This window comes from Centruroides vittatus, unplaced genomic scaffold (genome assembly GCF_030686945.1).
Source record: "Centruroides vittatus isolate TY-2023 unplaced genomic scaffold, ASM3068694v2 scaffold_1209, whole genome shotgun sequence".
Classification (NCBI taxonomy): domain Eukaryota; kingdom Metazoa; phylum Arthropoda; class Arachnida; order Scorpiones; family Buthidae; genus Centruroides; species Centruroides vittatus.
This window is the reverse complement of record NW_027122673.1, coordinates 590,935-735,113: the sequence shown is the minus strand read 5'-3', so window position 1 is coordinate 735,113 and position 144,179 is coordinate 590,935. Positions and strand designations below refer to the sequence as shown.

General features: G+C 31.7%; 5 protein-coding genes and 1 long non-coding RNA gene across 10 annotated transcripts; 2 read left to right on the top strand and 4 right to left on the bottom strand.

The window, feature by feature from the left end:
* Nucleotides 1-14,261: 14,261 nt before the first annotated feature.
* On the bottom strand, nt 14,262-39,288 carry LOC136986850 (TAR DNA-binding protein 43-like). Of its 2 annotated transcripts, none has more exons than XM_067284476.1 (4): nt 38,920-39,288; nt 24,769-24,938; nt 19,502-19,642; nt 14,262-17,388 (listed from the first exon to the last, which is right to left on the bottom strand). In XM_067284476.1, exons 1-4 carry the CDS (start codon nt 39,158-39,160, stop codon nt 16,435-16,437), a joined length of 1,506 nt encoding a protein of 501 aa, XP_067140577.1. In that variant the 5' UTR covers nt 39,161-39,288; the 3' UTR covers nt 14,262-16,434. The 2 variants fall into 2 exon arrangements, with proteins under 2 accessions (XP_067140577.1, XP_067140578.1); XM_067284477.1 differs by having other exon boundaries at nt 14,262-17,385.
* A 5,436-nt stretch (nt 39,289-44,724) lies between these two features.
* On the top strand, nt 44,725-52,520 carry LOC136986866 (methionine aminopeptidase 1D, mitochondrial). The gene is made up of 6 exons (XM_067284494.1): nt 44,725-45,130; nt 45,866-46,057; nt 46,133-46,296; nt 51,623-51,720; nt 51,806-51,853; nt 51,926-52,520. Exons 1-6 carry the CDS (start codon nt 44,768-44,770, stop codon nt 52,066-52,068), a joined length of 1,008 nt encoding a protein of 335 aa, XP_067140595.1. The 5' UTR covers nt 44,725-44,767; the 3' UTR covers nt 52,069-52,520.
* A 2,625-nt stretch (nt 52,521-55,145) lies between these two features.
* On the top strand, nt 55,146-58,049 carry LOC136986871 (uncharacterized). Its single transcript, XM_067284499.1, has 4 exons — nt 55,146-55,244; nt 55,317-55,685; nt 57,057-57,437; nt 57,838-58,049. The coding sequence occupies exons 1-4, from the start codon at nt 55,199-55,201 to the stop codon at nt 57,948-57,950; spliced, it is 909 nt and encodes a 302-aa protein (XP_067140600.1). The 5' UTR covers nt 55,146-55,198; the 3' UTR covers nt 57,951-58,049.
* A 2,826-nt stretch (nt 58,050-60,875) lies between these two features.
* Nucleotides 60,876-77,942, bottom strand: LOC136986872 (alpha-amylase-like). Its single transcript, XM_067284500.1, has 8 exons — nt 77,801-77,942; nt 75,732-75,957; nt 73,782-74,106; nt 72,352-72,541; nt 69,377-69,704; nt 68,926-69,289; nt 65,718-66,039; nt 60,876-63,421 (listed from the first exon to the last, which is right to left on the bottom strand). The coding sequence occupies exons 1-8, from the start codon at nt 77,867-77,869 to the stop codon at nt 63,404-63,406; spliced, it is 1,842 nt and encodes a 613-aa protein (XP_067140601.1). The 5' UTR covers nt 77,870-77,942; the 3' UTR covers nt 60,876-63,403.
* A 5,193-nt stretch (nt 77,943-83,135) lies between these two features.
* On the bottom strand, nt 83,136-86,839 carry LOC136986828 (serine hydrolase-like protein 2). The gene is made up of 3 exons (XM_067284441.1): nt 86,717-86,839; nt 84,095-85,023; nt 83,136-83,454 (listed from the first exon to the last, which is right to left on the bottom strand). The coding sequence occupies exons 2-3, from the start codon at nt 85,005-85,007 to the stop codon at nt 83,444-83,446; spliced, it is 924 nt and encodes a 307-aa protein (XP_067140542.1). The 5' UTR covers nt 85,008-85,023; nt 86,717-86,839; the 3' UTR covers nt 83,136-83,443.
* Nucleotides 86,840-90,259: 3,420 nt separating this feature from the next.
* Nucleotides 90,260-124,109, bottom strand: LOC136986874 (uncharacterized). Of its 4 annotated transcripts, none has more exons than XR_010882549.1 (7): nt 123,025-124,109; nt 122,427-122,590; nt 121,800-121,870; nt 103,307-103,383; nt 93,642-93,787; nt 93,454-93,557; nt 90,260-90,686 (listed from the first exon to the last, which is right to left on the bottom strand). It is a non-coding gene; the product is annotated as an uncharacterized lncRNA (long non-coding RNA). The 4 variants fall into 4 exon arrangements; XR_010882547.1 differs by having other exon boundaries at nt 93,642-93,781; nt 123,025-124,108; XR_010882548.1 differs by lacking the exon at nt 103,307-103,383 and having other exon boundaries at nt 123,025-124,107.
* Nucleotides 124,110-144,179: the final 20,070 nt, after the last annotated feature.

Here is a 144,179-nt window from a genome sequence, read left to right as displayed (position 1 = left end):
ACAGAAAAAAATCATTCAAAACAACTTTTGAACTTGCGCAATGCTTGACAGGCCACGGAGCCTTTAACACAAACATCGTTTTAAGAAGAAAAATTACAACCATTGCAACATAGATGTAAACTGCGAAGACTCGGTAGACCACTTCTTATTCGAATGCACAAAATATCAAAAACACAGAATGAACTTTGAGAGAGTTTGTCTTCAGGAGGGTCACAATTGGCCACCCAAAACACGAGATTTGTTCGCCTGTGACAAACTACTAAAAGCCATGACAAAATTCATACGAGATAGTAAAGCACTAATACCACCAATTATAGAAAACCGAGATAATGATCACGAACGACGACGAGATCCAAGATACCACAACAACTACGAACAAGAAGATCAAGACGACAATGATGAACAATAAAACACACGACGAAAACGACTAAGACAACAATGCCAACCATGACTTTGACAAAATGAAAACATCACAACTATAACGACGCCCATGTTAACTCCAATTGCTTGTGTCTAGTTAGTAAAAGGCTAACCTTATGTTATTTCGTTGGCAAACCAGCCACTAACATTACATAAATAACATAGTTAATTGACTATTTCTATTTGTAATTGACTTCAATATACTTTAATTGTTTTCTTTCAATAAAAGCGAGGCAGATGCCCATGAGGTCCCATGGGTTTAAGGTTGCTTATTTCACACTTTCCTTTCCTCCTTTATTTCCTCTTCCTCTAATTCTACTTTCTATTACTTCTTCCTTCCTTTTCACACAGGGCAAAGTCTGTTGCTTACACAGATAGCCCTTCTTATCTTTAAATATAAATAAATAAATAGAATGTTTGGACTGTGGTTTCAAATAAGTCCCAACATACAATTATTAATGATGGTGACGTATCAAATTGAATAAATTTATGAAGTAAGGAGAGTCGTAACAATGAGGGAAAGTATCAACAATCTGACCAAACTGTCTGGTTTGTGATGTCCCGTGTCAGCCGGACCCAGACATGGAGCCAACTTCAAGCTATTAAATCAAAAATCACATGATAATTCTCCCCCCACTAAAACCACATGAAAGGGGCTCGCACCTAAAACTTCAACTGGACCTTATTCCTGTCGTCCGCCTTGACCACGAGTACCACGCTTTATTGCCAGAACACTTATTGAGGTAACCTTGTTTCTGACTTTACGTAACTCTCTCTCTTGGTCGACTTAAACTTTAAGATAGCTTAACTGCGCTAGGAAATTAATTTCCCGTTATTTTATGTTATCTCAGTTCTTGTCAATCGGCTTTCACTCATGTTTATCCTTCCATTGTAATCTCATTTTTGTTTTTATATTAAACTTGTTCTGTCTGTTTAAATGGTTGATTACTCGTGCATTGCCGACACCTTATCGACGACCTTGTCGACCACCACTTGTTCTTAATTTACACCATCCATAGACCCCACGAATGGGCTTAGCCATCCCATTGCCGATAAGAGGGGTTTAGAGTTCCATACTCTACCTGGTTCTCACACAACCCTTCAGAAATCAATAGGCAGCGGACATGCCAAGAAATAGAGTTTGGTATCAACTTTAAAATCTTGAAGTGAAAGCTGTTTACATGCAATGTCAGAGCAATGTGGATTTTATCCATTATCTTGCAAAAGTTCAAATAAGAGAATAGTCTGGGCACTTTGAACATTACCATGGAGACTTTTTCATCATAACATTGCTCTGACAAGATTTGGGGCACTCATACGAAGTCCAATTGAAGTCAGTCTAAACAATGGTGCCTTCAGGAATGACCAAGGCACTAAACTTCAAATTGTTATCTTGGTGTACGACATGAATCAATATAAAAACTATTTTGCTTATTACTTGAACAACCTGGTGCAAGTATCCTCAGTTTCTTGTACACACATCCATTATTCTGCACAATAATGCTCCTTGCAACATAGCAGGTTCTGTAAAAGACCTGGGAAATGTTGGAACACTCACAGGACTCATGTTTGAGAAGTATGACTATAACAGTGTTCCAAAGATGGATTGTTGCCTTCTAATGACATTTTTCATCTTTAAATGAAATTTTAAATTGATATTGGCAATGGCAGTATCCTTATGAGTAATTGACCTCGATTCTTATTTTCTGGGTTTGTTATATCTTCACGAAACAAACTCATCTTGAGGAAACAAAAGGATGAAAAAACTCGCACCCTTTATTAAAAACTGACAGCTTTGCTCCATACCTGCCGTGGCTTACATCAACAATCTCGGTTGAAATCCTACGATTTGGTCATTAAATCACTATTTTTAATTCACCAAATCACATTTGCACCTTGGCTGCTCTTTCACAGCTTTTAAGTGCCAAATGTGGCATTACATTCCCTATCATACACATACTTGCTATCATTTTCCCAATAGGTGGGTACTTTGAGAAAAGTTTGTATATTAGAGATGGAGATTTAAGTTAGAAGTTAAGAGACATTTCTTGTCAGATAAAAACTATTAATTATTTCAAAGAAAAAATAATAGTTCTGAACAAAATACTAATTTTTACCCTATACTTGTTTAGTTAACCGAACTTCGTGATTTATTACACGAAAATTGACAAAAGAAATCTAAACATTATTTTGATAAAAATATAGATTTAAAAGAAAAACTTTTTATGGCCTAAGCCAAGCACAAATGTGCAAACTGGCTTTGATCTCTCAGCTCTCGGTTAGGAATAGTTTTCCAGTTAAGGCTTATTACCGATTCGCAGATATTAATACATTTCAAGCATAGATATATGTGCTAGTTGGATTTTAATGGAAATTACGCTTTATTTTTTCTATAAACATTAAACTCAAATTTATGTGGTGCTTACGTTTTTAATGTTAGAAAACAAAAGTTTATATAATACTCACTTATTTAAATACTTTGCTTTCGAATCATCGGTTAAAGGAAATTTGAAATATCGTCGTCAATTTTCATTTCTTCACACAGTAGCTGGACACATCTAATGGCTGGAAATAAATCAGTTAAATTGCGTTTAAGAGCTTATTATTATATTACAAACGTGCTAAATCTTGCCGTAAAAATTGAATTAAAATTTTTTAAAATAAATTACTGCGTTAGAAGAATAATAGATTTTAATTTTTGAAATTCCAATTATGATGTAAAAAATGAAAAGCAAATGATTGTGAAATTTGGTATTATTTTATATAAATGTAATTTGTATTTTAGTCAAGGTACTGAATAAAGTGGACGTGTCTAATTTAATACCAACTTTTGAAATGTTCTCGATCTATAATTTATAAGTTTTCTAAAAAAATAACTTGCGGAATCTCTTCGATAACTAAGAAGAACTTTTCCTTCTTGTAAAGGATGGATTTGGATCAGGGTTTGCATGGTCGTGCTGGGACACTAAAACCTAGAAATTACCTCCCGTAAAGCCAAAAAGTCCCGGTTCTACTTCTGCATTTTATTTGAGAAAATCATTATTTTAGGGCACGACGACAGATAGTTTTAGACCCGGAAACCGAGAAATCGGTAAATATTGAAAAAATAATATCCCATAAATAAAAATTACTTGTCTGAAGATTAAAATTTGAGGTATTTCAAGTTTCGGTTGAAATAAAAGTATGTGAAACATATTGTCTTTCTACACCATAAACACTAAATAAATGTAAGAATCATACTGCAACTATACTGACTGTTTGTGCTACCGTTCTCTTTTTAATTGAAAGGCATACTAGATATATGACAGCGAGACTTTAAAGAGAGAGATCTGTTTTTAATGGTAAGTGTATCGGAGCTTTATTTTCTTGGTGTCAAATTATTTCAGTATGAAACTTTTCACCTGCCTAAAGAAGTAAATGTCGCATGGTTAACACGGTGACATACTACACTTAGGAGGAGTCTTACACTTTGAGTAGGCCCATACTTTGTCTACAAAATTTGAGTCGTACCTACTCGTATTTGTCGTCCACCCTATAAATTGAGTACAAGGCAAAACTTGTTATCTTTCACAAACTTCATTATCTAAATATAACTGGTACTTTTCACACATTAATTCCCCAACATTGAGCACATTATACAGACATCTTTGTATTCATCAGTATATCTAGAACTGAAATTGTTGTTTGGTTCTTGCAAGCAAATGAAAACTTTTGGCAATAATTTTCCGTATAGCATTAAGAAATACCGTGCCGTATACAAACGAGTAACACTAATAGCTGTTGGAAATGTCGGTAAAGTTTTTTCTGCCTCGATGCAATAGAGTATGCTTGACATTTATGCAATATCTGCATTCTGTTTGGTCTGTATGTGACTGACATATTCCAGATGAAACTAAGCAATTAGTTAGGATGTCTACTGCTGGAATATTTCTTAAAACAACACTAATTCACTGTAACATCTTGTTCAAGTTTTGCATAACATGACGGTAGATGTGATTTGGCACATACAAATTTCTAACGACAACATAATTTCTTTTATGGATTCATACTTTCTTATTGTAAGTATACTGATGATGTAGACTTATCAAAGCATTGCAGTTAAGAACTTAGCAAGTGTTAACTAATGCCTACACATCTTCCAATTGTGGATAATATCTAAAAACTAAGGGACAAGTTTATAGTTTACATGCAACTTTTGTAGAAACTACAAAAAAATCCATAACAGTTGGATTTTTTGCCATCTCTGCTAACATATTAAAATTTTAATATTGCCGATAACTTGTATAATTAACATTAACATTAGTTTGTATTAGTCAGAGACGAACAACTCGTCATTCAAATAAACTGCGATTTTTCTCCATCCACCTCTGCTCGGTAAATTATCAGAATACTTAACAAAATCCTGACCTTATACATAATTTGACAAACAATGGTTAAATCCAGTGTACGACACCATTGAATACAGTGGATTCTCGATTTATCGTTTCTGTATCAATAATTTTCTCTCATCTGTCGGTTTTTTCTCCAGTCCCAAATAAGGACACATATATATAATGTTAATTTTTCCTGCATCATTTATTCTGTATTTTAACTGAAAGAAAAATGTAATCCCTCATCAATCGTTTTATTCACAATAGAGGGCACTAAATCTAAACCCTTGTAAGGAACAGAGTCTGAACTGTATTTTTATTTCTATTTTTATTTTCTTTAATTCTATTTTATTTTGGGGATTATGTTTAGTTAGGGCAAAGGTTCCCTTACTCACCCAAAGTAATATACAAAACAAACTAAAAGGAAGAACCAACTCACTGACCCGCCGTAGGAAAAAACTAATGCACAATTGTGCTTTCCCGACTCGAAAGTTCAAAGGAAGTTCCGCAGAGTGGGGGGAGACCCCACACGCATTGATGTCGAGGACTCGCTAAACCTTAAAGACATCTCAAATGTGTAAGAAAGCTTAATAGAAAGTTATTTAAAAGGATTTAGCGAAATTATCGGGAAAAACGCTGACCAGGGGAAAGAAAAAAGGTTGTTAGATGTTAAGTATGTAAATGAGGGGGTGGTTCCAGAGAATCGTTGTGACGTCACCTCACAGCATAAAACAAGCCGTGTTCGAGACTGAGGACAAGGTGAGTATCCAGAATGTTCAAAGAGAGATTCCAAGGCGATAATCAAGGTGTATCGAAGTAGTTCCTGAGCGATAGATTGAAAGAGAATTCTTGGAGATTGAAAGAGTTGGGTTCGAAGGAGTTTTGGCTAGAAAAGGTTCCTAGTATAAGAGGTGACGGATAAGGTTCTAGTTGGTTAAAGTTCTTTGTACATAGTTATAAGTTGATTGACCCTGTCGGATTTCAAAGGGGAATAGCTTTAAGATAGTAAAATTTAGGAGATAAGTTATCTCAAATTTTGTTGGTCTTCAAGAATTGTTTGTCTTCATTGAATAAATTGTTGTTTTGAATTTTACTACTTGTATATAGTGCTATTTAATAGTTTATATTAAAACTTATTTTGTTTTTTATTGATCTCGACTTATAATTTAATTTTTTTTGGAGCCCACAAGTCCAGGCCTGGCTTTCTAACCGGGAACCCGCATAAAGTACCCGTTAGGTTAATGGTCATTTAAGTTTCAACTGATAGTTTCACCAATGGTAAGGGTCCATTTTTTTCACTTGTTTTCAATAGAAATAGATAAGTACTTTACACCCTGATTTTCCTGTACTAAAAATAAACACATCAAATTTAATAGTAAACCCTTTGACTATAGCTAACCAGTTTTTATTGTGATTTTTGGCTACTTTTTGTATACAAAATACTGTAATTTATTGGTGACATTTCCTCTCAAAGCCTGGCAACACTGGTAAAAATTGCACGTTTTCTCAGAGTTACCATCTGCACGATAATAGGATTTTGTACGATAACTTCAAAAATATGTCTTACTCCAAAAACAACCATTAATTGTTGAAGAAAAAAAAAACCAATTCACAATCACTATTTTTATACATGTCGCCGTTTCGCCCTTTTGTTGATATTTCGTGTCTTTTTTCGCCTCTAGAAAGCTACTAAACTTTCAAAGTTTTTAGATTGGCTACTACTGTATAGTCTCAATTATTATGTCTTGCATACTTTTGTCATACTTCTTGAGAGCACCTGCTATACTTTTAGACTTACTGATAAAATGCTCAAATTTATGTGCAAATAAACATTCTGTTGAAATGCAATTATGCTTCTACTTGTACAAAATGTAATAAAATGTATTAATGTGGTATCTACAGAGTGGTTTCCATCTAGTGAAGTGTCTAAAACCGAAACATTTTCGGCATAGGGAGTCGTGACCACTCAAGGGGTGGACTAAAAATTTTAGACAGTTTTTCCAAATTTTTGCATATGAAATAAGTACGGTATGTAAAGGAATATGTTACATATTTTTTAATGTTCGGTATGTTGAAATTATACGAAAAATGTAAATTTTAGCTTGTGTCCACTAAGAGGTTTGTTTTGCATCATATATTATAAGTGAGAGTCGTAAAAATATTGTAAAATGAAGTCTAAAAAGTTTTTTGTTGTAAGAAAGGATCACAGATTGTCATAATCTTGTAAACTTTCTAAGGGCAAACCTTGTTAATATTTCTACAGATAAAGGGCGTAAGTATAAAGGATGGAGACGAATGTACGACAATTTTCTCCCGTAAGGTTGGCAACCCTTCACAGTTTTGAGGTAGGGGATATTGTTTATAAAGTGAGAAAAGTCAGAATCCTTTTCCGTAAGAGAATCAACACATCTGACAAAAATTTATAATTTCACTAATGTTTTCGACACTTCTACAGTATCACCTTCAAGTGGAAGAAAAGAGTCGATATATTAAACTCCATACTGAATGCACGTGCTCTATATCATTTAGTATTACAAAAAGCCTATCACTGAAAAATACATGTTTCGAATGAGGTAAACAATAAAAACGCAAATGTCATAAATTTCCCACATCTGTTGTTTTTCCCCCAAATCCTGCAAACAATGACAGATCAAGAATCCGCTGTACTTTGGATAAAAATAGGTAAAAAGAAAAGTGCATTTTAGAATCAAGGAAATATGGCGTTATAATTAATTTTCAGTCGTTTGTAATAATTTTTATCTGAATTTTTATGTAATCGTTAGTGGAAAATAAGAAAAAAGAACCCTAGAATCTAGGATTGAGGTTGCAGTAAGAATGACAATATCATATAATTCAACTGATTTTGTGATCCCTAAATATAATATATTGAATATTTATTTAAATTTGTAGCCCAAAGGTGTGTTTAAATCAATCAACGTGACCAAAAACATTGTACGTAAAACATACTTCTAGTTTATAATAGGTTATTTCATTAGATTTTTATGAATAGGTAACAGTTAAGGATTTAAGAGTAATTTCATCAACTTACCTAATTTTATCTATAACAGGAATGTCTTTAAATCCTTTATATATATTCTTCCATAAATTAGCAAATTGCTTCTTTGTTCATTTATCTTATCACCGTCTCGCCCTCACTCGATAATTCCTCCCCGGATTCTTTCTTAAGTATCCTGCAAAAGTCATCACTTTTTTCCAGTGAACTTGAACACATACAGCTTAAATTAAATGTTCATCTATGTTTGAAAATCTTGGATATTTTCTCAACAGATTAAGTTATCCATTTAACGGTCTAGCAACCGTTCTTTTTTAAATATCCAATTGACAGATTTTCATTTGATTTTATAATTTGAAGATGATAAAAAATTATAAATCTAAAAATGATTTCTTTTAAGATCAAATGAAAATCTTAAATTTACGAATTTAAAAAAATGTAGAATAATTAAAGGGTTAATGTTACCCTAGGGTATCGAAGATGGCGGCTCGTCTCCGATTCCGGCGATCGGAAGACGGGGAACGGTGGGGACGCACGTTCTAACCCAACCTATTCTAATAATTCGGTTGCTAATAATTATGGTAATTTATTGGAATAGGTTAGGTTAGAACGTGCGATCCCCACCGTTCCCCGTCTTCCGATCGCCGGAATCGGAGACGAGCCGCCATCTTCGACACCCTAGGGTAACATTAACCAATTAAAGTACTGAAAACTGAAACTTACTGAACTTTTTAAATATTTTTAGTATGTGTAATAATTAAATATTTTATTAATAATCTCTTTTTTGGTATTTTTCGAGTTTGAATTTCTAGTAATATAAAACAGTTGTGTTTGCACAAAAACTTCTTACATTTAAAAACTACATCTTGAGTTCATTAGCTATGAAGAATTAAATTCTGACAAATTTAATTATATATTAAAACTTGAACTATATTCATTTTAATATTAGTTGAAAATAGTTTAAACTGTGCCAAAAATGTCACCGGAACAAATAAAAGCATAGATACATCATAAAAAAACGCTACTGGCTAAAAATTTAAATTATCCAATTTTGATCACTTCAAATTAATGTAAACAATTAATTTGTGAAGTAAATTACAAACTACATACCCAGCCTCAATTATACTTATTACAGTCAGGCTTAACAGACAATGGGTTCGCCAGCATTAACAACAGATGGAAACAATTTATTATACAGAGTGAGTCAAGAGGGGAGGGAAATCTTAAGGAACAATAGTATAGTTCATTGTAAGCAAAAAACGTTACACGAATATCGGTATTATTCTCGGTAGTTTCGGCGATACAGCCGCGTGAAAGTTTCTCGCATACGACGATAACGAACGACATGCATTGTGTTCAAAACAATGCTCAAAAATCAAATCCCGAACGTCAATAGACTTTACAACTTATGTCCAAACGTCGTGTCGTTTTTCTGAGTTAGCGGGGACGACCGCCGTGTAACTCGGAGACAAAATTTGAGTTTGTTGCAGCATCTCCTGGAAGCAAATGTTGGACTTAGCAGTAGGGATGCAAGTCAAAGTGATGTAAAGTTCTATTAACTCTATTGCAGTGTATTGAAGAATTCGGAATTTGATTTATGAGCATTTGTTTTGAATGTAACACACGCGCTGCTCGTTGTTATTATTGTTGTATGCGAGCCTTTTTTCTTACACCTGTATCTCAGATTATTGAGAATAATATCCATATTCGTGTAGTCTCTTGCTTACAATTGATCCAAACTATTGTTTCTCAAGATAGTTCCTTCTCGTCTTGACTCACCCTGTATAAAAATCACATCACTCACTCCAGTTTCAGCATTCAATGAGTGAAGTCAATTCCAATTCAATATTTTTTCTACATACCTTGATACAAAAGCAATTTAAATATATCAAAATATTTTTAGTGACATTGTGAATTGATATTTATTATTGAAAAACGACAGACATTATCTTAGATCAAATAATTATTATTCAACTTAATTTATACTTCGAAATTACTAATCACTGATCGTATATAAATTATAATTGTGATAACGTGACTAAGAACTAAAACTATTCGGAATGCGTTTAACTTTCAGAATATAGTTTCATTTCCACGATTAACATTTATAAAAATTTTAAAACAACATGTACTATCTTTAATCACTTACGATTTGATCCAAGCCATGTATTTACTATGTTTAAATCAAATAATGGAATTATAAAATAAAGTTTTGATCAAAGATAGTAACTTGATTGCTTAAACACACATTAATTCTAATGGAAGCGGACAAAAAAAAGGGGGGTATCGTCCGTATGCAATTTTGTTAGCTGTATACCAAATAGCAAGAAATTCTATCAGCCATTTTGAGAATAATTGTATTTATGTATCTCAGTTAATTAATTTAAACTGATTAGTATGAAGTTTGATAATTAACAAAGTAGCATATTCTCTCTGTACTTTCCAATAACTTCAAATAGATCCATCCATTTCTTTTTTTTCAAGAACGATTTCTGAATCTCATTCCTTTCTTGTTAAAATATAGCAATATCATATTCATCAGATACAAGATGATTATGGAATAATCATTGTATTTTGTTTCATTGTATCAAATCATTGTATCAATGTACAATTGGACGTTACAGATAAGGTTTAGAGTATAGTAAACGTGGGCATTATAGTGAAAACCTTAATGCCATAAGACAAATAACTTTATTAACATATATTTATTTTCATCTGATTGTAGTAATTCAGAAGGAACTGTTATAAAACATTTTCATTTGAGGATCGTCATAGGAGCGGGCTTCCAAAGAGGATGATTATATATCGGAGACTTGAAAAATTGAAATTTTAATAAAACAAACCAAGTAATTTGTTAATTTCTCAATATGTCAATTTTTATCGGCTGGCAATATTTCTATTAGGAACGTACTAGGAGTTTTCTATGCAAAAAGTTTCGGCACAAAGAAAATTTTATTTTCATTATTTATTTAAGTACAGCCGACCCTTGATAATCCGACGCTTTTGTAATCCAACATGCTCGGTAGTCCGATGCACCTCCCGTCGAGGTCACCGTAGTCCCCGTCCCGTTACGTGTCTGCTTGTACAGAAGGATGTTGCGACACGAATCTCCCCACCCAATTCTCACACGACGACACACATTTCTTGTGTTTTTCGTGAGTACATTTATTGGCTTTCATATTTTTTTTAATAAACATGTTTTAGTTAACCAAAATGAGTGTTTCATTTCTATATTAACCTAGGCAGCATTTTACTCATAAAATGTAGGAATATTGTAGGCTACTGCTAGCAAAATGATGCCAAATATTCAATCACTTTTGGTAATCCGACACCCTGTCGGATTATCAAGGGTCAGCTGTATATAATAATAATCTTACCTTCTCCAATAAGCCTTTTAGATTTGTATAATATGATTGAGGAAGAATAAGATAATTCCTGCACTTTTATAAGGAAGTACATTCAAATACTTTATTCTTGCACAGAAAGTTCTCTATTTTTAAATTTAGTACCTAATCTAACAGCATATTTTTTTTTTTATCTTACAGTTAATGGATTTTCTAATGGCAAAACAAATAATTTGCAAAAATATTTTTATCTTAATGCTTATCAAGCATACACTTTATAAAAACAATATGAAATAAGCATTCTTCTTACATCAAATTAAAGAGTAAATACTTTTTTTTTATTAAAACAGTATAACTGTATGACCATGTACTAAATTTAAGTAGTAAGACTAAGTTATCTCCATACTTAATTTAGAAATTTAAATATATATTTTTGAAACTACTTGCAATAAGCATATTGAATGACTTGATCTGTAATGGAATATCTTCACTCTGTTAAAAATTAGTTTTATGCAATTTTGTAAGGGTCGATTGGAAAATGACAATAAGTTACGGATATAAATTTGCTCGGCAACATTTCGGCGATAAATAATATCCTAAAAACAAAAGGCAGAATAGCGATCTATTTTTAGGATTAAAATAGCAACGACGTGTGCCTTCGGCAAAAAATTTGCGGTTTTAATAACATAACCGGTGTCACGGCAACGAATGTTCGAGAATTTGCCATTCTAATAGAATGTAACTTTCATGCGACAATCGAGCTGTATGTGGCCTGGCGTTGGCATGCAGAAGCAAATCATTCTTCAAAAACATCTTAATTGCTTTTGCATATTATGGCTTCCCATAAACGTTCAGTAGTAACATTCCCCGAAAAGCCCAGAATACAATGGTCATCAGTTTACTAGCAGAGACATCGTAAGGTTTTTTTTTGCCTAAACAAATCATTTGCTTTAATCCAAATAAAGCACCTCTGTTTCCAGGAGAAATGGCACATTCCAATTTGACTGCCTTTAAAGATGCATATTGCATGTTCCAAAGAAAACATCTCGTGAAAGTGTTCATATTACAGGAAGCATAAAATTTTCCTTGTCCAACTCATTGTGAACAATTTCATCTACATCATATCTTATGCCTACAAAGCAGAGAAATAACTTCTATCGTCAGGAATCGGCTGGTGTAGCATTGCACTGTTTTTTTTGGGATACTTGGCTCACCACTCCTCTTATTGCAAGTATTGTTTCCTTTCTGAAAATTGCCTACACTGAAATTTCGATGGTTAGTATACACGTCAACATACCATCGACAAATTTTGCCCATAGGAATCACATAATGAGTTGTTCAAGAGATCAATTGTATAGACAAGTCACAGTTCTAAACGGCTTTATCCGCATATCCATAAATGCAGTCGACTGTCAGATATTTGATTGCTAGCTCAAGATTCAATTTCGGGTGTACTAAAACAGAAAGAGCAGAATGTATTTTCTTACTTGAAATATTCTCTACATATTACTTTCCAATCATACATACAACCTATGTATAAAAATAATTTTTTGCAGAGCGAAGTCACAAAACTAAATATAACAAGCGTTAAAAATATTTTCAATTCAATAGATTTAAATTCCGTACCCATACCTTAAAGATTCTCAAAAAAATTACACAGATTAAGCTGTTAGTTTGCTTCATAATGTCTAATGAACAAACCGGTTGGCAACAGAAAATAAATTCCACTTAAAGTAAGTAAATTTCCATAATTTTTTTAAAAATTACTAATGTAATTTTATAATATAAAAGTAAAGTCATAATTTCAACATTAAAAAATAAATCAATCAAATAATTAAACTATAATTAAATAAAAGTTACAATTTGAAATCACCTACCAAGTTTAATAAACGTAAAAGTTTGAAGATAATGCTCAATCATCACTTGATATTTGGATTAAAAGATGTATAAAATAAAAGGTTTAGAATTTAAAGATAATGAATTCAAATAAGCTTGTCAAAATGTTCCTATTTTCAGTATTGAAATTGTGCACCGAAATTCATAATATGTAATTTTCCTACACGAAAGCGTTATTTTAAGTTCTTAGAATGTTCACGACTTGTTAGGTCGATTTTAAATACACACGTTATTGGAATTTGAAGTGTACGGTACGCTTTTATTTTAATAAATATAACTAGATGCCAAGATTCGATAACTATTATTTAAAAAGAACTTACTTTTTCCCCCGACTACTATATGGAAGAATATCAAAAATATTAATATTTATCTCTCTTGTTAGTCAGCTTATTAATATAACACTATCTTCTCTTCCTTGCAATCTTCATTTTATAATTTCCTCTACGTATAAACAGCGTCTCCAAATAATATACTTTCATTTTAAAGTAACGGAGTGCCAGTATATAGAGTTTTTACTTTTGCGTTCGGATTTGGTATTAGTACCGCCCACCGGAATTAGTATTATTTCACTGGAAAGAGAAACGATTGTAGGGCGTTAACACAGATTTGCAATTTTGCATTCAAATGGCAGACTCTTATTTTTTACCTTTCGTAATTTTTGAAATCAATTACGTCGGAATGCGTCTCTAACTATACTGCGGCAAGCTAAGTCGTCACGGCGCCCAATTTAGAAAGCGCTATTAAATACTACAGTTATTACCTTACAATATAACAGACGAATCGAAACTACAATAAAGCTTTTTTTTTTTTTTTAGATTAAACTTTTTAAGCAATAAGACATCAATCTGTTAGTTAAAGTATCTATTCATATGTTATAAATTTTTAATAAAGTTCTGTTTATTTCCCATACTAAAACTATTATTTTTATTCCAAAATATGCAGTACTTTTATTTTTCAATTTTGTTAATAAATTTTATTATATAAAAAGTTACTAATCACAAAAGTATCTGATATACAGGATATTAAAATACTTTTCATTAATACCCGTAATATAAACTTTAACTATACACGGTCATTTTAGAGTTAAAAAAGAAAAAAAAAGATTTGTACCAAAGTAAAATTAATTAATGTTAGTGAGTGCAAAATTTTAAAGGAAAGAAAGAGTGAATTTTTCTAGTTTGCACTCACACTAACAGGAAAGCAGTCACACAGCAATCGTTCCGTAAAGTGATTTTATTGAAACAACCAACTATCGTACACACAGTCCTCAATGAACATACAATTCACGTCAGACACACCATTCTTCTTCGTGTAAATAAAAACTATCAAACTGTTTTATTATTACATAATTAACACACACACAGGGAATAACATCGTAATATGTACTCAAATACAATAAGCATACTTTGATTTACAAACAGAAAATATAGCGGCGTACCGTAATGCGTTCCTCGCATCGTACGGTACGAAAGAAAAGTATTCGTCGGATTCTTAAATGACAGTAAATCTATAGCTTTATACAAATATCTCACAAAAAATTATTCTAATCGAAATTCAGATATATATATATAGATTTATATATTTCGCATCACTTCCTGAAACTTAGCATTTACACAGAGCACCAGATTTCAAAGTGGTAGACATCATGAGACATTTTTCTTTCGTTATACTACACAACATATTAACATTTATCGTTTCTACAAGAGCAGTTGCAGTCGTCGTACTATATTCGTACTCTGAACTGAAATTTTTACAGTCAATGAAAATAGTAAAATTTAACTTTGTTATTATTATTATTATTCTTATTTTCCTCTCTTTATTAGGAAGGCACTTCCTTTTTTAATAATTTATGATACATCCATCCAAAGAAATCACACCTGCCCCAGTCACCACACTATACCAAACATTCTAATCACTGCACACTGCTTCCAACGCCAGACAATGGTCGGTCGCAGAAGATTTTTCAGCCTTGCTGAACGACGTAAAATAAGTTTCTTTGTTTTTTTACATACAGAATTATCTTTCGACACTAAAGTACAGTCATACATTTAAAAGTCTCAAATACAACCTTTTCTCTTTTTTTTTGACATAATAATTGGAACATTTGTCATATATTTTTATCTTCAGATTTCATGTAAACATCAATGAAAACAACAATTTAATATCAAAATTTAACCCGACCGCGTAAAGTATCAACCAAGAGTAACAAGAAAACTTTCAAATGAATCGGACGCTTTTATTTTTCGACACGTAACCGACGTGCAAAATCCACGCCGCCGCGAAGCCAACGATGCTTTGTTCAAAAAATTGCGGTAGGAAATTAAATTATTCTTAATACCGAAAAGAGTTTGTGTGACGTAACTTGACAACATCTGTTTCGGATCAGAGTTTGAACACCTTAATGTAAAAAACAACTTCTAGAATTTAACCAGTGTTAACAGAATTAATTATGTTACATAAAAATACAGTAGTTTATTGTACAATTTAAAATCAAAGTGCAATAGTTATTTCTGAATTTAAAAATTTGGCAGTTTTTATAACTTTAGTTTAGTTTGGAACATATAGAAGTCGACTAAACTTTCCTTGCCAAAATGCGATTTTTAACTATTTTGCTACTAAATTTTAATTCGAAAACAACCGTCGATCCGATTTAAAAGACTGCAACGATCTTGGTTTTACTTTAACGAAAGTAAGGTTAAATTTTGTCGTAGATACGCAAATAGTTATTTTCATTGATGTAGAATTATTATACAATAATTAAAATTTAAAAAAAAAAATTTGCAAACTTTTCTACTTAATGTTTCTTTTCTTTAACAGATGTAAATATACAATGAGTGATTAAGAACATCTTTAACAGAGACATGCTATACTAAAAAACTCATACATTCATTTTTCACAACAATAGATCAGTAAGACAGACATTATAAATTTACAAGGATTTTTTGTACTAGTAATTTTTTTTTTTTTTTTTTTAAATTTCCCCCAAAAACTAGAAGAAAATGAAAATAAAATACAAAATTCAGCAGGAACAAAATTATAATACATGAATGACTGATGATACATTATACAATTTTACCGTCATTCCGATCTTAAAATTAATTGTTCTGCCAACCCTTTTTTAAATAATTTTAGAGTAATTGTTTTGCTATAGAACAAATTCTATTAGATTATATTTTTATACCATAGTTTCTGAAAGATTTAAGATTTACTGTTTGGTAAAAGTCAAAAAATGTTAATAAAATCTCTTGCATATTTATGGTAATATGTTTAAGAGGAAAAGATGTTACTATTTTGATATTTTCAGTTTTATTCAAATAATTTTACTTTGTCTGAATTAATTAAAAGCCTAACAAAAATATTTTCTTTGACGTTTTGTTATTTTTTTTTAAATCTAGGGCGACACTGACATCCCGAATCCTTGTTTTCCATCTCTTTGGGGCCAGGGACCTCCCACGCCCGGATTTGCATTACTTCCTTCTCCTCCTCCTTGATTTTGATTCATCCAGCCTAAAAAACCAGCTCCCGGTGCATTTCCCCCGCCTCCTCCCAAATTTGGAGCAGAAGTAGCTACTGAGGTATTTGGATTTGGATTATTGGCAGGATTTCCTAAGCCTTGGCCTTCGGCCTGATTTCCACCTCCCTGAGATTGGAATGTTCCACCAAACAATCCAAGTCCAGCTTGACCTAAAGCAGCTGCTACGACAGAACTCAAAGGTAAGGCAGCACCCAAATTAAGCGCACCCATACCCAAAGTGGGTGGCGTCGTGTTGACTCCCTGACCCGCTCCTTGAGCGTTCTGGTTTCCCAATCCGACAGCGGGACCCAAACCGAGACTGTTGCTTAGTGTTGCCAGATTAGGAATGTCTGCATTGCGGTGGCCACCTCCTCCGTGACCCACTCCACTCTGATTCCAGACGCCGCTGTTCCCGAGACCCATGCCCATGGCGTTGTGGTGTGTGATTTGGCCGCTTCCGAAAGGTCCCCCCGTGCCAGGCCCTCCTCCGAAACCGCCGATCCCGGGACCACCGACGGCCGGAGGACAGCCCCGACCGTCTATTCTTCCGTGGCCGCGATTACCGTGGTGGCCGATAGACTCGCTCTTTGGAACAGCATTACTCACATGAATACTTGTACCTTTGATGATGTGATCTTCGCCGCACAAATTCTGAGCGACCTCGGGATCCAAAAATGTGACAAATGCAAAAGCTCGAAACGGTTTTGGTATGAAAACATCGGTCACTTCTCCATATTTTGTAAAATACTCACGTAGGTCATCGGATGTGATGTCTTCCGTACAACGCCCGACAAACACTTTCCTGCTCAGTTCAGAAGCCTGTCCGTCCTGCTACAAAAGTAAACATTTAAAGATAGTTCAGTTCATTTAATACTTAATATAAAATTCACTTATTAAATAAATTTAAATTCTAAATATTTTATTGATATGCATATTTTCAAAAAAGTTTGTCAAAATATGATTATTTTCTTACATTTATTAAACATACAAATTAAGAAAAAATCCTTTTACACGGTAACAGAAAAACAAATTGTTAAGTTTTGTTATTAGGAATTTTTTTATGAGTAAATTGCTTTATTAATAATTGATATGTAAAAGAACACATGAACTTAAGCATTTTCTTGTTTTGACAACTCAATTATCAATTCAAATATTAATACTGTTTTGTTTATTTTGGCAATTATCTATGAAAAGGTATCATGCAGTAGCTAAGTACTAACACCACGATACTGCTGATACACTACAAAGAGTTTCTTTACCATTATATCACGAGAGCACATTTAGTATAGGTGCACAGCCTTCCCGGCCCGACCACACACCACGCGAGACGGCTGATTCCACACCAATGCAGTCAAACGAATCTCCACTTTATCTGTATGGACCCACCACTGGCTTGTCCATTTGGTAGTAGGGTGCCATATCACCACCATCACAATCTAATAAAGTGCTCGACTATGATTTTATTTCTATACAGAAAATCTTATCTTCAATAATAGAAACGTTATCAATATTACAGAATATAAGATAAGTTTCTTTCTGTCAGAACAGTAATCATGATTCGGCAAAAGAAACTTACATTTTAAAACTGGAAAATTTTAATTAGATCCATCAGAAAAATTTGCATAAATATTTTCTCAATACCGTGTATAATCAACGTTTAGATACTCAGATTATCATTGTATTAAGATTAGCTTCTTTACTGGGAATTTCTAAGTATATACATGTTAAAATCTGCAAACAAGATCATGTTTTGTAGTGAAACAAGACGCGGACACACAGACAGAGTATTTGTGACTTCCAATGGGAAGTAATGTCACCAAAATGATAAGTTTTTTCAGAGAAAATTTTATGCCAATTCCTATTGACATAAGGAACTCTGTAAAATGATATGTATTATAATCTACTGTACGTTAAGAGCCAAGCAACATATTGAGAACTACAAAAATTAGCCAATAAAATGATCCTAATTTCTGGTAAATTTATTAAACATTCTGCAATAAATTGAAAACTATTAAATGAAATATTTTCTTTTTATTTCATAACATCTTTGTGAAATTTCCAATGTACTTGAAAAAATACATATAGAAGCTGTAAAATTCAACTAATAATTAAAAAAAGTAAATTACATAACTAATTAATTATGAATGTCATTTAGCTAAAAGTTTCATTTAAATGAATAATTGCATTTTAACCTATTTTCTTTTGACTTTCTAATGCATTTAAAATAAAATTTTAAAATGTTACGTTTACCCATCCATAGATTTGCCAATGCAAGTCTATGGTTTTCTCTAGCTGGTTACAGTTTATGCGTGACCATGAAATTTTCTTTGCCATATTTTGTCACTGGCATATTAAATTTTTGTGATATTGATTGGAAAAAAAACTGAAATTTAGCATTTGTGTAGATCTTATTTTGCCTTTACTTCCATAATGCCAAAATCTTCAATATTTATAATTTCTACTACATTTATCTGTGTTCTGAAGCATTTCTTGCCTTTTATAAACATGATACTTCTAAATATTTTATCATCTTTCACAAAGTCCACTTTCTCTAATCTCAAAAAGAATCTGTGTTTAATTAATTATTGGTCGCAATAAAATGTATCTGGTAAGAATAATTAATAATAATAACATAACTTGAGGGTCAAAATCTTCACGTGCATGGATAGACCGACATGATGGTTGCACATGCAAACATTCACCGACGCCGGTACGAGATTCCTCGCCGACATGCCGGAAAGTTGGAAAATTTCAACTTTATTTTTATCTTTGCATGCACTGATGCCACTGACATCATGGAACGTATTTAGTTTCTCTATTAACGTGCGTTTCTAAAACGTGCACCAAAGGCAAACAGACGTGTGCTTAAATCTAGCATAACAACAAGAACTTCTAAACAAACAAGTTTACAAAATAAAAGATTTTTCTTCGAGAATGACATTACCTTTGAATTAGGAATTTTTACGTCGCACCACCTTCCGTCAATCAGGTGTCTTTTCGCTAATACTCTCACTTGCGCTTCGTAATTTGCAAATCTGATAAACCCAAATCCCTTCGACTGCCCGGTGTTCGGATCTTTTTTGACCTAAATAAATATTTTAAAATAATTTTTTCAACTATGAACAATTTAAATGATTAAACAATGCAAAAATTTGTAATATTAGAAATGAATAAATTAAAAGCATTGAATTATTTAAAATCCAATGCTGATACTTCAAGAGAAAGTCATTATTTTCTAGAGTAAATCTAACAAAATTGGGCACATGACATAATAATCACAAAACTATAAGCAGAAATTTAAAACAAGACAGTCACTTATATTTGCCATAAGCAAAAATAACCTTAGGAAGAACAAATGTGTTTCTGAACATTTTTAGTTTCCTGAATAGTTTGTTCTCACTTTAAATAATCAAAAAGTAGTTACCAAAAATCACATATTATAAACACACAAGCATTTTTATCCTAAATTTAGGCAATCCTCGGCATTAAACGAAACGTGAAAATTATAGTAGCAGCATGACTGAACACTTTCAAACGTAAAAGTGTTCTACTTCATTTGTAAAGTTTTTGATGTTGACAGTGGCCTAAATTTAGACTAAAAACGTTTTAAATAGTTTTTAGCAACTTTAAAGTAGCTGTGTTTTTCATATTTATTTTCTAGTGCTTTTAGTGTATGGGTAATCAATGATGGATAAGCAGATAATTACAAAAATCTATTTTAACAGGGACGCATAAATCAAACCTGCACCTCCCACGAACAGTAATTCAAAGAATTAGATTATACTTGTTTAATCAATTAATTTATTAAGAGCTCTTTTGACCTCCAAAATCTTTGGCTTGAACTTTGTCAATTTTACATTTGTTATGGCATATGATGCCTAACGACTCGAAACCAGGAGCAATTTGATAAAATATCATTACGTATCAGGATATTTTGTTTTAAATAATGTAGAACTAGTTATTTATTTTGTAAATATGAATTTTATAATTAACTCAAATTCTATGAATTACAAAAATGATTTTTTAAAACTCAATATAGCAGACCCCCCCTATAACACAGGTTCATATAACACAGATTCGTATAACACTGCGAAAAAATTGTGATTGTGTTCGTATAACACGCTAAAAGAGACTCGTATAATGCGGTAAAACGTCATCGCCGACTCGTGTCGTGACAGGATTGGTCAAATCTGGACCAATAGCAGATATTGTATAAACCATTGAGTTTAAACAAGCACTGGACCTATTAAAAAACATTTATTATTGTTAATAAAAATATAAGTTTTATTAATGCTGTCTCCAAAGTTCAGCAAATTTTTCGCAGAAAAATAACTTATGAGGAAACATGAGCCCACCATTTGATGAGCCGCTCCGCGACGAAAACAAGCTTAAGCGATGGCGTCGTCGAACGGTGCACACTCGTTAAGTAATCCTACAATTTTTTGTTTATAGCACAGTTTATATGGATTATTCGCAAAAAATTATACGTGATTTGGAAATGTTGAGTCAAATTAGTCTAGAATCGATTAATTTTATGGAAGAAAACCTTTCAAACAGCCGTAGCCCCTAAACTGTACAAGTGCCGGGCCATGATTGGCTCATGTATTTAAGTGACTCGTACAACACGGATTCATATAACACGGAACGTATCTACCACGTTATAGGGCGGTATACTGTAATTAGTTCTCTATTAAAATCTTAAATGTGTATGGGATGTATTGTTTCCACTCTAAAACAAGTATATTATTGACCGTAGACAAAACAGAATCATTTTCACATGTGCTTTATGTATTTGCCTAGGATGCACCAAAAAGAAACACTAATGCTTTTACTACACATAGTAGAGGTGTATACTTAGTGTGTTGATCTCTAGGTATCATATTGCATACTTTTTATTGTCTATGGACTTGAGGAATGCATTGTTTTGTACTGATACATCTTATTGTAACTGAAAAAGATCGGTAAATTCCAGTCAAAAACATTGTTATTCTAATAAATCTCTTGTCGGAATTTCAAAGGTCAGATTTTACTTGTATTGCTGTATTTTATGACAAACTTTGTAATTTATTATTTCGTTTTTTCTGGAACTTACCTTTTCGGAAAATATTAACTTAATTCAATTATAACAGATTGGGAAAACACAACAAATACCCAACATAATTGTATAACTGGAAATTCGTTTAAAAGAAGTTTTGGTTCAAGATCTTATTAAAAATAAAAAGCAGCAGCCTAATTTAAATATTAAGAATATTACAAAGACATTTGTTAGACATTTTAGAACCGATTCTATACTAATATTCCTCGGTTTTGCATTGTGTAATATTTCGGAAACTTTTTGTCAGCCTCATTTATTATTTTCCAAAGAAGTTTGCGACCAGAATAAAGGTGATTTCGACGATTTAAATAATTTATCCAAAAAAAAGAAAATTAACAGCATCACATTATTTTGCCTTCCAAACCATTTATCAAAGAATCAGAGTAGAATTTCGTCTCGACAATAAATTTAAAGTTAATGTGGAAAAGCATAATAAAACTGTAATGGTTAATAGATATGTTATTTCCAAATTAATCAAGGTCGTACTTTTTTGTCAAAAGACATAGCATTCGAATGATGCAGCAAATCCCCAGAATCCGAGAAAGGTGAAAATTATATAGAGTTTGTTTACTTATTGGGTGCAACAGATAACCACCTAAACATGCATTTTGAAAAATCGGTAGTTTCTTAACCAGTCTTTCAAACAAAATTTAGAATGATTTTAATCAATCCCAAATATTACTCTCGAAGAAATTAAAAAAGAAACGTGAAAAGCCAAAAATTTGTTTGTTATTGTAGCAGGAACGGGCAACATTTTTCTATGTAAGGGCCACTTTCAAACTTTTGACACGGGCCGCATACGAGAGAAAATAGAAAAGAAAAAAAAATGCCAGTAAATTACATTTATTTATTCACGTATAATTACAAATTATCATAGGTATACTTAATTTTGCTTCTGAAACTGATGTAAATGTAACGTATCGGAAATATTTGGTTAAATATTATTCACTGCTAGCTTTAAATTAGTTTTGATGTGTCTGTTAGCTGGTTTCTTGTTTTAATTTTTACTAAATTCAAATTCAAAAACTATTCACATACATACATTATAGAAAAAACATTTGAATTTTTGCTGCATACTTCCTTAAGCTGGGAAACCGATACATTTATTCATATTTTATGCAACGCGGGCCGTACAAAGTATTAATGCGGGCCGTGGGTTGCCCATCCCTGTTGTAGACTATTCGTAGGACTCAAACGTTCACAGCACAAAAACATTGAGGAAACGTTTGCCAGTTTCTTGGATGTAAGCAAAAACCAAAATTCAAAGAGACTATTTACTCAATATGTAAATCAGTTTTAATTGTGGAGAGAAATTAGTTGCCCAAACTTGTGACGGCATTGCCATTACGACCAGAGAACATAACAGAGCACATGTAAAAACAAGAGAGCTTTACAAAACCACTATTTTTGCTCATTGGTTATTACACTTGGACCAAATTTAGTCTTCTCTGTCTGTTAGTTTCATTAAAGAACAAAATATTCTTTCAATCCCTAACTGCAATTTTTCTAATGTAATGATAATGTTTTGAAAAATTAACATTAACATGCCAGAAAAATCAGGCACTTATACGGTCCATTTACACCGACCAAATACAAACACAGGTTTATTACATAGGGGCCACGAAAGAAAACTTTCAAATCAACTAATGAAACATAGGGATATCCTAGGCAACAGAGATACCACAGAACTTTCCAGGAGTGTACATTATACGACAACATTATACCTTTACGGGCCTAAATGTCACTACTCGGATGACACACCGAACGTGAGTCTATTTTCATCTGGGAATCGTCACACATTTCTACATTAGGATTGTAAAATAAACCCAGTTTAGAAATCCCAGACCAATAGATAGCACCGTTTGATGTAAGTCATTGAATTAATCTTTTAATTTGATGTCTTACATAAAAATATGCAATATTTTTATTAATTTAAGAGCTTATTACCTACTTTTTTCCATGTTATCCAAGTCAGTACATTCCATACTTTCACATTCAAATTTTAAACATGCATTCCTTTTTAGTTTAAGTTAACATTCTATTGGTATTTTAATATATTCTGCATTGCCCGAAGACAACGTTGATGCGATGTCAAAAATACTTGCTATTTTTGTTATTACAAAAATGTCTTAACACCAAAAGACTATATTGTTTACATTTACATGCCTATGAACACAATAAGTATAAATTCTTATTTAAATTATTTAATAATTTTTTCATAAATAATTTCCATACTTGTAAGTAAAGTCGATAACACTGTTAACATTAATAGTTACACAGAACGTATTAAGATGTACGGGAATGCACAGACTTCAAAAGTTATGATAAATGGTATACAATACCGGTTCCAATTTAAAAATTATTTATTTTTAATCAGATATATTTACACCGTTTTAAAAGGAAATTTTAAAAAATTGTTTGTGGCCAATGGTTGATGTCAAAAGCCATATTCCGGTACAGTGAAAGTGAATAAATGGTAACTGCTTTTCTGACAGATTTTGCTTCAAATTCAAACTTAATTACCACCCAACAACGTTATTTTAAATTGTATACGATATGTAAATATTTTAAAAAGGTAACAAAATACTCAGATTTTAATAGTTCAGTTTTATAAAACCAAAATTCTGCTTTACTGGAACACACAAATTAATTACTAAATCTCTAGTAACTAATCTTGGAAAAACCAAGCCCGTTGTTGGAAGAACTTTACAAAATCGTTTATACGGCACGTTGACGAACGGAACGCAAAAAGCAGCTGATATTCGACCAGCTAACTAATTGGTCTTCTGCTAGAAAAAAACTAATTTTCCAAATTTTCATATATTTCATTGTTTAATTTTAAGTTACAAATAGATCATTTTTCTACTTATTAGAGAAAATTCGTGACACTAAAGAGTTACTTATAAAACAATTTCCAGTCTGAAGTAATGTATGTTAAAATAGCTCTAAAAAAGTTGTGGTATTTTGATATTATGTCTCCAATCGACAATATTTTAAACCATCGTTTTAGGATTTAAAAAGCTCCTCCACAGACGGCTTTTTGCGAGCGAGCGCTTTCGGTAACGTGCAAATGCATAAAGCAGAATGCAATCAACACGGGACAAATAAAATCTTACCTGTGCCATTAATACTTCTCCATACGTTTCAAAATACTGACGTAATTCCTGTTCCGTCGTCTTCCATGGCAATCCCAGCACTATTAGGTCAGAACACTTTTGACGACTCTCCATGCGTTTTGTTTTCGCCGTACTGTTTTCCAACTGTTCGTCCGATTTTCGTTTGTTTTCTGCAATTAATCAAGTAATTTTTAAAATATTACGTGGCAAAATTATGTGCTATAAATCAACGACCGCGAATAAGTTGTCGATTCATAAAAAATTTTAAGTAATAAAATTTGGAAACGGGCTGTAGTTGGTTACAAAGAAAAAGACGACTTCCCTCGATTCACTTATTATGTGTCAATTGGTAATCCGAACTAATAATTGTATACAGACATTTGGATTAATAATTACATATATAAAAAAAAAAAAAAAAAAAAAAGGAAAACAAACTAGAAGGAAAGTGTTTTCTCCTCATAATTATACATAGTGTAAAAATGTACAGTTAGGAACTCCGTAATAATGATTTAAGATTTCCGACTGTCTTAAAATTTTCTATGAATAAATAAATATGGAGAATTCATTTTACTAAAGCCTTTGAATTCTCCGAATGGCTTTAGTAAAATCTGCTAAGGTTTCCTTTTATGATAAAATCTACTTTGACTTATACAAATGTATGTTATGCATGTTAATGACTGACCAATTATTGGATTGACATCGACAGTTGGTAACTAAACCGATGTCCAATCGGACATCCAATGTGGAAGGGCCAAACATGTCTCATATAATAGCACGTTTTGCCAATATTTTTAAGTTGTTTAACATTCTCGTGTATGTCATTTATTCAGTTTCCTCGATACTTCCTTGAAGGAAGTATCGAGGAAAGGGAAACGGATGCCAAACTGCCCGGCTTCAATGGCAGACTGGGGCGGAATATCTTTTCGGGATTGGACATTTTTGATTTGAATTTAAAGACTTTTCAGAATCGATAAATTTTTAAAGAGAGGCAGGGATTTTGTGAGGTATCCACGAAACTGTACATCCACTTCTGTCGTCAGTATTGTTGTTTATAATCAGAAAAGTTTGATTAAAATAGAAAACAATAGAACATTGGCACTATTGTCAGTATTTGTTGTTATTATCTGCTACAAAAGTAGAAATTTCTTAAATAGTCCTTTAATAAATTTTATGAAGTTTATAATTGTTAACTAGAAAAAATTTAATCAGAAATCAATTTTACTTGTTACAAAATCAAAATTATTAAAATGAAAAATAAATGTACTGTTTTATCATTTTTTAGTTATTTAGTATCATACCAAAAACCAGCAAAAAACTCAGTTTTAATGAAAACTGTTTTATTCTGTTTTTAAATGAATATATTGTATACTTTAAAGAATTAAAAGCTATTGGCTTTCTTCAGTAACACATCACACAAGAAGCAGTTGTTGATAAAGTTTTATTGAAGGAGATGCATTTTGGGTCTTAATGACCCCCTCTTCAGTCCTTAGACTGTTTATTTTCTTCACATCATAATCTGCTCCTTGTGTGATGTATTACTGACGAAAGCCAATAGCTTTTAATTCTTTAAAGTCTACAAAACCAGTAACAGAAACCTAATTAAAGGATATATTGTATGTTTACTTTTTTTACCCGTGCAGCGTAAGTGGTCGGCGAAGATTAACCTCTGCTTATCTCACATAATCATTATACATTGTTTATATATGTATACTGTATATCATTACTTTAAATTAATCATTACACATTATAAATAACTTATTTCCCTTTTAGTTACTTCCACGCTGAGCACACGCATTTCCACCTGTCAGAAGTTTCGGTTTATGTTCCATTCTATTTCTTAAAATTAATTGTTCCATTCTGCATTTGAATAGTAACCCAAAGACGTTTGTTTTCATTAAAATTATATATAAATTATTGAACATTGCCACTCAAACTGGGTATGCTTGAACTAAAGCCCATGCCTATACGGCAATTCCCTGTTGTTAGTTTGCCCGACGATGCCATTGAACACAAGCAAAAACATTAACAATTCCAAACTTCTCTGCTGGATATTGGGGTTTTAGTGGCTTTAGTTCAAAATATTTATTCAAATTATTAAATTCCAGTCTTTTGCTGGTTCTCCGTGAGATTTTCATATGCACGAGTTTTCTAGTAGCGACTGTTTCGCATTCTTGTTTTAATTTTTAGATTAGTTCCTTAATGCCTGCCCTCAAATCAAGAGTGTAAAGGATAACTGCGAGCAGCTCCAAAAAAAGAAAGAAATAAATAAATTATCAACATTAGATTATTATGAATTCTCTAAAATTTATAATCTTGCTTAAAAAATTGCAAACTGCTTTAAGTTTTAAAGTTACAGTAGGTTCGAACACTTTGCACAATTTTGTTCCAATTAGCCACCACTAATTTGTATAAAAAATATATTTTGCATAAACTTATTTCTGTTAGCATTACTTGATTTTACACTAATTAATAACACTATGAGAGAGCCCAATATATGAATAAGATAAAAGATAAGAATTAACAACACAACTGGTTTCAAACGACAAACTATCAATAGTAAATATATCTCAAGACAGCATTACAGATAAGAATGTTTTCTTTCAGTAAATGTGTGCTTGTATATAGTAAATACAACAAACCAGGTGTGTATGTTTTAAAAGAAATGCCAGAAAAGACCAATTTATAGAGTAACTTTTATGTGGCATTTTATATATTTTTTACTGAAAGTTTAATCTTTTCGGCAATATAATACATCTTCCTATTTCCATTACGTTCACACACAAAATATATATTTTATTTCTTCTAGTCTCCGACGACAGACGGCCGGTTAAAAATACTTAGACCGATAAAACAATTTTATTGCTTTTGTAGATTTATTTAAACAGTTATCTAAATGTCAAAATTACATTTTTCTTTATCAAAAGTACAGTAATAGATCGTAGTTAAATCTAGACAGAATGTAAACTGGTTTTCGACAATAGAAAATCAAAAATGACCAAAACGCAGAAATATTTTTCGTAGAATCCGTCAAAAAATTTGACTAAATACGTTGAACATCTACCAATCAAATAAAGTAATTTGGCTTACTTCTTTTTTCTGACGTTTTCCCCCAAAATCTGTTTACTTTTAAATATTTGTTACTACCAGGAATTGGGGAATGAGCTAACCCTTTCTCTACTAAGGAAAAGTAGGTACATATAAACTGTGAAATAAAGATAGCCGAAATCATCACGTAGAGGATGTTCAATAAAATATAACAAAAACAGTTTAGAGTGTATTTATTTGATAAAATATCTTCTCGTTAACAAGTAAAAGAAAGATAGAATTATCTTAGTATATTCAGTACAATTCGATTAACCGTGGTTCTTCATTACCCGGAAGAAACCAAGCGAATACCCCGCTTTTAATTCGTAAAAGCATCAAGTGCGTAAACACCATAGTAGTTTTAACTTCGACCGTACGGAGAGAGTGGCCGATGCCGACCATGAAACATTGTGGTAAAGAAAGAACAATACAATAATACAAAAACTTTAAATAACTTTATAAAGACGGTTTAAAGCAATAACGTGTATTAAAAAAGAGCAAAATGATAAAAATTATTTTACATAGTTATTTTTGTACTTCCTTTTTTTTAAATCATAAATATTTGCTTTTATACAATGTTATCACTACAATTTTTAGTATATTTTATCTGTTTTCTTTTGTAAATATTGTTGTTGTTCTGTTAGTTCTGTTTTTAATGCAGGTAGAAATGTTAAATGGAGTGGAAATCAATTTTCAACCGATATTTCCATTTGTTTGTAGAAATAAATAAATAAATTTACTTCTTTTTTTTTTACCTTTTATCGTTTAACTTCAACACGACAAAGTGTTTGTATTAAACAGTAACAATATTAATACATATTTTTATTCTTAAAACTATTGTACTGTACTGGTACATATTAGCTGTATAACAAATGATGTAAAAAATGTTCTTATATATGATTAAATTCAATAACATATTAAAAAACAACTTAAAATTAATGTGGTATCATATAAATCTTTTATATTGATATTTGTAATTTTTAATCCAAATATCAGAGTTTTTGGTTATCCGAGGCAGCATCAGTCCGCGTTACCTCTGATAACGGGACTTCTACCGGGCTTCAATTTTATTTACTTATATTTTAATGTAAAAATTTCCTACTAAAAACTGTCATTTGAAATCTTAAATATCAATCAAGTTGAAATTATAAAAAAGGAACAGTTTTGCATATTAGATCTTAAAAGAGTAAGCAAGCATCTGCTTCCATGAAATAGAAATGGCGACAAAAGTAAGTTTTGCTTCCTAGAGTAAGCAAACACTAGAAAATTTGGGACCCAAAAATCATTCGCTGTATCCTATCTTGTAAACATCAAATCAAAAATCACCTTTGGACGTCTGACTCCTTAAAATTAAAGTTAAATGTACAGTAAAATCGAGAAAACCCTAATTTAATTGTTTTTATAAAGCACTAGTTGGGATTACTGAAGATAAATGTAAAAACGTTAAAATGGGATTTTGCCACATATTAAAATGACAATAATACCTTGGCAATTTCTTTGCTTTAGAGCTAAAAGAATACATGAAACCAAAACACTTCAGTGCAAATAAAGCTTACTAATTATCAGTTTCCTTTACATACCCAGAAGTAAATCGTCGCAGGGTTACAGAAACAAACTGAAAAATCTGACTGGTATGTTTCTTTTGTCCAACAGCTTTAGGCTAAGCTAGTGATAAAAGCGAAACATAAATTATACACTAGAATCTCGTTTTAACAGATTGCAGAACAACGGATTTTTCGAAATAATGGATTTTCTCTCTAGGTCCCACCAAATCAATGTAATTTTACCTCTAGCAGATCTGTAACTTGGAATAATGGATTGTTTTCTAGTTCCATCTTTAGTAAACATTGTATTTTTTTCAACCTTTAATTAATATTTAGATGTTTCTGGATACTGAATTTAAAAAAACACATCGCACACTGTGCAAACTAAGTGCATAATCATCATGGTTCTCACTGCAAACATTGAAGCCAAACAATGTCCTCCCATAGCATGTTGATTAGTGGTGGGAAACTACTTCCGGCTTAACACTTCCAGATATGCATGTGTGCAACAAAGGTGCGGAACATCTTTGTTGCACATACATGTTCGAAAATATCGCACCTTGAAATTGTGCTCGCATAACAGTAACATTTCGTACTAATGATGCTACCCAAAAAAAGCCCAGAAATGTTACATCACCATCAAAGCAAACCAAGATAGACAAAATTTTTTAACATATCATGAAAGTGCTAATAATCATACATACTTTGTCACTTTTTGGTTTATTATGTATATAGTTTCTGTCAGCTATGTTATAGCATAATGTATGATCTTGTAATATACATGTTTATATAAAATAAAGGACAGAAATCTCAACAGGACTGAACTATTTCAAGTACAGATGTCTTTTACATAGGGGATTTAAAAAATGAAAATTTTTTCGAATAGATATTTTCCTGGGAGCGCGAGAAATCCATTGTTCACGATATAATAGATTTTTGGAACAATGTATGATTATTGGCCCCTGAACAATCCGTTGAAATGAGATCTTACTGTATACAGGCACTGCCAACTAAGCCAAATAGACAACCATCTTGCAGCTCCCTTGTAGCTATGGCTCTGCCCAACATAATGGTACTGGAGTTTAACATTGTCAATTACATATCAGTAAACACTCTCCTAATCTAATGGGAAATTGGTATGATAGCTTAGAAAACCTAATGCAAAACTCTTCCCATCGTGATTTTCATTGGGAATTGATTAAATACTAGAATTTAATTTTTTAACATTGTTGAGATCTGCATATAAAAAAAATTTAAAGCTCATCTTTTAGTAATTCACAAGATTTTGCCTTACATATACAACTGATGGAAGAAATGGTAAGGCCAAGAATATACATTACGTATGCTTAATTTAGAAAAAAAAACTGATTCTGTATTATCACCTAAAGACAAAAAGTCGGACAATTAGGAAAATTTTCTGAAAAGTAGGAAAAGTAGGGAGAATATGAAGGCTGAGGAAGTTTCCCTTCTGAACCTTCTTCATGTGGGGCTCAAACCACAACCAATAAGGAGCCAAGCTGGATTTGAATGGCCGTGTGTGTAAACATTCATTTTGGGATACCGATTGCCTGAGAGCTATCGGGGAGAGGGCTCTTGTTTGGCTTTTGTTTTGTGCATTCATAAAAATGTTCAATTTCGTTATAAGTATGTGAGCCCACATATTTATTTTAGTTTCTCATAGTTAATTTTTACAAGCTTTTACTTTATGTAGTTCAACTCTATTTAGTCATTTTTTTGTGACCTGTCAATGTCTAAATAAATGTCTGTTGTGTGAACTGTTTGAATTCTTATAATATAAAGAAATAAGCCTCGAAAAATGTCACATATATCCAGTAAGAATCAAAGGTGCATCTATGGTACACGATCTATATTCTGCCTCTAACTTCCCCCTACAGAAAATCAGAAGGGGTACCATAATTTATCTCTTGCTTTGAAGATTTAATCCACGATTTCAAGTACAGTACTTACAGTGCATTTTTATTTGAAAGTTTGTTGTCAATATGTATATATTTCAATAGTAGCTACTGTACGTATTCATTAAATGCTTTTCCAATTAGTTTCATATTAATAGTTATTTTGAGATGAAAATGATTTCAGAAGATAATGGCAGAACATCTGATTTCATTTTACATTATAAAATTAAGTTTCCTAGAGTGGTGGACCGATACCGCTCTAGGGAACTGGAAATTAATTTGGACAAGAAAAAAAAAACCCTAGAATTTTGCAGGAGCTGGATCATTCCAGATATATCGGGCGGCTTGTCCAGCAGACAGCTGCCCAACAGTGGGACTAGCCAAACTCATAATGGACTTGATAGAAAGGCCCTCGTAGTATTCACAGAACAAGGTCAAAGAATAAAAAATGTTAATATTTTAATTGCATAAATTTTTTCCCCTCAATTCCAATTCATGAACAGACAGTCAATGAAATTAAAGTAATTCGTTGTTTCATTGACATATACCGATTCCTAACTAATGAAAACAAATATAACTCATATTGCAACTTAGAAGGAATTTAATATACATTGTGTGTATATTAGTGAAAGATTTCAGCCAATTTTGGAGATAATACTAGTAAGTGTGGCATAACTACATCACTAATACACAAGTCTGCATCTGTACTTATAGTCTGTATTTAATTCCTTTCATTGTCTGTGTGTGTGTATGTATATATATATATTATATTATATTATATATAAAATAATTTGCACAACTGTATATTATATTTTTTACTTGTGCCGTCACCAGAGAGAAGATAAAGTGTGTATGTTGAGGGATGCATCATCATTTGAATAATAATGGAATAAAAAAATTATAGGATTAATTCCATAAACAGTTGCCCTCTAATAATAAGCACAAACTAATAAACAGCACAGCTACAAGATAAAAAAAGTTATAGACAGCTTATTTATTAGAATAAATATAGTACTTAAATTAAAATGTACAGTGAATATTAATTTTAGATCATTTTTTAAGAACACAAATTTATACAATTTATTTTTGCTTTTGGACTGATCATTGGTATTGATACTATACATTAATAGAACAGTGGTGTCCAGACTTATCAACCAGTGGGCCAAATTGCATACAAGTTGTAAGTAGACAGGCCATAAATATTTTATATATTCCACACATACAAAAAAATAGGTCTATTTCTATTCTTTATAAACAATGCATCAAATACATTTGCAGGCCAGATTTAGCCTGGAAAACCTAGTTTAGACACCATGGTTTAGATTAGTGGTGCACACCATGCTTTAAGTAATACGAAAATACATTCTGCTCTCTTTACAAGGGAAACATTACTGTTAGATAAAATAAGAGTACAGAAAATGTATATGACAATTTATAGTAATTTAAATATAAAATAAAACAATTTAGATAAAGTTTCAGTTGCATTATACTTTGTTATACTTGTCAAAATGAAAATTAGCAGAGCCAGTGGGGCTTAGTAAATTCATAAAAGACAGAAAAAGGGAGAACTAGAAAAATATAATTCAAAATCTGAATCAACTGCCAAACTAATTTATTTTTGGGTTAAATTAAACCTAATCTAATTAATTAATTATCAGAATTTATCCACGTGTCATCTTTCATAAAGTTTATTAATTAACATAAAGGGTAATTAGATCTATCCGTTCTAACCCAAATGTCAATAATCGACTGATTAAACTTCTACTTATAAGGAAAGATACAGACGTCATCAATCAGGAGTATTTTTAAAAATGGCACAGGAAACATAAAATGATAAATTTATTTGAAAAATGGCCTTGGACGCACAAATATATACCTATCAGTACTTGGCCTTCAACAAGTACTATCTAGAATCTCAGATTTTGTATAATAAAAGAAAATTATTTTAATGGAGTCTAAACTAATACAAAAACATGCATGCATGTCTTTAAAACTTTCGCATATAATTATTATTCTCTCGAGTAAAGTTTCAGATCAACAATCCAAAAAATTGGAACATAAAAACATATAGCTTACGTAAAGACATTTTATAATTTTATGCACAAATGTTTCTTCGGCATCATTTTGAACATTTAATCTTCAAACTAAGAATATCTTACCAACAAATTTTAAAATAAAAACCCAAGTTGCTTATTTGGGTATCCAAATCTTTCATTACACAAAAAAAAAAAAAAAAAACAGTTTTGTTTATCAAAATAGACCAAAACGCCTCCTTCCTTGTGTAATAAAAGATTTGGCACCACCCGAATAAACAGCCATTTCTTTTATTTTAGTCCAGGTTATTACTTGTTTTATCACATCAAGAGAGGCCACTTTCTGGCAGCTCGCTGCTAAGCCTGTAGTAATTAAAAAATAGAAATAAAGCAACCATTGATTACTTTATACTTATATGCATTTTTGTATTATTTTACATTCTATTAAAACGGTTGAAGCATTTTCATTAAGTTCGTGATGAATTTTTTTTTTTTAAACAGAATTTCTTATAATATGGGTTTAATATTTTATATAGTAGGCCCTCAGTTAAAAAAAAAACAAAAAACAATATGCACTAAAAAGTTAGGCCAGTGAGTCGGTGCTAGTGGTGAAAACGTTAATGCCAACTCTAACAAGTCAGCATTATTGTTCTCATATCTTTACTTCAGAATATTAAAATTATTAGACAACTATTCATTTTATTTTTCTTTTGTAAGTCATTTATCACTATTTAAATTATTTCGAATTCTTAGAATCAATTGCGCAACAAGTGATATGTATGTAAACAATGACCGAACAGAAAGTTGAAAGGCTTTGAACATTTTGAAGTACGATAGAAGTTCGTTAATCCAGTAATCAATAATCCGGAATATCTAGTAATCCAGCACCCTCTGAAAAGTAGTCGATAATTCCTGTAATTTAGGATGTTGGTATTTGGCAAATCAGAATTTTTTCGGACGTGCGGTGCCTTAAAATCTGCAGGCAATAATATGTCCACTTACACTTTTCATGTTTTTCGGTCTTAACACAGTATAGTCATACACTGGTTAATGTGTGAGAGAGAAAGAGAGAGAGAGAGCGTGTGTGTACGTATGTAAATAAATTGGAAACACATAACAGCATGCATTAATACAAAATGTACATCAATGTCTGAAACTTTCGATCACATATAACTAGTGAGTAAATTGTGATTCTTAACTTGCATGCAGTTGTTCTAGATTCTTATTACAGCTTCCATATATTTATATTTTTGTATGCACTGAGTTTATATGAAGAAATTGTATATATGTAAGTAGTAAGTTTTCTGACTATTACATAGTGTAATATACACAAGGATCGTAAACGTAACTCACAACTTGACCTCAAACGGGCAACTGCTGAAAAACATAGGGTACATTCATAAAGTCAAAAGAGTTAAATGATTATTTATCCAGTTAGTCATAAAGTACCAATAAAGTAAAACAATAGTAATATTTCTATTGAACGGTGGTAACTATATTATTTTAATTATATATAATATAAATGGATGATGCAGCTCTGCAATAGACATTCCAACGAAGGATGCAACTCTCGTGTAGTTGTGATAGGCAGTGTATGGCTCCTACCATGACAAGGTTTGACCACCCCTGGCATATAACTTAAGGAATTTTACAAAAGTATTGGGTAATCTGGCACCTATGCAAGATTAATAAACTTCTGTATATAAATAAATTTTATTGTAAGAAGAATATTTTGTAAGTAAATTACAAAGTGATTTTTATTATTTTTTAAGTATAATACTTTTTATAACAACACAGAATAGTCAAACACTTAATTTTCTAATCTAGCATTTTTGTTAAATGTGTTTGGCTTCTATATCTCAATGTTGCAACAGAAAAGCCAAAACATTAATTTAATAAAAATACTCCGCTAGATTTAAAAGTTCATTATCATCATCATTTAGATTCAGCAGAATTGCCTTATAAAATAGTCATCAAACAGAAATTTGAATAAAGAAGATTCAAATAAGAAATTTCAACTTGCCAAGAACAATCAACCTATTTGAATGTGTTTCTCAGTTTTAATGTCATCAGCAAAGACTGTGGATTTGTAACATGGCAGGACTGTGTGTAACAATATAAATTTAAACAACACTTTCGGGAACCTTTTACCGGTGTTAGACGCAAAACGAAAAATTTCCGTTAACATTTTCGAACTTGGTAGTTCTTCTTCAGACGGTAAAAAACGAGGAACGCAGATCGAATAATGGAACGAGTTATTTTTAAACCGAAATCGAATGCTTCACGATGCAGCTGGTCAGACATGCGCATACGGTGCGAGTAGATGGCAATTAAAGGTCCGTGTCGATGAGGGTCTGCCAGGCGGTGGACAAATTGAGTTCCTCTTTATAGTTAATGCAGGTGGTGGTGCGGCTGTGTTTGTAAATGGAGATAGCCTCCAACCACCTCAGATGTTCAGAGTGAGGCGATGCGATGATAAGCCTGGCTTGGTTGAGGGCCACTTCGATGTCCGGCTCGGTGGAGTAAGTTGAGAGTGCCATAGAATTTCTCTCATGTAGAATATCCGCATTGTGCTCACGTGATCTGATCCCCAAGGATCTCTTGGTTGAGCCGATGTAAACAAGGTTTCTGTCAAACCTGTGATCCTTAAGAGGAATGGAGTAAATGCCCGAAAGTGTTGTTTACATCCCCAGTGTTCCTTGATGGTATGTAGATACTTAAATTTAAACAGCAAGCACTATTGACAATTTTTTTTTAAATTTTGAATATTAATGTTAGCATAACATTTAAACTTTTCATTGACAATTTGTAATTATTTACTATCAACTAGAATTGAAGATTACATATTTGCCCTTTTTCATTTAAATTAATGTTCAAATATATATTCGCCCTTCTGCTCGCATACTGTGCTGCTGTATCAAGGGAGCAAGGAGGAGGAATATATCAGGTCTCTGTATAAATATATCAGTGAATCCCAACTGGGGTACACATACCCCCAAGGGTATGCAAAAATAAATTAATAATGGCAGATGTACTATAAGAATATTCGGATTCTGTGTTGAGGCCTTTGGCGACGACATATCACAATGCTTAGTGTTAAATAACAATTAATTTTAATCGTACATCTGACTTTCTGATAATTAAATCATGTTTGAGAGGAAGTACTCCAGTCAAAATTTCAACGGCTTCTGAAAGCTCTAAAAAAGAATCAGAAGGAATGCTAAAAACAAGTTTACTCTCTTTAAAAACACCTCCCTGCTTGGCCAGTAGATTAGTACTTATATTGCAGGCAAATTCGCTTATGTCCCGGTACCCACAAAAGAAAAATTTATTGCAGGCAGCCAGTCTGTCGAGAAGCAAACAGCAGGCCCAGCCAAGTGCCAACATAAACTGACAAGAGTTTGATTTGACAATTTGGCTTTCAAATACTGTCAAAGCACTCCAACCTTCAGAAACAGAATGCAACCATACTAGATTGTAACTCAAGTTGGGAAAAGCTCTCTCTTCATTCATTAAGAACATATTTTGTAACCCGATATTCAACATTCCAGAATGTAATTTATACCTAAAGCTTATCTGCAGGTGTTTTCTTGTAAAATATATTTGTAGATCCCTTGTTTATTTGTTTAAAAAATTGTACAAATTGCAAACTTAAACAATTACATACACCAAACTTGCAAAAGAATTTTAACATTTTAAAACAATTATTAATAATTGATATCTATATGGTTAATTACATGATGATTAATTGATTGATAATCGACAGTTTACATGATTAACTATTAACAATCATATAAATAATATATAATTAATAATTAGTCATAATAGCCATATATCCTGTTATCATACATTTATCATAAAATGAAATGTACATCATACAAAAGTAAATAACTAAAGCGCTGTATGGTTATGTTAATTTTAGTGCAATAATAACTCAGGATTATTGTTAGATATACTGTGTATGTGTAAACCACTGAAGATGGGGTAAAAATAAACATTAAAGGTGCAAAACCAAAATTTGATCAAAGCACAACACAAAGCTTGCTTGCAAAAAGTGTGATGCCAAAATTGGGGCTCAACCATTACTGTGTTTAAGTAACACTGCTTTCTATTTGTTAACCAAGTGTGCGGCAATTACGATTTTGGAATATCGGTTTGTGTGCAGAAACACGATTCAACAAAAAAGTCAAATGACGTTTCTGCAAACAATTTAACAAAAAATAACTGTACTGCACCGATTGAATTTATATTTTATTTTTGTATAATTTGTGATATTAAAAAATAACTATGTAAAGTATAATCAATATACAATTAACCATAACTCATATATTTCATAATAAATATACCGAATATGGATTTTATACAAGTTTAAACACACTTTTCAGTTTACCAATGGACTATTATTATTCTGAACTTACTGAATGTTCAATGACGAGGACATAATAAACAGCTTTAATTACCAGTATGCATTTAGAATCTTCCATGACTCCTCTTCGGATGGAATTTACATAAAAATACACCGAAGCCAGTTGTCCGTGCCAATCTATTTATTAAATCTCTAACTTTCATTACTAAGCAGCAAGAAGTCGTATTTAAAGATACCCAATCTCCCAAAGACGTGTCGGCACGGCTCGAAAGCACTCGAGCTTTAAACATTTAATAAATTCAATTTAATAAAAGAGTAAAAAGAATCAAACTTTTGAAAATTCTGAAGACAAAGACAATACATATCTGAATGTTACGGTACATGAAGACAAATTAGTAAGCATTTTGCTCAGTTTTCAATTAAGAAAAAACTGGATTATTATACTTTACACAGACTGCAGCATTAACGGTTACCAAAAAACAATTTAAATACAGGCAACGAAATCATACAAATCACACACTTTTGTAGATGTGTCGAGCCCACAAAGAAAATCGATCTATCGGACAAATACCATTCTACAATCTCGTACTCGCCACTTTTTGGTAATTTCGTCACACATAACTACTTTAAAATTTGCGACAACGGTTCGTCGAAAACAGAAAACCAGTCACACGTACAAACAGACGGCCGGATAAGTAAAACGACAACGGCTCAATTCGAAACGAACAAATAAACACACCACTGAGGCAAGAAACTCAAACAACTTTAATCAAAACACGCAGAGATCTTTGGGTCACATGCATCAGACACAGATGCATGTAACCCAAAGACGTCCGCTTTGGTTAAAATCACCAGAGTTTCTCTCCACTGTATCATTTACCCATCCATTCCGAATCAGGCCATGCCACCGGGCAGCACGCACAACACCACCGAAATGTTACAGAGAGAGATGAGAGACACAGGCCTCCGCCCTCAACTTTCCCCAAAAATACCTCAAATTTCCCACGTGATCTTGCAAAACACCCCGAATTAAATGGAACAACACTTAAACCCGCCTACCTTGACAATTACGCAAAAATCTGTAGGTTAACGGATTCGAGGATGCTTTCCGGCAGAGTTTAAACCGAAAAAAACACCACTTCCGAGACGCGACCGTAGTATTAGGCTTAGAGCGTCTCCTTGGAGCTGCCATTTAAAAGCCACGGACTCACCTTTAGGAAAGACTCCGATGTACACCAGATTGCCCCAACCGGATTCGGGTGGATGGAAACGCCCGTCCAACAATCGGACGCCCCTCATGGTACCAGTTTCGGGATTTCTGTATTTCAGTCCGCAAGTGCCTGGATATTGTGCAGATAATGTTGTTAGCAGTAAAGTCCCGTCGTCTTCGCACGGCAGTTCTATCGGTTCGTCGTTTTCTTCCTCGGCCACCTGTATGAAGCTCATTGTCATTACGATCTTCTTCTTTTCCCTTCGTCGTTTTTCTTTTTCTTTCTTTTTTTGTATTTTTCTTCCTTTTCTTCTTCTTCCTCTTCTACTTCCACTTCTGCAACGGTACGTCTGTCGATGCGCGATGGTTCTCGAAACGGCCGCTTGGTGTCGCTCGTTCGTCCGGCTGTCGAAATTCGATGTAAATATGAAAAAAAAACATATTAGTTTGTTTTTTTAATTAATTTTGACGATTTTAAATGTTTAATTATTATATAAATATTAGTATCTGTCGTTCATTAATTTTACCTTGGTTAATAATGTTCTTCAATGACCAACTGTTTTAAAAAGTCGAAAAAAAAATAAGACGCATTTTTTTTTTCATTACTGTGGCGCTTTTTTCCAGTTTTTGAAACTCTGGGTACGTTCGTTAAATCAAACGAGTTAAACGCGTTAGTAACGAATCGTTCGAAAAATAGTAGTCTCGCTCAGTGCGCATGCTCCGCGGTGATGACGTATCGAACGAAACCCTAACGAAGGAAAGAGTTAGTTTACTTCGTTAAGAAAATGGCGCCCGACGATATCGATGTTTCTAGATCTACTCGAGTGTTTAAATTGTGAATTAAAAGGTGAAATGATTGAAATAACTGTCCGTCCGAAGCAACCTAAGAAAAATATTTTGGATAAGGCTGCACTAGCAACATTCATATCTTCGATTTTAGAAACAGCCATTTAGTTATAACGAATCGTTCGAAAAGTCTAACGAAACAAGAATAACGATGACGTCATTCTCGTTTAACTCGTTTGACTTAACGAACGTACCCTCTACTAGAGGACGCGCGTCACTCTGTAGGCCTGACGGGGTGACGTAGTCGTGAAGCCGATGCCCAACTTAGCCCCAAAAAAACAAACTCTACCCCGTGGGCACTAAATGAGTTTTTTTTTCTATACTCGTCGTGGGTCGGGCCGAACTCACGATGGTGGCGACCACGGCCCTATGTATTCGGGAAATATTGCCCAAAAAAAATTCCTGGCGTTGCTTGGCCGGGTTTTATTGCGCTAAGAGGGTATGGAGTACCCATTTAGGGTTATTTCTTGTCTTTCTTCGATGCTTCTGTTCTGGTCGCCTTAGTGTGAGTCTGGCCGAATCTATGATGGAACTGATTAAAAAAAAAAAAAAGTCCTCGGTCACACAGGACAGGAAAAAGCACTAGTGTCAAAAAGTTAATTATAAATATATATTTATTAATAACAAGAGTATTTAATTGCTTTACTGAAATATTCAGTAGATTTTTATAGATAAAAAGCATCGACGTCATAGAACAACTAAACATATTCAAGTATTTTGCCGCCATATTTAATCGTTTCTGAAATGTAATGCTTATAATTATTGATTGATTAACAGGAGGTACAATACGTTATAGGTTGTATTGCTCCGTTACCGGCATGCCTAACCCGTAACGAGGTTGACTAGAATGGAAGAAGAATTAGTAGTAGTGTCCCGATTTGTATGACCGTGATAAACTATGGATCGGGTACGAATTTAAATCTCATTGCGTGGCCACTTAATGTGACGTTAGTTCTGACGAGAGGAAGGAAGACATTGTTTAGCAGCGAAACCCAAACCTTTATCAGTGTCCCGAAGGTCCGATTCTTAAGTAAACACAATTTCCTAGGATTTTTTGACCCGCTTGAATTCTATTCCGCGTATCTTAGATAGGTAGCTAACACCCTAACCGTTCGGCCATTCGACTGTGCTGTCAATAGATTATAAATTGTGCTTGGACCGATCATCCAGCACAGATCAGAAAGCTTGTTGTGCGGAATCGGCCAGAAGTTCATAGGAGGAAACCATCTTGTCCACTAAAAGATCCGGGTAAACAGGTACAACTTCTTCAAACAGGTCAATAGTGGCAGTGGCGTAGCTAGGGGGGTTCGGTAGGTGCGGTCCGCACCGGGCCCCTGGAAAGCGATAGGCCCATGGGGCCCCAAAATCACAGGAAAAAAACCGAAAAATTTTTCACGCAATCAGAACAAAGCAAAATTTGGCATTTGGCTGCTCGAACTGCTGGGGCCCCTATTACACAGGAAAACCAGCAACTCACTGTAATCTAGTTATACTCTTTAAATGTATCCTAATATTACTTGTTTTACCTCGCAGAAAACGGAATAAATTCAAAAGCCGAAATTTACAGAAAAAATTACTTGTTTTTGTTTGAACGTTCCCGAATACCATTATGGAAAAAGAACACCTCTGCCGAAAAATTTTTTTCGGGGGCCCACAAATCTAGTTCCGCACCGGGCCCGGAGTTCCCTAGCTACGCTGCTGAATAGTGCATCCAGAAGTACCCAAAGTGGGACTAATTGTTGTGTCCGTAAAATAAACGATTACTTGTTAACGTATATAATTAACTTTATTTTAATAGAAACGTAACTGTGTGATAATACAACGTAACGTTGTGCCTCCAGGTCTAAGTGCTACTATAGCTAACGCACTACTGACCGAAGACAAAGGTCTTCGGTCAGTCGTGTGTTGTTTTCGTCATTGTCTCCTTTTTGTTGGGTAAAGTCGTTACAGATCCCATAACACTAATTCAAAAATTAAAACATTTGAATAATTAATAAGTACAGTACCTACTATTAACACGTGCAGAACGATTGTATTGCGGATGGTCTTATAAACCATATTTGTCGTCATAAATGTTTTTAAAAACGATGTTTTGAAGTCGAGCAAATAAATTTTAATTATTTTGGGACAATGGGGAAGACAAGCTCAAATAGCCTTCTTCTTGGATCTACCACAGATCATAAGCCGCTAGGCGAGGCAGATTTCCGCGGGAGTAGCCACCTCATATGCATTTGTAGACCAGGAGACGACCCCCATTATCTTTTAACCCCCTCGACCTTTAACCGCCAAAATTTAATATCATCCATTACCCTAATAATCAAACCACCGTGCAGAATTTCAGAAGTTTTGTTCACCCACTTTGACGCTTAAGCACCTTATGTCGAAAATTTCTGAAATTTGTGAATTAAGACATTCTGGTAACATTATCAGGGATACAAAAGGCAACAATCATTGCAAATTCCTCTTTGGATTTTCAAAAATACAGATAACATTACTTTAGAATAAATTATTATTATTTTAATAAAATTATCTTTTCTGAAATATTTCAAACCGATTAATGTTTTTACATAACACGCGAAGTAAAAATATGACGGGATCGTAATACGCCGCGCGTTCTAAACAATATATTCTAACAATACGTAACGAATTGTTAGAATGTATTGTCGTCCTTTTCTATTGTAGGTAGTTATATTGTTAAGCGTGAATTTGTTCGAAAGTTCCGCGTTTCGTTGAGATTTTGCGAAAAATTGCGATTAAGTAAACTCGAGTAATGTAGGGGAGGCAGGAAGGGCTCTCTGTGTCGCCTTTCTCTTGGGCCCGCTCGAGTAAAGAGATGGAATCTCCCGTCTGCCTTTTTACTCAAACTAACTTTTTGTGTCACGCATCTTTAAGGCCCGCTCGGACGAAAACAGGAGACGACGACGAGAGACGGATACGGCCTCCGGCGTACAGCATCTTTAAGGCCCCTCCTGTGATTTATTAATTCTAAAACTGAAATATTTTGTTAAATACATTCTATTATATTAACTCCGGCTTTCTTGACGGCCTTCGGGGGTCGATGGAAGTTTGCGGGGCTAGCTAAGACTTTGCAAATATTTAAAATTTTACACGTTTTTCTTGCTCTTAAATAAATGTCATTTCCAATTTGTTTCTTTTATAAAAGTCATCCCTACTTTCAAAATTAAGGTTGTTGCAATTACAGAAGTATAAAACAAAATTTAAAAAGCTAGGAACAAAGGATTACTGCGTAGCAATGTTTTTCAACCTATTTGGCCATGTTACACTTATAAAATATGGAAGCATTCAAAGCACACTTTGTTGGAAAAATTAAAGGCTTACGTATATTACGAACATTTATTCGAGAACAATCTTCCATTTATACTTATACAATACGTATTTATACAACAGGATTTTAAAATCGCACCAAACCAGTGGTTGAAAAACAATGCAGTACAGGTTAGTGCCATTTGATCTCCAAACCTTTTTGATGGCGTACCCCTAAGACGAAAATAATTATAAGTTTTACCCCGTATAATATAATATAAATCATTTTAAGTACCACAAAATAAAAGCAATGTGTTTTGACCGGTGCCGCATACCTGTTATTATGTATTTAAAAATCTATTGTTTTTGAGTACTCGAATACATATTAGGACAAGGAATTGGAAGGAATGTCGAATCAAATTGAGTCTCACTCGTCTGCAATAAAACTTTTCAAATAAATTAGAAAAATGTGCATACAATATCTATGTTTATAGAATGAATTACCCGAGAAAAAGTTGCGAAATTTTCACTAGAAATACATAATTCCTGCTCTAACCGCAATTTGAATTTTTTCCCTGAATGACGGCGAGCCTACTTCTTCGGGAGGATGACAGGGATTAGACAGACTGCAAACAGGACACACGTACAGTATTAACCCAGGTGTATTTACGGCCGGATGGCCGAGCGGTAAAGGTGGCAGCCTACCGCTCTGGGGGACCCGGGATCGAATCCGAACGGGTCGAATAATCCCCAGGAATTTTTCGGGGGTGGTCCGTTCGGATATGTCGGGCCCCGTCCCTCACCACCCGGTCGCCCCATTGTGGGCCTGGCCGAACCCATAATGGGCCTACTATAAGAGGCCCTCTTAGTGCCCACAGGGTGGAAAGAGCTAAAAAAAAAAAAAAAAAAAAAAAAAAAAACCCAGGTGTATTTGAGTACCCCTGGGGTACGCGCATCTCACTTTGGAGACCATTGGGTATATTGTATACAAAATTAAACGCTTATATTTAAGATTTACAAGAAAATTCTAAAAACAATCTTTCTGGAATTTTCTTGCAAAATTTTGATCCTGGCTATTCACTACTGGTTTTATTAATGGTAATTAAATATTATATGTAGGGTGTATGGTGGCGCCATCTGTTATCATATTTTATTAAAATCTTTATTATATTTTAAAATATTATAAAGGGGCAGAAAGCTTAATTTTGGGTATACAGACGAGTTTTATATTTAAAAAAAATTGTAAATGCTAATAAAGAATAAAATCGTCACTAAATCTGACCCCACCGGAGATGATCGAATCCATAAAAATAAGGCCTTCTTGCAAATTGATGCCCGCAGAACGGAGAGTTAAAGATAATAGAAAAAATATATAAATAAAATTTAAATAATTATTATATTAAATGTTTATTTGTTTTATTCAAATCTCAAAGTATAAAATTTTTAAAAATATTTATTAAAACTAATTTTAAAAAAGAAAGGTAGGTGGTGTTTTGGTTGTGATTGATACACGTGTTATCGTCACGTGCCTAACGTATAAAATTATCAATTTGGCTGTGGGAAAACCAGAGAAATTAATTCTAAAATGATATTTAGATGAACGTATTCTTTAATAATCCTAACTTAAGATTTTAATTACGTACCACAGATTAATAATTGTTAAACATAAGTAAATAAATAGTCACGTTTAACCCATAACGTTACACAAGTTTGGAAATATTTCTTTACATTTGAATAAAATGCTTGTAAGAAAGTTACATCTCTTGACCAGCTTTGGTATACATCAAAATATAAAGTGTGAAGTGTTAAGATCCCATTACAGATACATAAATCAAAGTTCCTGTAAATTAAAGAATAATAGCATTTATGATATGATTAGTGCCTTTTCTAAAGAAGCTAAATATGACGTTGTGTTACCTTGGGATGTGAGCCCTCAAAAATTAGTTCCCCGTCACGTCGAATGCCCTGAATATGCAAAGAGTGGTTTCGTGTCCGAAAGGTCGACGGAGGTCGAAATAAAAAACGAAAGTCAGATTGCGTCGTTAACGAAATCTTGTCGGTTGGCTAGAAGTATTTTGAATTACGTTAATGAGAACATAAAGGTGAAGATAAAGGTGTTTATACTAAATTGGTGGTTCTTGATTTTATGGTTTGTGGATCGCTTAAACCGAATCGTATGTGTGATCGCTTATCCATAAAAAATTACTTTGAGTATGCATTAAAAAATTCTACCTATTTAACAGATAAGTTGTACATAAAAATATTCATTCGTCTAGTTAAATGATAGAATTTTATTTCAGAAAAATGACTACGTCAGTCCATACACCATATTGTGAGAATCACTTAAACAATGAAATAATGAGTATGTTCTGGTATGCATCAAACGGTGTCACGATGTACCAAAATGTGTTCTGATATTCACCGAGTTCGTTGGGCTAGTTTCTGGTGCATGTTGAACTCGTCAGGCTGTGCTTATGGTGAGCGATATGACCACCTCCATAGTTACATTAATACCATTTTTACTACCCATCTATATCTGAATTTACTATGACAAAAGTTTGCAAATGCTAATAAAGCTCCGATTGCTTCCACCATCTTGTTAGGTTGCCAGACATTCCAGTAAAAGCTTATTAAACTGTTCACTGGTGCATTGGTTGTGGCTAAGACTGATGCATACTGGAATGTATCCATTGAATCTGTCTTACGAAATCTCAACAAACAAACCATTATTTAAAGAGCCAACTCATTTTTCTCTTTAAATAATGGTTTGGTTGTTGGTATGATTATATATTTGTTGTTAGAATTTACAAATGATAATTCCAATTATTGCATTTAAGGTAGGAATGACAACCGAAGAAATTGATAATCTCGTTCACGAAATGTGTATTCGAAACAAAGCGTATCCGTCACCACTAAATTATATGGGTTTTCCAAAATCAGTTTGTACGTCTGTAAATAACGTCGCCTGTCACGGTATACCCGACAGCCGTCCGTTAAAAGATGGCGACATCGTTAGCGTAGACGTTAGTGTAAGTATTCGAGTTTACATTCAGAAAATTTGAATGGTACTTTCCTTAAACTAAACTGACGTTTATTATTAACAGGTATATATTAATGGCTACCACGGTGATTGCGCCGAAACATTTGGAATCGGAAATGTCGATAAGAGAGGTCAAAAATTGATTGAAGTCGCTAAAACTTGTTTATACGAGGCAATGAAGATTTGTCATTCGGGTCAATTTCTTTGTGAAATAGGAAAAGTTATCAGGTATATATAATAGTAGTAGTACAGGGTGACCTGAAAGTTACTGTGCAGTTAAAAAAATTTAGTAAAGTTTTATTAAAGGTGAAGTTTTACATATGGTATTGCAGTTTCTCTACAGCAAATACTAGAAATATCCCCAGAAGCCAGAAGACGTGTGCACGTGATGCTGCATGTTGTCGAACACATTCTGGAGGGTAACCGAGGTGATCTGTTTGGTGTGTTGCGTAATTGCAGTCTTCGGCTCCTCCAGAGTCGTGGCGGGTTCTCGTACCCCAGAGATAAACGTCCGAGGAAGTGAGGTCTTGTATACAATACTGTACATATAACTTTAATGTTACTACAAATTTCTCTCTGCACAGTAACCTTTTGGACACCCCGTATTAAATAACATTAATTAAAAGAACTACAAAACATTGAAATGTTCTCTTTGGAATTTGTAAGGATTATATTTCATAATTTGGATATACGTAAAAGTTTGCTTCTTGTCCTTTTCAAATTTTAATAAGCCTTCATAATTTTATCAAGCCTACATGTTTGTGTGATAAGTTCTCAGACTAGAAGCCGATATATGAGCTTGATAAACATTAGATTTAAAAGAATGAAACAAAATAGAATGGAGATTATGAATCATGAACATTCCTGAAAAGTTGGCTTCTCTTGCATGGAAAAAATATTCAATGTTTTCTAAGTTGGAGTATTATCATCATCATCATCATTATTTATTTCACCATCATCGTCTTCGTCGTCTACTTCTTGAAAGTCAAGAGTAGTATCAGAAATAGCTTCAATAATTTCTTCATCATTTAAGGGGTATGATGTCGGATATTCTTGGTTGATGGAAAGTATGTATTCAAGTACGTATTGGTAGTGTCGACAATATATCACCGAAACACTTTAATAAGTCTTGCAGATCATATTCACTTGCATTTTTAGTATTTCTTGGTTCTTCACTTGCATATATTTCATCTATAGTCATAGGGAGAAGGCATTGTGATTTTTACCCAGCACATTTAATCATATCCAAACTTCATTCAACATGTACGCTACATTTCTTACTCTATCTTAGTTATTTTTGATCATGTTATGTATTAGGTTGTTGCAAATGAAATGGTCAATTTTACTTCTGACTTTGAACATTTATTAATTTAGTTTAAAACTTACATATTGAATCAAAATTGTCTCCGCCAACATTAATACACTTTTCCCAATGCAATAAAAATGAATTAATGTCAATTCGATAGAAATCATGAGAATGAGAAGCCAAAAAGTGATTAAATCAATATTTTGAACAATACTTTTAGTTTTTAGCAATTTTTTAATATTATTATTAAATACCGGAGCTAGGATTATATTGCACGGTTTTAATAGTTTAACTTTTTCAAACACTATGGGGATATAATTAAGTTTTTTTATTGATCATTTGACTTTGTAATGCATTTTTTTAGGTTTTATTTGGATCAGTATTGTTAAGCCATTGTTCTATTACCTTATTTGGATAATTGTTTAGTTGAAAGATTTTATAAATGTATTCTATTTCTTTAGTTTGTTCAACATAACTGCGCGTACATGTTTTAATTTTGGTGATGTACATGTTAAATATATTTCTCTTAATGTACATAGGTGTGCTGGAATGATAGTCACTTCGTATCAATATATAAAACTGAATAAAGATCCTATGTCATACATATGAGAAAACTTGGAAAACGTTTTAAAAAAAGCTAATAATATTAATGTAAATGATTTTAACAAGATTTTAGATTACAATTTAAGAATTTCTAGACTCAATATTGGGCCCACCAGTAGCCGAGCGGTTCTGTTGCTAAACACTGGGAATTCAGTTGTGGGTTCGCGCTGCGCTCGGACGGGCCGGCTACGTGGAATTTTCCGGGTTTTCTCCACATTTGTAACACCCGAATAGGTGCCAGTTTCCCTTACAAGACCTCTCGGAAGGCATTTTCCCTCGCATAACATCACGCACCAGAGAAGGCAACGAGGAACCACTCTGGTTGTAACTTCCCCTAGGATACACCTTGGCACCTTAACTAACGACTTATTAACCTGCGCCAGGTGCTCGTCGACGTCAAGATTTCTGATATGGCACGTGGAGAGAGAGGCCGAATATTAAAGTTAAAACGCATAAAGTACAAGAATCATATAGACCATTAGTAGATATTAAATTTTCCATTTTATATAATTTATAAAAATTCCTTAAGAATAAATTAAATCAATATCACAATTGTGAATATAGTATTAAAAATGTAGACCAATTCATTGAAAACCTTAAAAAACTTAATAATGACTGCAGAACGATGAGAAATATGTGTCAATCTATACATAGAAAATTTATAATTGATACATTAACTAATTTAAAATGTGATAATTGGGTAATTTAACTTGGTTCAACTTGTTTTAAATAAATAATAATTTTATTTGTAATACAAACTGTTTTAGACAATTGGTTGGTATCTTCATGGATTCATGTATAAACCCTAAACTAGCTGAATTGTGTATGATAAAAATAGATCAAATTGTTAGAAAATCTCCATGGAATACTTGAATATAATAGATATCTAGATGATTGTTTCATCATTTATGATAATACTCTAACCAACCCTCAAATAATCCTTGACTGTGCCAATAGTATAGTAACTAACATAACTTTTGATATTGAATTTGAAAGTAATGGCAATTTACCATTTTTAGACATATCACAGTCGAAAGACTTTATAATAGCTTAAGTTTTAAAAAATACATTAAACCATTTAATGTAGGAAAAGTCGTTAACTATCGTTCCAGTACACCTATTTATATTAAGAGAAATATATTTAACACGTACGTCACCAAAATTAAAACATGTACGAGCAGTTATGTTGAACAAAGTAAAGAAATAGAACACATTTATAAAATCTTTCGACTAAACGATTATCCAAATAAGGTAATAGAACAATGGCTTAACAATACCGATCTCAATAGAACCTAAAAAAATACATTACAAAGTCAAATGACCTACAAAAAACTTAATTATATCCCCATAGTGTTTGAAAACATTAAAAACCTATTAAAACCGTACAATATAACCCTAGCTCCGGTATTTAATAATAATAATAATAATAATAATAATTGCTAAAAACTAGGGAAAGTATTGTTCAAAATATTGATGTGATGCAACAAAATAATGATATATATATATATAGAATTTCCTGCAGTTGCCAACTGAATTATCAATACATCAATAAAATACAATTACACTAATTCGACAGCAGCCATACATTGTAACAGAGAAGGTTGCGAGATCTTACTCGATGACGTAAAAATCCCCACAGAAAGAAAAAAATATTATTAAAGGGAAATTATATGAGCATTTAGAAATTATTAAAATGAACTTAAATGATGGTCTAAGTATTAGTGAGATCTGGCAACCACTTCTTCACGACAGGTAGAGTCCGCTGGAGATCACATCCAGTTATAATACACTGTGTTGTATTTTTGTCGATTTATATTGATTTTCACACAGTGTAATTTGTACAATTTTAATGGGTTTAAAATAAGGACCGAAGAGGGGTCATTAAGGCCCGAAATACATATCCATATCCAGCAATAAAGGCTATATCAGTAAGAGTTCCTTGTGTGATGTAAGTTACTTAATTAATTTAAAGACGAGTGTAGTACATTTTGATAATTGGAGAAAAGTTTGGTTTAATGTTATTTAGAAAAGAGACATTTTTTTACATTTGTGTGGTGTGATGATAGAAATTAACAGATTTAATTTGCTTATGAAATTATCTTTGCCATTGCTATATGCTGCAGTTTTTTTGTAATGTTAATAAATGGGATCGTTTAAGATTCCATGAAGACATTTTGAATTTAATAATACAGGATCTTCCAAAAAGAATGTTACTATTTTAAATTATTATAATTAAAGTTTATTATTATCTGAGAATGTCATAACGTACATTAAAACGTTGGAAAACGGTCCAAATTTTACATTTGCCCATTAAAATTTTTCCATGCATGCACTAATGTCACACAGTATACATCTGTCTTATACTCAAATTCTTCCCAGGCTGGCTATGGTATATCCATCAATTTTCCCGCAATTCTATGGTTCCTGCAGATTGCTTGCATTGCACAATGGCGAGCAATTCTGACTTTGCAAACACAAAATGCCTTCTCTGTTGCAGAGTGGCCATTTTTGTGTGCGGTGCTTCCTACAGGTAGTAGATGACATGACGTTTGAATGCGATGGGAGACGAAAGTCAAACGGTCACTCTATCGATTGGTGTGCATTGTGTACTTCTCGGATAATAATTAACGTAATTTAAAATGGCAGCAGTCAATTAGGAAAACCCTGTATACACACTTACGGGATGTCTCAAAAAAACATTTATCTAATAATTTAGTCACAAGGAGCAAATATATTTAGACATCAAAAGCATTTTAAAAGTTAAACTTTCTATAGTAGCGAACAACAGACACTTTTTGGGTTCCTAAATCTCAAGTTAAAGTTTAGACAAATGACAAATCATCTCAAATATTCGAACCATTGACTTCTAGGCACTGCTGACATATTCAAACAAACAGTCTGCAAATATCCATCAGTTTCTCTGTATAGATCATTGCATATTTCTCTTTGACGGCAGTTAATTCGGGTGTAAAGTGAATTCTATAAAACTTTTGACACAACGGTCCTAATGTCAAACGTTTCGTAGAATCCAAGAAGTATGCAATATATACCCTCCGGTAAAACTGTCCGAGTTTCGTCTCCCATCCACATTCAAATGTCTTGTCATCTACTATCTCTAGGAAGTGCGTAAATGAAAATGACGACTCTGCAATTAAGAAGGTGTTCTGTGTTCTGCGATTTGCAAAGTCGGAATCACTCGTCGTTGCGCAACACGAGTAATCTGCAGGAGTGCAGAAGCTGCACAATTCTGCAGTTCCTATAAATGTGGAGCCGTAGAATTGTGGCTGCTGCGGGAGGGGTGACAATTGATATGCCGTAGACAGTGTAGGAAGAACAGATGACACCATTGCAATTTTAAATTTTTTGTCAGGAAAGTTACGCGACTCGTTGCCGATTTTTTTATTGGACTATTTTAAGCCCAATAAGCAAAATAAATACTTAAAATAGCCCAATCCAGCAGATTGATTATTCTAATAAATCAGGTTATGGATGTTACCATATTCAAATATACATATAATTTATGAAAATCAGACTACTGATTGTTATTGACATAAATAATGTATAAAGCATTAATATTTCAGAATATTGATTTTTTTTGATGATTTCGGACAGAAATACTAATAATAATTTTTATTTTTTAAATAGCAAAACTGCATCGGCGTCCGGGTTTACGGTCGTACCGGCATTCTGTGGCCACGGAATAGGGACTTATTTTCACGGAGCTCCGCAGATATTACATTACCGTAAGAGTCGCATTTACGTTCTATCGAGGTCAACCGTTTCGGATTAAAAGTTGATTTATATGAGATTACATTGGTTTGTTTTCAGCAAATAACGAGAAAGGTGTTATGAGGACAGGAATGACTTTTACAATTGGTAAGTTAAAACTTTGAATTTATATTAAAATTTGATTATATTTGGAAACTTTAATTTTTCAAATCCTTTTAGAGCCCGTTATATGTGAAGGAAAACCGGATATCGTCGTCCTCGAAGACGGATGGACTGCGGTTACACTCGACAATAGTCGCTGTGCTCAATTTGAACACACGATTCTAATTACAGATAATGGTGTTGAAATACTAACAATTTAACAATTAAATAATATTAATGTGTAAATACATAAAAAAATCAATGCGAAATAAAATTATACAGGGTGTCCAAAAAGTTACTATGCCACGAGAAATTTGTAACGATATTAAAGTTACATATATGGCATTGCATGCGAGACCCAAGTTGTATGTCCCGCATTTCCACTTTTCGGTAGACGGAATTACCACTTGCTCACACAGACTTTCCGTTTTTTGGGCTAAAGTTTTTGAAAGACTGCCGATTGCGTAATGTTCTACGGGATCTGGACCTCACTTCTTGGATTTTGCAACCTCTCGAGTATATTTTCAGCATTTGCCATAGGAGAAACTGCAATATCATGTATAAAACTTTACTCAAACCTTTTCTATTGTACAGTAACTTTTTGGACATGCTGTATATATGCAGCCGAAGGTTTGGTGTACAACCACACTTTTACAGTTTTACCAAAGAAATTTGATTTTAATATTATACAACACAAGTGTTTTTTTAACATTTTTCATTTGGCCGTCCTCTGAAAGTTTGTTTGTTTTATGTTTTGTTTTTGCTAATACACAAGGAAGGCCCGAATGAAAAATGACCAAAAATGTTTGCGACGTTTGGTATTAAAACCTAATTTCTTTACTCAAACTGTAGAAAAAGTATGATGTGTAGCATCTGATGTTACATAAAATACAATAAATGTTTTAAATTTATGACATTAATTATATATTTATTATAACTTTTCCAAAAAAACACAAATTAATGCACTCCATATTGATAATAGGACGGCCAAAACGTAAAATTGTCAGACTCGTTTGAATCTGTGTCAAATTTTATAGTATGCACGGGGCTTGACGGGCGAGACAACCGGGCGACTACCTCGTAGAAAAATAAACAGTCGAAAATGTTCAAAAGGAGAAAATAATAATACGGCAAAGTCCCGTAGATGTACGTTAAAGTTGTTCGTAAATAGTTCGTGCAAGAGTGCCAGTATCGGCATTGCTCTCTGCACTTATGTTTACGCAGTTGCTCTTTTTAGCGGCATCGGCAACCGAAACCAGCTTACTCTTACAGTTATTTGGTAAACCCCTCCCAAAGTGTGAGCAAGTGCAAGTTCTTTATGCTGGTTGCATGTCCACATAATTATCAGAATTAACACTAAAAAACATATTGACTGTATTTGTCAGGCTCAACACTTCTAATTGAGCATAGATATGGTATTAGCAACTGTTATGCAAAGGCAATGAATCTGTTCAGGCACTAAGAGAAAGCTTTTTATCAAAGCCCATTATGGGTTCGACCAGGCCCATAAAAGGGAGGCCCTTAGGGCGAAAAAGCCTAAATAAAAATAAAATAATAATACAAAACGCCAAGTTTTAAATCCCTTCAACTTTGTGTTAATGGGCTTGTGAACAGTACAGTACAGTGTAAAAGAAAATGTATCAAAGCGTAGTTTCCCAATCGGTAGCTCGCGACCCCCTTTAGATGGTTAAAATCGTATTTCCAGACAGTAAGGTTGAGAACTTGGGGGGAAAAAACCATTTTAAATGATATTAAGCGAATTTAAACGGTTTTATTTTAATGAATATTGAAACTTTTACAGTAAAAAGCTGTATCGATCGGCACACTTGGAAAGATTCTTGAATAAATTAACCAAATAAATAAGTGAAATTATTAAAATTTGATATAAGATTTTATCGTTTAACACAAGAGAAATCCAAGAAATTAATATTGATACCGACATTAATCGCATTATCTTAATTAATATCAAGAAAGTATCACCGACGAATTTTTACGAAGAAAAAAAATAATAAAAGTATGCTTCACAGAACTGAAATTACATTCAACTACATTAAAAATTAATGAGCGTCTAAAAAAATCCTCTAAAGAGACTTAAAAACAGTGATTTTCTATTTAATATCTCTTGAAATCTAGTTAATTGGGTTCTATAATGTTCTAAAAACATTAATTTCTTCATTTAGATGAATTCTCTTGTCGCTCATCTTAATGCCATTTGATTCATGGAGTGAACTGCATTAAAATTTTTAAAAATTAATGAGTTTCTCCTACAAAAAAAATTTTTTTCCTCTACAAAAACCCAATCGCAACTGTTCCAAAACACTTAAATGGCTTCTCATTTCTTTAAAACCTATTTAAATACGTTCTTAAACCCTTAAAACCTAGTTCAATACGTTCTTAAACCCTTAAAACCTATTTAAATACGTTCTTAAACCCTTAAAACCTATTTAAATACGTTCTTAAACCCTTAAAACCTATTTAAATACGTTCTTAAACCCTTAAAATCTAGTTAAATACGTTCTTAAAACCTAGTTCAATACGTTCTTAAACCCTTAAAACCTATTTAAATACGTTCTTAAACCCTTAAAACCTATTTAAATACGTTCTTAAACCCTTAAAATCTAGTTAAATACGTTCTTAAAACCTAGTTCAATACGTTCTTAAACCCTTAAAACCTATTTAAATACGTTCTTAAACCCTTAAAACCTATTTAAATACGTTCTTAAACCCTTAAAATCTAGTTAAATACGTTCTTAAAACCTAGTTCAATACGTTCTTAAACCCTTAAAACCTATTTAAATACGTTCTTAAACCCTTAAAACCTAGTTAAATACGTTCTTAAACCCTTAAAACCTATTTAAATACGTTCTTAAACCCTTAAAACCTATCTAAATGGATTCTTAAACCCTTAAAACCTATCTAAATGAATTCTTAAACCATTAAAACCACTTTAGAACCTAAAGTTATTAGGTTCTAAAGTGTTGCAAAAAAGCAAATTTCTCTAACTAAACGGGTTCCGCACTTCGTCTCCATCACTTTTGGCACATTTAAACGCGACGAAATTGAATTTTACATTTTCTACATTAAGAAATAAGTCCGATATTATTTTCCAAAATACAGAAATTTGTGTTGGTGTACCAGTAACTATGGAAACAAAACTTTTCTACCTCGAAAAATTTATTATGTATGATGCACCCGACCCATAACATTAATTACGAAAAATCCTATTGGTCGATAACGGGAGCGAGCACGTGACTTCCATCGGCAAATGAACAGCGAGGAACAAGGTTTAAAAGATGACCATCATCGTCGTCATTTTGACATCTGCACAAATGTTGGAAGTATTTCATTCCGATGGAAGTATTTCTATTGCTGTTATTATCATCTGCCGCCGCCACGGGTAAGTTAATTCTATAAATTTAAATATATATTCGATTAGAAAATAAACTAACCGCTTAATCATCCTAATTAGAAAAATTAGATTTGACACTACACATGGACCCGTTAAAACATTCGGAAGCCAAAGACAAATGCAAGAAAGAGAATAGGAACCTGCTGTTACCCAGGGATCTGGACGTATTAGAGCGTTTTCGAAATAATTTAGAGCTTAGAATTAATAATTCCGCGTGGATTGGACTGGCGAAGATTTCTAAAGGTAGGAAAAGTTCCTGGTATTTCTCCGACGGCAAGAAAGTTCCGGACGATTTCGAATTTTGGGACGTCGACCAACCCGCTTCCGATGGAGATTGCGCTACTATGGACGGTCGCAACAAAATGCAAACAAGGGTCCTCAAAACTAAATTACCTTTTGTGTGCGAAAAGAAGTTATCCGGTAAACAGAGTATGTATAAAATTACTTCATTTGCGGTTTTACATTGTTTTGCACCCGTTTGCAATTACGGATTCTTCGTGCCCAACGGTAATCGAGTAAAAATTCCTGATCGTAAAACGCCATTGATCAATCCTCCAATCTGGAGAATTGATCAATGGCGGAGAAGCAGAGGACCTAGCGTTATCCGTTATCGGGACTGTTTCAAAACTTTCGAGGCCCCAGGCCCAATTCCTTTGTACGGATGACACCCGTAAGAATGCGAGATTCCGTGCCACGGTCGGATCTGTTCGCGTGTTGATAGTGATACGATACCTCCATTATAGTGTTATCTACACACCCATAGGCAGGGCCCGCTCCGTATATTTCGGGACCGGTGCAAAATATATGCGCGGGGTGCTGCAGAATGCATGGGTCGCACACTCGTGAAGCGTATTGTCAGAGTGAGGCATTGATGGAATGTCAGTTAAATATCCCGATCGTAGAAAAGATTCGCCGTTTCGCGAAGTAACGAACAATTTAGTTTTTAAGTGTTTCCTCGAGCAAAAACGCCCACCAATGGACAAAACCGCTGACACTAGTAGTTGGTGGTGGATTCGCGCCTGAAAAATGGACTGGCCACGTGAAGTTTCTCGGTTTTTTTCATCTTTGTAACACCTAAACAGGGAACCAGTTTCTCATAAAAGTCCACACGGGCGCAGTGGCGCGTTATGGTTTAATGGGGCCCAGGCGAATTTGAATTAGGGGATCCCTGTGTACGGTGTTGACTTAATAGTTTTCTTCGCGAGATTGTTTTGAGAGGTTAAAGATTTTTTTGGAGTCCCCAGTTGGCGAGGACCCAGGAAATTGTCTTTTTTGCCCATAAAATAACGCGCCACTGCCCAGAGGTATCCCACCTCGGCAGATCGCCCACCGTATACAAATAAACTAAATCAAATTGAACAAAAACGCTTCCACCAATGACCGAGTAGAAAACACTGGTAGTCGTTCGCAGGTTCGGGCCTCACCAAAGGGATTCCCAAAATGAGTTTACCGGATTTTCTTCACCTAACGCCTACATAGGGACCACTTTCCCTATGTAGAAAGAAATCCAGTTTCCCTAAGAAGGGGATTTTCTAAAATCCCCTTCTTAGGCAGATTGCCCATGCGTTGTGTTACCTCATCCCATTAATCCAATCCTATCTGGACCAAAAAAACACGCTTTCCATCATGGTAATACCGTTTCACGGATCGGGACCAACCTATCCATAATATCCCGACCATGAATCATATTCCTGATCAGTAATAAAATTTCCTATGAACTTCCATTGATCACCAAAGATCTTTACAATACCCAAAAACGAAAACAATCGAATATTTTAATTATTGCCTTTCTAATTCTAGAATGCGACAACGCCAAAGACATGTGGAAATACGACAATAAATGTTTGAAAGTAGTCCACACACCAGGCTATTGTTCGGTGGCAAAATCAAACTGCAAGAGACTAGGTGCCACCTTGGCCATTGTCACAACACAGAAGGAATTCGAAGACATACAGAAAGAGATAATCCTATCGACTTTAGACAAGCGAGTGTGGGTGGGTTTGGAGAAAATTAATGGAAAGTGGGTGTTGGAAGACAAAGCGGAACCCCTGGAAATCGATAACATGTGGATGGAAGGGACTAAAATTGATAAACACACCAAATGTGCCGTCCTTTCGACCAGATTCGATCGATTGTTTCCGGTTAAGTGTAATCAACACACGGCGTATCCAATCTGTCAAAGTAAGTGATATCTTATTAATGACACCGCGGCGTACCACTTTATTGCTTTTAATTATAATTAAGCAAGATAATTAATTAATCGAGAGCTATAAGTTCATGTTTCGCAAACAGGTTAGTATATAATTAGACGTTAGAAGGGTGAAGGAACACGAAACAGGTGAGTTTTGCTCGGTTTCCATGAGCTTTAAGCGTGTGCCGGGCTTAAAAATCATGAGAAATGAGCAAAATGTTGTTACTTTTTCATTGGTTTGAGTGAATGAGAGTGAGTGGAATGCACTTGGATGAGTGACCAACCGAAAATTCCACATGTTTTCCTAGCAGAACGACATACTGACGCACTAACCTTTCTGATTATATCTTTCTTAGTACAATAATGTAATTGTTTTTCTTAATATTTCAGGTATGCATAGATTATGGAAGAATGTATTTCAGACAATAATAAATTCATCAGTTAAAAACACTGTTTTTGTGTTAAAAGTATTATTAACTTTTGAATTAATAAATTATGTATGACATAATCTACTAATGGCGATTTTTAAAGTCGAACAACTTGTCATTAAGTGTCCAGATAAATATTTTATTATTAAAAAATATTGTACTTTTAATCATTTATCATCGCTGCCATTTTTGTAACGTGAATAAGTCAAAATGGAAGATAATGTCCAGAATCTAATTTTAAATTGTTGAGTTTAACATGTACAATTATTTTAATTAAGCAATAAATGTAATTAAAGGGTACTGGAATATGTAAATTAACAATTTGACTGCCTCTCAACGGTGCTGCAATTTATAAAGGTGACCCTTTTAGTATCTTTAAATGGTGCTGCAATATGTAAATCGCCCTTTTACTACCTCTAAAGGGTGTTAAATGTGTAAATTAACCATTTACTGCCTATAAATGGTGCTGCAATGTGTAAATTGGTCCTTTTACTGTCCATAAATGATGCTGCAATATGTAAATTGATCCTTTTACTACCTCGAAAGGGTGCGAAAATGTGCAAATTGGCCCTTCTACTGTTCATAAATGGTGCTGCAATGTGTAAATTGGCCCTTTTACTGTCTATAAATGGTTCTCGCAATGTGTAAATTGGCTTTTCTACTGTCCGTAAATGGATGCTGCAATGTGTAAATTGGCCCTTTTACTGTCCATAAATGGTGCTGCAATGTGTAAATTGATCCTTTTACTACCTCGAAAGGGTGCGAAAATGTGCAGATTGGCCCTTTTACTGTCCATAAATGGTGCTGCAATGTGTAAATTGGCCCTTTTACTGTCCATAAATGGTTCCGCAATGTGTAAATTGGCCCTTCTACTGTCCGTAAATGGAGCTGCAATGTGTAAATTGGCCCTTTTAGTACCTATAAAGGATGCTGAAATATGTAAACTATATTTCTTTATATTACTTTCTAAAGAAGATATTCAAATATATAAATTAATACCTTCACAGCCTGTAGAGAGTATTAAAACACAAAAGCTAAATGTGTTTTAAATAATCTGTACACGTCCTTGTAGAATTTGTTTTACTACCAAAAAAAGTAGCAGCATCTAAAAATTTTGTAACCTGTTAAATAAATTACGGTCGTAGTAAACGATACAAAAGACCTAGTTAAGCTACTGAATATTGTATATAAACGTGCATAGGTAAAATATTGAATAATAAATGAGTTTATCTGACGAATGATGTTGTACTTTAATTATTCACGCCCAAGTTTTTAGAAATGTGTTTTATTTATTTATTAATAACTGATAAGAGTTATTGGAATATTTCTGGTTTATATTCAACCACTTCCCGTGAATAATACCAATAAATTACTTATTTATAAGTATGATCGGGCCGAGGAGAGGAGGCGCTGGAGATTTTCCCAATTTGGGGGGTCCGTACTAAAATTAAATTAAATGCACTCTAAAAGAAGCATTGTACGTGGGCCCTATATCATTTGTTCAAAAAATTAAGAAGAAAACGTGGGCCCGCTCTATCGCCAAGGCCCCATACAAGCGCTCATCTATACAATTCCTGGTGTTAAAATGTATTTTACTTTTTTCCGTAATAATACATCTATATTTATTTATATAGTATTTTGAAATGTTAAGATGCCTTTTAATTATGCAGTGAGTTCGGAAGGGAGGGAAGGGGCCCGACTCAACCGTAAAAATTTCAGTGGATCCGGATTCGAATCCGAAGCAACAGGCCGATGCCTTATTTAATTATTCCCGGACAAACGTTTATTTGTTTTTAATTGCAATTATCTACATTCAATCCGTTTTCGACAAGGCGTAAACTTGGGGCCTTTTAAAAACGCCGAGGGCCCTCCCCAAGGTCTAAACGCACGGGGCCTTCCCCGAATTAAACACCGGCGAAGCCTTATTTCGTAAACGGAATTATCGCGAGATGTAATTAGAATATTTTAAATAATTACCGTTAAATATTTACCTTTTTATTGGTTTTCCCGAGATTCGAGGGTTGTTTTATTAAATGTCGGTGGCATCTTGACTCTTTCCCAGCTTACTACGGTAGCTAATTTGCATAATCGTCTTGGTGTCGTAGTTTCCTCGAAGATATCAAAATTGTAGTTTCAATAAACGAATATTCGTCTCTAGCAAATTATTTGTGAATGCAATACCGTAAAATTATGTAAATTAGTATAATGTCACTAACTGATATAAACTGATGACCGAGTGGATAAGTTGGCAGCATACTGCTGTGGGAATCCGGGATCGAAACCGGACGGGTCGAAAAACCCAAAAAATTTGTGGGTGGTCCATCAGGATGTCTCCCTCCAGCCCGACACCGATTGCGACGTGTGGTTAATCCCATAATGGGCTTACTAAAAGCCCTCTTAGTGCCCTCGAGGTGGGGAGTCAAAAAACCCAAGCCCCATACAAGCTCTTGACAACCCTGTCTGTTGTTAGTAACACCTTAGGTGAATGAAAGAATTTTTGAAGCCCATGCATACCGTCGGTCGGTGGTGCATTATCCAACTGCCCGGAGCCCTCGCCAATCGTGGGCCCCAAACCAATCTTTCGTGGAAAAATATTTCCTCAAAGAAAATGCGTGAAGTCGACATTGTACATGGGCCCCCCCTAATTCAAAATAAGGACCCCATGTAGCTATAAGGTACCGCTGCTATTAGTATTATTATATTGTAAAATTTGAAATTATCTTGTTAATTATTTTCTTTTGCATAACGACATCCATTAACTCGGCACGACAAGAAACCGGGGCCCGCCGGTGGCCGAGCGGTTCCGTTCCCAAACACTGGGATTTTGGTCGTAAGTTTGGGCCTCGCCGGGACCGGCTGGCCACGTGAAGTTTTCTGGGTTTTCTCCGCATCCGTAACGCCCGAAAAGACCTACTGGAAGGCATCCCCCTATGCAGATTGCTCGAATGTTGCATTGCATTCATATTTTGGTACTAAATGTATGTAAAAAAATTACAGAAATTATTTAAAAATTAATTATGAAAAGTTTATTATAACTCCAAACCAACAAGTTATAAACAGGTATAGTTGCAAAAATCCGTAAACAATAACAATGTACAAATCTGATAACAGGGTAAACTGTACAATTATTAGTCATACAATAAAATATACAAAGTAAATTTGATATTTCTTGATAGTTTCCTAAAAATATACATACATACAAACATATCCTCCTGCTCATAATTCAAAAAGGATGAGCAGTAGATGAAAGGAGACTACAATCTTACAAACTATCCGTTCTGCAACTTTCTCCGCACCTTCCCGTTTAGAAGCACATCTTTTCCTTCAGACACATTCATGCATCTTCCTCGCCTTCTCTTTCTGACTCGACGCCTTACATTCATTCGGATACTCGTTCACTTGTTCCGACCAAGACTTTCTCGGCCTTCTCCTACCAAGTTTCCCACATATATGCTCCTCGACGGTTTTTCTCCTTTCGTTCTCTCGACGTGGCCGAACCGTCGTAGAGCACATTTCCCCGCTTTTCATCCACATTCTCTTTCACTCCATCACTTGTTCATTTCTCACATAATCTCTCCTTGTTATGCCATACACTCCTCTCACATGCAATAATGCGACTCCGTACGCAAGCATGGGTACCACAACACTCCCATACCCGACCATTTGTGCCTTTTATATCTTTTGCAAATCTACTCAATGCACCCACCACCTTCTCCAAGATCTAAAAATGTAAACTGATTAAATTTAATTTGTTAATATTTTTAATAAATAATAATTTTGCATGTATTAACTATAAAACTTCATATATTTTGTTGTTTATTATTTATCTATGGTCACATTTTGATTTAATTTCATCATTCTTCGCCTGTGAAAGTGGTACTAAATTAAAGTACCTCAAACAATAAGAATTTTTTATGGTAATGATGTCCACACAGTGCCAGTTTGAGGCATAGGCAGAGTAGGCAACTGCCTATGTGTTAGAGGAGTGCGAGATTGGATTTCGTTAATTAATGCCCGTAATTAAAATATATAGAATTTCGTTATTTATTAAGAAAACAAAGAAAGAAAAAAACACATTCAAATTCAGAAAGATTAGATTCAAAAGAGAATTGGAGATTCAATTAGAAGAGCGAGAAAAGAGAATGAAGGTTCTAGTTGTATAAGAGTTTTTACTGGTTAAAAGATCAAAGAATCCTCGAAGGGTCGACAATCAAAAAAGTTTGGGATCCCGCGCTAAAGGATGGATGTTTCGTCACGGAGAAGAATGCGTTGTCAAAAACTATCCATCGAAGACTGTTAAAAAGAAAAATGCAGAAGTTAAGAGAATAAAAGAAATGTCTAAACTGCATTAGAAAGAGACACATTGCTCGCATTTTTCCTAAGGCTCGTGCAAATAGACTTGTCAAGGTGACCACTACACGTGGTTGTGTATAAAGTACAGTAGTTAGAAACAAACCCAGCAAGGTCAGAATAGTACTACAGCTGAAAATGTAGTGGTAAGAGAAAAGATAAATCTAACAATTACAACGGCTACTACATGACCGATAAGAGAAAATGGATAGTGCCATTAACAACTGCTCTAGTTGCAGCTAAGGATCGAGAAATAGAATATAAGGCAAGACATCTGGTAGACGGAGGAAATCGGCAAAGCTTTATTAGCAAACAGTTATCGAGAAAATTAAAGTCAAAAAGTATCGACGTAAGGAGGAAGCTCTTGTGCTTCCTCCTTACATTAATACTTTGCCAGAAATTTGCTAAACAATCCAGCTGGATAATCGTGTAATGTTTTCATCTGTTCTTTGCCAAGACACGGAATGCATTGACTACAATAAGAACTACAGTTACTTCTTGTCTGTCAAAAAGGTCTTGCATTCTGTGGCACACTTAGAAATATGGCACTTTGAGATCCATTAGGCACTTTAAACAGAGTGCCTAGGGCCTATAAAATTAAAAACTGAGAAATTAGAAGTTACGGGTATTAAAATAAAACATTAAATTTATGCTCAGTCAGTTTATTTTATGTAGAATTTTCTACATTTCTTGCTTGCAAAATCTTTAATAATTTGAACCCGGTTCCCTCAGAAGGCCGACAAATTCCCGTGCCAATTCGGTCACGTAGCTAATATAGATAATAGGCATGCCGCCGTACAAATATAGCATTGCTTTTGCAAACACTATGCTTGTTTTTGCATAGAAATTTGATCTATCGAAAACTTACCATTATGAAACACAAGAAAAAAAAACACTAAAATTTAATCTATTTCTCCTTCCCTAATCTCGGGAAATGGTGTAGTATTTATATATTTAAAAAGTTTTGAATTCATATTAAATAAAAATGTAAATATATCACTTATAAATCATTTTAAATGATAACTTCGTTAAATAGCTATTAATTGTATAGTTTACCCTGTTTCATCAATATTACCATCATCACAGACGTAGTAAACTTCTTTCAAAACCAAATTAAAAACAAAACTTTTGTAAATAGCTGCATTAGTTAAACAATGTTCGGTGGCATCTCTTCTTCCTTATTTATCAATTCGAGCCTAGAAAAAAACAAACTAATTAATTAATGTAACCAATTATTTAACGAATTAATTATTGTTGCTATGAAGATACAAGCACTATTATTATTCAAAGATATCTTCCTTAATGAAAGTTGCCATTGAAGTTTGTTAAGACAATGACGAAACATTAGGACTGTCTATAAATTACATAATACTATATTTATACTTTTCGACTACCATCTCACCCCCTGCAATGCTCCATAACACAAACCACCCCCGAAACTAATAACCTCGGCCACGACACCGCTATAACTTCGACTGAATGTTAATTTGTCGTCGTAGTTTGATTGATATTATAAAGTTCTATCATTTCAAAAACAAGTAGTGCAATTATTGTATACATTTTACTAAAATATATGATAAATACTAAACCAAACGATTGCCGCAAAGGCAATCGTTTGGTCGATTATCAAAATATTGGGTTTCGGGAAGTTTATTATAGACGAACACCAAGTCAAATTGTCAATACTAAGCTGAGAATGCGCTAAATGTTAATGTCACCATTCATCCCCTTTTCTTAAAAAAAAGAGGCCTAAATGTTAATTATAAATACAATATGCAAAGAATATTGTAAAATAAGACATTTTAGCTTAGCTTCTATTCCAAAACAACAAATAGAATCCTGACACAGAATGTAAAATTGCCCCTATGCATAACGGATTGAATGCGATATTCATACAGTCGTGGACGGCACCGAATGATCGAGTTAAATAGAAAATACCAAGCCACGAGTAAGATTGTTTGGTTCTATCCGTACATGCAAATTGTGCAAGTAGGGAGAAGTTTTTTAAAGCTTATTTCCGGGGTCGTATTAATAATGAAAGGAATGTCAAAATTACCTACCTTATCATTTTCTACAACTTTATAATTGATAGTCGATGCACTGTTATTGTCGTCGGCGGTGTGAACTAATCTTTAGAATGGTGCTAGCATCAATGCACCGTGACCTAAGGGAAGAAAGGGAGAATGGTGACCTCCATTATTTAGCATAGGCCCAACTTAGTATACATTGGCAAAAGATCTATAGTGGTTACACTCTTCATTTTTAGATAATCTATTCATAGAAAGACTTTTGTAAGAATCCTTTATAATATACAGGTATACCTCGCCTTATGTCGGTAATTGGTTCCAAGAGAGGCGACGTAAGTCAAATTTACTTGTGTAGTTACGATGTAAGTCGAAACTACGGTGGAAAACGCCAATAATGAGCACTTAAAGACCGCTAAATAAGACGACAACACAGAAACACAGATGTTTACGTGTTTCGTTCTCTAGGATTTATGATGATTATATTAACATTTTCTGTAAATGTACATATTTTAATATGATTTTATGTGCTTTTAACACTTTTCTAGTGATATTACGACTTCAATATTTGTGGCGGACGGATGTAAAGTCGAATAAAATGACTTAAACTTGATTTTTATTTTTTCATATACTTTTTTGACAAACAACGTATAATCGAGAACGACGTAACTCGAGGTATACCTGTAATCAGAATGTTTCTATTCTTTATATTGTGACTATTGGAAATGCAACAACAATACTGTATATAGCAGGGGTGGCCAACTTTTGTATACATAAGATCTACTTTTTATCTTAAAAATGTGTCGCGATCGACTTGTCATAGGCATAGTGTAAGTGGGGAGGGGGAGGTGTGAAATACATACTATGTTTATACACTGGTTTTCAGTATGTGGTGCACTGCTTATGAGTCGAGTCATGACTGTATGCATACTGTTGCGTTCAGTTACAAATATAATACATTAAGTCAAGACGTCACGAGCGATCGACCAAAATTGGTTTGGCGATCGACTTGTTGGCCACCCCTGGTATATAGTATATTTGAAAGTGACAAATCTTCAGGAGATGGAGATAAAATATTTATTTAATTTAGAATATATGCTCTCCATCTCAAGTTAGTTGTGTCTTGTCCCTGTACATCATACTTTTCCTGTTAGCAATAGCATTGTGCCAGTCATCTATTTAACTCCTTTTTGAATTGAAATAATGTGATTTCTGGTTTGCATTGGAAGTTCGTATATAGTTAATCGGGGCCCCCTGCCCCTAATCTTTCCATATCTGGTCTCGTCTTTTGTCTATCTATTTCCGTTCTCGAGATTAAGGAAGGTCAGACAACATACAGGTGGATGACGGTGAGAATTTATAGATCTACAACTTTTTAAATTGCAGCCCAATGACCAACTATCATAATTGCATATAATTCAGTGATCAAATTGAATTTTCTAAGAGTGAATAAAATATTAAAACGTACCTTGATATGGATGGCAACGATAGGAACTTCGGCCGTGGTTGATATAAAAACATTAGTATTTCCGCATTCCATAACGACGACTACTCTACCGGTACAGCTATTATGTTTCAAGCGACCGGTGATAATATCACAATAAATACCGGGAGGAAGACCGGTCTGTAAATGAAAATCTAAATCCTCGTCGTCTTCGTTGTTAATGGCAATAAAGGCTCTGTTTTCGCGTCCGAAAGCAATCTGATTTCTGCCGTTCGACCACCAATTAGAGACGGGCACTTTACCCGAAATTTGATTGAATCTGATCATATCTAAAACTTCTTTCCACCTAATTGAGAAAAAAAAAAAACATTTGTATGAATTTATAAATATAAAACATAGCATTAATTTTTAATGATTTTAATTAATTAAACAAACAATTTTTAATTAATCAGTATAAGTATGTTAATCTCTGAAACGTAAGTAATTATGTAATATTATTGACTGTCGACTTTAGACCCTCGTCAAAGTTTTAGACTTCACGTAATGGAATTTAGAAACGACAGACAAAACCTACTTTTTCTAAGCCATCCATTAGTATTTGAGAATATTGAACTGCAACTATGTGTAAAATGTCCTTTAGACCGGCAAATCCCAACCAAGAGTACACGTACCCCTAGGGGTACATGCTTGGTGGTTTAGGGGTATGTGAAGAAAAATTAATAATGGCAGATGTATTATAAGAATGTTTGGATTCTGCATTAAGACCTTTGGCGATGTCACATAACTTGAATTCAATAAATTGATCTTCTGAGTTTTAAATACATGTATAAAATTTATTATTAGTTTATTTTTTATTAACCAACTTCAAAGAGCAGTGGTGTGGTAAGTAAAAAAGTAGATAAAACACCGAACACTAAACACTTGTACCTATACAGATAATCTTTTAATCTTCATAAATTCAGCACTCTTGTGCCCCTTCCTTGCCACGTCACTGCTATTTATTTATAGTTCCAACAAGTTCAAAATACAACTATATAAAGCACAAACATTTTTCTAACTTAAGGGGTACAGTTTAGAAAAATGGACTGCCAAGGAGTACGCAAGTCAAAAAAGGTCAGGAACCGCTACTCTAGACGAACATAGGGAGTTTTTATCCCTGCTCAGAAATGTACTTGTTTCCCTCATATTTACCATAATATAGACCAGTGTTTGTTAACTGCTTGTCCACGGACTGTTGCCAATCTGTAAAAAAATTTCATTGGTCTACAGAAAAATATTTGACTGTACTGACACTGGTGCAGTTAATTATAGGTAACATTTAAATAGTAATCTACAGTTACTGTATATACTTTGTTATGTACACTAAGTATACGTAAGCATAATTTATAGTTGCGGCATATAATTAATTATAATGCTGTAAAGCACAACAGCAATCCACATTAAATTCTGACAAACACAAAACACCCATATTTGAAGCAATAGCCAAACCACGTTCCAGCAACTAGAAATATATTAACACTCTCTGCTGCATATTGAAAGAAATATAATAGTCCATAATCATATACAACTGCTCGAAACTTTAAGCCCATAAAACCGAGGATGGGGAGTCGGCGGAAAAATACACGACTCCCGACTCCCACAAAAAAGATTCGAATCCTCGACTCCGACTTTCCGTTTCCGCATAAAATACATCTTTCGGTATCTGTTAAGCAGCAGACGAGCTTAGACAATACCCATCCGAAACCTAGTGGTAGTAATATTGCATATTTGATTAAAATTAATTTTTACATAAATAATGCTATCGGGTAATGTTATATATATAGTGCACGTATTAGGGTCTTCCTACCATCTTAAATTAGTGTAATTATGCTAATTATTATTTGAGAAGTATGCAATGTACACCAATCAATAGAGTAGCTATCCAAGTTTCACCTCCCATCTGCATTCAAATGTCTCAAATTCAGATGGTAGCACTGTGAAGGAAAATGGCAACTCTATAACAGAGAAGGCATTTTGTATTCTGCAGTTCACAAAGTCAGAATCACTCATCGTCATGCAACGGGAGTAATCTGTAGAATTGTGGCTGCCAAAGGAAGAGTGAAGCAGATATGACGTAGTGAGCATGGGAAGAATTTGAATATTGGTCGAACGTGTGCCATGTAACACAGGGTGTACACATTGAGAAATTGTACACCCTATGTTACATGATTTCAGTGTGAGCGAACAGGATTTTGTACACACTGTTTGAAGCTTAATAACTCCTGTGCTTTCTGTTGAAAATTTCTGAAATTTTGCAGGGAGGTTTATGCACTAGTGGGATCAATACTATTAAATTTTGGTGGTTAAAGGTCAAGGGGTGAGGAGATAATGGGGGTAGTGTGTATCTCCAGTAGGGTCGGACTTAATGGCCATTTTACTTGTTATTATCATTTACAATTGTTTGTAAAACCCATCCCTATCCTCAAAATTAAACTTTTTGCCATTATGTAATAGTTTTAACTATTATATTATATTATATTTTTAAATATAAAAAGTTTTTTAAATAAAATATAACAGATAGTGGCACAAAAATTTCAAACGTTGCTGGTTTATAAACTAATAGTAATTACGAATAAGGGATTCATAATTTTTAATTATGCCCAGAAAATACTACAAAATGAGTTTGGCTATTCGTGCTGTTTGCAGTAGTGGCATAATTTAGAACAAATGCTCGCTCGGGGTTTAGACGCTTGTGCTATAATTATACTACCTCAAAGTATTGGAGTTGTATATAGCTTCCACATCTGACTTGCTGCCTTTACATGTAGCTTCATCCGTTGGCAAAAATCATAAATAAATTCTGACTGTTGTTAGTCTGTTGATAAGAGATTGTTGGTTTGCCTGCTGACACCTGCAAACTACCTGAATGCCTGCCTAAAGGTATCATTACAGTGGAATCACATTAAAAAGTTGTCCCTTTCAATGAATATGAGGGTCCATGTATTAAGAGACAGATCTGCAGAGAGTTTTGCTAAACAATTTTTGCATCTCGATAATGGTAAATTCACCAAAGAACCAGATACTAATGCTGGCACACATCTTTTGGTGGTAAGATGTAATAAATTGTTACATCTGAGTACTTCATTTTAACGTTTGTTGTTCTTACTTTATGCCTGGACAGCATTGGGCATATCCGCTAGTCTAAGATAAAATTATTTAAATATTCTTTTGAAACAGCAACATTTAAACTCACCTGTGTTCACATATCCAATCATTCCCACAACTACCATCTGGCATATCAGTAACTGATAATATATTATATGCAGAATCATGAGGTGGACCAATCCAACTGTTAACATCGTTTCTATTTTCATCAATTTTCTGCGTCCAGTCATAACTACTCATAATACGTGGTATTCCGTAAGGCCAAGCTAACATAAATGCAACGGCAATTTTATATAATCTAGGTTCTCTGTAAGTAATTACTTTTTTCGTTATTTCTCTTTGCGTGTCGTGATTATCAATAAAAACAAAAGCATTACAAGAATGAAGCATTCCTAATTTATCTCCGAAGAAACGTACGTCAGAAAGCACGTTAGAGTCCTGTTTTACGTAAAATATCGGCTGAAATAAATCAGCAAATTAATATTAAACATAAATTTTAATTTATAAAATTAAATATGTATTACGTTGACTTATCTAATCCCTACCTAATTTTATTCCAAACTGAAATTCTGTTACTCTTCCAAGAAAAGTATATTCTCTGGTATTAATAGGATCGTCACTGTCTTCATTAATCACTTCTTGATAAATAAAAGGCCTCGTCCGAAGAGGAAAGTACTTCTCATTCAAATTGTCCAAGCTTCTATAAATATATTTCAGATCCGAAGGCCACATGTGTTTTGCGGCATCTATTCTGAAACCGGCAACTCCCAAACTTATTAATTTGTTAAGATAATTAATCATCATTCTTCGCACGTGAGAATTACTTTGATCTAAATCATTAAGTCCCAGTAATCGGCAGTTTCTGAGCTGTAAATAAAGTGTATTCAAATTATACAATATAAAATTAAGAAGTTTCTTCTACAGAACTGATATTTACAGATTAGACCGCAGCTGCCGTGACAAGAGCCATATATCGCCTATCAGAAATACAAAAACACTTTTTACTGAAATTGTATTTTATGTAATGGATATGTATTCCCATATATTTGTTTATAATAATTAATAGGTGGGTGCTGCGGTAAGGATCTAGAAAAGCTGCACGAGGCTCACCCGTCTCGGTTTAGCCACCGTACATCTACGAGCAAGCAAACGAACATAACTAGAATCTAGAAGCATAACTACTGTAGGACCGTGTGCATTTCTGTTACGATATAATAAGCAAATGAATCATAATGTATGGATTTATTTCTTTTTCTACCTCACCGCAAACCAGAACCTTGCAGAATTTATTTTGCACGTATTTGAATTTCAATGCATACAGAAAAATTTCAAAATATGAATCGCATACGTATAAATTTGTGTATAATTGACTTATAATTCGTGCGAGTCTGTTGTCCAAAGTCTGGAGCTGTGCTTACCAAGGGTGTGAAGTTGGAATAAAAAGCAATTTGGCTGGAGTTGGTTTTGATGCAAAATCTTAAGAAAGATACTATGGGTAATTCAGAAAGATTGTTACTGTTATGAAACCTTATTACACTATAGTGACACAAGATATAGAAATCTGTGATAAACCAAAGGAAATAACATCTCTTCAAATTTGTGTATATATTTCTTAAAGATGCTCTAATCACTAAACACTATAGATTATCCAATACACATCCACTCTACACATAAATCCTGCCCATATCCAGCCGAGTCTCTCGACATGATTGGCCAGAATTTTTCTCTATCGCAGCTCATCCAGGTCTGCTGGCATAATGAGACATGCTAGCCCGATAATTCGGCATTGGTTGATCGTTATCTATAACGGGCTAGTAGTTGTTTATTTATATATATACGCCTTGCCGGGGTTGCGATGGCCGGTTGAGTGCCTTTGGGAGGACGTGGGCAATTAATGTGTCCCCAGCCGACATTGTAATAACCGTCGATGGTCGTACGGTAATCTTATAGCGGCTGGAAGAGGAGAGCGGATCGGAGGTCCAGTAGCGTAACTGGTAATGTGTCTGCACGGATAGCAGAAGTTGCGGGTTCGAGTCCCGCTTCGGGTTGTTTCTTTTCTTCCAGTTAGGCCTAAATTTATTTAAATTATTTAATTAAAATTCTAATTATTAAATTTAGCAAGAGATGGCGCCTAATGCCTAACTCTAGTACCAAATTATCTTAAATTATTAATATTACTATAGCCATTTGCTAGACCGATAATTCGGCATTGGTTGATCGTGATCATTATAGACATACAGTGTTTAATATAGTCCCGAAGGTAAAAAATTGCAGTGTCAAGTCCAAGCCATATCTAGTCAAATCTAGTCTCGTCATTCTTCCCATCCACTCTGTGAGTTTGGTTCAGCTTTACACAAATAATACTAAAAAACCTTTGTGATTTTCTTTTGATTGTTATCTCACAAATTACTGTATATCTTGCTCTGTTAAGATGTAATAATATTCCATATTATGAAATATTCGGAATAAGCCTATATTTTTATATATCGTGTGACATTATCTCACTCTGAAGTGTATGATTTCTTTTCTTAATATCACAATTATAACCAATATTGGAGTTTCGTCATTGTAATACCACTAAAAATGGAAAAAGAAGTGAAAAAGCTGTAAAGGGATAGCTACGGAAACCATTAACTTTTATCTAAATATATGTTAAAATATAAAAAAGTATCCTGATAATTCACAAAGCGTTGATGAAATGTCTTATGATATCATTTACCACCGTATGTTGACTTTTATCCAAGACGTATGCAACGTACGCCAATTGTTAAAATAACTATTCAAGTTTCGTCTCCCATTTACATTCAAATGTCTTGTCGTCTACTACCTCTAGGAAGCACAGTAAACAAAAATGGCAACACACGACAGAGAAGGAGTTTGTGTTCTGCATTACGTAAAGTCAGAATCACTCGTCGTTGCGTAACGCGAGTAATCTGCAGGAACCGTAGAACTGCGGCTGCTTTGGGAGGAGCGATAACGGATATTCTGTAGCGAGCATAGAAAGAATTTGAGTATCGGTTGGATATGTGCCACGTGAACAAGATAAATGGTCGAGAAACTGTAACGGGAAAATGTGAAATTTGAGACAATTTCCAGTTCCTTTAATATACATTGTGACATTATCAGATAGTAATTAACATAATTATAATAATTTAAAATGGTAATGTTCTCTCCGGAAGACCCTGTATATAGCATTTTTATGAAGGAGTAAAAGTCAGAAGTTTCTGTGTACTAAGCTCATTATTATGTATCTTCTGCCAAATGTCACATAGACAAATTTATGTGGCTAAAATTTGACCGGGATAATTTAGGTTTTCAATAAAATTATTTAAAATAAAGTCTGAAGGCAGAATAGTATGTTGTGTAATTTCAAGCACAACAATGATAACATTGCAAAACAGGAAGCACATCTATGGGTTTCATTGTTATCTACAAATGACATCCGTCAATTAAAATTTAATATTGTTCTCTAATATTATTTTTGAATATAAAATGTTTTGCAGAACTTATTTACCTGAAAAACATTTGTTATATCTTCTATATCACCACTTGCAGTACCACATTTGATTCTGGAATTGAAGTGTTTTGGACCGTAAGGAACGTCTCCGTAAAAAGGAATCGAAGGATTAAAATTGCTTTCGCCCGTCGATTGTATTTTATCATGGAATCCCGTCATGTGATTTAGAACGACGTCTACGAATACTCTGAAAACAAAAATAAATTTTTATATTTTTTCAGTTAATTAAACATGTTTCACATAGTTTTTAGATACATTTATTTAACTTCTCTCAAATACAAGTCATTGTTTTTAATCATACCGGTATCAGTTTTTAAATATCAAAAAGAAGCGATAGAAACTTAAAACAGTTTAGGAAATATTTAATTCTTAAGTAATTTTTAACGGATTACTTTATAAAAATATACAGTGTGCGAAAAGTTAATGTACGGTGAGAAATTTGTAATGACCGTAAATACAGTGGACCTTCGTTATAGCGCTGCTCACTGTACCGCGCACTCGGTTATAGCGCGGGCAATGTTTGCGATGCGATAAGCTCAAACACGTTTATACAGGTCCGTGCGGCGTTAGTGAGTAGCGCATTTTATCGTTACTAAGTATTGAGTAATTGTGTATGTATTGAGTTCCTGCATGTATTTTGAATAGTGTTTAATTATTGTACGCTTGTCGAGTAAAAGAAAAGCTTGACATTATTGCTAAAGTAAAGAGGGGAACCGCGTCACACCATGCGCCGCTCGGTATAACGCGGTTCACCTTATAATGCGGGTGTTGTTTCCCACCCGACATGCACGTTATATCGGGGGTCCACTGTACGTACATATGATATTGCATACAAAGATCTATAAATCTTACATTTCCACTTTGCAATAGAATAAGAAAGGCAGTTAAATATTTACAAATATATTAATTTTAGATTATATTTTAAATTAAGGATTCTTTTAGAATATATTTAATCCAAACTGTCAAAAAAGTCAAACACTATTCAGATCCTTAGAAATTTTCATGGAAGTCAGACCCAGTCTCATTTCTTATCACCTATAGATCTGGCAGAAACTGTGATGAGCATGAATAAAAAGTCTTATCTTAATGTCCACAGGCTAGAAAGTTATTATAACAATTTATAACTCAATTATAGATATGGTGTAGTTCTATTATACATTAAATATACTATTAACAAATAAAAGAATATTAAAAACATTTTGTGGCAATCAAATTTCTTAAACAAGACTTCTCTCTGTGTTTTAACATAGAAACTTTCACAAATTTTTCATTTGTTTAAATTTGTTAGTTGGTATAAAAATGCAAAATTCAATGCATATTAATAAAGATATTGCTTTTTAATATGCAATTATGTATTTGCATATATCTCTTTCCTAATCTCTGTCGCAAATCCTTTTGTTTAAAAATACGTAATTGAGTTTTATTACCTAACTTGATGAGTATTACAAATGTGAATCATGTTTTGTAATGATTTTTCGTCTCCACTTCGTGTAATTATGTTGTAACTGACGGGACGGTATCGCTCGAACCAAGCCCTCCGAACGTCCTTATTCCACCAAGGTTCCCACAGAATGGCGTGTTCCGCCGGAGGAGATATCTGAACGCCGCCGAATCCGTTGGGTCCCAAAACATCTCGACATTCCTTTGCAATATCGTCCCACTTCCATTCAAAAAGATGAACGATTACTTGTCTTCCGGGTTCCATACAAGGCTGGTGATAATCGTCCAAAATTAAATCTTCTTCGACCGTATCTGAAAATACACAAAAGTTCATTTATTTGAATGCAAGAATTATTTAGAAAGCTTACAGATATTTTATCTGTTAATTTGTCATAAAATTTAACCATCGTTAAACATATTTCATCATAACAATATTAATAAACAGAGAACGAGTCAAAAGTCTTTATCGTTTTTATAGTTGATACAATGAGTCTTCACACATTACTGTCTCTAATTTTTATATGTAGGAACACTGAAAAGACATAGTTCACTAAATGAAGTTACAACGCAAGGATCAACTGAAGAACTATGTAATTTGTATTCATACACAATAAGCAAATACATTGTTTCACCTTTGCCACGAATACATTAAATGCTGCTTAAATTTCAATTTTGCAAATGTAAAGTTTAGTTCCAAAATTTCTCAATAAGAGAAATTTGGTGCTAATGTCACTGCAATTTGCATATTATCAAAAAAATTTGGGCAATACAGAGAAGTTGAGACACAGAATGTAATAACTTTAGTGTGCAATTTAGTGTGGTTATTACAGATTCACAAGTCATAATGTGCCAAAAATTACAATGTCATACGCGTAAACTGCGCACGTATTTAAGTAACCAATAAATCAGACTATTCATTGAATGATACTTTAAAACAGGAAGACAGAGGGCACGTACAGTAGAAATGTTAATGCACTTGATGGCAGAATGTAACTGACTTGGGTGCAGTTCTCTTATGTGTAGTGAAACTGTCTTTTAAGATAGTTAAGTTAGGAACATTGCCTGATAAACAAAGCTCTTCAGTATCCTCATAATAACCAGGCTGAAAATGATTGGCCAATCACTCTCTCATTCGTAAGTGCTGATGCAATAACCATTGCCCATACAACACATATTTGACATCAAATTACATAAGTAACATGAAAATAACTGTCTGTCAACCTTAAAAACTCTTGTGTTACCGTTTACAAGCACATCCTTTCATTAAGAACTTTTTTAAAGATCTGAACAAATGAATCACATGGTGACAGATCAGCGCTATAGGAAGGGTGATGCAGAACCCCCCAACATTTTCGTGCTAAAGCATCTTGCACAGTGTTCGCAACATACGGTCAAGTATTGTCATGCAATAAAATCAAACCACATGTTAGCATGTCTGGTCACTTATTCTTTATGGCTTTAAGCAGTTTGTCCAGTGTAGCATTGTAGTGGTTGGAATTGATGCTCACATGAGGGTCTTTAAAATCCACCAGCAAAGGTCCCACAATGTCAAAAAATGCAGTCATCATAAACTCAAAGGCAGGGGCCTGACTTGAATTTTTTGTGTTGGTGAGCCGGGGTGTTTCCATTGCATGCTCACAAGTTTACCGGTTGGCTCAAAGGTAAGATAATTAAATTTAAATGTTTAACATTACACCAAAAAACATGAACTGATGGGCAAGTAGGTTTTCTGTAGTATTTTAGTGTCATTTGGGAATTTGGTTGGGATTATTCAGGTAGATCAGGAATAAATTAGAATTTTTCTCGTAAGAGATAACGGAAAGCACTTCTCAACATCTGAATTGTTTTCAAGGACATATTAGACTTGGATAACAAGGTACAGCTGTATAAAGAAATTTCTATTAACCTTATAAAGCAGTAAAAAATTATTAAATTACCTGTAAGAAGATTCTTCAGATGCCTATAAGATAATAAAACTGCTTCATATAATCGCCAATAAACTCTAATAATCCATTCTCTCAACGTGTACGAATGGCTATTCTCTTCTGTAAAAGTATTTTCAAAATTTCTTTTCTGCAGTTCGATGTCATTTGTTGAAATATTGTTACCGAAACTATCTTGGTTTTCAATCCAAAAATCCTTTGAAATGTCTTCTTTTATATTCTGTAAAATGAGAATAAGTATTTTACGTAAGGAAAGAAATTATAATAATTACAAGTAAAAATCAATTTCTATAAAAAATTTTTAATTTTAATATTTCTACATTGTAATAAATATGCAGATTTTACAAATTGAAATTAATATTGAACTGGATTTGTCAAAAAACTGGTGTATGCAGTGCTGGCTCAATGGTAACTTGTACCCGAGCAAAACCGATTTACCTACCCCTCGTCCGATACGAACATACTTCGACCAAATCCTCTCACAGAGACGGATCGGGCATTTGGCAACAGACTCGAGTCGAAAAGACACAAACACAAAAGAACACTTTCATTGGGTTCTATGTTGTTCGGACATTTCTCCAGGTCAAGTATATTTTAATTGGCAAAAAATACAGTTTAATTTTTGATCAATTTCTACTGTGTTCAATATTCATTTCCATATTTCTGATTATTTGTAGTCATATAAATTTACACATATACAAGTAGTTAATTATAAACAAACATATCTACATTTCTATCTTTTCTTGGAGACCGTACGCATATCCTTTCTTGATCTCGAGTACTTTCGAACCTCCTAGCCAATCGTCAAAGAGTAAAAAATACGGGAAACATATGTTTGTGTAATTAAAGAATGTAATTCAGAGTCAAAGTTAAATTTCTGTCCTCAATGATGGGCTGAAAGTACAGTACTGTGATTTCAAAGAAAGCAGAAAGTTTAGATGTAAGGTTTTGGAGAAAGTAAATGTATGTTAAACACACACATAAAAATGGGTACAGTTACCTCCCAATGGATGGTTGGAACCTTATGACAGCATAGACTATACCAATAAGAGGAAAAAAGTCGAACCATACCTCTACACGTGACCCTTTGCAAGGTACAGCCCCCCGAAATCATCCCACTTCCAGGTCGCACGTGATCAAGAGTCGAGTCACTCCACTAAGACCATGGGCGTAGCCAGGAAGGGGCATGGGTGGGCACGCCCCCCAGTTAACCTGGTGCCCCTCCCCAGAAAATTACAGCCCAGCCCCCACGCAGTTAACCTGGTGCCCCTCTCCAGAAAATTACAGCGCAGGCCCCCACAGTTAACCTGGTGCCCCTCCCAGAAAATTACAGCGCAGGCCCCCACAGTTAACCTGGTGCCCCTCCCAGAAAACTACAGCCTCTACTAGGCCCCTCCCATAACAAAATCCCGGCAATGCCAATGACTAAGATTGTTGCATTTAACTATTTAATCCACGTGACTATGCCAGCTTTGAGTAGCCCACTCGACCGTTCACAGAGTATTTGACGTTATATAGTTTAACTCGACCGATGCTCACTCCACGCACGGCATCGGTCGAGGCAAGCAATAGCAACACGGAGGCAGGATACCGGTTCACAGTAAAAACCGACCTTCGAAGGTGCTTATCTCGCAACGGGTCATACGTACAGGTACAGTTCCCTTGACTTTTTTGTTCATACGGTGGGTCTATAACTCTGAGGATAGCAAATCCCCGAGTTCAAATCTTACCAATATGTGAGGCATTTTGAAGCATTAAGCACGATTGTTAATCGTAATATCAACTAATATCATTTCATATCAGTCGAGCCCTTCAAATTATCATATCAATTGATAACGCGTGATTTCGGGTGTCATTTTGATTACTTCACAAATGATATCGGTCGACGTCATTTCAAATGATTAAATGACACTTCTACACGGATGGCCACGTGATTTATACAAGAGTTTACAGGTAAGACGTCACACGTTTATTAATAAACACAATCTCTCAATTAACACGCGAATGTTATTTACAAAAGGAACACGTGACTTGCACGTGCAAAATTCGAATGGTATACTTACGTAATGATTTAAATAGACCGCTAATAACTCTAACGCAATCAGACAAATACAATTATATTTTTTAATCATTATTATTAAATCAAATTAATATTTTCGAATTTCTGAAATAATTTACAAACATTATTTCTAAAAAATAAAATACGCACAATACTCGAATTTAAACTTAGAAATGCGAAAGCGCCACCTCTCCAGTGATAATTATCGATAATACAGATGCATTTCTTGGAAGTCTTTAAATATAAAAATTCTGAAAAATTGAATTTTCACCTTGAATATATAAATAAATAAAATAAAAAGCATACATAAAATTATAGATTTCTGCTTTATTGTTTTCTACGAGCAGTAGTTTATTTTTAAAATAGCGAGGTTGAGGCCGAAGTTTTAAACGCGAAAACGTGTACGTCGGACGTTCAGCGCCGCTTTCCTGTAAGCCTATAAGTTTGACAATGGTATTTGAAATGTCAAACATGATTCCACTGACGTTCCAAAGGCCATTGTCAAACTTCTAGGCTTACAGGAAGGCGGCACTGAACGTCCGACGTACACGTTTTCGCGTTTAAAACTTCGGCCTCAACCTCGCTAATGTTAGTTGAATGGCGGCGTAGACGTACGGGTTAAACCACTTAAACAAATTTATAAAACTTTCATAGGATTATATACTGGATACATACATTTAGGAAAAAATGAGTGAATGTTAACAGAAAAAATAAAAGATGAATGCGAGTAACAATAAATGTGAATACAAAAAAAAAGAGGTTTGAATACAAATGTTGAGGTCAATATGGAATGGGACCTCCCCTAGCATTAATGCAAGCTTGACAGCGTCGATTTGTACTCTACATTCAATAAGGAATTACAAAAGCTGAGAAGGCAGCAATTACCATTCACACAAAAGAATGGTTTGGCGGTCTCTGAGAGTTTGTGGAGGAGGTATGAAACGCGTTTCGATAAAGATTCCCATAGATGTTCTATAGGATTGGGATCCGAAGAATATGCAGGCCAATCCATTCGTCCTATTCCCTCTTCATAAAGGTATTGGTCGACCAGTTTTGCTGGATGTGGACGAGCATTATCGTCTATTAAAATGAAGTCGTCTCCGGTTTCACCACTATTTCATCCCAATACACGTGAGAAGTACTGGTACACACTCCATCAAACACACGGAGGTCGGTGCGTCCAAGTAATGTAAACCCAATCCAGACAGTCTTTCCACTACCACTAAAACCATGTCTTTCCGTTATGTCCTGTGGTTTGTAACGGGTTCCAACCTCCCTCCGGTCAATATATTCCGCTGTCAGATACCAAGGAGTAACTAAAATCATCTGCATGGCCCCACATCTTACAGCGAGACCCCCAGACCACACTCATTGTTTTTTAAGCCCCGGATATTGAGCACCTACATGAAAATTCGGCCTCAACCTCGCTAATAATTATTATTTTTGGAATAAGAAGAAAGACTTCGAAATTTCTACTAGGCTTCATTCTACTTCCTGGGGATCCAAAATCAAATCTGGCGATTCGGGATTGAATCCGGGTCGAAAAATTCCCGGGAGTTTTTTGAAGGTAGTCGGGCCCGTCTCTCGCCACCTGACTGCCTCATTGTGGGCCTGGACGAACTCATAATGGGCTTGCTAAAAAGGGCCTTCATACAGTAGTACCCAGAGGATGGAAAGAGTTTATATCAATTTAAATTGTCGAGTGATTTTTATTTTTATAAACACGCGGGGACTATAAATTTTCTATTCACGTCACTAAAATACGAAAAAAAATTAGAGTAAATAAGATTAAATATCATTAAATCATTTGTATTAAGGAAAATTATCAACGAAGTAGGAAATATTTCTATGTAAATGATAATTAACTACGTACTGTTTTGTAAGATTGTTGTTTAAAATTAAATTATAAACGTAATAATTTAAAAGAAAGAATTAATACACAGAATAATTCCTCGAAGACATTTTAACCAATGTTTACATTATTCTACATAATAACGAGGTTGAAGCCGAAGTTCTAAACGCGAAAACGTGTACGCGGGACGTTCGGCGCCGCTTTCCTGTAAGCCTAGAAGTTTGACAATGGCGTTCGGAACGTCGAACGTGATTCCACTGACTTTCCAAACACCATTGTCAAACTTCCAGGCTTACAGGAAAGCGGCGCTGAACGTCCGACGTACACATTTTCGCGTTTGAAAATTCGGCCTCAACCTCGCTAATAATTATTATTTTTGGAATAAGAAGAAAGACTTCGAAATTTCTACTAGGCTTCATTCTACTTCCTGGGGATCCAAAATCGAATCTGGACGGGCGGTTTGTCACAATGGTAACCATCGTTGAGCCCCGTGGGTTCAGCTAGGCCCTCTTGCGCTACGTTTACATGATAAAAGTTACGCGGAGTAAGATTTATCCCGATTAAGTTAACCAGCAATAACTAAAACGGTGTTCACGCACAATGCAACTTGATTTAGGTTGATCATTATTTCGATTGTACCGACTTCCACAGAGGGATAATCATGTGACTCGTGTCACTAATACACTTAATGACGTTAACTCGGATGGCCGAGCGGTAAAGGTGGCAGCCTACCGCTCTGGGGGACCCGGGATCGAATCCGAACGGGTCGATTAATCCCCAGGAATTTTTCGGGGGGTGGTCCGTTCGGATATGTCGGGCCCCGTCCCTCACCACCCGGTCGCCCCATTGTGGGCCTGGCCGAACCCATAATGGGCCTACTAAAAGAGGCCCTCTTAGTGCCCACAGGGCGGAAAGAGTTAAAAAAAAAACTCGGTTGCTGAAAAGGTGTTAAAATATTGAAGGGAATTGGCTTCTGTACAAATGAAAAAAGTTAACCGGATTCAAAGGCCCGTCGGGGTTCTCTCTCCTCGTGTACACGTAATGTTGGTGTCTGCAGGGCAGTGTTAAAATTATTTTAAAAAAACCTAAAGATGCTCTTATTTATATATTAAAGAGTTTCTTGCCTGTAATATTTAATTAAAAACAGTTAATAAGGATGGTCGCCTCCGTTGTGGGCCTGGTCGAACCCATAAAGGACTTGCTAAAAAGGCCCTCTTGGTATCACAGGGCAAAGAATTTAAAAAAAAAAATTGTACCCAGCAAAATATTTGTTATTGTCAATATTAAAAATAAATTTCTTTCTCGCCTATCGATAAGAGTTCTTCGCTTGGGCGCCATTTTATTCGAAACAAATGGCGTCAGTTTTTTCGAACGAAATTAAATTTACAGTAACATTTCCTTTAATAATAAAGTTAAAAAATAATCAAAACTCAATAGAAAAATGTCGACTTTAAATTATTTTCTGAAATATATTAATATTGGATCGGTTTATTTGTGTATAGTAACGCGACACAAGCGATATGCCAAGGAGGGATGTCTGCCGGGAAGTCTTTTACGAAAAACTGACCCCTATTTAGATGTTCCCAAAGTGAAGAAAACCCGGAAAACTCCGCGTGGCCAGGCATGTTATCCTGTAGGATTTCATATTCCTTGGTTTGTTTCCGAGAAAACAAAATATGAACCACCATCTTCTCGGAAATGGTCGGAGATTAAAAACTACTCCATTTTTAAATTTAGAAATAATGATAAATAAAGGCCATAATATCTTTAATTGGAATCTTGTAGTTTAATTACTTTCCAGAATGTTATATAACAGAGGGGAAGTATGGCGATTGGTCGAAAAAATAACCAATTTTTATATTTTTGGACTTGGTGGACCTTGAAACGTCGAAAAACGCAGAAAATTGGTGCTTTTTTCCTACATGTAAGAATGTGTATGTGTAAAAAATACAATTTTTTCGGCCATTTTGAACCTTAATAGCGAGGTTGCGGCCGAACGTATTCAGCCCAAAACGTGAACGGCAGACGGACGAGCGCCGCCATCTGGCAATTTTATACGGTCGATAATGGCGTTCGCTACGTCTGGAATGACGAGTAGAAGATCGGCTTAAACTTCATTTTTTGTTTGGGGTTAAAATTATGATTATTTAAGCATTTACGAATAATATTGTAAAGAAACAGACGATTTTAATCCAGAAATTATTTAATTATTCCATTTTTTAGCGAGTGATGAGAAGTGCTTATAGAATTTACATATATTTGTCTTCATAATAGCTTATCTTAAGGTAGGTTTGTTCTTCCACCATCAACAGCATAAACGTTTGTAAATTTTCTAAAAATTAATTTTCCGAATTTACATAAGCCACTACTTCCCTCGACAAAAGTATGAGGTAGTCCTATTGTCCGATCGTATAGTAGGAGACACAACGCTAATTAAAAATAATTACTGAAGTGTTATTAAACATCGTATAAATACATTTAAACAGTTTAATTTGTTTATTTACTTTTGCTGGTAACCCTTGATGTTAAATGTATCCGCCGTTTTTTCGACATATTTCCCGTGAGTCAACGCGCGACGTTCACTACGTGACGATGTGAACGAGCGCCGCAAGGTCTTTTAGTTGGACTTAAAACGTCAAACGTGTATTTCTGCTTGCCGTACAAGTTTAACGTTTGTGCTTCGCCTCAGCCTCTCTAATAACTCCTTTACTTTTCGTGGAAATTTTGCAAGGAGGTTTGTATATTAGGTGGAAATGTTTCTAGAAATTTTCAGTAAAACCAGGCCATTGTTGGAGAGATATTAAGGAGGTAGTGATAGTATTTCCCGAACCAATCTGAAGACTTAAGAATAATGGTAATTGTTAGGAATGAAAACAAAGAATGCCGGGAAAGTCCAGCAACAGGTTGCCAGTTTTTGTTTTCTGCGCCATTGTGGAAGAACTCTTCCTTAATTCTTAAATTAAATACTTATCTGTGATAAACCAAATTGTTTTCACAATTTTCCTAATTGCAGAAAGTCTGTTCATTATAACAATACAATATAAAATGTTAATCGTGGAAATATAAGGTCTTGTCGCAAAGAATACATTTTTACACTCAAATATTAACATTGCGCACATCCATAAACCATGAATTGTATGATTTAGGTATTTGAGATCTTTTAAATGTTCTGTAGCCTTTCTCCAAAGTTGTGTCGGAAAATATTTTACATATAAAATCTATGCATATTTTTCTGGTAAGATAATTTGGAGTGGAACAGCTGCAGAATTCTTGACATTTTTAAAGAATCTTCATTTCCAAAAAACATCAAAATTACATTTGTAGTGATCGGCAACTGATGCTTTCGACAGATGTGTGTGTACAGCTGTACATAAGCAAGCAAAAAACACATGGCAGCATAATAAAACAATACATAAATATTTGCTTAGATAAAATATGCTGTAATGATGCTCAAATTTATTGAAACTCAAAAATTCATCAACAAAAATTATTTGGTATTATGAACTCATTTATTTCTTCACAATATCTTTACTTACAAATGGGTGCATATCACATAAATCCAAAAATAGTTACAAACCCTGAGTATAAACAGAAGCCAAATTCAAATAGATTTAGCAAAAATATTTTAGCTGCGATAATTTCGTGGATTCGAGCATTATTCAACCTATCAATGCAACGAATTTCATTAACACGGTCGGTACCGTGCGCAAACTTTGGTTTGCACCTTTGTCATCCTTTTCAATATATAAAATCTCTTAAAGGCCAGATTTTCGACCTCATTTTTGAAGAATGTGTTTACTTCTTATCTGTTTAATGAATTACTTTCATTAACTACATCAATATTTTTAAATTTCAGTCTGAATTTCTAATCTATTTTCATCCATTTCTAAAATACATGTAAAGATATATGTGAACACATGATGAAAATTTACAAATTAGTGAAAAACCATTATGTTTTACATTGTACTTTTATAATATTTGCATTTAATGCCAGCTGTCTTAAGTATGTTGAACATTAGAAAATGTGTCGAGTATAAGTCGTGAAATTATTGTATACAGAAAGACTAAATTAAGATACAGTTCATATCTCAAAATTTACACTTTCTTTCATTATTTGACTTTAATTAAAATTATACAAAAATAACTTCTAAGACTATATTCTACTCCTTTGCACAAATCTTCAGAATAAGAATAAATTAATTAAATACAAATTTCATTTTAATTTATCACAAGCACAGACACATTTTAATGTTGTATACTTTGTATACTGATTCTGTTAAGTTGCATCAGCTTGAATTACTGATTGACAACCAAACAATTGAGCTATCTCTTATATTTTTAAATATATATGTGTAGTATATCTATCAAATTAAATATGTTTGTGATAAATGTTTATAATTTATAAATAAATATTTAAAAAAATAAAATGAATTTAATCCTACTCACAATTTTTTAGTTCATCTCCTCTGACAAATGCATTTATAATAGGAGCTATTCTTTCCGGATAACTTAAATGAATGAAATGATTACCGTCGATTTCTACGTATTCGAATCTGCTGCATTTTTCCGAATAGAGTTTTAAAAACTCGTTGTAACTTTCTTGGTCGGAAAATATGGGCGATCGTTTAGCTTTAATTAGTAACAGACCGCACCGAATATTCGAAATTAGCGACTTCATTACTACGAAAGAATTAAACCCGCAATCCCACACGTACTTGATCCGTGGATCGCGAGTAAAAACATATTTACCGGGCTCTATTTCTTTAGTTCCTCTTTCGATTAGTAACTTAATCTCATCCTCTCCGCAATCATTATACTCGCTATCGAGAAGACGTTTCGTGGCTTCTTCTTTAGTGTAAACTGGCGGGTTAAAATTATTTTTTATTTTCTCCCGTTCCGCTTTATACTCGTCAATCGTCCGTTTAATTTTTGATGATATACCTTCGACGGAATACGTAACCGGTTTTAATAAATCAATTCCAATAACCTTATCTATCATTTCCGGATACATGCTCGAGAAAGTGATAGCAAATTCGCTTCCCCAACTGTGCCCTATTATGCTGAACTTTTTCCAATTAAAATATTCGGCAATAAGCTTAATATGGTAGATGAATTCTAATTTAAAATAAGGTAGACCGTCGGTCTTGTGAGACGATCTACCGTGACCGATATAGTCAATTGCAACAATATGTAAATTGGGAGACAAAAGCGGTATTAATCTGTCAAACGTTGCCGCGTTGTCTTGCCATCCATGTAATGCTAAAAAAGGTTCGCCAGTCGATAAACCCCATTCTTTGGCAGCTAAGTATCCATTTTCCATGGGAATTTCAATTTCTTTTGCAGTAATTTCGGAGCCCATTTTATTTAGAAAATATCTAAAATAAATTTGATATTTATTAATAAACTATATTTATAATTTCATGTTTAAGAATTGCTGAATTTTTTTTATAATGTTTCTGAAGCTGATAATTAATGAATAAATTATAATTTTATATTTAGCAGAAAAATTTTATAACTCTAGAAGTTATTACGAATAAAAAACTTAGAAAATCTTAACCATAAATTAAACATATCTAATCTATTGCAAAAATATACAATATAGTTGAATCATTACAAATTATTTCAATTAACATAATGCAATTTAAATTACAAATGATAATTTACTACTTTTATCAGAAAAACTACAAATAACTATCCACAATTATAAATTATTCATATATAATTCTTTATAATACTACCTGAAAAATTTGAATTTAGAAAAGGATAATTTCCTTCCAAATTTCCTGTTATTTTGTTATCAGAATTTCATAATACTACTAAATTTTTCCTTGTGACAATGAAGAGCTGGAAGCAATGATGCATGTAATGTTCTGTTGCTTTTATCTGTTAAAAGCAATGAAGCATGTAATGGAAAACAGAACAAAACATTACACTTTGCCATGCTTATCCGGGAAGTAACAAAAATTAATATTAACTGATACGACATAACTCATTTTAGCACGATTATAACCTCGGCAAACTGTTCTAAAACTGTAATTTAAACTATTTATCATACTGTAATTTCTATAATTTTCTGATATTTGATGACGATATCCTATAATATTACATTATATAATAAGATTAATATGATTCATTGATAAGTATGCAATTTTTGAATATATTTATTTGTTTAACTAGTTTATTTGTTTAACTTGTTTCGCTTTGTGTTCGTTTATGGAACTATAATTTTCTGAGGATGGCCTATATGAACAGGCTGAAAGCATTTGAATGTTAAATTGCAGTAAGCTCAGCAAGTGTTCTGGTGTTTAATTTAGTTGTAAGTAAACCGCCGAGGAAGGGAGGATAGTTTAACTACATGTTTATTTCAAATTAAATATGACTTCAAAACATTGAAATTGTAATAGAATTGGTTTAACGGAGGGTACAAATATGGCTCCAAATTAGTCAAGATCCTATTGGAGCCATAAGTCGTGCCCATAGATAGAGCAACCCGACATCCCCGATTTCCGGGGACCGTCCCAGGTTTTGCCAGTTTTTAATATTTGATTATAGAATCAATCTTTTACCAACACACCAGTATAATATTAATACACACCAATTTATAAATCAATAAAGAAATCAATTTTAAAAAATAGCCAAAGTTAAATCAGTTTTAGACCCCATTTACACTGATTCTTAAACGTGTCCTCGGTTAAATTCTAAACCTTATGGTCAGCCTACCACGGGAGTAAAAGTCAAATGGTTAACACGTGACCCTTTGTGCGGAAATGACGTCACGATTACTTTAAAAGAGAGAATCTCCACAAGGAGTCACAGACACGCTGTTCCTTTGACCTTTTCGCTTGTCTAGAACGGCCTAATATTATAGGATCCAAATCCTTCATTCAGAAATGTAATTTTACTTACAATTTTAGACTGTTTACCTTTAAGCCATTCATTAAATGTGTATGAGTTGTATGAGCAATAACCGTATTTAAAGTTATATATATGTTGATAATTATCATTTTAAGTTTAAAATCATCCTTAGATTTGGATTAGGAATTAGTAAACATCAACATTTATACTGACCTTTCGGTTTATAATCTACGAAACGACAAGGATCCGAACGTAAACAAACCGGCATCCGCTAGTATCAATGGACAAATGATCGTTATCACCTGTACTACTAATAGCGACACCTGTCGTTACAAATGTGCAAAACTTACGTCAAGAACGCGAATTTTCATTCACGCCTTTAGAAAATCATATAAATGTTAAGAAATGTCATTAAAGTTATAAATAAATTCTAAAGCTTGGATTTATTTGAAAATTGAATGATAAATTTATTCATGACGTCAGGGTAATGCGTAAATTTCAAACTGTCTTCGCTTTCGTTGCGAAACGAATGACGTCGAACGCTTTCAAGGTTGCGCTGATGTCACGACCTTAGATTATTATTGGCGCTGTTCCTGCTGTAAATGTACGTCAATAATCGACAATGCTAAATAATTATTTATTTATACTGTTATATGTACATAATTAATTTAAATACAATTTAAACGTTAACATATTTGAATAATTTTTTTTTATTTCACCGATTAATCGAGACGTGGCGCTTTTTAAATGTGTAATTTTTTCGGAAATAAATAAATATATATGTCGTAATAAAGAAATTTCTCTCTCTAAATTAAATCTAGTTTATAATTACATTAAAACAATGGAATTTCAATTTATTTTGTGGCTTTGATAACACTGGACTAATAATTGCAACAATTGATAAATAGCAAGTGTCACCGCAATTATTAGCACGTGCGATTCTATTGTTTCCTATTGTGTCAAAGCGCCTCGGAACTTGGCATTAAATTGATCGTGGCGCTAAATCGAAATAAACCCTTTCACAGATTACTATTACTCTTTTACGGGGGCAACGCTAATTAAGATGGTGTAATGTCGAGGTTCGATTGCATACATTTACTAAATGAAATATAAATTTGTATAAACACGAGATAAAATATACACGTTTAAAATATCCCGATTATGACATCATAAAACGAAGTAATTTACCACTCTGGTCCGGGTTCGAATCCCGACGGGCGCGAAACCCCATGAATTTTTCGGGGCGGTGCGTTCGTATATATGAACTCTGCCCTGTGGCCTTTTTAGCGAGTCCATTATAGAGAGATTTCACCATGCCTTACAACGGTGCGCCCGGGTGGTGAGGGTTATATTACGGTTAATTTATCGCTTTTAAATTTTAAAAATCTCAATTTTCTATCGGATTTTCCATTTTTAAAGCCAATTTACCTCCGTATTTCTATAATAGTAAGACCCGCAAGCAGTACTGAAGGACGCTCAGAAGAAAAGCTGCCCCATTTTTGATTTGCTATGGCACAGTGTGTTGAAAGAACAAGGTCATTTCTTTACTAAAATATATAGAACAATAGTTTCTTTCGTGTTCTTGTGTTAAGTTTAAAAAATGACGTTGAATTTTTTATAAAACCGAAGCAATGACGTCAAACCGACTTTACAGTGTTTACTTTCGGGACTAAACGAATGGGACATAGATAATTGAGCGGATTCGTTTTCCTAGAGGTGCCAGGACACATTGCAAAACGATCGCCTCTAAAGCCCACGTGAAGACTGTCCAACCAGTGGCGTAGCGTGACGACCGGATGGCCGAGCGGTCAAGGTGGCAGCCTACCGCTCTGGGGGACCCGGGATCGAATCCGAACGGGTCGAATAATCTCCAGGAATTTTTCGGGGGTGATCCGTTCGGATATGTCGGGCCCTGTCCCTCACCACCCGGTCGCCCCATTGTGGGCCTGGCCGAACCCATAATGGGCTTTCTAAAAGAGGCCCTCTTAGTGCCCACAGGGCGGAAAGAGTTAAAAAAAAAAAAAAAAAAGTGGCGTAGCGTAGTAGGGCGGCCCGCCCCGGGCGGCACTTTTAGGGGGCGGCAAAATTTCATAATAAATAATAATATGTTGTAAAAGTACCTAAATAAGGGGGCGGCGAAATTTTCCTCCGCCCCGGGCGGCTGACACCTACGCTACGCCACTGTGTCCGACTATTCGCGCTTCGCGAAAATCTTCAAAATATTTCATATTTATTAGTAGAGATGGATGTCCGGTGGTTAAGGGGCATTTTATTACTCTGGAAACCCGGGTTCGAATCCGGGTACATCGGCAATTTTTCGAGGTGTTCCGTCTGGATATGTCGGACCCCGCCCGTCCCATCGTGAGCCTTTTTTTTTTTTCTTTTCTTCTTTAACTCTTTCCGCCCTGTGGGCACTAAGAGGGCCTCTTTTAGTAGGCCCATTATGGGTTCGGCCAGGCCCACAATGGGGCGACCGGGTGGTGAGGGACGGGGCCCGACATATCCGAACGGACCACCCCCCGAAAAATTCCTGGGGATTAATCGACCCGTTCGGATTCGATCCCGGGTCCCCCAGAGCGGTAGGCTGCCACCTTTACCGCTCGGCCATCCTGCCGTCTAGTCTTCATCTATTATACTTCTTTCACAAGGATAGAAAAATTCATCTATCAGAATACACAAGACTGATACTTGGTTGTGGGTTTTCATATCAGTGAGCTGGTTATGTAGTTTTCTTGGCTCTCTTTGTGTGTGTAATATCTAAGGCAGCCCCTTTGATGGATTACTTGCGTTGCATTGCCGTATCCCCACAAAGCAAAACGGGACGCTCGACTCCCAAGGCACGTAAACATTTGATGCCCTTGCAAGCAGAAATGAAGCAACAACTAAGTTAAACAAGTAAGGCATCTAGATTTTTGTCATTACAGCAGACTCAATGACAAACATTTTACACTGGAATTGTGTTTTTCTTATATTACACACTCATTCGATTACCTTTCAAATCTACCACTTTGATGTCAAATTTTAAATTATAACAAATAATTTTAGGGCCCATGTCTGCGCACCCATGCATTTGCATAGTTACAGTACTTGTCAGCAGGACCATTTAAGTTCCAGCACAGAATGTAGTAAATTACATTTAAAACAATCCCTTTATTCTTTTTACAAATATCAATCAAAAGAAACAGCAATCTTTGTGTATTTTTGAAATTTTACCATTTCATCAATCAAAAAAAAATCAGACTTTTTGAGAGAAACTTACAGGTCCTGGCACTAACACTATTTTTTTTTTTCGGGCCTTACACCTGACAGAACTGCATTTATGTTCTTATGGAATTCCCTCGATTGCATAATATCTATGACAATTTTATTTACTATAGATGAGATACCGTTTTGTGTATTCTTTACACACAGCAACAAAAGAACATTGTACCCGGAAAAACGATTCGACGATTTTTGCAGCTATTTGCGCAACACATGCCTTATTTACATGCAATGTTGTAAGATTTGGTGTTAAGGAATGTTCTGTAAAAAACACATTCGTTATAAAGAATAGATTTTTATGAATAATAATTTACGTAAAAATGTTCTGAAGGCAATTTCCTGCTTTTTGATCCCTGTTAACGCGTCTAAGTTAAGTGTTCAAATAATTGTTAAAATAATTTTCCAAAAATTTATACTTATTGATCAATGTTTGTTCTAATTTTTTTACATTTTCATCCAGAGTCACATTAATGATTCGAAAACAAAAAAAAAAAATAACTTTAAAAATTTTAATTAAGATATGAATGGAAAAGTTACTTACAAAATTTTTGTTTAACAATTACACATCACATTGTACAATTCAATTTCTATTATTATTTTTAATAATTACAATTTTGAAATTGATGCAATTAGAATACTTTGAATTTCACAATCGAATTTGCAAAATAATTTTAAAACAAAATTTCTTGTGAAAACTCGAAAACAGCATCGGGTGTTTTTTGTTTCTTCTCTTTCACAATATACATTAATAGTCGAAGCATTAAAAAACAATAATGTGTTCGTGACAGATCTCTTAAAATTTACAGAGGTACTTAAATAGTTCGTTAGGAAAAGGTATTGCGGGAAAAGTCCGAGCACCGCCGGTCGGGATTCGGTAAGTTTCGGAGTAGTTTACTTCTCGGCACGTTCTTTGTATATTTTCCTGGAATACAAACAAGTGATTGTTAAAAATAGAACAGAAAAATTAACATTTATTAATACTCTAGTCACATAGAATAAAGTTTCATATAGGTAAGTAAATCTATGAGCCCAATAGCAGGGACTGGTTTAACATTGTGACCACTACAACTAGAGATTCCCAATATTTTTTTGCCCATGCCCTACCTAAGCATCTCTAAAATCCCAACGTCCCTGTGACACACCTTATTATCCAAAAACTGAACTCCTATTTACATGGAAGAAGCCGAAAAGTTCATTAACTTGGTTTAAACAAGCTTCAAACAAAAAAAAAAGCAGCATTTATGAAAGAGAAAAATAAAAGAATGATGTACTGAGGAAGCAATCACTAAGAAATTGTTAAAAAAATAAATATGAAGTGATATAAATATAAAAATTATGTAATTTTAGTTCTCTATTATAAGTACAAACATTTATGTATCAAAGCCCTTTAATAATAACCGTGCGCACTCTCACACTAAATACTTTTTTGCTTTATTCTAATCTAAGATCCCCGGACTAATCGACATGCAATGGAGTCTCAACTCGCTCCAAACAACAATGCAGGGGTAAGGAGTAAAGGTTATCTAAAATTTAGATTTTAGACAGAAAAGACAGAGATGATAACGGCGAGGAAAGAGGAAAATTTCAAAGAACAGTCATAACTTAATTTACGAATCGTAAGATGTAAGAACAATTAAGCAGGCTTTCAAATTCATCATTAATAAATCATTCTCCAATTGCACCTCTTAAAAAATCAAATTGCCCCACGTTGAAAACCGCAGGACCAGACTAACATACTAACTACATAACCTAGACCTCATTGCTTTCAGAGCAGAAAGATCTATGACCAAACTAACCAAACCCTTAAGTGTATAAAATAAACAATGGACACAGAAGTCTTTGATTATGTAAAACTTGAACTATGGAATATCCTATCAAAAGTAGGCATTCCAGAACATTAGTTCTGCTAATAAAATCATTGTATGACAACCAACTAAGGGGTTTTAGTCAGAACTTATGGGGAGACACTGGTTTAAGATTGGCAAAGGAGTGAGAGGGGCCATATTCTATCCCCATTCTTTGCTAACTTATACATAGACAAAGAAACCTGGGTTCAGACAATTCTAATATTGGTTTGGTTTTAAAATTGATTTTAGTCACTGATAATCTGTGATATGTAGATGGCACTACTTTGCTGGCAGAAAATGAAGGACCTAAAATGGTTTATCCAGGAAAGCCAAGATTACAGTTAAACACCACAGTGTTTAACTGTAATCTTGGCTTGGAAAATAATGTATCAGCAAAGAAATAGACTGTGTATAAAATTTCATTTTCCTAGGTTCTAATAGACACTTGTGGCTGTATGCCATATTGTATGCTTTTGTCCTTCTGACAATTTTTCCTGCTCTTTATTCTTTCTTGGTGGTGAGGGCCACTTCCTAGAATTCATTAACATAATGTATACGAGGACATGCGAAGCGAAAGGTCACTTTTGAGCTAGTGCTCGAAGAGAGAAGACGGCAAAAAGACAGACGTGATATTGTCCGGTGCCCGAGAGAGACGGATGAAAGTTGTAACTTTGAAATTCCCGGGCCAAAGTTAGTGTTATAGTTGACATTTCGGCATGATGAATCTGAACATGTGACCGGCTATTGGATCCAAATATACAAAAACCAAGAAAAGGGAAAACAGAAGTGAGAATTTTGTTAAGAAGCTCCCACGAGGCCCTCGTGATAACCAAATGATGTTTGCACTACCCAAGTATCCTTTCCTATCCTATCTATCATCTTCGCTACTTCTCATCTCCTATCATCAATTTTCTTTAGATTAAGTTTAGTGTTAAGGGTTTGGGAAAAATTATTGTTTGTATTGGATAAGTGTTATCACAATTTGAGGTGTTGCGGCCAGTTTTATTTTGTAATTGTTCTGCCAATGATAAGAGTTTAGGATTACTGCCAGAGTAACTGTCCTAGAGATGGCATCTTATTGAACCTGTACAGAGTTATGACAACATAAATTAATACATTTTTTTTAATGCTCTACTTTGTGTCTTTTTTTTGTTGTTGTTGTTTGCCTTAGTGGGCTAACAAAGCCTTCTCGTATCTCGCACACCAAACTGGGCCATCTAAACCCGAAGTTAAATGCAGAATTCTACTTAGACAATGTGGAAAAACAGAAGTTATAAATAAAGGTGGAAAAAAGCCAAGTGGTTGTTATTAACACGGATCTGTGTTTGATACTTAGAAGTTATAAAGTCAAATGCAGAGTAGTCAAAGCTATTGTCTTTCCTATTACCACTTACTGCTGATAAAGTTAAATTATAAAGGAAACTAAATCCTTTTGAATTATGGATCTTGAGACAATTGTTTCACATCTTGGATGGAAAGAAATTCTGGATTACATTGGGCCAAAGACACTGGAATCTAAGACTGACTTATTTTGGTCGTATGCAGTCAGATTCACTAGAAAAGCTTATGCTTGGTATGGATGAGGAATCAGACAATGGGGCCAATAAAAAAATTGTTGAAAACACTATTGAACACGACACCGGATTGATCCTCAAATTCGTAGCTCACGAGGAATAGAGCAAAACTGTTTGTAAAGTTTGAAAGTGACATGACCGAACAGCTAGATTTGATTAGTATTCACCAAAGCAAAAAAGTTTATAACAAACATTTTGATAAATTGCTAATATTTATATCTATTGATATTTGATTACGAAAATATCTAGCATTTCATACATACTTTACCTTTTACGACCCTGCATTCTCGTGGCAATAATTCTTCAACTTTTCTGCATACAAAGTTTTGATTCCCGGTTCAATCCATCTTGGCAGACAAATACGGAATACTCCTGTAAAAAGGAAAAAATCATAAGTGAACTTTACGTTCAGTATCGAGTAGTTAATAAATTTCAATTATGAACGATTATATTTACCAGTATTTATTAACGTTAACATTTCTGGATTGTGAACTGACGACGGAGTTCCTTCCTCCTTTTTGGGCCATATTAAAAGCGGGTCGCTTACAGTATGTAATTTGTAGTGAAACTACATAAGAGATCTTTTTCCAAAATTTCTGAAACTTAAAATATTTTTTAAATAAAAAATTTACACAAGATTAAACAAATGCAGTAAATTTCGGTTTCAGATTTAGTGCATTTGCTTAATCTGCCAATTATAATGTATAATGATCTATTCAACAACCTTGACACTAAGATTTTATTAAATTCTCAAATAAATTTTTAAAAACTAAATTGCACAGTAAGCGGGAGTTGTGGGCTCGTCCCCCATTCCCTTCTTTTCTTCCAGACTATCCCAGAGTTACATATATTTACCGTTATTAAATTTAACGAGAAATTGCGGCCTAACTGCCGACCTCCGTCCGATAAAAGGAATCCGGTGGTTTATTTGAAATTTAATTTTTACTTAATTCTTTTCGTAGCTAGAAATCCGAGAATCGAAAGAAACCGATTATTGCTAGAGTTTTTAAATTCTATATTAGATAATTTGTTAAGATTTGTAAATATTCTTTAAACAGAAGGCATAAAAACTGCACAATAGCATTTAATCTAAACACTTAGTATTATGTGAAGGTTGTTTACTAATCAACAGTCAATCAATAGTAATATATCTGATATTTAAATAAAATTAATGTAAATTATGCTTATATTTTTAAAAAGATTCTGGCTTTAAAATCAGATATTCAATATTTTGATATTTTAAAATCGATTTTGTAGTTTGCAAACTTTAGATTAAATATATACTTAAATTTTCATATAAAAATTTGCTTTTGAAGATCTTAAGGTTTTAAACACATTTCAATTTTAATGTTTTTTGCATTGTTTTTTATTATGATGATGCAACACCCGCTACTTTCCTTGTAAAGATGTGACAATCCCTTATAAATCTTCACTTCATTCATCAATTCCTTACATTCCTAGTTTTAAATTAAGTTAATTTCCAAAACCATACAACAGCTGTATTACATGCAAGAATTTTTCGAATTTCCAAAATTTATTATATATTCGTGTTATAATTACTGAAAGATATTACAAAAATTCTTTAATTCTAAGGACAAATTAGCATTATCTATTCCAACTTTTTGAATATCACCCCAATTCTTTTTTACCTCTAAGCCCTTAATATAGAAACAAAAATGTAAAATAGTGTCTACTTTGACCTTGTTCATTAACGGGACTTATTATACTGTTTAGTTTCCGATTCTCTTTTTTGATTGAGATTAGCAAACAAAACATCTTTATTTTCACCTGTATTGTGTAATTCCCACACAGTTATTTGGGTATACAACATACTTTGAGGGGATAACACTAACAATACCATAGTAGTTATCATAATGTAGAATTTATATATGATCAGATTTTCCCCCCCCATACAGCATTAATGAGACTCTTAGAATTAGCATATACCGTGTGATATATTCTTTGGTTAACTCTCTCATAAGAAGTAAAAACCTATTAAATGACAGTATTAATCTGAATATATTTTTTAAGATAAATACCGCACATTCTATTGTAATTTGTTTTATAACAGCCTAAATCTTTCTTCCATAGTGATAATTTTAAAATTTATTCAACTTTATTTGAAGAAGTTTTTAATATTGTTTTTAAGAATAACCCGCAAAACAATTCATGATAATTATTAGTTTTACACTCGAAAAAGTTTCTTTAAGGAACTAAAAGTGATGATTTCTTTTGATATTTTTGTATTATTAAAATAGAGGGAAAAAACTTTCATAAACGTTTGAATACCATCATCATCACAAACATGTCATTGAAAAATAAAGAAATAAAAATTCATTTTCTGGTTAAATAATGCCATTTTTTTTTTACTCTTAAAAACCATCCAAGATTAGAGCGATAAATATTGTCACTAATATTGGTTTGTATATGGTAAAGTTTCATATTTTTGAACAAACGTTAATGTTATCCGCAGTAACACAAAATAACTTACTAAAATACTTTCAATTATATTTTTCTCTGTAAAAGGATATTTTATGCAGTACAAAATGCAAATTAAGGAAAAATAAAGTTGTGAATTTGTTTTAAATCATAAAAAATTTAATACAATTTTAAGTTAATGATGATACGTTATCGTTAACTTCGTTGTATTTAAGGAAACACCTTGCGACGAGGAGGTGGACAGTCGTTATTACAAATCAAAATAAACCATATTAACATCCATTATTTGATATTTACTATAATTTATACACTATATTAGTATTTTTAGCATTAAATTAAATATAACTTCATCAAGTTATGAATATTTTTTTTATCCACGAATAACTTCTTACTTCCTTGTGTAAATGTTTTGACAATTAGCGACGTTTTTTCCGAATTATATACGAAGACAAATCATTAGTCGTATATCATTACTTTACTATGTAATACTTGTTAGTACAAGTCTGTAAAAGTTCATACATAAAAATTTATATTTACATTCATGTTTGTTAAAGTTTGGAGACGGGACATAAAACATATTTGCTCCTACTACCGTGTCAATATAGGCCTACCTATTATTATTATTAAATAAACATTGAATATATATTCATATTTTATTATTTAAATTAATTATTGCTTAAAATGATTTATGGTAATAAAAGAGTATCCTTTTGCCCTCTAGAAAAGTTGCAGTGGACACCCTTGGTTGTATGTCGTACTTAAAATATTCATTTTTAAGATATTTGAATCAATGTAAAAATTATTTAACATTTAAATAGTGTAAATAAAATGTTTTAACTACGTATCAAGTTTGGTTATAATTAATATAAAATTTCTCAATTTTACTTATTTTCTTCAATTCATTTCTAAATATCATTTTAGATTTACAATATTCTGAAAGAAAATGACTTTTGTTGGTACAAGTATTACAGTATCCTCTGCATATTGAAATTCTTTATTATATATTAATACATCTCCAATTAATTTTTCAGACATACGTGGCACATTATCTGATTAATAATCACTTAAAAATTAAACATGACCACAGAGAATCTTCCTGCAATAAACCTTACACTCATTTTATACTCCGTCAATTATATTAAGTTTGTATTAACCGTCAGTCGTAGAGAAACCGTGCTGTGCTAGATTGCTTATTCGAATTGTTAAACACAAGATCAACTAAATAAAGGTGGAGTCAAAAGCCGAGTGATTGAGTTAATAACACGATCTTGTGTTTAACAATTCGAATAAGCAATCTAGCACAACACGGTTTCTCTACGACTGAATCGAAAAGTAAATAAATAAATCTGTGTTGTGTCTATTTAGATTTAAATTTACCTGCCAATATTCGATTAAATATTTTTCTAATAACCGAGAAGCAATTGGAGTATAATTAGCCAGATTATTTTGGCATCCTTTTGCATTTCTCGGCATTTCGTTACCAAATTTTTTAATAATTTTTTTGTTTTACTGTATTTGTAACACGTTTTCCTACATTTTCTGTAGTTTAAAATACAACAGATGAATGCAAAGGTATATATATATTGCTTCTTGAGTTTTAACTCAATCCTTTATCATCAAGTGTAGTATTACAAATAGCCATACAAATATCAATTGGTTTAACAATGTACGGTTTATTAATCAATTCTCTCTTTTACGTATGCACTTTGGGTTGATATCAATCCCTCTTCAGTGAATTTGTATGTATTTTTTGTAAACAACTATAGGTGGAAAGTTCGGGTACAAGTACACATTCAGTGTTTATTATTTTATGCCCATCTTAATCCTGTGAAGATTGGTATTATATAAGATATACTGTCCAACAGTCTTAAAAGATTTTTATTTTCACTAATGTTAATTTATAGGGGTAGTTAGGAACCACTATGGCCCTAGATAATGTAATGCACAATAGATTTACCCATATTTTGTAAATAGAATTTGCAGGGTAATCACCATTTATTCTATACATATCATATGATAAACAAATGTATTTTTTTTCTTTTACTAATTCCATTAGAAATTCACCTCTGGTATGTATCAAATAACTAACATTTCATATATTGAATTAAAACTTGTGTAAGTTATACAGGATATTATAATAAACATTAAGTAATATTTAGACTAAGATGCAACATTTGGCTAAATACATAATCAGTTTTTGTTAATTAACAAATTGGTATTGACATTTAATATAAATTACTGTTAAAAATTTCTGAAATGATATTTAACATCAACTCACCTTAAAATGAACCCAATTAGGATTAGTCTAATTTTACAAAAAAAAAAAAAAAAAATCTCACGTTGGTACGTACAGTACACTGTCATTGGTCTGGTCTTTCCCTACCTCATGTTTTAAATCCACTCAAAGCCAGACAATATTTTTTTGAGAATCAATTTGTGCACAATAAACTGATAATTTTAGACCTCACAGGCTTGACACGTTCACTTTATGCAGTCCTTTATAAAATTTGTTTGCTAATATATGATCAGCTAATATATTTGTTTGCTAATATATTCAAATATATGATCAGAGTGAAATATAGGCAGCATTTTACCCCCTCTTCAGTTTGCTAAAATACAAAATTACTACATTTGCATTCAGTATTATCAAATTTGGAGAAAATTTGATAGAGGGTGTGTTATGTTCAATCTTTAGGAAACAGGAAATAAAAACTTGAGGTCCTCCGGATTGGGGTTGTTCACGGGGCTAACAATTCCATAACGGAAAAACTAATAAGTTATGAAACTCAAGGACAAGAATAGCTGGACTGAAAACAATGGAATGACCTAGGTGAGAAAAAGGAAAATGCAACCGGAAAAATGATATGTGGCTACATGGAATGTAAGGACTTTGAATAAAGGCTGTACAGTGACTCAGGAAAGAGATGGAGAAATATAAAACAGGAATTGATTGCAGCAATACGAGAGATTGGGTGGAAGGGTGATGGTATTTTAAGAAGTGGTAACTACACAATTCCGCATAGTGCAGGGGCCAGTGGTGCAATTGGTGGCACAGGATTCCTTGTCACCAACAAGTATAAAGAGGCAGTTTTGAACTTTAAGCCCATTAATGAGAGGATATTTACTTTGAGAATGAAGGCCCATTTCTTCAACATCACTTTTGTTTGTGTTTATGCACCTACGGAAGGAGATGGCAATGACGTGAAAGATGCATTTTAAGATAGTTTGAAGCAGGAACTGGGCAGCATATCGAGAAAAGATGTGAAAATTGTGCTGTGGGACTTCAAATGCTAAAGTAGGCAGGAAAGAAGCCTTTAGAGAGACAGTGGAAAAGGAAAGTTTGCATGATGTTTCCCAAGTGATAATGGGCAGACTTATTGACTTTGCCATGGGAAATGAAATGGGGGTGAGAAGTACATGGCTCCAGAGAAGGAACATAAAGAAAATTACTTTGTGTTCACCAGACAGTACTACTTTCAATCAAACTGATCATGTAGTAATGGACAGGAGGCACACTTCTTATATTCTTGAGGTTGATAGTTGTAGGAGGGCTGACTGACTCAGGCCATTATATGATCAGAGTGAAATATAGGCAGCATGTTATGATCTACAGATCCGGAAGGAAAGGGAAAAGGAAAGTTAAAAGAAGATATAATGTTTCAAAATTACAAGATAGGTAAACTCTGCAGAAGTATGAGGCTGAATTAAAGGAGAAGTATGAGGCTAAACAAAACAGAGCTTTGGAAAGTATTGAGGAAAAGTGGTTTATAATGAAGGAGACTCTACAGGAAACTGCAAATAAGGTTTTGGGGACAGAATAAGGGGTGAAAAGACCAGGATGGTTTGATGATGATTGTAAAAGGGTAATAACAGAGAAATGAGGCTAGGAAAAAAATACTAACACAAAAGAATTGAGGCAGACAGTCTGTAGAAGAAAAGGGAGTCAGAAGCAAAATCTTTCTGTGCAAAACACAGCATGAGGTTTTCAGCCTTGTGCTATGTTTTGCAGAGATAAAGATGGAAATCTTATAGGGGGAGACGGACAGATGCTGGATTGGTGGGCTAAATATTTTAGTGAACGGCTGAATACTACTGCAGAGACTATAACACCAGCACAAGATGAGACTGAGTATGAGCGACAGTGGATGATTGCTGGCTATGATGTAACACCGATACCCCTGCCAACAGTAGAGGAAGTTAGACTGGCAATTAAGGGTCTGAAGAATAATAGGGCCAGCAAGTGATATTACAGCAGAGATGATTAAGTATGGGGTGAAGTGTTGATGCTGCTTGTTCACCAGTTGATAGTGGAAGTATGGTAGAAGGAAGAGATGCTGGATCAGTAGAGGCTGGCCATTGTGTGCCCGATTCATAAGAACCACAGTAAAACAGTACTTGCTTTTGTCTGGGAAAGTTGCTGCGAGGGGAGACAAATGCATCAAGTTAAAGGGTGTCAACTATGTGAGATGTGAAAAATTCAAGTACCTGGGAGTACTGGTAACTAGTGATAACTTAAAGAGGAGATAAAGGCAAGGATTGCAGTGGGAAATAGAGCTTACTGGGCCCTGTTTAGATTTTTGAAGGCAGCTATTTATCGCACAGTTATTAGACTGGCAGTGATGTATGGTTTGGAAACATGGACAATAACTGGCTGTGGAGGAACTCTTAAAATATGGAAGAGGAAAATTTTAAGGAAGATATTTGGGACAGTGTGTGAGGCAGGGCAATGGAGGATGCAGAAAAGCAGTGAATTGGTAGAACTGTATGGTTATACTGATATATTAGTAGTAGTCAAATGACACATACGAATCACAAAATTCTCATAGGATAACATGTATGGGCAACACTAATCACATACATGGGAATTGACATTTTTATTTTTCCTAGTATCTTTATTTAATTAATAATATATTTAGATTTGAACGCTACTTCAAGTAACAAACATAGAAAAACTGAGAGAAAGATACAATTATTAACTCTGTAATGCAAAATAAAAATCTTTCAAAATAATTTCAACTGGACAAAAATAAATATAATTTACTTAACAATTTGTGAAATAATATACAAATGATTTAAATTGCCCAACTTATAAATGTATTTACTTGACAAAAATAATCTAAAAATTATTTACTCGAAAATTTGTGATTAGAATGTGTCATACATTATATCGAATGGGAATTTAAAGGTAAGCCTAAAAATCAACCAACTTACTTGATAATCTGAAAAATTATTTACTCCAACATTTTGTGCCATACATTATATCGATCTAAAAATTATTTAGTTAAAAATTTGTGATTAGTGCCACTCATACGATCTAAAAATTATTTACTAGACAATTTTGTGATTAGAATGTGTCATATATGTTATCCTATGGGAATTTTGTGATTCGTATGTGTTATTTGACTACTACTTATATGTTGCGGAAATAAAGAGTAACAGACAGATGATTGGGGAATGTTGAGTAAATGTCAGATGATAGAGCTGCCAAGATCTATAGAGGAAATCTGGGTGGCAGGAGATGTAGAGGAAGACCACATAAGCAATGGTTGGATGGTGTGGATGATTTGAAGATGGGGGTTAGCGATGGGAGGAAATGTGCAGAAGATCATCAAGATTGAGCCGTGATTGTCAGAGAGGCCAAGGCCCTACACGGGCTGTAATGCCGAGTAGTAGTATCATCAAATTTCATAAAATTTCTTTACATACTGTAATTCACTGCTTTCACAATCATTTGTCTTTCATTTTTTTTTATATAAATTACATTAAAACCAACCTTCAAGTGTCTTGCAAGTAATTTTCCAAATATCTTACATTATACACACATTAGTACTTGTTATTCAGTGAAATTTTTACTTCATACATGCCTTCAACTTTTATTTTGTTAAAATATAAAATTTATTAAAGACCGAAAGTTAGCTTACATTGATGTTTTACCAAACACACTTGACACTTTTACAATCTTAGACATTAACTTTATGAAAGTGCAAGGTGTGCATTCATGATTTCACATTCATGATTTCATTTAAAACACATTTAGATGGTTCACTTCCTGTTATTTTTCTCTTAATACGTTAGATAACAAATAAATATAATATATACAAATTAAATAAATACAAAAATGGTAATAGTTTTTCATATAACTTATTTTACATATTTATTACTAATTTTTTTCTTTTCCATATCAACCATCACCACACATACTATACATAGTATTTGTAGATGTATATTATATATGCACGCACACACTTGTTTTTACATATTTCCATTTCTATACACTTTCTAGTTATATACATACTTCCCCATTTTTTCATTTTACTTTTCTATTGTATATATTACAGTACCAAGAAGAAATATTTAGACTTGAAATATAATAAAATCCAATCAAATGACGATTAAATATTGTATACAATAATAAACCGTGCAATTGCAATTATTAAATTCTGTCGAGTGCTTTAGCCTTAACCACTGCCGAAAGCACCGAATGCAATCGGCTTACTATTATGAAAATACCAACTTATAAGGAGTGATTGCATTTATATAATTCAAAAACCGAAATTTGACTTTATTGAACACATTTCAGATGAATTAATAATGTTCATTGATGTAAAATAAATTTTTATAACTAATAAATTTAAAAGCATATAAATTCGAAGTAATGTTAATTAAAAACTTTAATGAAGATGGCGGAACAACTTATCTGTGGTACCAAATTTGTAATTCTTTTTGAACTTTCAAGAAATACATCATTTCCTGTTTTCTGCAAAACAAAGTGTTTCCACCTTGCATCTACTATTGTATATAACAAAACATACTCAAACATCTTGTAAATGTGCAGCCAAATTTATTACATTCTAACGTTTTCGGTCATATTTAATGACCTTTATCAAGAATAAACAGAAAAATCGAACACAGCACATTTGCATTAACGAATATTCGTTTCGGAACGTTTTTAAAAGATATTCTAGTGAAATTACTATTGTATACATCTCATTACATGTTTTGACCATTGCGTAGCCCTCTTCGGACTGTAGCAGAGGAAAATACACACACAAATTACAAAACCTCAGTTTATGTACATAATAAATTTTATAAACAAAACTTACTGTATATTGCTAACAGTTTCAATTTTAAAACCAATAACTCATTGTTTAACACCGTCCACTGCCGATCAGTCCTTTGCGTAAAAACTTTTGATGCATAAATGCCAAATTGCCTTAAATCATGTTCTCTTATTTACATATTTAAAAACATCTATCCATAAACTAACAGTTACACAATATTCACCCTGTTAAGATAATATCTTGGAAATAGATATTTCGTTTAAATCATTTTCTCTTTACCAACAATTTTTACCAATTTTTCACTAACAGTAAAATCGCGAGTTCTTGTATGTAAAATACGCAGCAGAGTTTATATGTATTTTTTAACTGAATCAATGCTAGAAGATAATATTTTAAAAGTCTCCAACATAATAAAAACCTGGGTCTGTACTGTAAAAGTTATAAACAACATTGAATTGTGTTAAAGATATATTGTAAATAATGGTATCAACAATCTTAGTATTTTTATTATTGGAACGTGGGATCAGCACCATTTTTATATTTCTCATAATTTTAATATAAGTCTACATTTATAGTTATCTTTAGTACTATTTCTTCTAAAATTATATATTTTAATCATACCTTTTTATTAAGTCTCCTAGGACAATCGTTCAACTGCATCTTCTATTTCCATTTTCACTGTTGTTTTTTTTTATTATCTGTTGTAGTTAAATTTTAATATATGTAAACATATATAAATAAGAAATCGTTTTCAAAAACATTACATGGTTATTGTATCTAGAAAAACCTATTTTATTATATTTTTGCAACTATTTTTATATCTAAATAGAATTTAATAAGCATATTAACTATTTCACATTCAAATTTTTATACCAGAATAAATCAAATTGGCCAATTGTACAATGTCATTTGCATTAATCGCTTATTAGATGAGAATAAGTAATCACTGCGACACCATTTATTTCGACGAACTTTTTAACAATTCTTGCCATAAACAATTTGGCAGATTATCGAACCCGTAAATACATACGTCCTTTTGCCTGTAACTAACTTGACTATTATTCACAAAAAATTTCTTTGCTGATATGAAGTTCAAACCTTTAAAATGGGAAATGTATCATTATGGAGGATGAATAGGTTTGTACATAAACTACTGTAATATAATAAATAAATATAGCACGTAATAATCATATTAAATCTCAATTCTTTATCTTATCTACTCTATAATCTTGAAAAACTACTAAAAAGTATCAACAGTCTACACCTGTTGTGTCTTATAATGTTGGTATTCTGTACCCATCCCTTTTTATACACTCAAATTAAATAAAACTAAAAAAATAATGTAATAATTATATTTTCTAATAATTATTTTAATTACTTTTTAATGTAATCATCTAATTTCTCAATGATCGTGGCTTACAATTTATAGTTTTTTCTTCTTTAATCCACAATTGGGGACACAATTGTTCTTGTTTTATAAAGCATCATCATAGCCGATTTCTGTCCAACCTGTATTATTCATTCGAGTTCTTAATTCATTTTTCTGTGTATCTGTATCACTTACAATTAATCTGATTATTTTCTATGAACACCTATGGTTTACCAAATATATCCAATTTTAACCAAAGTATTATTTGTAAATTAGGTTAATGTAACTTCATTATACATACATGATACCCACTTTCATACATCCATAATGTAAAGTGCTCTCCAGTTTTTTGCAGTATGTTGTTTCACTTCTTTGATAGCATATAAGAATAAAAAACTTACAGCTATGGCAAAGTAATATATTAAATGGAAAAGTTAATATATTGTGAAGTCAAATAAACCGGTTATTCTTACCGAAAAATGTTTTACATCTGAAGTATTTACAATTATTATTTTTTTTTAAATTAGTCTATTTTCATCTCAACATCAAGAACATTTTTTAATCCTTTTCACACTTGTAGGTATGCCTTTCACTTAAAATAATATAGGTTAGCTTCAAATTTTATACTTAGTTCCACTTTATTGCTCATCAAAATGAAACAAATGTTATCCTTTAGTTAGATTCAGACAAACCTCCTTTTAAGAACTAATTTTTCATAAAAATTAATTAATTATATATATATATATATAAAATAATAATAATATAGAAAAATTTTGTAACTAAATTTTACGAATGATATATTGTTTCCTCGATGTTTAATGTAAAATAATTTTTAATACACAAACATTTATTTCCGTAATGTTCTGTTAATGTGAAAAATTTCTGCCAACTCTAATAACTGTATAAAATGGACTAAAGGAAAAGACAAATCCAATCTTTGGGATACGAAGGACAACCACAAAGTTAATTTTACGAAACAAATAAGCACGCATTGTTGTAAATACAATTCCGAGCAGGAATGCAATGTACTGCTTATTGGAAATTCCATGCGCCATCCACAAATAAAGCGGTTTTCATTGTTCGAGCTCAGTTACACCAAGACAATGGTATAAAAATTTTAAAAATATTAAATACAAAAAAATTCAATACATAAAAATTAAAGTTTTTATAATTATAAAAACAATTCAAGTTATATATTGAAAAAGTTATTAATTCTGAAATTTAGTTTTTTCCTTAATGTAATACATCTACTGTATAAAATACTTAAGATATTAATACTTTTGTAATAACACTTCTCTTGATTCACAGATTTTTGGTTAGGATCCAAATCAACGTAATATAATCATATAACTCTGGCTTTAAGATGTATTATATTAAAATAAACCAACCAATAGCCCAATTATTTAGGCATTGATTATATTATACAATAAACCAACCAATCGACTTGGCACAATTTATTTTTAAAATTACATGTAAAATAATTTATAAGATTTTCTATTACAAATGGCTGAAAAGTTCTGCTGATGGATCTTTCTAATTCTTAAAGGTTTTTTCAAGCATTTTTCTTTTTGAAACTTTAAATGTTTAACCGAACTTTACGTAAATCTAATAAAGCAAAATTAATATTCACGAATGGGAAATTTTTTCGTCTAGCGCCGTTTACAAAAAACTTACATAATAAATAATACGAAAGGTAATATCATATTAAGCTTGAAGACTGTAAAAAAGAAAATGCAACCTGTAATGGTAAAATTGAATAGACGCTTGGGATAAAATTAAGAGCTAATCAAAAGTAAATGTAATATTTTATCTTACTCAATTTTGTGAAATGGATACTTATTTTAATTGTGTAATTTTATTCAATCATTTTAGAAATTCAAAAAACTTTCAATGAGATTTGTTACTTACTTTGCCTGTAAAAAATATAATTTCATCTACGTTTTGAGGCTTTTAACCGAAAAAATTCGTTAATATTTACAACAATTTCGGTCACGTTTGATTTTTATAATTATATAAATTTTCGCAATCAAATTACAGTATCTTTAATGCAATTTTTATAAGAGCATTTTAATTATAAAAATCTAAAATTAAGCATCAAAAACCACATATTAATTACTTATATAGATTTGAAACCTATTGAATCAGAATCAGTTTTTAAAAGCTAATTTCAAACAAATTATTAATTTAAAAAAGTTTTTTAAAAATTATAAGAGATCGAAGACAATCGTTCAGTAATCTATGTTACTAATATGCGTAGGCCTATTGTTGAGCCTGGGATCACTTTATATGCAGAAGAGTATTTTACACACAAACCAAATTACCACTTAATATATGTATTAAACTTATCCGCAATTTTTAAAGTAATGGTTTAAAAAAACTATCATCTATAACAATAATATTGTATTCATTTTTGTAAGTCTTGTTTTTACTTCAACTTTTCTACAGTAATTATTAAATTTTACAGTTATTTACATTAACCAACAATTAAAAAAAAATCCATTTACATCTTAAAACACAAAACCACCCGTTACAACAAGTCTTATTTAACTTTGCTCCCTTATAAATTTAAAAGCTTTATTTCAACATTTGGAATTTTGGCTTACTTTATTAAACGTGCGACTTTTGATGTATACATCATCCCAACATTTATTAATTTAAATAATCTTAGTGAAATACAAAATATTTCACACACATTATCATATAAAAAGGAAGTTAAAAGAATACTTTATTATGTTTTTTCTATACATAACACAATGACACTATTTTTATCAATATTAATTTGTATTTTTACAATGAAAATACCATGGTGATTGGTATTTGATCCGATTGCATTTTCGTGTTCCTTAATTTTCAGACTTTCAATTTCCTTTCTTTTTCAGCTATATACAGTCAAACCTGTTTTTATGCGGGGGATAGGGACCGCATTAAAAAAAACGCATTAAAAAAAATCTCACGAAACTTCACGAATGGCTGTAAATAATAGTTTTCGCAACACAATTAAAAAAATAATTTTTTTATGCGGTCAATAGGGACCGCATAAAAGAAGTCTCACGTAGAAAATAACTCAAAACCGTACGAAATAAAATTTATTGACAACAGATGTCAGCACTTGAATGCATCGTCTGGTCTATCGTCTGTTTTACATATTTTTGTCCAGGTGGTGTTTTGTTGACTTAAAAAGTAAATTATTTCATTTTTCGCATATTCATGCAATAATATTACTATAATAAGTGCATTTATGCTACAATAAGTTTATTTAGCTATAATAAGTCAACGTGAGACATGACGAATCGCACGAGACTAGTCGCCAACTATACCGCACAAATTAAAAATTCGCATTAAAAAAATCGCACATAAAAAGAGCGCATAAAAACAGGTTTGACTGTATTATTTTTTTATTTTCACACGTACATACTATGCCACATGTACTATGTACCTGTACATTTCCATTTTACCCAAATTTATTATTTTTGTTGTGTTTTTATTAATTTACACTTATTTATATAATTCTGAACTGTACATATCTAACTTCTTTTTATATTTACAAATAGGTCTAACATAAGGGAATTATAAATACAAATGATTACCAACACCACTATGTTTAACATTAGAACTATTCTTATTGTCTACTACTTTTAATAAATACTTTTAACCGAATTATTTTCCTCTTAACCTCTCACTTGATCTAGTTTTACATATATTTCAATAATATAAGACTAAATTTTCTTTTAATAAAATTAGGACAATAAACTTCATATGGTATTGTCTTTTGAACATATTCTTTTCATACTTTTTAAAAAATTTTCTATTGTAATATCTGAATAAAAGTATTATTCTCTATTTACATTTCAAATTTAATGTTATTTAAATTATTATTGAATTCTAATCTCATTCTGATTATTTCACTATTATTATTATTACACCATCTACATAAAAGTATAAGATTTTTAGGCCATTAAGCATTTCTCTGTATCAATTGCTTATTTCTACAAACTTGGTATCTATTACCGTACGTACGTATGTTTATATCATCTATTTGTCTATAAAAATCTTTTACACTTTTAAAAAGTTTTTTCAAGTAAAATTCTATTATTTTAAAAAGAACCATAACATTCATAACTGATAAAAGTTCCACAAACGACAAAGCACACCTCACAAAAGACCTTTACTTATAAGCAACTGCCAGAATCAGTTTTATCCAACTTGTAGTCTGCTTGTTGGACTGTATTAATTTACTATTAAATACAACAAAGCCCTTTCATAAGAATTTCTATAGTTTTTGTAATTTTTAAAATTATAAATTACAAAATTGGAAAATTAGACTACTATTTATGTAATAAACATGACCTAAAATGTACGAAAAGGTCTACACTCATGTGTCTTCAATCTAATATTTCATTTAGATTTTCTAATATTGTCAATTTAATATTTTACTTTTTTATTCAATGATCTATATTTTCCTCTATATATCATCATTATTTACCATTTTCATTAATTTATTCTGTATTTCTTCTATTGGATTGTTTAATTTCTCAATCAAACATACAAACAAAGCCAGACATCGTAAGCAAATACACAGACGACTGCCGTAAATGGTGCTAAATGGCAGTTGGTGTATTTAATTCCTCGATCTCCGACACAATCTTCTATCCATTTTCATTAATCTATTTTTCTGTAGTAATAACTAATTGTTGTGTTTTGTCCGATCTTTTTTCTCCTCCCACTATTTATTCATTTCAAAATTCTCACCTTTAATTCTTATATATATATATATATATATATATATATATATATATCTTTACAAATGAAATCCATAAAGATCTGAAATTTTTTTATTATTTTCAGTTACCTTTATTTGAAAAACTTAAGTTCTAAATTTGCTACTTCATTTAACTTTAAAATAAATAGGATTACTCATTTTAAAACAATAATTGAGTATATTTCTTATACTTAATGGTCTTTTGTGATCAGTTAAATTTACTATTAACCTACTTTATCAACTATCTTTTCCCTTCGGTGCAGGATATGTTCTTAAGTTTTATATTTAGATTTAATTTCTATATTTTCCAATAAACTCCCAATAAAATATTTTTAAATTATATATTAAATTTTTCAATTTTGATAAAAATTAAGGATTTGTGTATATTGTTTAAGATGATATTTTAAGTCGGGTAAACTTACCGAAATTCTCGAAACTTTTACGGTTAAGAAATGTGAATTCAAACCTTATTTTTTTTGTTATTTTTAAAGATTTTAATTGGGTATTTTTTCGTTGTTAACGTGGGGATGGCTTATTTTGCTCGTTGCGCATTGCCGCGTATCATTTGTATAAGAAAATAGTTGCAGTAGACACATTTCACCAATAAAAAACAATTTGCACAGATCTACAACGTGGAGACATTATTGGTTTATGCATATCTAACGTATCCTATTAATTGGAATTTTTGGGTTGCTTATATTTTAACCGAATCATTAATTTGACACTAAATTACTTAACAAGTTGACTGGCAAATAGTTTGGAATCCTAATACATTTCAAGATCACGATTGGAACAGAAGTCTAAATAGTGTAATTTAAGAAGTATTAACTAGCTTGTGGACTAATTCTATTTTAGATTATCTTTTCTTATGTTTCTAAATCAAAAATAATAAAATCAAATCTAATAAATTCATTAAAACCACCGATTAAGATAGTCTGATAATTCATTGTTTTAGTAAAAATTGCTACAACTAACAGTAGAATCTTACATTATGTTTAAAATTTATTAAAAATCTAGGAAAAACCAAAATATTTATTTACTTAATATATTTGTAATCATTTGTATATTATGTGTATTTTGTTAGTATGTAGGTGTACAGTAGTTTAAAAATTGTGTGTTAAATTTCTGTAAAATTGAATTAATAAAACAAATATTTTACTCCTAAAGATGTACAGTCCTTAATTTCTCTGACAAGAAAATATTTTTACCTATTTCTTTTTCCATTATATTCTGAAATAAAATGTTTTCAATTAAAAAAAAAATTTATCTAAAGTTATAAATTTTTTAAGAAAACTTCAAATATATAAGGAAATGTATTAAAATCATAGGGCCTGGGTTATATTATTTACACAAGTATTATCATTATTTTAACTATAAATGCGAAGTGCTTGGATAAAAGTCCATATTGCTCAGACATTTTAAAAATTCTATAACTTTAATTACATACTAATTTAATTTTGTGGAAATAATTTATTAAAAATTAACTATTGAGAGTTTAAAATAATTATCTGATCGTCAATTTTGTAAGTTAATTTATAAACCATAAAATAGTTTGTACTATAAATCCATACAAACTACATTTGCTTAAGAAAAAAAAAAAGGCTTTTAAATGTGATTGCTAGTGTATAACATTTATTATTTGGTTATCATAAAGACTATAATGTAAAAACTACAAAAATTAAAATGCATTTCAGAGCTTGGGATTCCTCTTCAATTAGAATATTGTTATATATAAAACCAATCAATTTTTGTAAAAACTACAGCTATAAAATAGTAAACAATCCATTTTTAAATTACATTTGGAATATTTTCATTTATTGTATGACTAATGAAAACAATGAAAGTCTTGGTCAAGATTACGTCAAAATGTATTTACCGTAACTGGAAATTGTTCTCTCTTCCCTCGGTATAACGAGTCCTAGTTGACAAGAATATATAACAACTTACAATATTATTTAATTAAAAAAATTCCGGAATAAAAGTTAATGATAGAATTGCAGGGCGTCTGTGTAAGCACCAAGTAGTGGTAACGAATCATCCAAAGAAAAGAGGGCATGATTTCAGAATATACAACAATGAAAAAAAATTACTTACGTTTTGTATATTTCACAGTTCTATTTTAAATGTACCCCACAAAACTTTCAATCTCTCAATTTTTATGTCTTTGAAGTAAAATGTAAAATACTAATGGAGTTTGAAGTAGTCACATTTTCCGATCTATTATCCGTATTATTCTCAATAAGTCGTACTTAGAAATTGGTGTTTACTATTTCTTACATTTGTATTTAGATATCTACGCCTATCGCCGAGTCTCGAAATGTCGTCGTCATTTAGTATTTTCTTTCAATTTAGTTATTTCTAAATATTCATTAAATCCATGTTTTATTGTATTTCTTTAATTTTTTAAAATACTTTTTATAGTATTTTTAACAATTTCACAACCTTTGGAATTACAATGCTGAGCTACTACATCACACGATCAATACAATAATGGAGATATAAACAATCATTTGTCATTTGTAGTTGTTCTGTTTATAATTTTTTGTACATATATATCACAATCCCTTTCGTATGTAAGGGCATAAGCAAAAACTAATATATAATTTTACATACTGTACTTTGTTTTTCATATTTTTGTATTTATTTCAGTTCATCTAAGAATACTAATTTACCATTTTTTCTTCTTCAATTAAAACTTATATCGGGATCTTTTCAAAGCGCATAAATATCTATTTTGTTTTCATTGTAACAGTCATCTACACATCTATTACGCAATATTCTTTCATTTTTCTATTTATTATATTACCATATTCTGTCGTGGCCAATTCTTGTTTAATAGTTCTGTTGTTTTGTAACAATTACCGTAACAACCAGATCATTAAAAAAAAAATTTGAAACTTTGTTTTTTGTAAAGTATATTTTCGCGAACTTATTATAAAGAAAAAACCAAATAAATTTCCAACCTTACTTTTCAATTATATCTTTTTATACAATAAGCATAATTTTTGTTTAAGAAGTAATAATATTTTGACATTTTTCATGTGTAAATTTATTATGATCAAATTTACTCCATAATTTTTAAAATTAATATGGTCAATAAACTATATAGTGATTAATTATTTTTAAAAATTTGAAAACGAAAAATTAAACTTAATTATATTTAAGAAATTTAACTTTAAGTTTAACACAATCTAAATAATTAAAATGAATAAAATAGGAAAAAATATCACTTATTTTTGCTCAATAAATATCTCGGAAATATCATTTAAACCTAATCGTATAGCAAAGTACGCCAATTTTCTCTTCATTTATGAAACCAATTCCTCGCATTACACAATCGGCTGTACCACAGCCTCCATAAAATGGAACCGTGTATATAAAATGTATGGATTTGACGAAGTTTGTCTTAGTTTTATAACCAACGTCACACAATTACTGGTAATGCTTAAGTTTTTTAAATAATGGTATATTAAATCATTGATATAACAGTAACTTCAGTTCAATTGTTTACAGTTTGTTTTATTAAAGCATTTACAATGCTTGACATCAGGTTTCACTTACTCAATACTCAAATATGCAATATCTTATATTAAATACAAATAAATTATTGATTTTATAATTATCCCTTCTAAATATTTAACAACATATAATTTCTTAACCAATTTTATTTGTGCATAAGTTTTTTTTAGAGTGATATTTATGAACATTTTTTTTTTTAAACAGCTTGTCCATAATTTTATACAATTAATCTGTATGTCATAAAACAAAACGATACAAAAATTTTATTATAATCATAAAAACACTATTTGTTATTGTCGTGCAAGTGCAGCAGCTTTTAAGCCAAATGCAATTCATCCTAAAAGAGCAATTGTTTCCATTTTATATAACATATGCCTGTCTTTATAACAGTGAAACACCAAATTTTCAAATTATGATATGATAATATAAGATTCTAAGTTTCATTTGCTGTTTAGTAAGTTGCTTCTTACGTAAAGTTACATGAGGTGGCAATGAAAAATTATAATAGTTTTTGCATGAGCAATTACTAACCACTCCCCCCAATAGAAATTACTGCAAGAAGTATGATCTTAGCATCGTTTCTTATCGGCCGATGCGTTCGACCTGTTCCGTGTTATTTCCGAGATATCTCGTTTCTGCTCGGGAAAGTTTTTTTAACACTAGATGTTTCTTATTTGTACAGAAATCCGAAACCAGTGACTCGCATCATTTGAATGAGTATGACTTCTAGCCTTGCACAGCAGTTTATTACAATAATATGAGCAAATATCCACAAGAAATAAAGGAAAGTATATCCTGTAATGAGAGTATTTTAAAATGGTGGTAGCTGGGAGAAATTGCACCTTGAACAAAATCAGAAATGATTGAATATTTGTTCAATTTAGGTTCTGATGAGGTCTGAATTATCAGACGGTAATGATGAATATATACAAAGTGAGAATGTGAGCGATAGTAGTAGTGATGGTGATTGTGCAAAACCAACTACAAATGGAAACGGGGGCTGACCACATGGTTGTGCTCATGGAAGTAGTGCAAAACATCAGCATGTTAGTAATGATAGTCGGTGCCGTACAAACTTCGCAAGCCCTCGAGTGAACAGTTTTACTGGACAAATAGGAATTCAACGTGAGTTACAAAGTGATGCCACACTATTTGACTGCTTCAGTGTATTTTTGCTGATGAACTTTTGGACAAAATTGTTGAAGAAACAGATATGCTGATACTTTGATGGAGTCTGACGAATTATGTGAAAACAGTCACGTAAAAAGTGGAAACCTGACGAATCCAGAAATGAATGAATTGTTGGGACTTGTTATGATTATAACTAGAAAACCTTCCATAAGTATGTATGTATTTCACAACTGAAAATGTTTTTTCAGCACCATTTTTTTTTCAAGTGCAATATCAAGCAACCAATTCCCACTTTTATTGTTATGTTTACATTTAACAGACAATGATTAAGCGTCAGGTGGTGATGATAAATTGCATAAATTACGAAGTATTATTGATCATTTTCGCCACAAATTCAAATACATTTTCATCTGGGATGTAGGTGTATGTGTAGATAAGTCTTATGCTATGGAAAGGCAAACTTGGATTTAGGAAGTATACACCTAACAAGTGTTCTCATTTTGGTATAAAAAGCTATGAAATTTGTGAGTCACATACAGGATATTTTTGGGATTTTTTAGTTTATACAGAAGCTACCATAGAGTACGGCAATTTTAAAGGTGGGCAAGGTGAGAAAGTTGTTCTGACATTATTAGAACTGTTCCTTGGTAAAAATTACAAGTTTTTCTGGACAGGTTTTTCAATTTACCAACATTAGCTAAAACACTAACTTCTTGATGAAAACACACACATGTGGAACCATAAAAAAAAAAAATCACATTGGAATGCCATGCAATTTTCCAGATCATAAATTGAAGAAAGATAAATGATTTTTTGACACTTCATAAATTCATCTGTATTTTGTTGGAAAGATAAGAGGGATGTGTGGATGCTAAGTACAATGAGTGATAATGAATTCTCACATTCTGGTAAAAGTGATAGATCAGGAGAAATAATAATGAAGCCAAATTGTGTTCTAGAGTATAATCGTAATATGGGTGGAATTGATCTGTATGATAGAATGTTACGCAATTACCTGTGCATGAAAAAAACTGAAGTGGTATAAAAGTATGTTTTTTTATATGTTGGATATTGCACTGTATAATGCCTATGTTTTGTATCGAAAACTAACAAAGAAATGTGTCATTTCTTGATTTTCATATGGCTACTATCAGAGAAGTAACAGAAAAGTTTCACACAAGCAGAGACGTAACCTGTTGCGATCGACGTCATACGAAAATCCAATGCAATCCGAATGGCATTTTCTTAGATATATACAATCTACAAAGAAGAAAAAATATCCAACCAGAGTTCGTGAAGTATGTTCAGCAAACAAAAAGCAAGTAGAATCACGTTACCAGTGTGAACAATGTGCCGTGCCACTATGCATTGTTCCTTGTTTTGAAATTTATCATACTAGAATTAACTTCTGAAATATTGAAAAACGTAAAAACAAAAAAAATCCATGTCTATTTTGTGTGTGCAAAATAAAAAATAATTTGAAAAAATACAACAGCCACAATTATTTTTCTAAAATGTGTAATTGTGTTAGGCTTAACATTGAAAAAAAAATTCAATGTGGCGTGACATGCATCACAGAAAAAAAAATTTGACATATGACAGGTTAAGGGAAACAATCAAGAACCTTAAAAAGTTATCCTGGCACATCCCAGAAAAGGCTCAATACTCAAAACTCAATTACCAGAGCAGGCATTGGCCATAAGGCCCAAAAGCCTTATCATTCAATCTAGTACCTAGTCAACAGAAGAGAAACAGATGGTCAAGGTAGCCATAAGGAACGATGGCCAGCCATCATTCTGCATTAACGTCGTCTTCAGTTCCTTCAGAAATTTTTGAACACTTGGGTTTAACACTAAAGGTGAGAACATACTTGGGGCTGAGATAGTGCTTAGAACAAACCAGTCCCAGAATCTCCACTGCCCCCACTAAGATGAAGGCAAAAGAGGTGGCAGGAGTATATAAAAAAAAATGTAGCACCCACCACCCTCTCCTCAGTTTTTCAGTTCATGACACCAACAAACAGGTTTCGTCCCTAGCCAAGATGGGTTTAGAAGCACCCTAGCCAAGGACTCACCGTCAGAAGCAGAAAAAGTGATGGAAGCTTCTGAAGCCCCTGCTATCACTTATGCATCCACTTTGCTGTCATGGAAGAAGAATCAGGATCAATGAAGAGCTTGGAAATAGAATTGGAAAGAGTAGCCTTGTCAGCTTTCCCTGCTAACAATACTCCTGAAGGAATGGAGACAGAGGATCACTTATATCCTCAGAACCAGAGAACTCCCAACAGATTTCGCCCCTCATATTTTGAAAATAAGAACCAATGAAAGAACTTACTCATAAGGAAATTAATTGTCAATACTTTGATATATACAAAAATGTTAACTAATTAAGTTCAATTTATGACTAAAATTAATGATGTAATATTGTTAGAACTATAATAATTTAACTGAAGTCTTATAAGAAGAATGATTTATTAATTATATTTATATATAAAAATCAATTCTACATTTGATAGTTAATAATTTTATATGATCAAACATTGGTAAAATATAGGGCTTATCTAACAGGATCCTGGCTGTTTTTTTAACCCAGAAAATATCCCCGTTTCATCCTGGAAAATGCCGCAAATTTCTTAAAAAGTTCTTATTTTGTATTAAGGCTGAGGAAATTTTGCAAATAGAAAGTATAATTAACTCAAACTGTCAAAATACATTTTTATTTATTAATTTTAAGCCTGCTTATTTGTTTAAATTTTTGCTTGTTATGGCATGCCGCAGATAGGCTACATATTGATTATTGACAATTTATAGTAAGACTGAAAATTCTTTACTTGTCAGAACCTGTAATATCTTGAATAATTGCACTGATGCTGTCTTAATTTTTAACCATGCCCAGTAGCTGAATAACTGCATTATGCCAGATTGTATCCTTGTCCAATTTGCACAAACAAGTATGAAGTATGCAAGTATAAAATTTTTCTTCATAAACCTGATTATTAAAGCCAAACGAACTGCCGAATTATTGGGCTGTAAGCTTGGTGCTGCTATTAAAGCAGCAGAGGTACGCAAATCAAGAATACAAGAGAGCAAAAGAAGTACTACAACCTCGAAAATGAACTAGAAATCTTTGAGGCTACGAGTGAAAAAAAAATCATCATCTGTCTTCTCGTAAATGCACTAAAGATGATTCCACCCGCATCAGTCGAATCGGAAAGGGCATTTGAGGTAGTGAGACTTTTCATTACCGAAATAAGAACCAGATCAAGTGATCAGTGTTGACCATCTTTGCTCTTTAAAATAATATATTATAAAAATTTACAATAATATTTTGTATGTTTTATTTAAAAAATGAAAAATAATTATATCATTCGATTTCAAGATTTATTTTACATCTTAAAAATAATTAATTATATTCCGGAAAACAGTTCACTTTTCTCCTCGAAATCCCAGGACAAGCAAAGAACTGGGAAAAGAGAAACCCTAGTAAAATACTAATATTGTAAAGTGCTAATGAATTTTTATACGAGATGATCCGGTCGCATTAAACGGAAGACTTCAGCCATCCTACATCATATCTAAAATTACTAAAATGTATGACTACATTGCAGATGATAATGACTCAAGGTCAAATTTGTGTATATAAACCTCATTACTGTAAGTAATTTTTATTTGTGTTTTCCATATTAAAACACATTTGATATAGTCTAACTTCAGACATGGTCAAATGATTATTCATATACAAATCTAGATTTAGCATTAACTAAATTATCAATAGAAGTATGAAAACTGGCACCATTTTGTTAATTAAATTCATAAATAAAAACAAAATTTTACATATACAAATTAACTATTATAATTAAGAAATGAATAATGATAAAAATATTTTGATTTTTAGAAGGGTTGTTCAAATGTAAATGAGAATTTGGTTATTCGATTGTTTGAATACCACTTTTGAGATAAACACGTAAACTCGAAACAAGCTCTAATATGATCTGTTTTGATATCCTTTATCAAAGCCATTTGCAGCATGATGCAAATTAGTATCACCGATTGAACTATGTACTGTCATATTTTCATTTCGGAGTGCTGAAGGGTCTTTTAGAAAAACATTTCTTCATTAACAGTAATCTAAGCCATAATTAATTAGATAATGAAACGACTATTTAGAAACTAGAATTAAGTTTCTGGAACAACTGATGTAATGTATATTGTTGCTGAAATGTATTTTATTGAAAATTAAATATAATATAAAGTTTGCATATTCAGTAAATAAAATGTTATTAGTCAAATTCTTATTTTAGGAGGATTATTCAAATTTTAATCTGTAATTTAATAGAAATATAAAATAGTTGAGCATAATCCCAATTATCCAACTTAACAAGATTGACGGGCAATTCGATTAAGAAAAATGCTGCTTAACATAAATGGGTAGAGAAAAAAAAGACACATTAAATTATATTTCACTTTTTTAAAATCTTATTAAACCGAAAGAATAACTCCACTTTGTGTAATTTTGTTTGAGCAACAAATAGAAAATGCAAATACAATCACGAGCTAATAAATCTGCAGTACAGACAAAGCAATACCGTGGCAATGTATAAATACACTGACAAACAGCAGTGGGAATGGTGAAAACTGTTGCATGCAACTCAATGGTCATGTTGGACAAAGCAAAACGATAAATAATTGACTTTTGCTCACAAGCCATATTTAACCAGCAATTTTAAAAACAATTTTTAATCTATTACAAATTATTTGATTAAAAAACTTAAATCAATAAAATAAAATTTAATTCTAAGCAGACTAGGGTTCCAGCATTCTTGATATGACGTTCCTAAAATAAAGACAAATCAACGTGCAAAATTATATGAAAGCAAACGAAAAGTCGAGAAAGTGAAAGGATAATGGGTTTTATCGAATTTACATATTTTTAAAATGATTTTAAATAAATACCTAATTTTGTTAAATAAAAAGGATAAGAATACATTTTCTTATTCTTTTAAATAAATTTTATATAAAAGCATTTAACAGTAACACTTGACAAATCATAATTCACTATAAGCATTTAACTTAGCTCCGTTAAATAATTTTTAATGTTGTAATTACTTGATATTTTTTAAAGTAAATTATAATTATATTCATAATGGTTTTACATCAAATGAAATTTATTAAAACATTACATGTAATATCTAGTGCAGAAGTTGATATAAAATTATATATATATATAAATCTCATCTATGTAATATTGTATTTACAGTAGAGCATCGATTATCCGACTTAATTGGGGACTGGGGTTGGTCGGATAACCGGAAAGTATGAAAAAAAATACATTATTAGTATAGTGTATTAGGCCCAGTTTAAATACTGGCCTCCCTTTCGTGGTTGAGCCAGTGCTGCCAGCTAAAACATGCAAAAATTTAACAAAAACAATATTAAAGTAGCAAAGACATAACCAAATATTGTAGCGCCACATCACTAGCGGACATTTGAATTTGCCGACTAGAACGGGGTCGGTTAATCGGGGTTTGGATAATCGACGCTCTACTGTAAATAGTTATGCATTACCATAATCTCATTAAAATTCTTATTAAATTAATATTAATAAAATCAAATACTGCACACAATAAATTAAACGTTATTATTAAATTTCTTCATTTACAGAAGTAATTTTCCACATTACTAATTACAAACTGGGAAAAATATATTTAAATTTATTAACTGAAATAAACTAAATATATTAATGAAATAGGTATCAGTTGTAAAGTACCAATTAGAAATATTTTAATTTAAAATTTTGAATTAATTTTATAATAATAAGAATCATCATTTATCAGATTTTCAATTTAATTTTGTAAGACAATTGAGAAGTCGCCTGTATTTCTCTTAATTATTTTGCATCCCTTGATAAAAATGCAATAAATTACAATATACTGTAATGATATTATATATGAAGTTTTATTAAAGTAAAACCATAGATTGACTTTAAAATGACACCATTTAGAACTGCCAAATTTTATCAAATTAAGTTTTTTTGAACCTAAACCTTTTTCTTACACTATCGAAACACACACTTAAAGTTCAAAATAAACATATTCAAAAGCATAAAAGAATCAAATATGTCAAGTCTTGAATGATTTTACTAAAAATACACACAAATTTACCAATATTTAAGTAAAATATAAATTTAAAATAAAACCAATAATTATTTTAATTTCATTTATTGAATCTAAAAGCATTTAGACATTTATCTTGAGATTTTAAGTCATTTTGAACGACGTATAAACAAGAAAATATAAATTTAAAAATTAGCTTATTGGAAATTTTACTTACTTATTTTTGTTTAATATAAAAAAAACAAAGTCCTCGAATAATTCGGTCTTTATCTTTGAGAATATAAAAAGAATTAAAACACAATCTTAATCTAAAGCGTATCTGTATTGATCAGAACCCATAAATACATTAAAAATTGAAAAAGTAAGGAAAAATATTTGAAATCATCTAATTATGTATTTATAATATATAATTGCTTATATTAAAGCAAATAATTTATACTTTTAAATTTAAATGTAGTTTCGTTTGATCACCCAACAGAACACGAGAAATAGCATGAGGCATTTGGTAACAACTTTTGCTATTTTATTATTTTTTTTCTTTAAGAGTTTTACTTTTATTTCATCACCTTATCTGTTTCTATGTTATTGAACTAATTTGTTTAATTGTTATTTATATATCAATTGAATTCTTAATTGAACAGCAACTGAAAAACAAAATTGATATCATTGACATAAAATTGACATCATAATTAACAATACATTACATACATATGATGATAAACTTATTTAATTATGCACCGTAACAAGAATACAAATTAAATCAACATTAAATAGCTTTATATGTATATAATTTATTTTTTTTACAAATTCTTTTAAAAAATTTGTTTTTCAAATTATGATTAATTTTGACCAAGTTTTCGTAAACATTTCAATTTCTCATTTTAAAAGCATTTTGTAGTTATTATACTGAAAATACCATTATAAGAAGTGACAATTTCATATATAATTAATTAAATTATCAACAACCATGAGGCAGATGATAGTGAGGGCTTATCGGACCAATGATTTCCACAAACGCTCGGGGATCAAGTGAAAACAATTTAATAAACACAAAAATTACTACATAACTATGGAAACAAAAACCCAAAATGCATTTCAGACTATTTTCCCAATAGGAAATAGTTCATACCAACTGATGAGGGACTAAGGTTAAAGCTATATTAAAAATTATACAAGGTAACAGTCAACTTAACCATTTCATGTTAAAATTTTAATTATTATAATAAAGTAAATTTTAATAATTAAATAATTTAAATATTTGACTGTATTATCATCTCACTGTTTTTTGGATTCAGTGATTGAAGTTACAATATTTTTGTTAATAGTAAAAACATATCACACCACACATGACAAATTTTTAAGACCACCACTCAGACACCTCTTGATCAACCATTTTGAAAAATTAACATTTTCTGAATTAATTTAATTTTTATTTCATTTTATTGCTTACATTTCTTGTATTTATTCTCTTATCAAAAATTATCTTCATATCGTCATGAATATCATGCAAAAGGAATTGAAATCATTTTTTTCACCTCGTTCTCAATTTTTATCATTGACACTAATACCCATTCGAGGCACTCTGTCGGCCATCGCAACCCCAGCAAGGTATATATATATATACAAACATACATCAAACAAAACCAGATATTGTAAGCAAATACACCAACGACTGCCGTAAATGATCGGACTAAATTTTGGATAAATGATTATAGATTAGAAACAAATTTGGCACTAGAGTTAGGCACCATCTCTTATTAAAATTGATAATTATAATATTTAATTAATTTAGATTACACTGGAAGAAAGAATCGGCCCGAAGCGAGACTCTAACCTGCAACTCCCGCTCACCGTGCGGATGCGTTGCCAGTTACGATACCCGGACCTTCGGTCGGATCCTCTTCCGGCATATATAACCGGGGATGGTTATATCTTACACTAACCCCTTTTACACTTAAACATTTCAAATATTTTTAATTTAACATTTGGAATTTATATATTTTATTTATTTATTCCATTTTCAAGTAATGCCAGAATAAAAAAAAAAAATTGTTCAAATTTAACATTGCTATCAAGATACTTATTTTTGAAAATATCAGCATACAATATTTAATGAATTTCATCTATCCTTATTTATATTTCACTACACTAATTATATTAAGACATTAAAAAGCAATTAAGAATATTTTTAATAATGTAAATAAGTAATTATAAATTAACTTACTGTATTTATAAATTTAGTAAAATCGGCAAGAGATCCAATAAGCGCAACTCCAGATTTCATTGGAGAAGAAACTGAGATGGATAAATTATTTATACAATTATTTAGTCTATGTAATGATTTAACTGCTTTCAATTTTTAAAAATAATATTAAATTTTATATAAATTTTATTAGAAAATTTAATACTCGAAATTAAATTAATCTGACAACACTTTAAAATTAAAATATACGTGCAAACTAAAGCCTGTTTCAAACCAAATAAAAAGTATAAAATTTTGAAAATGCTTACTGTACGGGTAAATTACTTTGAGTGTATCGTCAAAAATTCAGCTTTAACATATTTACATAATTTTGTTTGAAAATGGTTATAAATAGCAATAAAATTATTCATTTAATATTTAAATAATAAACAAAAAAAATCAACGAAGTTTGAAGATATTTGTGTGTGTACTGTACATGTGTTTGTATAGTATACAATATAAACGATACGTCAGACCTATTTTAATTTCTAAAAGGCAATCCTAAAATTGTAGTTTTTAAAATATTAATAGTCATTTATAAAAGATTTACTTCGTCTGGACATTCACTCGTTCGACAACAACAAAGAAGGTAATGCACCATTAACCCACCTTTCAATCATTTGTCCAAGCTTCGTTACTCTGAAATCGTATTTTCCAGATACCTCTACTATTTGTCAACATAAATGTTTGTTACGCTTGCTGTTTTAGTGTATTTTTGTGAATTTTCCTGTTCCGTTACTGGGAGAGGGTGGCATTTATAGTCCCTGACTTTGCTAATATTGTAATAAAAAAGATAATAAATTCATGTTCCTAATTGAAGACATCGTTATACATTTTATAACAGGTTTTGTTAATTAATAGTAAATTGAATTGAATTAGTATTATCACCTTTATCTTCGTTTTTAACAAAATTCTAACCTAAATATTTAAATCTTGATTTTTACTATATTGTAATTACACGTCTAGTAAATACACAAAACTACATTTAAAAAAATTACAATTATCCACAGAGTTTAAAAAGAATATTGCAAAAATCAGTGATTAAAATTCTTTAGCATGTTACTGAACTATACAAGAGATACCAATTATTCTGAAGAATATTTTAGATTTTCAGATATTTTATAATCACAATATATCAAATTCAAATTTTACAGTAATTATTTGAAAAATATTTCAATAAGATTTTAAAATGAGAAGAGAACATTACCTAAAATTATTGTCTTTGAGTCCAGATGGCTAAGTGGCTAAGGTGACAGCCTACCAATCTAGGGAATCTGGGATCAAATTCGGACGAGTCAAAAACCTCGGGAATTTTTCGGGATGGCCGTAGATACGTTATCGTCCCTCGCTATATTGTGAGCCTGACTAAACCCTAAGAGACTTAATGGGCTTGTTAAAAAAAAAATTCCTCTTAGTGCCCAAGGGGCAGAAAGGGTTAACTTAAATAATAAAAGCAATTGTCTTCATTTTGTAAAATTATTCAAACCTAATTTTATTAAAATTAAAAAAATTAATCCCATTTACATAATCTTAGAAATTAAAAATGATTTATACCAGTACTGACATAATAAAATTAAGCTTTCTACAATCGTTAACATTTAAGTAACACTTAAAAAACAAGCAACTCCCCCTCTATAGATCCATTTTTAAGTAATATTTGACTATAATAACTGAAATTTATAAAGCAAATTTAACAAATCTAAACTACAAAATAAGGAAAGTTTTACGAAGATATTCAATACCTATCGAAATTTAGTTATATTTCTAATTTGATATTGATTAACTTAATACAGTTAAGAATTATTAATTTTGTTTTTCTTCTAACTGAAAACAATTAAAAATAATAAATCCATTAAACATTATTAACCTTTACTCCCTGAAATTCATTTATAGAATATATACTCTGCATTATTGGTTAATGCAAAAAACTTAGCAAATTGAAAAGGTCGTATTTGAATGTTTTTATACTTTGATCTTCATTGACGAAGCTTGACAATCTAAAAGATTAAACAGTTTTGGAGCATACGTAAAATAAATTTTAGTACTAAAAACAAGTTTAACGTTCTGTTATACTCCCTATTGTTCGTCCTTACAATTCTTCAGCCATTATGGATAAAGAAATCCTTTCGTAGTTTCTCAATTTTGTCAACTTATAAACATATTCAGACATTTAAATGTATACAAAATTATACCCAAATCAAACTGATGTAATGAGTAGGATCAATCTTGTTTTGAATGCTTTGGTAAGCTGCAATTTCCAAAATCTTCTGAAATCTGGATTTAAATTGTTGCAAAAAATGGAAAAAAATTATAATAAAAATAAAATAATTTTTTTTTCTATAGATTGAACATTTGTTATACTGGGGTACAAACCTGTGAAACCTGCAGGATAAGGTATTAAATATTAAAAGTTAATTTAGAGTTAAAAATTAGAAATTAAATTTTTATCGAAAGTTTCTTGCAGTCTAAACTACAAAATATATTCATTGTCCTACTACTTTGTATATGATGTTTAAGGTAGTAAATCCAATATAACTCATCTTCTAGATACTTGCTCTGAAATATCACCAAGCCATTGAATAATCCCACAATACAAATTATAACTTTTTATATATCTGTTGTATTGTCTATCACAAAATGATTAGTGGACACTATTTCAGTACAGATAAATCTGTTGTGTAACTAAAAAAACTTATAACCAAACTGTTTCATAATATTAGTAGTAAGATGCTTTAAAAGCAATGATGAATTCATTCAAAAGTTTTCCCATACATACATCAAAATGAGAAAAATTTTCATACTAAATTCGAGCAAATGCGCAAGACTTCAGACAATCCTCACAACATACACAATTCTGCAAACAATTTCATTGATTAAATAATTAGTATTTTCAACTCCAAGCGTGACGATTTCATACACAATTTAAATTGTAAAACAAATTCCAAATTTTATTTTTTGCATAAGCTGGGGGTTTTCAATATTGACTTGTTTTTTTTACTAAGTTCTGGTAATAAATATTCCTATTTAAATATTGTGATTATTTCATTTATCTGATATATATAGTAAATTTCAAAGTAGTCAGCAACAAAACAATGTAATTGACAAGAAGGAATAGATTCAACATTCAAAATCTCTAGTATAGGTAAAGCTGCAACAATACACAAATGGCTACTTTATGCCAAATAATTCTGTTATTGCTTTTTGTCTCGAAACATGAAGTAATTAATATATTAATTCAGATCACAAAACAAAATAAATTACTGTTTTATTCTAAAAATATTAAAGATTCTTGTTAAGCTGCGCACTTGTTATTCTCATCACGTTTATCTGTTCATCTCGTTTTCTTTTTGCTTGCTTTATTCAAATGTTGCCAATTCAACTTGTGCTCAACCTAGACAGACATCAAAATATCTTAAGTTGTCTTTAAAATGCAGTCTGACAAATTTTGCTTGGCAAAGATGTCTGCAATAGATCATTAACTAGAACAATTTGGTTCCTCCTTTCGTAGCATGATTGTTCATTGTACTATAAAAATTTTAGTTATTCAGCTTTATAAAAATATACAATACTTCATGCAAAATATCATTTAAATTTGTGATTTGAGCAGCACAAGATACTCTTATCTTATAAAATTATCTTACATTGTTTTATACAGAAGAGACTAATGAATAATACCTTTAAGATAGAAAATTGATATTGGCAGAATCTGGATGCCGGTGATATCGCCAAGATACCGTAATCCCTTGCTTATTACAGTTTCGTATACTGTGGGATTCGGGGATTCACTAAAGTACAGCTTATAATATGCACCAGTAGATTCAATTAATGTAGAATGATTCATTATTAGCCTCGCAGTAACTGCATTATAGTGTATACAAGGACTCAAATATATTTTTAAAAATTGTTGCACCTTTTTCGTTAATTTTAGGCAAATTGAAAAAAACATCAGCAGCAGCTTAAAATGCACAACTAACTTAGAAATTTATATTAATAAAACAAAATCGTATAATAATACACCCTTTTTCATAAGTGTAGAAGAAACTTACCTGTACACAAGTACAAATTAATATACTAAAAACTTTAAAACCAAAATTAATCATTTCTGTAGGAAAAAAGGCCTATTCTGTTAAAGTCCTAAATCAAAACAATTGCAATCAGTTATAGATATTATCATCAAAACCTTTTGGGACGGGTTAACTGATCACGAAAATTAAATGCTGCGAATATAAATAAATACAATAAATTACTTATTTTATTATTATTAGGTTAAAAATTATATGTATATCAAAAATTAACAAGCAGAAAGTTTGAAATAAATTTACAAGACTTATATATAAATGATTTTAAGAAGTTATTTAACATATAACATGCATATAATTCATGAAAATCTATAAAAAGAAAACTCTTTACTTTTGTTGCTCAACAGTCTTTGCCATATAAAATTCTCTCCCTAAATAAATAATGCTTCATACTGACCCTGTAATCTTCAAACTTGTGCACTTTAAACATTATTATTATCCACCTAACAAACTAAAACATGTTCTACTTTGTTTTTAATATATTTCTTGAATAACCTGCAATTCATTGGAAAATATCAAGCAAATTCATACAATCAATTTAATTCATCAATAATAATTAAATTTTTACTCCCTGAAATCACTTTGTACTGTATGTTCTTCTGTGCTACAGACACAGAAAATGCACGCATTCTGGTAAATTAAAATTAAGATATCGAAGCAACCGTATGTGCCAATTTGCTGTCAAATACATCTAGTCAAAGAGTAAATGACTTAATAAATATACATGGTTATAAGTACATAATGCAAAAATTCTTTTCAGAGTTTCTTATACTCCCTGCTCTTTACATCCTAATTTTGTCCTACATAACACATGCCGTATCACTCCGTCTGCCAAATATTCGCATAAATCTCTCTCGCCTTCAAATCACCATGATTTGCCGATACACTTCCAATAAACCCAAATATAAAAAACTTACATTCTGCACGAAAATCACTTCTCGTCAAACCTACATTCACACAATCTAGTGAAAAATGCAATTTAAAAATAACATTTTATAGCAGTAATGTGCCAAAAAGCATCTTAGAAATAAACAAACATTAAAGTTCATTCATATCACATAATTATCTTTCAATTTGAAAATGCAAAGATTAAATAAGTCAGTCTCTTCTATCTGTTAAAAAAAAATATTTTCAGAATATCAAAGACAGTGTCAAATATCTACTCAATAACTCGTCATAAGTAACAATTCCTCTATATCTATGCTTGCTGCATGTCATTATTTACATGGTAACGATTATCAAATTACTTTATTTGCAGGAAACTTTAAATCCCGTATGTGCTTTCATGCTTTTACACTGATCATGCATTTAGTAAAAACAAAAATGCCATCTAAATAATACTGCATATCAGATGATAACAAAAATAAAAATTTATTCAATAGGTAAGCTACAAAATATGAAATTATCTCCACACTTCAGCATTACGTGCGCGCACACAATTTTCCAAACTGACAAAATTAAGCAGTTTCATTATAAGTTTTTAAAAAATTTGCAGTTATTTTAAACTGTTTAAATGTCAAGCTTTCAAAGCTGTGCGTATAAAATAAGTTTTGCTTTAAGAAAAAGCCTTACGTTGTCTTTTCTTCTCTAATCCGCTTTCAACGATCAACAATTCAAACAGCCGGTGCAGACGAAGCTTAGCGACAAAGAACAATAATCTGCAAATAAGCATCTCGTAGGAAACCAAGCAATGGTTACAGTTAAGCATAAAACTAAAAACGATTTACATTCATTATGCTTCAATTTAATCTTTTAAAATACCATTTAAAATGTTCCTTACAATAAACTACTAATAAAAAAATTAATCAACTCAATATCAACTAGCAAAACAAGTTTAGTTAGTACTTACACTTCATTGCTTTCCACCCTGCAAATTTGCTTTCTCTGTAACAAAATCAATAGAAAAGAAAAAGCAACAGATTTACTGTTTATTGAAGTTGTGATTTTGGCAATCTCAAATAGTATTTTCACAGACATTTAAATGATTGCATTGGTATTGAAACTGATGTAATCAATTGCTTTCTAAAAACATGATGCCTATTATTGGCTTACTTTCCAGAGTTGTTCTCCGGCCCAAAAAATTTCCATCGCCTCTCTATGTTAAAAGAAAGATCAACTTTGCAAATTTTTCGATATTATTTAAAAATAAATGGATAACTTTTTCCTATTAAATCCTTGCCGTCTTCCAAAACATTGTGATAATTGGCATTCCTGTCAAAATCTTTCCTTTCGAATGGCAGAATCGGATCAAGCAAACATTGCAGTAGAAAGAAATAACTAATACGTATATATTCACAGACTGAAATATTAAAGAAAAACCAACTCCTCAACAGGTTAGGACTTAAAACAAGTAACGTACATATGTACTAATAAAGAAATTAGTTTAGCAACACTATGCTCGAGATGATAAAAAAATTGCTCGGCGGTGGAAGGATCTCTGACAGTATAGCAAATAAAGTTCTTACTTACTGAAATACTGTAAGAAAGTTTTCATCCGTAGTTTCTAAGCTATCGAATCGCATCTTCAATGCCAAAAACTTCTAATTTTTGTAAGAAACTGCAAATACAGTATACGCAAATGGCTACAAATCCCGACAAAGAGTTATCAGTTATTGCTTGGTATAGTTACTTCAAACCTGGTGAATGTTACGTATATGCAAGCATTGTAGCAACAAAATCAACCTTGCTTCTGAAAATGAGTAAAAGAAAATTAAGGGTTTGATCGTCTAGATTTAATTTGTATGTTGAATCTGATTAATTAATTACTATTACTACAGTAAAAAGAAAACAAAAAAACTGCACTCCCTCATTCTGAACCATTACAAATTTATCTGCTGTTCCTGCTTGTCAAAATGGCTCTTCCTTTCGTAATAACTGTGTTAGCGAGTCATTTTATGTCTCGATATTATAAATCTCGAATTGGTCGGAAAACATTTTAAAATTGTTTACAAACTGGTAGTAATTTCTTTCACTCTGTAAATTAAAAAATTATGATTTTAACTTCTTTTGAAAAATTATAAGAAATTATCTCTCACTGTGAAGAAAATAAAGTTTTTCATTAGGTAGAAAATTTTTATTACATCTAAAACAAAAGATAATGAAATATTAAAGAAAATTAACTATTTCTTCAGTATAGTTTTATTTATAAATGCTGTACAGAGGTTGATAAATACTTTAATATTTGAGTGCTTTATTTGATACTTCATATAATTTCAAATTTATAAATGATTAGATCCAATACGGTTTATTACTAGTAACATTAAAATCAAAAATTGTATTAGTTTTATTGTTTTTTTGAACTGTTTAAAATCACAAAAGCATTTTTAAAACTTCTGTTTACAAGTATTACTTTAAAATAATCTAATAATTTACAATAATAAAAATTTTTTCCTTTTTAAGACAATGTATTTTAAAAAAATATCAGAAAATTGAGATAAAAAAAAAAGTTTTCAAAATTAATTTGCTTTTACAAGGTGCAAAAAAATTATTTAGATACTTTTTGAACAAATCTTTTACAAATTTAAATGCACCACTTTCACGTCATTCAATCCAAACATACGTTTTGTCAGTCAGTTAACTACGAATGTCATTCATTTTTTAGTAGTATTTTGAGAAATTATATCTGAAATATGAAAGCAAATACCTCAAATTATTTTTTTAAAATGGTTTTAACCTGAAAATAATCTAATTTATCATATCAAATTTAAATCTCATCTGCATGTTATGGGATCAAAATATAAACTATAGATAACAACAAAATTCATATTTGATAATATAGATATTAGAATAGAGATTTTATCTGGAATAATCTACAATAGTAATAAATAAAATCCTATTGTAAAGAATACATGAAATTAAAAACAAAATATTAATTTATATTTGATTTAAATCATTCAATTAGCAAATTACTTAAGGATTACATTACATTTTCGCTTATGCTGTATCAAATTTACTAAATTCAATAATGCTTTATTATGCTCGCGTTTAAACTTTTTAAAGAATTTTAATAAGATTATCCGAAAATTCTGAAATAAATTAAAAATTTTATTAAATTTTTAAAACATTCTAATGCAAACAAATTGATATACATTAAAAACAGATTTAGGGTTAAATATAATCCAGTCTCGTATGATATCAATAATGTTTAGTATGACAAGCAATGAAGTAAGATTAATATCCTATTCCATAAGTAGAGTTTATAAAATTACATCCTAAACTTTTAAGACTAATATAATGCTGAAATTTAAAATCAAGCGAGAGATCCTACTTAAGTACTCACACTAGAATTACTGGACTGAAGTTTTAAATATGATGATCTTCCTAAAAATATTTTAGAATTAAAATCAAATTGGTAAAAACTCATTCTAGAAATTCTACTTAAATGCCATTAACTAAAGTCGTTAATAAACAAAAATATTTATCTTACGATTAAGAGATGTCCGTCGACAGTTGATTTCCACTCTTAATTACACCCACATTAAAAATTATACAAATAACTTAACAATAATTATGAGCAAACAAAAAAATAATTACAAAATAATTATAATTATCTACATATTTCATTAATATAAAAATAATAATATAATCATTGATTCAAATGTTTAATCTTCCGTCTAAAAGTTATGCGTTATCACAATAAAACGTAAAGGGGTTAACATGCTTTTTATAATTACATTTCATAAAATACAGGATAGCAAAACAAGGTGTCTGATTTCAATGTCAAATATCTTGGTTTTATATCTAATCTGATAGATTGTTTTCTTTTCTTTTTGTTTACCGAGTGTGCATAGTAGAAATCCTACTGCATTCTGTCTTATTTATTCGGTACAATGGCAGCTAAGCAACAGAAAGCACACAGTGTGCACTGTGATATGCTGAGCTTAAATCAATATAACAATGCAACTTCAATATTCAGATACTGTATGTACATCAAGAAACGCATCTGCAGACCACCATTGAATTTTATAGTCTTGTCCGTAATCAGTTTAAAAAAACTGAAAAGTCCGCACATTAATTGCTGGCCAAACTACATCAAAAGACGACGGTTGTGTACAAAATGTAAGCAAAGCCAAAGAAACTATTGCTTATCACAGCTTGAAGGTTGTATTCCTAAAATGGCTACTTCATAAACATTTGAAATTGCACATCTACAAAATCCAGCTCAAGCAAGTAGTTAAACTTAGCTGTTCCACATATGTTGAATTCACTGAATTTGCACTGAATAAAATTGATGACAATTTCTTCGAGTGTTTCATATTTAGTGATAAGAACCTTTCGCATAAATCTGTCAATCTCACAACTATGGAATTTGAGTCTTAACATCCAAATGAAATTTATATTTGTGACTTCCAAGGGTATGGGTTAATAAATGAATTCACCACATAATTACGTGTGTTTGTTGGAGGAACAATTACAGCCAATAATTCTCTGAATATGCCAGAACTTTGCTTCTCTTCAGATTGATGACATTGAAAGCTATATTTTTCCATCATCCTTCAAAGCAAGATGTGTAGTGATGTCCCTTACGGTCACAATGTTTTAGATGCACTCAATAGGTTTCCCGATTGTTGGATCGGGAGAGGTAGCCTCATTTCTTGGCCAGCAAGAAGTCCAATCAGACTCCTACACTTTCTTTTGGGGCTACATTAAAAACAGTATGCAGAGATTTATGAACAGTTGAGATAGCTACTATAGTAGCAATTATCCTGTTACAGCTGAAATAAATGAACAAACCTGAGCAGAGCTAGACAACTGTTTAATGTTTGGTGAGCAACAAAGGGTTCTTGCCTTAAAAACAAACGTACTAAAAAAGTATGAAAGCAAGCTAGATATTCTATATCTTTAGTATACATAGTGTTTATTTTATATATTGTGAACTTATACTTATTTAATCATGAAATCTCAGACACCTTTTTTCACTAACTCTGTATTTTGCTTTTAATGATTATAACTTCTGTACTATCTCAATAAAGAAATAAAGAATGCAAGATTAGAATTACATAGTGAATTCATATATATAAGGTAAGATCATATGATAATGAGTAAATGAAAAAATTTACTTTTGACTAAACCTAAAATACAAATATATTAGAATATTTTTTACATATCACAAATCATAGCCCAACAAAAGCACATTCTTATTAAACAGCTAAAAATATAAATTTATTAAAAAATAGTTTTATTTTTATAAAGAAAAATACAAATTTATTTATCAATATTCATAAAAAGCTATAAAACAGAACAAATTTATGTTACCTGACGACTAATCATGAAACTCTTCCTAGTTTTCATCAGCTTGATAAAATTCGAACGATATTTATACAGACACTTCAAATACATTTCACCCGTCACTAAATCTTAAAAGAATTTAAGAGAAATTTTCTAGTTTATCTAAATAAATTTGATTAATCTGAAATTCATTGTTAATTTAACAAGTAAAATTACACTTCCTGAAATCTGTTTACAGTCAATATTCAAATGGACAATGTCACGGAAAGTTGATTTATACTGTATAATGTATTTTACGAAACTTTACACACTAGAATAAATTAATAGTTTTTTGAAGAAATGTTCAATATAACAATTCTACATCACATGTTAAACACTATTTTACCCTTGCTCTTCATTCAAGATTATTTCTATCACCATCAGACAATTGTTTTGTTCTTCATAACCTATTTTGCAAAATTAATGTGCATCCAACTTTGAATTTATCATTCTATTTGACTATCAAGTGTATTTGTGTTTCTTCTACTTGCCACACTCCTTGAAAAATAGATTTTAAACTCGGTTAATGGAACATCTGTAATTTAATTTAACCTGTCAAATATCGTTAGGAAAAAAAGAAATAATTCAAATTCATTTGTATTAATATTAAAATTGAAAAAAAGATAATGAAGATTAAATATAATCTGCTAAAGTAAATATTTTCAGTAAATTTGAAAAGGTAAGTAGATATGGTGTAGTAATCATCATCTCATACATATTGCATATATGCAATACAACTTACAACTTCTAACAGTACCAACACATCAAATGCCTTTAAATCATTCATGCATTTGATCAAAACATTAAGAATTTAAGCAATAAAATTTAAAAAGCAGGCTTTCAAACTGTGTTGACGTCAATATTAGGTACAGTACACAAACTTAAAACCGACAATGGAAATATTAACAAAAAAAATCGGCAATAATTTTATCAGTTAGCAAAACAAATTTAGTACTTACACTTGTTTCAGATATAAGAAAGTTAAATTTAGATGAGGCAATAACAAATCAAATTCTGAAGGGAACAGACAGATAATTTCTAAACAAGTGATTTTAAAATGCTATGAAAAATCAACGGTAAAACCATTTACATAAATGTGAAATAGCTGCATCAGTTTCTGAAAGCCATGCATCAACTTGCTTTAAATAAAATTTCTAAAAACAAGCGTTTAAGTTGAAAATAAATTTACAAATTACAGAACTAGTATAAGTCAAAAGATCTAAAAATCAGTTAGAAAATTGATAGGATTTTCCTACTAAAATTAAATTTGTTTTCTGAAATATATAAAAACTTAAATATTTATGTTAAAAGCTCCATTCTTTTAAAATCAATTTGTAAAAAAGAACTTACTGGCGTGCGCTAATGCGAATCGTAAATTTAAATATAATTTTCATTTAATTAAAAGCTCTAACGAATAGATGGTAATATGAAAAATAATTGATTTCTTCTATATTACATAATAATTATTACATTACATGCTTTATGTGGAGTAAAAACTTAGAAATCACTGTCAAATAAATAGCAATTATGATTAACCTCTTGCCGATTTAACTGAATCTTGTGTTCTTACTGAAATCTTCCAACGAACTGTTTTCATGCAAACGTGGTCTTGACAACAATATGATCAACGTAATCCTTTCAAGTTTCAGAATGCATTGGATCTTGTTCCTTGATGCTGTTCGGTGAAAAAACAAACCAATCAAACTACACATTTTAAATTAAATTTAGTTTTACATAAACAAGTAATTGCAAAATTTTATGCTTACTAATTAAGACACTACTAACTCCAGACCTTTCCAATAAAGTTCCTATGCTTATTAACTCTATTGATGCATCCTACATAGGAGCTATAACGAGAATGCTGGCCATCCACACAGCTAAATATAAAAACAGATATTACCGAAGTCATGCGAACGAAATTAAATAGAAAAGTTGAGTTAGTTTTACACTTCATTCCAAATAGGTTCAATTGTTAATTTAAATATAGATAAAATCAGCAGTTTCTTCATTGAATAATTTATAATTTGCTTCATAATTGCAATTAACTAGCAGCATTTAATAAAAGACAGATCCATCTAAATAATGAGATTTGCTGAACTTATTCTGACCATAGCAATAGTAATATTTCTGAATAGAAATAAATTCATTATTCGTTTCAATGTTAAACTGGAATACGTGACAAACTGCAACTATATGCAAACGTCTACTTCTACCAATATTTTTCAGTTACTGATACAGAAAATACATTACACATTCGGCAGTGTTGCTACGCGCACATTTCGCAAGCTTGATTTCCAAAATGGAGCAAAAGTGTTCAGATCTGTATTAAATAAAAATACGATTTACATTTAGTATATGTAAAAAGCTCTTAGTTAATAAAATGCACTTTTTCCACTTTTCAAATCTTCACTTATTTTTTGTTCTTTCTTTGCAATATTTCACCTAAATTTGGGCAACTTAATTCTTGGCCATACTATATAAAATGAGACATGAAACTACCCTCATACTTCTCCAGTAGTTATACATGTATACTGTATATGAACTAGTAAGTATTGGCATATATTATTTAAATCTTATACATTTCACGCTTGAGAATTTCCCATAGAGTAGTTTAATGTTAATCTGTTTCGTATTGAAATCATTACCAATGATACACCACCTAATATCAGAAGCTATTTTAACTTAAATTTCTTCCTGATACTAGGTTTTGGTTCAGCGAAACATTCATTTTATGGACATTTCTCAAATAATATTTTCTGCCTCTAACCAATTAAATATATTGACATTAGTAGTTTCTACAAATTAAGTCAAGATATTAAATTCACAATTTGATAAATTTTAACTAATTTTCTAGCACAGCAGTGATAGAAACATCCGATCTATAATAAAATATTAAATGTAATGAATTAGAATGTTCAGAACATTTACAGAATTTAAATGAAAATTATCTATGGCTTTATACGAATTACAAATCTAGACTTTCAATTAAAATATATAAATATTCAACATGCTAGTGTGTAAATTGAGGAAAAATCTTCAACTTTTTGTAAATTTTCATTTCTTTTTAGTTTCAAATGTATATTCTATATTACTGAATAAAAGATATTTAGTAAAATGATTATTTAGCTGGCTTAAGGTAATTGAATTCTCTTTCCTTAGAGTATTTCATTTTAAACTGTATTAAACGTCTGGTACAAGATGCAGTAAATTATGAAACAAAGAAAATCATTGATGTATCAAATGTTCGTATAGTTCATTTACAGAGCAACTTACATAAAAATTTCAAAACATGTTTTTAAAATTGTCATTAACATTCTATTTCGAAGAAATATGCTAACATTTGTAATCAAGTAATAGGCTGACCGAAAAATATAAATTAGTTCTCTATAAACTTCCATTCTTAGAATACTTTTTCTAATTAAAATGTTAGATATTACCATATAAACACAAAAGTTACAAATACATAATATACTTGTAATTTTAGTTGTATCTGTTTTACTTTTAAACTCTTAAAATGCTGGCTGCTCTAACTTTCGTATAGAATTAGCATTCCTGGATTATAAGAAGAGCGCACAATTGCACTCTGACGATCCATGGGCCGGAGGAAAACGGTATGTTTTTATCATCTGTATAGATGTTAAGATTCAAATACGAATTCCTGCAGCAATTTTTATTAAGTAGAAAAATAAAATTTTACTTAATCATCACCACTTTCAATTAGCATCGTAGAAAAATCAAATTACGAAATTTAAAACCATATAGACTGCAAGTATTTTTGCTTTAATAAATTAATTTTTTTGTTTAGTGTCTAATCTAACTTATTTGAAACAGCATAGTTGGCTTAAATGAAAATTAAGAATGTTTTACCACCTGAAAATGAGTACATCTACTCTTCAGAATATGAAAAAGTGTGGTATCAACCACATTAATTAGTATTAAATCAAATAATCATAGTAATAATCATAAAAATTGAATTATATCATCGGTTAACTAAAATATCAAATTTTATTTCTGATTTAACAGCATTTCTTATTTAAACGGCAGGGTGTATCAGTTTTTAATTTGCTATATTAAATAATCCTCTAAATCTACAGAAAAAAAAGTTTCATTGAAGACTTTAAGTGATTTTTAATTAAAGATTTATAGATTACATAATGTGAATTACCTAAAAGAAATTTCAAATATAAAATTTTTTATAGCAAATCAAGTGTTACGATAAAAATAGTTTTCAAATCTGATTTTCTAGTGTTCAAAATGAAAAAATGTAATACAAAAATAAGTGTAATTTTTAATATTAGCCTTAAAAAAAAAAAACCCCAAACAATTACCAGATAAATTTGACTGTTACAAATATTTTTTCTAATCCATTAAGCGGGGAAGAACATTACAAATCAACCAACACATTTTGCCCAAAAAATTTATGCATTCCTGTGAAACTGTTCATTGATAAACTTACAATTAAATTTTTCTGTATAATATATCCATATTCTTAGAATTTTTATAATAAATTAACTCAAAACTTTTGTTAAAAATTAATTTGATGTTATGCATTTATAAGAAAAACATTTCAGTAAGATTGTGTGTTTAAAGAATTACTTTTAACTTATTTAAAATACAAGGTAATTTTTAATCAGTAAAAAGTAATATATTCCTTATCACTATACTTAATAATCAATAAAAATTTGATATTACTAAACATTAAAATTATGGAAGACTTTCACTGAATAAATTTAAAGACAGACATCTTACTTTACAGTAATTACACTGAATTTTGCTTACTTTTTAGAAGCGTCGGTAAGATCCAAACTCGAGCGCTTCCGAACACTTCTCGTCCTCTTCAGAGCAGCAGTTAACTCGAGGTTGAAGTCCAAGTTCGCCGATTCCCTTGAATACCGGTATCATTTCAAACTTCTTTTAAATTCAAAATTGGAATTTCCACAATTCTAATATGGAGTATAGCGGTAGCCATCTTATTTTAACCGATTTACCTTTCCGACAACGTATTTTCGAAAGTTCTATATTCTGTGTTTTTGAAATGGTTTTACACTTTAATATTTCCTTAATAGTTATTAAGCATGTTCCAAAATAAATTCGAAATTTGAATTTTAAAAATGCTAAGTTTGTATCAATATCCTCAAATCCATGACAGTTTCAATCTATGTACTGTATATTGATCAGAATTAAAACTTAATACTTAAAAAATATACTAGTATTGCTTTAAATACTTGAAAAATGACAAATTATAAAACATGCTCATAAAATATCACCTCTCACAAATTACCATATAATTGGTTTTTGTTTTGTAATATAAAAAAAGTTCGTATTCATCTATTTAAAAACGAAATTAAGATTCTTAAGAAAATTAAATTTACACTGCATTTGTTATAAAAGGTTTCAACTGATTATACACAGTAGTTGGTTTAAAAATCTTATTTTGCCAAAGTGAAATTTTATATGAATTTTTTCTAAAAATAAATTCATATAAACATGTTAAGATGCCTCTCTCTCTTCATAGTTTCAATTCTTTTCTTAATCTTTATATATAATATATATATACATGTACAGGAGAAAATAAGAAATGAAGTTTGTATGAGAAAAGAGGAAAACTAGTTTCTTACACAGTTTATGCATAATTTTATAGTGAAAATCATCTAAACATCGTGAAATTCCATTCACAGTCTTTTACAAAAATATACTTCAAAAACAGTGTTTACTTTACCAAATTATTAATTATTGAGCAATTGATTAATCAATGATTATAAATACTCGTGTATTTCCATATAAAAAGAACCTTAATTTGATTTATTTTAAAATCACATAACACACAATTAGGCTAATGTGGAATGTAATATATATAAATATGTACAAATCTAAGTAGTCTGAGTTATACTAGAGATTTTCACAAATGCAGAAAAATGAATTCAGGAGGTGACTTAAATAATCTTAGAATAGAAATTTAAGTTACATATGTTATAGGAACTCAAATTATCAGAATTAACCATTTTGTAAACTAGTGAAATTTAAAACCATTTTCTGAATAGCATATTTTAATATCTAAATCTTATTTGGACACCATTATTCCATTGTCTAAACAAAATAGAATACATTATAAATTTGCTTAATATGAACAAAATTTAAAAATTCTGTATTAAATAAAAGATATTTGAGTAACTATCTTTTATATAAGATATATAAATACACAGATAACTTCAGTTATATAATGGAATGGCATTCTAAGACTTCTTATTCTTCCCATAATTAACCTTATTGTGTTAAACATAAATGTAAAATTATTTCTTGAAAATTTGATTGTATGATTTATAGCGTATAAAAATCTAAAAATTTTATGAACCATTTATTATAAATATAAAAGTCTAGGATATAAATATTATAGTTTCAAACTTTAAAATATATTCTGTATTTGATAGATTATTTTTTTAACGAAAGAATTAATTCTTAGGACATTCAGAAATTAATATAAATTGTATAAATTTAAAATTAATTCTACTTAGTTTTTTTCTCCAGCCATTTTGTGTACGTAGAATTCTAATGTTTAAAAATTCTGTAGATAGAAAGGCCAATGTTTAAAAAAGGAATATATAAAATTATTGTATTTACATTCTTAAATTTATAAAAACATTTTAATTCTTGCAAAAGTCATTTTATTGTCATAACATACCTAATATAAAAAATTGTTTTCTTGCCATTTTAAATATAAATTTTTAAGATCAAACATTAAATTAAAAAAAGATCTTAAAGTAAATTTCCTTGCCTACGTTATTCTAAATATATTTGTTTAATATTTTTTTCTTTCAAGAATTATTTGAATAAAGAAATTTTAAGAAACCAATAATACAGTATTATCAATTAAGAATCACAACTAGAAAAAGTTACATTTTAAATAATTTTTTCATATAAAACATACTATATTTGATACTTTATATTCTTATTCATATTATAAAAATAAAATCAACCATTAAATTTGTTTGGAACATTAAAACTTCAAATTAAAAATTATGTAATATCTCTCTTTAAAAAACTGTATAAAATTTCCTTATTTCATAAATACAGAATTACTCAGATAATGCATTTATTGTAATATGTTATAAAAACATTAAAAAAAAACCTAAGTTTTGCTTCAAAAACTTGTCACCAGATTTATATATACCTTTAAAAAATTTTGAATATATTCAAATGTTACATATTAGTACCAATTCTAATCCAAACCCCACTGAAATTATAGTATTAGTAAGGATATAAGATAAACTATTTTATAGAAAAACATGGTTAGGAAAACAATGAATTCACTATTAAATTTTATGTATATGGAAATTTGACTTTTCGTGTACCTTGGTGTTTCTTTAATAAAAACCATATTTAAGCAGAAAAATCACAAAATGGTATATTAAATCGAAACTTTGCACTCCTTTTACAAATCAACTCGCCCAGTCTTCACCCTTATTGTCATAGAAATGTTAGCATTTAGTCATACTCGAATGATACATACTTCCTTATACAAATAATTCTTTTAAACTAGTACATATATACTAGTTTAAACACTAGTATATACACATATGAACTAGTACAATAATTTAAATTATTACAATGAAGAAATGATAAGTTTTAAAGAGATTTAATCTTCAAAAGTATTTTCCAAAAATACATTAATTCAACAATAATTTCAAATAAATTTATATTTGATTTGTAACTATTTGAAAATTGTATTAAACTGTTTTAAAAATCGATACGAGAAAGATAATTCCGTAAAATGATATTAAGCACAAATTGTGTAATTTAAATATAAATGTACAGCAAATATTTCATTTGTTTTTCTGCAATTAAAACTCTTACACAGATTTATGTAAAGATTATTAAAATTATGAAAAATGATTTCATAAACAGAAATTTACATTTATCATAAATGCTTGAGTATTTAATAAATAATTAAATATATAAAGTGAATTTCCAATTATTCTTACAAATAAAATAACATTTTAGAAATGATTTTAAGTATTTTTTTTTATAGGTAATTTTTTTATATACAAGCATTTTTTTGTTGGATAATTCTACTTAAATTTGGATTTATCATCAATCACCATTTAATTAAACTAAAAATGTGTGAACATATTATAAAAGATTAATGTGAGAAAACATTTTTAACGGGACACATTTTAAAATTCTTAAAAATATACTTTATTTAAAATATTTTGTCCTTAGAACCTTGAATACATGAAATAATTGTAAGAGAATCTTTTATCACTGGAAAAAGGAAAAAAAAAAAAAAAAATACTAAAGTCAAAAACTTCTAAATGAATTGAAATTTTTCTTATTAATATATAAATTATTTTGAAAAGTTAAGTCATCTTGCATTATTTTGCCTTTGCATCAAAGCCATGAAGTTTTTAATTCTATAGAGTTGAGTGAATTACCTCTCTAATAGATGCATTGTATTTTAAATTATTGTTTAGAAACTTTAATAAAAAATAGCAGGAAGAAAATATAACATTTAAGAAACATTTATAAAAGATAATAAATTAAAAGGGCTGTAGTAAAATACTGAACATTATTTTTTTGTAAAAAAAATATAATTAAAAAGCATAAATTTTTAAATTATACAATTAAATTTCAATAATTTTTTTTAAAAATACTTCACGAGTATCAAATAAATATTGAATGTATCTTAATATTTCATTGAAAAACATTTTATATGAAATTAGGCAAGTTTTATAAATATAACAGTGGTTGATATAAAATCATCTTTGCAATTTCATTATGATGCATTTCACATGATTTTACAAGTATGATTATGAATCGTAGTACTGAACGACTTACATCTTACAGTTGCAACATGTAAATTTTACATCATCAATAGTTCTTAACAGCACTTTTTCAAAAATTGTTCGTTGCATTTGCATTTATGTCAATGATAAGTAAAAATTATTATATACTTGACTTAAAAAAATTAAATTAGAAATTAGTTTACTCAATTATCTTGAAGTATTTACTTTTATATTCTGGTAAAACAACAGTAACTAGTAAAGCATTCAATTACAAATTTAATCACAACACATTTAAATTTGGATCCACATAATTGTAATTAAAAATTTTCTTTTTAAAAATAAAAAAAAAGATATCATTTACTGTCTCTTCATTTCTACAAAGTCAGTTGCTTCGCCAAACAAATATTTTTGATTTTTAAAAAATTTATTATCTGAAATGAGTATTATTTAGTAGCTAAATGGTTTCTTCTTTTCAATAATTTATTCCTAGAGAATCTTGTACTATATATAGTTTTCTATATTTAAAAGTATTAAAATGTACAGTACATGTATAAGATAGGATTTTAAATTCCAAATTTAGAACTTTGAATTATATGAAAAATTATAGTTCAAATATATTTACGTCTTAATATTAATATATTTAAATATCCTTCAAATAAAGTTATCTAAAGGTAATTTGAGAATTCCTAAAATATTTTTCTAAATTAACCAATCTGATTATGGATTTACAGTAGAGAGGGAAAAAATTTGTCTCATTGAATTATTCATTTTTGTTATAAACTGCTTCATTCCTAGGAGTTATAAACCATATTTTAAATTTTAGCAAATACAAAGAAATATTTTTACAGCTTAAAGGAAAAATAAAATTGAAAATTAAAAAAATATAATTAATATTTTAAGTATACATATACCATTTTAAAATACTTTTGAAAATGTTCTTAAACTAATAAATTTAATATTCAATTTTTTAACAAAAGCCAAATGAACTATCAGATAATTACAGATTAGCTGTAATTAACAGTCCAATAATCTGGTAGGCCATTTGGTTTAAGGTATAGAAATATTTTATAATTCTCTAAATAGATTCTTCACTTAAAGAATAAATATTTTTAGAATTATGTAAAAATTTCATTTTATACAATGTTAACTTGATTTTTTACTGTAATTACATTATAATGAATTGCATTTTGCTAAATTTTCTTAAAAAAAAAATACAAATACAGTATATTGATTAAAACAAGAAATGCATTTTTTTCAAAATTAATTTCAGTACAAAGTTCTTTAGAAATACTGCTGAAATATGAATAAATAATACTTTAAATGTATAAGAAAACAATTGGCAAGTAATAAAATTAGTAGTAAAAAAAATTTATTTAAATAACTTGTCATACATTCTTATAGCTATAAGCCCCTTTACAGGGACTATAGTTGTTTATCAAGTGTATTTCATTATATATACCACGAATTTACACAAATATACCGACATAATAGGTAATATATCAATTATTTTTAAGTTAAATATATCCCAGCATAAATGTTGAAATTAACCTTACCATTAGAGGCAGAATATCTAAAGACTATAAGCATATATACTAATAAAACAAATACATTACGAATATTCAATTATTATAAACTTAAAAGCTATCTTAAAACTACGTATTATAATCCCATAAAACTGCAGCAATGGCGCAAACATGGCGGCAGATCGTTCTAGAAACTTCCATACGGCGACCTTAGAAGTTCATTTTTGGCAATTTAAATGCTATAAAATGGATAAATATGTTCTTTTATAATACAAAATAGCAAAACAGAGCCACTCTTCACGAAAATAATTCCAATAAAATCCAATTTATAACGAAGATTACAAACGACAAACGACGGACTGCTACATACCGTACAGACATACTTACCTCCTCCTAATGAGGTCAAGAATGCGCTTCCTGGCCTTTTATAACCTCTACGGACTTTTCACCGTGCACATACGCTGCAGAATGGAAAAAGAGTTCCAATGCGTTTCTATATATTTATATAAGAATTAATTTTTAAATTTCGGAACTTATTTTATTTAATTTAATATCGTAAGATAACATAGACTATGGTTAAAATTTGAGTTATTTTACGAATTAACAAAAATTGTTTGGCGAAAGATTATTATAGTTCCGCGACGCGTTTCGGTTATGGCGTAACTAAAACAAAATTCGATACGTCACGTGTTACGTCAGTTTCAATTGCGCAAATTTTTTCTTTTTTTAAATATTTTCTTTATTTCGTTCGTTTGATTGGCGAAATATGTTTTTATATTTAATACAAGTTATATAAATATTCTTATATATAAAATATTTTACCATTAAATACAAAAAAGGAGGCATTTCTTATCAGGTCATCAGTTAATGATACAGCTACACGGATGTGACGTCACTAGTGTTTTGCAATAAACACAACGGTATTTCATTTAATCATATGATTATCGGAAAAAACCCAAGTACATTTCTGGAAATTTGATATGAGGATTCAGATATATTTTTGTTGTAATTTTGATGGATTTAATAGACGCGTGGCGCAATATCAAAACATTGTATAGGTTCATTTCCTGACATACGCGACGGGGGAAAATCTCTCTTAACTAACAAGGACTTCTATTAAAATAAATATTTAAGACAGTTAAAAAATGGTATTTTGAAGAAGGGAAACGATTACTGACGAGTGAGGACTAAGTGGCGCTTTATAGTTTCATCACTGCACAATCTCACTTTGGGTCTCACTTCAGACATTTGGAAAAATATTTCCTTATAAAAGATTGGTTTGGGGCCTGGTCCCACGCAATTGCCCTTTTTTCCCATATTATAGAAGGATATTATATAGTCCCCGTTAAGGAAACTACACTTGGCATTAAGCCTACTAACTCACGTAGTCTTTCATTTGAAGACAATATTTATGGTTATAAGATGATATTTTTCCAGTCTAATTCAGAATCATAAACTTTAAGAACTCGATGGCCGGATGACCGAGCGGTTAGGATGGCAGACTATCTGGGGTTCCCAAGATCGAATTCAAACGGTCAAAATACGCTCCATGAATTTTTCGGGCGTGATCGGTGCCGGATATGTAGGGCCCCGTCTCTCGCCAACCACCCGAAAACCCAAAATGGGCTTGATAAAAGAGGCCTCTGAGCATAAATAGTTTTTTAAAAAATGCCTTCAAGAACATTAAGCAAACGTTCTTCCATTTCTGGTAAA

Excerpts from the sequence above, each read along its gene's own strand:
- LOC136986850 (XM_067284476.1), bottom strand. The coding sequence starts at position 39,160 with ATGACAATGAGCTTCATACAGGTGGCCGAGGAAGAAAACGACGAACCG. Across the intron at positions 24,939-38,919 it reads CATCGGAGTCTTTCCTAAAG|AAAACAAACGAAAATCGGAC; the intron begins GTGAGTCCGTGG and ends GATTAATTGCAG. Across the intron at positions 19,643-24,768 it reads GAGAAGTATTAATGGCACAG|GTCAAAAAAGATCCGAACAC; the intron begins GTAAGATTTTAT and ends ATATTTATTTAG.
- LOC136986866 (XM_067284494.1), top strand. The coding sequence starts at position 44,768 with ATGCTTGTAAGAAAGTTACATCTCTTGACCAGCTTTGGTATACATCAA. Across the intron at positions 45,131-45,865 it reads ACGTTAATGAGAACATAAAG|GTAGGAATGACAACCGAAGA; the intron begins GTGAAGATAAAG and ends ATTGCATTTAAG. Across the intron at positions 46,297-51,622 it reads GAAATAGGAAAAGTTATCAG|CAAAACTGCATCGGCGTCCG; the intron begins GTATATATAATA and ends TTTTTTAAATAG.
- LOC136986871 (XM_067284499.1), top strand. The coding sequence starts at position 55,199 with ATGGAAGTATTTCTATTGCTGTTATTATCATCTGCCGCCGCCACGG. Across the intron at positions 55,245-55,316 it reads ATCATCTGCCGCCGCCACGG|AAAAATTAGATTTGACACTA; the intron begins GTAAGTTAATTC and ends CATCCTAATTAG. Across the intron at positions 55,686-57,056 it reads GAAGTTATCCGGTAAACAGA|AATGCGACAACGCCAAAGAC; the intron begins GTATGTATAAAA and ends TTCTAATTCTAG.
- LOC136986872 (XM_067284500.1), bottom strand. The coding sequence starts at position 77,869 with ATGATTAAAAAATATAATTGTATTTGTCTGATTGCGTTAGAGTTATTA. Across the intron at positions 74,107-75,731 it reads TCTGAAGAATCTTCTTACAG|ATACGGTCGAAGAAGATTTA; the intron begins GTAATTTAATAA and ends GTGTATTTTCAG. Across the intron at positions 69,290-69,376 it reads TGGAATAAAATTAGGTAGGG|TTTACGTAAAACAGGACTCT; the intron begins ATTAGATAAGTC and ends TTCAGCCGATAT.
- LOC136986828 (XM_067284441.1), bottom strand. The coding sequence starts at position 85,007 with ATGGGCTCCGAAATTACTGCAAAAGAAATTGAAATTCCCATGGAAAAT.